Consider the following 144179-nt stretch of genomic DNA (forward strand, 5'->3'; position numbering starts at 1 on the left):
AGTCTTTATTTAACTTCCTTTTTGAAGGCCCTACCATACTAGGTTGGCAATCATTTTCTTTTGGCACTTTGAGTATATCCTTACGTTGTCTTCTAGTTTTCATTATTTCTACTGAGAAGTTAGTTGTAAGCCTTCATGATGTTCCTTTGAAGTTAATGTATTTCCTCTTCCCATTTGGTTGCTTTTAAGCTTTTCTGTCTTTATTTTTCAAGAGTGTTTACTCCCTGCCCTTCATAGTACTTCAAGAGTATTTACTCCCTGCCCTTCATAGTACTTCTTTAATCTGTACCTTGATATCGTTTGTCAGTTTTAGAACATTCTCAGCTAGGATGACTTCAAATGTTGTTCTGCCTTATTCTCTCTCTTTTCATTCTTGGACTCCAATTACAAATAGAGTATTTCACTGTGTCTCATATATCTTTTATGTTCTTTTCTGAATTTGTTATTCTTTTATCTTTCAGCATCTTTCAACCATCATTTTTAATGAACTATATTCTGATTTTCTGTGCCTCTTCAGTTTATCTACTATGCTGTTAACATTTTTCTATTGAACTCTCCAATTATTGTATTATATATTTTTTAATATTTTCCAGTTACCTGTTGAAATTCTCCATTCATCATCTATTTTCTGAATATATTAATAACAGTTATTTTAAATTTATTTCCTGATAGCTCAAATATCTGGAATACCTGTTGTTTTCTGCTCTCCATTGTCTGATTTTTCTCTTGATTTTTTTTTATTAATTCTTATCCTTTTGCATTCCCTGTTATTTATTTTTTATTATATGCTGGGCATTGTGTATACAAATATAGAAATAATTTGACCCTCTCAATGACATTATTGTTCTCTAAAAAGAATTTATATTTGCTTCTCACAGGCTGTTGGGGTAGGAATAGATCACCTTAATCTAACCAGAGAACAAGGTTAGAGTCAAGATCTAATTTTTTGTGGAGGCTGGTTCATTTATAGTTCATCCTAACTCTTAACATCCCAACTCTACCAAAAGTCCCACCTGAAAACCTAGGGTGTTTAAGCAACATCTTTCTCTTGGCAGGCTAAACTTCATATTTTGTTATTTTTGTCCCATGAAATGGCCAGAAGCTTGGACTGGATTTTCAGCCACCTCTATAAAATCAGCAACAGCTTCAAGGTGAAGAACTACCCTAAATGTTGGGCTCATTACTCTGGTTTTCCATTTTCTCAGAGATCTTAACCTGTAACTCTTTCTCGCTTTGGTAGTTCTTCACAGCCTCAAACATGTTTTTGTAATATTTTCCCCCAAATTTCTTAGTTATTCTCAGCGATTAGATGGTCTGATCCAATCAGTACTCAATAGCCAGAGGAAATTTCATTCTAACTGGGAAAACCTTAGAAGCATTCTTTTTACAATTAGGAAGAAGACAAAGAAGCCTGTTATTGTAGCTGCTAATAACATTTAAAGATACAGGAGCTCCTAGAGAGTGCAGTCATGGAAAAAAAGTAAAAAGCAAAAATGAAGAAGCGTATTTATGGTTTTCCAAAGCAACAGAATCTATAGGATGTATATATATGTAGAAAGAAACTTATTATAATAAATTGGCTCATGATTGTAATTTGTGACAGGGTTTAGAAATTTATCAATTCTCCCCAAAGAAGATATACAGATTTCCAACAAACACATGAAAGGATGCTCAACATCACTAATCATTAGAGAAATGCAAATCAAAACTACAGTGAGGTATCACCTCACACCGGTCAGAATGGCCAGCATCAAAAAGTCTACAAACAATAAATGCTGGAGAGGGTGTGGAGAAAAGGGAACCCTCTTGCACTGTTGCTGGGAATGTAAACTGATACAGCCACTACGGAGAACAGTATGGAGGTTCCTTAATAAACTAAAAATAGAACTACCATATGACCCAGCAATCTCACTACCGGGCATATGCCCTGAGAAAACCGTAATTCAAAAAGAGTCATGTACCACAATGTTCATTGTAGCTCTATTTACAATAGCCAGGACATGGAAGCAACCTAAGTGTCCATCAACAGATGATTGGATAAAGAAGATGTGGCACATATATACAATGGAATATTACTCAGCCATAAAAGAAATGAAATTGAGTTATTTGTAGTGAGGTGGATGGACCTAGAGACTGTCATACAAAGTGAAGTAAGTCAGAAAGAGAAAACCAAATACTGTATACTAACAAACACATATATATAGAATCTAAAAAAAAAAAAAAAAAAAAACGTTCTGAAGAACCTAGGGGTAGGACAGGAGTAAAGACGCAGACATAGAGAATGGACATGAGGACATGGGGAGTGGGGAGGGTAAGCTGGGAGAAAATGAGAGAGTGGCATGGACATATATACACTACCAAATGTAAAATAGATAGCTAGTAGGAAGCAGCCGCATAGCACTGGGAGATCAGCTTGGTGATTTGTGTCCACCTAGAGGGATGGGATAGGGAGGGTGGGAGGGAGACACAAGAGGGAGGAGATAACGGGGTATATGTATAGCTGATTCACTTTGTTATAAAGCAGAAACTAACACACCATTGTAAAGCAATTATAGTCTAATAAAGATGTTAAAAAAATTTTCAACTAAAATCTCTACACATTTGTTTCTGCTAAGTTGATTTTAAAATTAATGTGGTAGATTTGATTTTAAAATTTATATGGTAGAACAAACCCAAGGAGGTCTAAAACAGTTCTTGTGACATGATAAACTTTGCCCTACCAAATAGTAAAATATATTTTCTCTAGAAATTAATATAGTAATATTTATCTAGTAAAAAATTTGCCAAAGAAACAGGATAATGAGCTCAAACCCAAAGATTTATGGAAGCATGACCTATCATAGAGTTAATGTTGCTGATCATTTAAAAAGGATGGACTTCTCAATGAATGGTGCTTGGACAATTAGTTACCTAAATAAACAAAAGAAAATTGAAATTGTATCCTTATCTCACCAAATGTACAAATCAATTCCAAGTGAATAAAGATTCAAATGTGAAAGGAACAACTTAAACTTTTAGAAAATAATATAGGAGAATATCTTTGTCTTCTGAGGATTGTTTTAAAAAATGGAAGGCTGCTAAAATGAGTCAAAATATGATAACATTAAAAAACGACTGTTAAGTTCAGCTATTTTAAAATTAACAACTTTTGTTCCACTAAAGTTCTCGCAGAGAGAATGAATTGACAAGTTACAATTTGAAGCAGATATTTTGCAAACATATGATGAGAAAGGATAATACTAAAAATACATTTTTAAAAAGTATTCTACTTACCAACAAGGAAAAGATAAATAATAGAATAGAAAACACCAGCAAAAGATATGACTAGTCTTTTCATAGGAAACACGAATTAATAAAATATAGAAAGATGTACATCATTATTAATCAGAGAAATACAAGTTAAAAACCATGAGATACTATTTTCCTTCCATTATATTGGTTTAAATTGAGAAATCTGTTAAGTCAAGTGTGAGTGAGGTTTCCTACTATATACAGTTCCAAGGATCAAAAAAGTGTAAATCACTTTGGAAAGCAATTACTCACAGCACCATTCCATTTCTAGAATTATATACCTAGAGAAGCTCCTATATATGTGCACTAGGAGACATGTGTAAGAATGTCCATAGCAGCTTGTTTTGTAATAGAAAAACAAAACAAAATATTCATCAATAGAAGAATGAATGTTTTGTGGTCTATTCACGCATATTACACAGCAATAAAAATGAATGCCCTGCAGTCACACACAATAACGTGGAGGAATTTTAGAAACAATGGTCAATGGAAACAAACAAACAGAAAAACATGTACAATGATTCCATTCATAAAGAGTTCAGGATAACCAAAACTAAAAAATATATTCTTGCATACATACGTGAAAATAGTAGAACTACTTGAAAAATAAAGGCAACCTGAGGATGATAAACACAAAATTCACAATAGCTATTTCTTCTGGAGAGAGGCAGGGGTTAGGGTAGAGAAGAAATACACAGGTAGTTTCTAGAATATCTGTAATGTTCTGTCTTTAAATAGTGATATGTTCATAAGTATTTTTAAAATTACTTTGCTTCATAGGTAACGTATATACTATATATATTTATTCATATGTACCAAATGCTTTAAAATATTTTTAATAAATGTTGGAGCAGAAGGGAAACAGATTAGGATATACACAACGCTCTTGACTGCATAGTACTGCATAGCATGCTATGGTAAAATAGAGAAAGCATTTAATGTTTATGAAAATTCTATCATGAAAGCAGAGTAGTTGTTTCTAATACAAGAGATAGAAAATAAACTGCCTAACATCATCAGATAGTAAGGTAAAGACCTAATTCTGCTTGACCTACTTCTAGCTGTGTGTTCTCTATTAAATTCTGTGGTGCTGAAGGATGAGACTCACTGAAGCAGAGAGAAATATTTAAAGAAACTACAAGCCAGATTATAGGATAGAAATAGATTGAGGATTAAATGGCACTGAAATTGGAGTTATAGCTATAGTTGTTCTCCAAAGGAAAGTATTGGCAAAGTAACAAAGAATTTAAAATACTGCTTTAGCAAAAGTTTTCACTTAGCATGTTGGTGAAAGAAAAGCAGCACCGAAAAGTATTATGTCTAAAATGTTTTATATAAGATTTGTTTTCTAAAAAATCTTATATAAATTATTTTATGGCTATTTAAATAAGGATTAAGCTTGGCTATGGGTAATAGTAAACTAAAAGATAACTGTGGTTTAAATTAAAAATAATTTTATTTCTCTAGGTAGGTAATCCAGGTATAAATTGGTGCTCCTTTTTGTTAAAGACCCCAACCCTTCGGTCTTATGGCTCTGCAATGTGACTGCCCTTGTCGAGTTCACCTCTTCATCTGAGATAGTTACTTCATTCCCAAGTTCAACTCTTCATCCAAGATGGATACTCCATCTGTATTAGAGCCAGCAAAAAGGGAAGAGTTGGAAATATCACTTCCCCCTTATATCATGCTGACCATAAATTAGTCATACAGACATATATAAATCCAAAAGGAAACTGAAAAATGTAGTCTTCATTCTAGATGGCCACATGCCCTGATAAAATATACAGGTTCTGTTGCTACGAAAGAAGGGGGAAATGGATACTGGGGGACAAATAGCTATCTTTGATGAAAAGGAATTAATGTGTATTCCATTTCTTTTATCAGCCACAGAACATAGTACTGTGGCAGACCAATATTTACTAGATAAATTAAATGTAGGGCAATCTATATACTTGGTGATTGCTTGTGTGTGAAGGTTTTATGGAACTTCCCTTTGAATTACCTCTAAGGGATAGTGAGGCAAGGCATGTCCCTCTTGGCAGTCTCTGAACAACAGAAGGTTTTTAATTAGAGATAGATATCACTAGAAGAAATGCGATATATTGAAAAGGTGAAGATTAAAGGTTAGACATTCGGAGAATGACCACAGTCATGGCTTACATGAGAGCAAGTAACCCTAAACAGGATTAAGGGGGTTATGTTGGTTGGACTCAGTGGGCATTAGAAAATGTAAAAAGTCAATAAAGAGGGATTTAGGAAAAGTAACTGAACTTTTTGCACTGATACAAATTGACCACCCTGGTGCCTGTAATATGGCATATACTCTTTTAATGAACTTTCAATTAAAGTCAACACAGCATGTTAAAGTATTCTCAAAATGTGCAATAAAGTTCCTTTAAAGACAGAATAGACTCAACAGAAAAAATAACACCAGGGCCTCCAGGAAGATCCTAAAATAATCTTTTTAAAACTTGCAGCATCTTTTCTATTATGCTTTACTATTCATGTTTTTATTTTCAAAAATCAGCTATCCCAATATATATTTTAAACTAAAATTTTCACCATAAATTTTACATATTCTGGTCAAAATATTTCAAATAAAGAAGTCCATAAAGTAGAAAATGTAAGTTTTTATAATTCTTCTCTCCAAAATTAACTATTTGGTGTATGACTTCATAGGCTCTTGACTGTAGATACTGAGTATTTTTTTCAATGTGAAAAAATATTTCAAACTGATTGTTTGTAATGAAAGAAAGCTCAACACATAATTTTGTGAATTAACAGGTAGAATAACATGGAATTAAAGAGAGCAGAAATCATGTACCAGATTTGTGATTAGGCAATTTCACTTTATTTTCTTCTCTTTTCTCCCAACAATTCATAAACCTAGGGTCACATATATGTGTGGCTATAACACCAACATTTTATTTGAATTGCCCCAGTATTAGTGAGAAGTGAAGTTCTGAGTGCTACCAACTAGGGGTAATGATGCAATGCTTTCACACTCCTTGGATGGAAATTTCACTTAGTGTGCCTTTTTATTGAAATTCAAATCTGTTGTGATACAGCTGTGCTAATTTTCTTTCTAATCCATGAGCTACTTTCCTTTACTGTGACAAGAAAACCTTTACCAGAAGAAATTTTAAGTGAGGTTTCACTGAATCACTTCCATGTTTACCATTAATACTTAACTCGAATCACATGTAAATGATCTAAATTTTTCAAAACACTAAGAGCCTCCATGATCAAGTCTCTCCATCAGGCTTCAGGTATCATTTTTATAGCAGCTCTCTTTTCATATGCAGCAAAATCATAAACAATTTTGCTCTGGAATTATTGATTAAAATTGTTCAACACTGATAAAACAAATAAGTCAATTTTATGAACCCCTCTTATTACTAAAATTAAAAATGAATCAATCCACTTTATCATTTTTAATAATTTTATTGAGAAAAAAATCAGTATTGAGTTCAGAAAATCTCACAAGTAGCTGGCTTTCAAAATCAGTGCCTATTTCATTATAAATTAGTCAATAGAGATGGTATTTTCTAAACAAATTGTATTGCTCATGACAGCCTCTTGAACTCTAAAACTTGCAATCTCTAAATCACAGAGGGAGAGGCCCTTAGTGAATGACGTTGTATTTTCTGGCCATGCAGAAAACATCCCAATTTGTCTATGCTGGATTTGCCTCAAAGTGGAAAAAAAAACCTCACAAATTTTGTTAAGTGTTAAATTCCTTCACTGATTGTTTTGTCCTCGAGTACTTAAAAGATTAGTATGTTTTACAAATTAGATCATTAAAAATGAAATAAACAAGCTCGATAAAATTACTAAATCTTTACCGTCCACAGATTTGTCCTGCTAGTAGTTTAACTTTAGACCCACAATCAGTTACTCAAATGTTTCTTTTCAGCAAACTAAACTTTATTTTTCAAGCTGTCCTTGATGGATGCTTTCAATCTGCCCAGTTCTTTTTCATCTAAAATAGATTTAGGCATATCTATGACATCATGATATTTCTCCTCTGATGTCAAGTTTACCTCTAAGTTAATTCTGAAACTGACCTTAGAGGTAGTGTCAAGAGTTATTTATTTTGGGGTCCGTTTGGTTGTACTGATAATTTTTTAACTTGAGCTAATAGTTTTATTTACCTCAACCTTCTGAGATTTTCTTTCAAACTTGCACAGTCTGTTTTTAATTGTCACTACAAGCAATTTCATCTAATTATTACTCATTTTTCTTGCACAAGTGATAGTGGCTTTTAGTATCATCTGAATTTTCAGAATAATAAAACCTATAATTTAAGTAAGCATTAACTGCACCCTAACTCTATTGACCAAAACTGCTTACCACCCATTTACTCATTATGGCTGAGGCAGCATTTCCATTTCCCTCACTGTTGGCAGCCCACAACTGTCTCAAGCCTTGATGTTAGATTATTCTGAGGGGAAATAGAGAAGAAAGAGAGAGAAGGAGGGAGAGGAAAAGAAAGAGGGAAGGAAGGAAGGTAGGGAAGGAGGAAAAGTGTTTCCCCTTTCATAATATAATTATTTCTAAAATTCCCTCATTAATTATTTAATACTTGCAGGACCCCCTTCAAAAGGGAAGAAATTATCCGAGCAAGAGTCATGTAGGAGAGATTCAAAGGAGCTGTTGAGAGATCATGCCCTTTTATTAAGAATTCATTAGATTATTGGTACAATTTGCCTCATTACTATGTGAGCTACTGATCTGTCCATGTGGTGTTAAACTACAGCACAAAGACACAGGCTGTCTGGTCCACTCTGTTGACATGTGCCCAAAAGAATCAAGAGAGAACCCTTATTATATATACATAATGAGAGGCTTCTGCTGCGGAGCTGAGGAAATAGCCAGCTATCTATCAACTATGATTGTCTCATACCAGGGTTGGAGAATTCATTGTCAACACTTGCAGAAAGGTATGAAGTAGAGAAAAGTCACAAAAGCATCTTGTGAAAATGTAACTCTGTTCCTCCGCAGAGATGGGGACAACAGTGCTTACTATTCAGGAAGTAACTGCAATTCTTCATCCCCACCCTACCTGTCTATTTAACCATCAATTCACAGTCCTTAGTTTTATGTTCACAAAACCCGCACAAAATTATTGTTACTTCCTCCCATTTAAAGGTAAGGAAGTTGAGGCTTACAGAAATTATCTATCTCAGTCAAAGTCAAATAGCTAATAAGTGGTGGAGCTGGAATTGAAACCGTGCAGTATACACCACAACTTTCTATTTCATTACTTTAAGAGTCACCATCACTCCCAGCTCCTTTTTGGGTGATTCTGAGCAGCGACATACATAATTTTAGCCTTTAGGGAGGGTTGTACTTGCCTTTCTGTTTGATACTTCTCCATGTAGAACTAAGAACAAATGCCTACAGGAGACATGGTGACATCGGAGGCCCTGGTAAATGATGGGAAACTTTCAATGAATTTGGACAGGTCTCAAAATTAACAAATCTATAATCTAACAATTATGAGGAAGGAAGGGAGGGGAGGATGCAAGGAGGGAGGGAAGGAGACATATTGAGAGACATGAGCTAGAGAGAGAAAGAGTGAGACTGATTCTCAGTTCTTACTCAGGACAGATTTCTTGGTGAACAGACCTTTACCCTCCTGTTCATTCTCAAGATGGTTTATAGCTTCATGGCTCCATGAATCCACTGTGTAAGCACAATGAATCACAGAACTTTCTCACTGAGGTTCTGTCCCTACAGAGAAATCCCACAGTGACTGCAGCTTTGAAAGTAGAGAATTTAAATCATCTTTCTAAAAGTGAGAATGGAAATAATCCCAGGGCGCCCAGAAACCCTCCACAAATGTTGAAACAAGGCTATCTGAAAAGATTACCAGGGAGAGTAAATGTGAGAGACGTGATTCCCCTTCCAGTAAATGCTTCTCTGGGAAAGGCACTTGTTAACTCCCACTGAAAAATAGGCCTGCTGTCCAAGTTAGCAGTAAATTACAGAAGAAATGGTGCAAAACTTCACAGCCTGGAGAGAAAACCCCAGTTGCACTGAAGTGGAGCTGTGAAATGATTCCTATATTACAAGGAGAATTATTTTATCTTTTTGCTAAAGTCACTGAAATAAACAATCACAGTTCTAAACTGTGAAAAACAAGAAGAAACACTGAGAAGATTTATAATACACATGTTACTACTCCCTGTAGCATAATTAAGATAGTAAACATACATCCAAAGTTAACAAAATAATTTCACGTCTCATCTTACTTAGATTTTTACAACAGTGTCTGTAAGAGAGATATTATCATTTTATGTTATAGATAAGAACCTAATCTTCAAGTAATTTTAAGTGACTTCCCTATGGTCACAAAGATGAAAAACAGTGATGCAAGCACAGAGGTCCCAGTTTTCTTAATTCTAGTCCAGGCTTTTAAATCCCAGTTGTGGCTATGGAGAAACGTCTCAGAAACCACAATTGCATTACTATGACCCTGAATACACTTATTTTTTACCGGAATCCTTTACTGACATTCTTTTAGGGCTTCCCCATTTCCATAATAAGTGTCAGACAATATTTACTATGTATTTATGTACCTATTACTTTATAACATGTGGTTTTCCCAATTTGGTTTTTGGATTCATATAAATATATAGAACCCATGCCTTGACATTCATTAGCTCTGAACAATGCACTGAATGTCTTGAGTCTTCTTTTCCCATATAAGTCATGAAAAATAACATTTGCCTTAGATTATACTGTGTCTGTAGGACCTGGTGAGTAGTAAATATTCAATAAATGACAAGTAAGTATATGTGCCAACATTTCACTACAAAGCGTGGGGGGCCAAATCCTTCTTCTTCCTGCCCTGTCACACTGGGGGCCGGACAGGGCCTAAACTCAGCCAGTGAAACACTCTCTCCTGGAAGTCTGAAGTTTGAGTACATGTTGAAAATCCGAAACAAATATTTGAATGTATTTATCCCAAAGGCAGTGTCCTGATCAGACTGTCGACTGCTATGACACCACTGTTGCTGCTTTGTTTCTAACCCTCCCAACAGGCATTGGATTGAGAGAGTTTGGCACCCACTATAAATTCCCAGTATAGGTAATTTGCTTAGTTGGGTCAAATTTGGTTTCTATTGCATGAAGCCAGTGATTCCAAAATAAGAGGATATAAATATTGTTTGAATTACTTTGAATTTGTAAACATTATATATCAGTTTATCAGAGAAGTATATATTTCTCCCCCAGCACAAATTCTACAAAAAATTACTATGGGCTTCTCTGTGTAAAGGATAGGCATTGCCACAGCCATTTGGTAGTAGGTGGTGGAAGATTTTTTTATACACCTATTTTTTATATCAAAGCCTCAGTGAAACTTGAGGATATAATATTGAGCCATAACTCATTGGGGGTATTTTGTCAAGAAGTTAATAAAGTACAGACACATTGCTTTGGAAACATCTGGTTTGTTATAGCACAGAGCTTAGGAGAACTCAGAGTTGTTTAGAATTATCATTTCCTCAGGTGGATTTTCAAAAACCTTTCATTAGTGCTTTTAACTATAGTTTCCTAACAGTTAATCCAAAGCTGAAATTCCATACTTAACATACTCTGTATAAAGAAACATTTGTTTATTTGTTTGTTTACTTATCTTCTTAGAATTCCTTTTTTTAAATTGAAATATAGTTGATATACAATATTATGTTAGTTTCAGGTTACTACATAGTGATTTGACATTTGCATACATTATGAAATGATCACTATGATATGCCTAGTAACTATCTGTCCCCATACAAACTTACTACACTATTATTAACTATATTCCTTATGCTGTATATTATATCCCTGTGGCTTTTTTATTTTATAACTGGACACTTGCACCTCTTAATCTTCTTCACCTATGTTGCCCACTCCCTCAAGCCTCTCCCTTCTGGCAACCATCCCTTTGTTCTCTGTTTCTATGGGTCTGTTTTCATTTTGTTTATTTTCTTAGGATTTTTTCTCTGACTAGATACCCTAACTCCTAAATTCTAATCCAGTTCAATTCATGATTACAGTTGATTTCTCAAAAAATAAAAACAGAAACATTACTGTTGGGACTCAGTGTCTTTCCTGGAAAAAAACCATAAATATGTTGTTTGACAAAGAATCACTTTCATATTTGTAAGAGGTGCAGGATATAGAAACCATCACATTTGCCAAACAGTACAATTATTTTAAGAAAAGCCAACACCTTATTGCTTTAAGATCGAGACAATAATTTCAGGATAAAATTATATTATAATTTGGAGAATTTAAAAATATAGGATAAAACAGAATGTGAAAAATACAAGTGAATATAATTTAAAGAATGAAAAAATCAAATTAAAGGATCACTGTTATGTTAACTATGAAGCTGTAACAGAGCCTGGTTAGAATTTTTAAAGTAAATGTTGTGAAGGAGAAATATTTTATAACTTCCAATATACCCAGAATGATACACCTGGAAATGTTACCAGATTAAACACCAAGATATTCTGGTTTCAGTCGAGGATATATCACCTGTAAAATGAGAGGGCTGTATTCACTGATCCTTAGTTTTCTTACATATCCATTAGTTTTCTTATAGGTTCATAAAGATATATGTCTCATGTTACACAAGGGTATGTTGCTTCATAAACATTACTGAGAACACAGTGTGGATCAGACACTGTAATAGGCATGAGATTTACAAAGCAGCTCTTGGCAAGACTGCACAATCCAGGGGAAAATACTGCCAAGGAACAATTGCTACAGAGAGTGTCCTAACTGAAGACAGAGAGGTAACCATAGGATGTGGTGGTAGCACTGAGTTAACACTGGGCTGGGTGTCCAGAGGATGTTTCCTGGAAGAGATAATGTCTGTGCTGAATTTTAAAGCATGTTAGCAAGGTAAAGAGGAGGGACTGGAGCACACCAGCAGAAGCAGCAGCTTGAGAAATATACAAAGTGTGGAAAAGCATGCTGTGCACAGGAAATGAGAGGTAGCCAGCACTTCTCAATACAAGGCTGAAAGTGGTAAGAGGTAGGAGAAGATGGAGAGGTAGGTTTTTTTTTTTTTTTTGGCCATGTAACATATTCTATTATTAAGGAAATGGGGAGCAACTGAACAATTTTTATAGATGACAGTGAAAGGGTTATATCTGTATTTTAGATCAATTACTCATGTGGAGAATTCATTTGAGGGTACCTAAACTAGAAATGGAAAAACCACTTACAAGGCCTGACAAAGTTTGCACACACATACACACCCAAATGATTGGTGAGGATGCTACGGAATGGGGAGTTTCCAGAGGCTGGAGGAGTGCTGTTGCAGGAAAGGTACAGTTAATAGTCAATACAGAATTGATAAATACATGGGGATATATGAACTCACATAAGGCACGGTAGCGTAATCAGAACTGTGACCAAGAATGGAACTCCCCAAACTGAGTGCGAGATGGAGGAAGCAGTGCTCAGGAAGGAGACTGAGAAGAAACTGCCAGAAATATAAGACTACCAATTAAGAGTAGTGTCACAGACTCCGAGGGTAGAAGGTTTCAAAAAGGGGGAAGTGGAAAATAGCTTGAAATTCAGCCAGTGACGGTTAAAATAAAGAATAAATTGTTTATTTAGACTTAGCTCCAGAAAAATAATTGTTCAGAGAAACAGCTGTTGCAGCGACATGGAGGCATGGAAGACAGATGCCTCTGAATAGTGATAAATGGGGAGTACAAAGAGGAGAAAACAATAATTTGACACAAATAAAATGTCAAATTTTGACCCTGTGGAAATCCTGAAAAACAACCAAAAAAGAGAAAAAGATGTGAGAAAAGTGACAATTATTGAAGTTAGGCAAACACAATCCAACACATGACTACTAGGAGTCCCTGAAAAAGAAAACCAAAGCAACGGAACAAATATTAAATAAGCTATAATTCAATAAAAATTTCCTGAAATAATAAAAGTTTGATATTACATTGAAAGAGTTTAGGGATGATAAGGTACTATGAACCAGAATAGTTCTGGGGGTGAGGTGGACATGGGAAAAAGTGAAGTTGTTGCTTCCAGACATTGGACAGTAGGCAGTGTAGGCATGTGATCCTTAATTAAGGAAAACAGCAAAGTGAACTTTAATATCACCCTAGCTTTCTGCTTAGAAGTACTTTCTGGACCAAGGTTCATGAAGAAGAAACCCAACCAGATAAGACCAGTTTTTTTCTGAGTTGAGTAATCAAGGAATCAGTTTTCACTGAAGACTATAGAGGAAGTGATTTTTAGAGCAGGGTACAAGAGGGAAGAGAATAATGTAGAGAAAGAGTTCCAGAAACTAATATAGGGATCCTCTTGAGTCTTTGGCTGAATACTTAGCTTAATTTCTTTAGGATGAGACTCCAAGAGACTAGGCAATGTACAACTATCAGGAAAAGAGCAACTACTAGAGATGAGTAAGCTGAACAAAACTGGAGTTAATACAGGGTTAAGAAGTGCTCAGTTTCCAACCTACAGAATAGAAAGCTATGCTGAATGAATACCAGGGTCATTCATTATGAACCCTGGGAAGATCACACCTTACTATACCTTAGAAGTAGGAATAAACTAGCCTCACAATAGACTCTAGAAAAGCTTAAAATTGAGTTTTGAAAGGTTCAAGTTGATCTTTCAATAAATTAATTGCCTGTCAAAACCAGTTTTAATACTCTTTGAAGGAAGACAACAAAATCCAGACACTCGGGAGCGTAATATTCACAATGTCCAGGACCCAATCCAAAATTATATGATCATCTCAATAAATAGAGAAAAAGCACTGATACATTTCAACATCCCCTTCCTCTTGATACAAACTCTCAGCTGAACAGGAATAGAAGAATCTTTCTCAACCCAATAAATAGCATCTACAAAATCTTACAGCTAAAATCATCCTTAATGATGATAAACCAAACGCTTTGTATTAAAGACTAGAACAAACCAAGAATTCTGCCATCACTTATATTTAACATTATACTTGATGTCTTATCCAGTGCAATAAGTCAATAAAAGGAAGTAAAAGGAATTCAGATTGGAAAGGAATATTAAAACTTTCCCCCCCATATTTAACATGATAGAGTACAACATGAACCTGAAAATAACCAAGAAGACCCAACAGCAACTACTAAAGGTACTGGATTTTAAAGAGTAAAGAAAAATCTTTTTGGCACATAGGTAAAATGGACAATATTAAGGTATAGTATTTGTAATGTACACTTATACAATATAACTATAAACAAATACAAGGTAGTGGTTACTGTTAAAATTAGAATAGTGGTTAATTTTGAAGGGAGAGAGGAAAGATCGGGATGAGACAATCAATGGAGGGGCTTCTGAGATGGTTGGTAAAGGTCTATCTCTTGAATTGGTTGGTGAGATAATCATTATTATTATCACCTTATAATAATTTAGTGAAATATATATTTATTTGTGTGGTCTTATGCATCTGGGTTTTCTTTTATAATAAGAATGTTAAAAAATAAAGCCAAATAGAAAAAAAATACATTTGTATTTTATTGATATGTGATCTTCTAAAAAAGTAGCAGAAGCAATTAGGTGTGTTATAGTTGCCAAATATGGCATATTTTATATCTTGAACCAAAACTATTTATCTATTTTCTTTAAATGATAATATGTGATGTTTTAAACACATTCATTCAACATTCATTTTGATTATCAGAACTGACAAAGCATTTTGAGTATCTGATGTACAGATAGAATAAGTATTAAGATTAAAAGATTAATAAATATGGTGCCTGTCAAAAAAGCTCACTATGTAATGATTGAGGCAAACTAGTAAACAAATGACCCAATTGTTATGGTACCCTAATTTTGTCATAAGTTTCATACGTTTAACTCCATATTTTAAAAATAATCATTATATAAGTATTACCTTAAATTTTAAAAAAAGAAAGAAAAAGCAGACGACTACATGGAAACATTACTGGAAAAACTTATTACAAAGATTAATTTTCTTAATGTATAAAGAGTTCTTTCAAATCAATAAGGAAAAGGCCAACAGTAGAACAGAAAAGTGAGCAAAAGGAACTATACAAATAATTTATGAATGTAACCATATAAATGATGAATGAACATATTAAATATGCTTGTCCTTGCTCATAATTAAAGACATGCAAACTGAAACAATACAGCATATAAAGTGCAACATGGCAGTGCACATTAAAGTGCTACATGATCACAGAGCAAATAGGAACGATGTGCTTGAGAACGTTTCAAAAAGTTTCCAATGTTGAAGTAATATGTGAGATACGTTTTAAAAGATGAAGAGGAGTTCACCAGGCTGATAAGGGAGATATATTTCACATGAACATGGTTTGAAATGTCTTGGTGCATTTGGAAAAGGCAAAAATGTACATATAGTTGGAACACAGTATGTGTAGGCTATCATGGTAGGAGATTCTACCATTCAGCCGATGAGGTAAGTTGGAGAACAAATGGAAGGATCTTGTATACCATACTAAGCAGTTTGGGAGCTATCCTTATAGAAGATAGGGAATTTCCAAAGGATTTGAGAGTGACTTAATCAGGTAATCATGATTATAAAGATAACACAAATATGAAAAATGAACTGAATGGCCATTTAGAAAATTTTTGTAATTATTCAGATGAGACATAATGGCTGTCTACACCAGACAATGGTAGGAAGGATGAAGAGGAAGACAGTTTTGTGACGCAGGGTTGAGCAATAAATTTGCTCTGGATTGTGAAGGATGATGATATTTTTAATTAGAGTAAGACTGGCAAAATTTGAATTTTGAGTTTCCATAGCAGTGATGAATATTGGAAGACACGGTACGTTGGATGAAAACCTTGTACTACTATACCAGCACTAAAACTTCTACAAAGCATGACAGAGATAATGAATACTCTTTTTGAAAAAAGGATATATGAAAATATCTCTCAGAAAAGGAGAAAAAGCGCTGGTCTCTTTAAGGTGTGTTTATATTTAAGTAGCACAAGCATAGGAGAAACAATTAAAATACTCTAACTTCATCTATAACAAAAGACTGATAAGCAGGTCCCTTATTTCTACAGTAACAGTAGCTCTCAAATGTCACATGGCTTGAAGACCTTGACTATCCATGGGTTAGGTGTTGTAAGGTAACATGACATCAGAGCAGTCCTCCGAACTTTTAAACCAAAGCGATTAGAATATAGATCCATTCAACATTTATTCAAATATTCGTTCCTTTGTAAATTCTTCCCTGATTTCCCTCCATCAAACTATTTTAATTCTAACGTCACTTCATTTACTAAGTCTGCTTTGACATTTGCCATTTCTGTCTTTTATTCCAGTTATTGGTGTAATAACCTAATAATGATAAACAGAGCCTAAAATATATGAAGCTTTTATTCTGTGCCAAATACTGTTCTGAGTCATTCATGTATGTCTCAATTTATTTAATGGTCATAAGAACCCTATGAGAAAGGTACTGATATTACTCATTTTGTTTCACAGATGAGGAAACTGAGGCACAGCAAGCTTGAGTGTTCTTCCCAAAATCACACAGAGAATTACCATTTAAACACAGTCTGGATCCGGATTACATGCATTTGACCACCATTGTATGATATCTTTCATTGTCTATAATCTCCCACAACACTTGGGAGAGTGCTGGATGCATAAGGGAAAAGAAAGAAACATTTAATTAACAACTGAGCCATGAGCAAATGCCAGGAATTATGGAATCCATCCTATTCCGAGGGAAAGATTACAAGTATGGAAGCTCTAGGTTTCTAGCTCTCAGCCCCCTTCCTGGTTTCCTTGCGACACGTGATATTCGGAGTAGGGATGTGCAGACCAGAGCTGCAGGTCTCATCTGCACCTGCGGAAGCAATGTGAGTAGGAACAATAAGGAAAGTTGGGAAAAGATGTTGCTCTCCATTAGCTTGACCATCTACCGCAAATCATGAAAATGCCAAGTGCTTTTCAATCTGCCAGATAAGTCACTGAGAGAGAGAGAAGCACAGGTGGCCCAGGAAAGGGTGTCATTCAAGAAGTGTATATACAAGTGGAGCTGCCATTAGTGGGACATCACAGGAGAGATTGTTTCCTCAAAGGCACACAGATCTCCCTTATGCCTTTCTTCCTCCAGTGCAACTCAGTGGGCTCTTAGTTATTCTGCAGTCAGAAACCAAGTAGATTAATTAACTCCGCCTTCCTAAAACTGACCTAGGTTATGGGAACAAAGAACAAAACCTTGGAGTTGGAGGGAACCATGGAGATTATCATAGAAAGGAAATTCTACCCAGAATAGAAAGCAACAGCCCCAGTTACGAGTGGGAAAGTGAATGTGCATTTGCTGCTGAGACTCGGTGTGCACAAATGCATGTTCCTGTTAGAGGGGTTGTGTCCAAGCACAGCCTCACCCCTAGTTACAAGCCATAGTAGCTGACACTTGTGTTTAATAGCACTCTTCTTATACACGGAAAAAAATTCAATTTGAAAACCCTTTGAGTTAGTGATATTTCTGGAGACATATTCCAAGTTTTGTGTTGTTTATACAGTGAAGTTGAATTCTGTCACATGAGCCCAATTTGCATCTCAATCATTCTCTCAGGTAATGTACAATTTTATAAATTGCGTTAACTTACATTTTCCACAACACAAGATTTTTCTTACCATACCGCTCCACTGAATGTTTTCTCTGTTCCCTTCCCCTTTTCTGGTTGTCAAAACATGTCTTATCTTTCAAAGACCGACTGAAATATCTCTTCCTCTTTAAAGATTTTTTCCTTCCTGAGTACCTGTTTCCTCCTTGACTCCTGTATTAGATTAGCTGTACAGATTAGTTGTGTCTGTAATACAACTCATCAAAAGCATGTCTTGTTAGAGTTGGGTGCCTCTACCAATATTTTTTTTCTCTCAGTGTACATAGCTTGGTTTATGGATCATAGTATTTGCCCAATCAATATTTGGTAAATTACATTGAATGGATTCACTGTTGCTGAGAGACAGTGTCTTATAATCAAAGAGCACAAGATTTGAAATTACAATGTTTGTGTTTAAATACTGTCTTCATCACATTATCTGTGTGATCTGACCAAAGTTACTTAACCTTGCTAAGCATCAGACTTTTCATTTGTAAAACCTGGATAAAACTGTTTAACTCACAGATTTATGGTCCAGATTAATTAAAATGATATCTGTAAAAAGGTGTGTTATAAACTATAAAGCTCTGCACAGATCATTGTTAAAAGTTCCCAGTTGATGTGGGGTCACGTTTGATCAAGAATGGTCGTTACGCAGGCAAATATGGAACTTGATGCTGTTATTTCAAACTAAACAAGCTGGCCAGCTTCACTTCCTTAGACACAGAAGCCCCACTCACCATATCACAGCTGGATAGAGCGTGCTTTCCGATTCAATGCCTTTTTATAGCCACTTTTCTCACAAGCCAACAAAACGGAACACATTCTTCCTGCTAATCAATGCCACATGTAGTACAATGAGCAATTAAGCCAGAAAAAGGAAGAGGACATTAATAATAGAATGCTTGATTACTGAGAGATTAGAACCTGAAGTTGTGTTGGCATTCTCTGTTGGAAGGTATAATTTAATTAGCCGACTTGGAAAGGTTTTAGATGTGATAGAAAACTAATATTTCACTTCTGTAATTTCATAGCCCCTTCCTTTCTCTTACTTTCCTTCTTCTTCCTAAGCATTCCTGGGTGCTCACTGTATGCCCGGTGCAGGAAGCTTGGGTGACCTTGGACTACAAATGCAGAGCAAAAAGGCATTTTTTAAAAAAATTTTATTGGAGTATAGTTGATTTACAATGTTGTGTTAGTTTCAGGTGTACAGCAAACTGAATCAGTTATAAACTGAACTCTTATTCAAATGCTGGAAATGTCACATGTCTTTGTTCACACTCAGCGTGTTGGGCCTCTTGGTGGAAAGGGCCGTAGGTGATTTACCCTTCAGAAGGTGGAGTGCAGAACCCAACAATTTGCTTGGAAGGTAAAAACATGATGTGTCTCACTTCCCAGAATATTTCAGGCATGGCAGGAGGTTGGCTTTGGAGAGGCCAGTTGTTATTGGCTGTTCCCGGAAAGGACAGGACCAAGATGTCTCAGAGGCTTGGGCAGAGGCCAAGATTTTCATATTCTAGTAGCTCACAGAAACTTTTAAAGAGACGAGTGCTAAACAATGCTAGCTGCTAAATAGGAAAAGAGGCTCAGTACATTGAAATTCTGCCTGTGATCAATCCCACTTTAGGGAAAATAGCATATAGGAAGAGAATATTGTCCAAGCCACCCCCTTCAAGGTGTTTCCTTGCCTGAGGTTGAAGGTAGGACATACCTCTCTCAGTCAGGGAGCTGACTTGTGGGGCTGTTACGGCATCCCAAGCTTTCACTGTGAAGGCCCAAAGAAACTCCAGAGGGTTAAATTTAGTTAGCCTTACCCATCTTGATTGATAAAAATCCCACAGAAATGATCCAACTGCAGCAAGAATAGTCAGAACTGCCCAACTGCAAGAGCATCTAAATAAGGAGAACTTGACTCACCAAGCAGGTGGCAGTGGTGGGTTGTGGGTAGGGTTGCCAGATAAAATACAGAATGCTCAGTTACATTTGAATTTCAGATCAACAGAAATGTTTGTTGGGGGGGGATAGGTATGTCCCAGGTATGCATAAGACATACTTATCCCTCCAAAATTGTTGTTTACCTGAAATTAAAATTTAACAGAGAATGCTACATGTTCATTTGCGGAATCTGATCACCCTTGTTGGGGAAATTCTCTTGTCCCAGGAGGTTGGACATTCTTGTACTTTTTCTTTAGTAACACCTGAGGATGGGTTTATATGTCCTGTTGTTTTCTAGAATCTTAGAGTCGCTTAGGAATCTGATTTCCTGGTTTGGGAACCCATATTTCCTAACATTAGCTTATAACCTTGGGCAAGTTAACTTCTCTGTGCTTCAGTTTCTCCATCTATAAAATGGGAATCACAGGAACTGAACCTGTCTCACACTGTTGTTGTAAATATTAAATTAACAGATATGTGTGATGCCCTCTGAACAGTGGTTGGAACATAGTAAGCTCTCAGTAAACATTTGTTGAAAAAAATTAGCTACTTATTATTATTTTAGTAGTTCAGCACTCTTATGGCCATGGGCTGTCCTGCTGGGGAGTAGCTAAGAGCAGCACGGGAACTTCAGTACCCTAGTCCTTTAGTGTTCTTTCATACCCCCAAGTACTTCAGTCTGCCACTACCAGCACCATGACAACAAACAAAGTCATGGCACATGAAGAGATATCATATTCACATTAGGAAGAAAGCTGCTGCTTCTGTGAGGTTAGCAGCTACTTCTAGTGCAGAAGCAGCTTCAAATCTGCACAAGATAATGGAAATTGGCAACATGGCTGAGAGAAGATGGCATGAGGCTGAGAGCAGGGTAGATCTAGATCCTTCTTTAATGAGACCATTTATTCACCAACTTTCCAGAGAATCAAGAACACTGAGACTCATTCTTCTGTCTTCAAATGCAATGTTTGCAGATGATTCAGTGACTTTCTCAGCTCAGGCAGACCCAGCACTGTCCTCTCTCCCCAGCTCAAGTGAGGGCCTCAGCTTGCTTTCCTTTTGTCTTTAGAGCTGCTTCCACTGTCCCTAAAGCCTGGCTCTGTAGTAGGATGCATTTTCCCCAGTCTCTCGGTTTCATATTATTTCTAGAGATAAGCACATGTGGTCTTCGGGCTTTGAATAATTTTAAATTTACTCTCTGGGGGGGGGGACTGGAAAGACGAGCCCTGTCATAGCACCACTGTGGAATGCCTGGAGCCTTGGGACTGCCAGCCACAATGTGGACCTGTCATCTGGCTCTGTCACCAACCCATGATGTCATATTGGGCTGGCTGCTAAACCTACTTGGATCTCAGTTCCCACCTGGAAAAAGAGCGTAATTATATTCCGTGCACTGCCTACCACATAAGGTTATTCTGAAAGTCTAAAGGGGTGATACATGCGAAAGAGTTGTGTAAACCATCCAAACACCAACAAGTTGTTATGGTTATTGTTATTGTTGTTAATTCTCACAGCCTGTGAGAGACTGGAAGCTTGTGTGAGAGACGTTACCATATGTTTTCACACACTAGATATGGGGTACTTGTTCATTGCGAGAAAAACCTTCAAATTAAAATTATAAATTCAAGAGTGAACTGTGCTGTATCTGAATCAAACATTTTATTGCTATGGCCTGGGTGCAATTCAGGATGTCACCCTTGAGAGGACGTCACTGCCTCTAAATAAATTTCCCTGGCTCCTACAGTGAGATCTGAGTGCCAGAAAGTGGCCATGTACCATAAAATTATAGAATCTGTCTTAATACAGTTTCCAGTGCATCTACCAAGATTATATTTTAATTTCCTGTGGCCAGAACAGCATCTCCAAATGCCCTCTTTGCTAGAACTCCCAGGAATGCTAGAAATACAAGCAGAGCTAAATCAAAAATCTTAATTGAAAGACAAAGTTTAACCCAATGATGGGTTCACAAAGATCGGCAAAGGTAACTTTCCTTCTTCATAGCACTAGCTTAACTGATACCATGAGAGCTTATTTTATACACACCTCCTGCCCTGATCACCACAACCCAGGGAACAGCATGGCTCTCTCCACTACTCACTTTTGGGTCCCTTCAACAAACAGTAGCCATCAGTTTTATTCCTATTCTGTATCTTTGCATAAATATACAGATAATTTACAAAACTCTTCTCATGTTTGTAAAATAGGAGAGTACAGCCATTTTCCTTTGCCAAATCTCTTCTTTTCTCTTTGGACAATCTTATTTCTTTTGGAGGATCTATTTTCCTTCTAACACCTTAAATCTTCTCTCTGGTGCTTTTTTATACTGTAGCCGTGTGAATGAATGAAAGGAAAGAAAGAAAAGAAAAGAAAAGAAAAGAAAGAAAGAAAGAAAGAAAGAAAGAAAGAAAGAAAGAAAGAAAGAAAGAAAGAAAGAAAGAAAGAAGGAAGGAAGGAAGGAAGGAAGGAAGGAAAGAAGGAAGGAAGGAAAGAAGGAAAGAAGGAAGGAAGGAAAGAGAAAGAAAGGAAGGAAGGAAGAAAGAGAGAAAGAAAAAGAAGGAAGGGAGGAAGGAAGGAAGGAAGGAAGGAAGGAGGGAGGGAGGGAAGGAAGGAAGGAAGAAAGGAAAGAGAGAGAAAGAGAAAGAAAGAAAGGAAGATTTGCCTGTAGGAAATTTTTGACATTCTTCTGGGACCACATTATAACAAATATTTTATTATAATAATAATTGTATAAACTTGTGTACAACACATATTCATTGTGATAAGATTACTACAGTAATAAGTAGTTAACGTATCATATTCCCACATAGTTACTGCTTATTTTGGGTGATGAGAGCCCTTGAAATCTGCTCTTAGCATATTTCCCATCTTTGATATAGCATTGTTAACTACAGTCATCATGCTGTACACTAGATCTCTAGATTTATTCATCCTACATAACTGCAACTTTGTACCCTTTGACCAACATCCCCCATTTTCCTCACTTCCCCACCCCTGGTAACCACTCTTCAACTCTCTGCTTCTACATATTCAACTTTTTTAGATCCCACATATAAGTAAGATCACACAGTATTTGTCTTTTTGTGCCTGGCTTATTTCACTTAGCACAATGCCCTCTACACTTCTCAGTGTAGACACCCGATCCATTCTGTTGCTATCTGGACAAAATTCTCTGTAATATGGATTGGTTTTTCCAAGCCTGCTAAACTGCAGAAGCTTTAAAAGTAAGTAACATTGTAAAACAATTATACTCCAATAAAGACGTTAAAAAAGAAAAAAAAAGTAAGTAACGTTCTCCTGTAGTCACGCTGCCATCCTTGCATTTGATGTGTTCCTGTGGCTTTTGCCAAAGGAGCTGTTCACTAAACAAGTGCCTCGGTCAGAGGTGTACCCTCAAAGGTACAGAGTGCGGGTCAAATCGTTAGGTATGAGACCAGGTCTTTATCATGGTCTGAGGCGGGTTCATTTAAATGAAGCTTAATTCTTGGCCACACCCTAGTCTGAATCGATTTATTTTAATGGCAAATGAAATTCCACTAGGCTTTCTTATAGATGGAACTCTTTCTGAATCATCCTAGACAGAAACCTAGCATTGAAGGTCAAAGAACACAGACTGTCTCTTATTTGCATCTGTTTCCATATTCAGTGAGGCATATACGGTAACTTGTCACTCAGTGGACCTGGGCAAGGTGGGTGGGCCTGGGGAAACGGGAAGACCCTGTAATCAGTGAGTAATCAGTGAGCTAGCTGGTGCAGGGGCATTGCTAGATGTCCACAGTGGCAGCACTGGATCATGAAGTGGAAATTAAACTCGGTGAGCAGAGGAGGCCTGAGTGAAAGACGGCCTTCCTAAAGTTCATGGGCCAAATCCTTGTACAAAGTACACATCTGAGATGTTCATGGAAGCCAGAGCCTTGGAAGTCATTTTACAGAGAAAAGGTGATTAAAGGAGTCCACGGTTTTTGAAGTAGATGAGTAGGTTCTCCATTTTCTATTAACAATTGTTCTGCGCATTGTATAGTTTGAAAAATGACTTCCTTTCCCACAAGAATCACAGATATGCAAGGGCAAATAAGCATACACGTGTGCAGGCACACACACACACACACACACACACACACACTATAAGGAAATAAGCAAGCCTATTTTACTGTTCCAGGAAAAGAGCTCCTCAGACTGAGGTGTACTAAACAAAATAAAACAAACACAGACAAGACCAGTTTTGAAACCTATTTTCAAAGTGTGTGTCTTTAGAGTAGTCCTGGTTTCCATCACCTCACACTCATCTCTGGTTCTATAGCTAAAGGCAGAGAGCATATTCCTGCTTCCCACTGAGCCACTAAAGATGGCATGTCTGTGAATCTCAAAAATTTCTCCTCCTCTTTACTGGGAGAATAGTGCATTGAACACCAGTGGCAGATATATATGATACAACTCATGACTCCAGTTTTTTGTTTTATGTTTTTTTTTTTTTAAAGAAAGAATTAAATCTACAATACTAAAGCCCCAAAGAAGCCCCACTCTTTTAATCAAAGTAACATCTATCTTTACTTATGTCATGGTCTCCTTGTAAACATCACAATGCTTATCTGGTGTTTCCAGCTACTAAACGAGAGTTGAGGAAGTGGTGCGTTAATTGTATCAAATGCAGAGTAATGATGGTTTTTTCTCCTGGAACTGCACCGTTTCTTCATGCCCAATTTTTAATTGCTTTTCAAGAACCAACACAATTGGCACCTTCCTTATGAAGCTTGATTTATTGACACTGCATGTGGGGAGAGCTCCAAATGCCGAGATATCATGCTGAATGTCACAAGATACTGATAGATCTGCAAAAGCTTGGAAAATATCACTCACAAGAAACAGTTCTAGAGAATAAGGTCACAGCGGCAGGCCAATTTCTCTGCTGATAATGTCTTCAGTTGACATGATGGCAGAGAGTGGCTGAGATTGGGAGAGGATTGTGACAGGATGCATTTGGATGAAGTTGGCACCTAGCTTTTATAAGTTGTTTTTAAGAAGATATTCTTTAGTGCCAGGCCAGAGGTTTTGCACAGCCATCAGTCTGAGTGCTTGCATTATCTGTGTCTCATCTTTATATTGATCGAGAGAGAATCATAATGCATGATGGGTATTTGAACAGCTAGTTCTGGAAAAGATAACAATGAAATCTTGCCTTTCTATTTCTATCTTTCAACTACGCTTGAGGCTATTCTTCATTAAGGCACTGCACAGAGATTGACTAGCAAAAGAAGTCGCCTGCCTCTGGACAGGGCGACCTCACTGTCACAATTCAATGTCTGCTCTGATGGAAGAGCATGCAAGTACTTCAGTGGGGCAGAACACACCTGGGCTGATTTCTAAAGAGGAAACATCTATTCCTGCTTTGCTCAGAGATAAGTAAAACCTCCTTAAAATAGATTAACAAGAATGAGGCAGGAAATTGGAAAAACAGTGCTAGGCATTTTCATTTAGTTTTATTAAGTTTCTTGTTTCTCAAAAGAGGCTAAACTCTAGATGGAGAGCTTGTTATAAATGGATGGAAATGAGTATTTATTTACTTGTTTGTTTGTTTGCTTGTTTGTTTTAATTTTAATGAGCTCTTCAGTCATGCAGTCAGGGTAGATGTTTTCAAAAGCCTGAGCTGATTGGTTCCTTGGTTAGGAATGGAAAGCAAGATTCATACCAGCCACTACAACTTACACAGAAGGAGGGCATCACTACCATGGAGGACCCTCTTCCTTGGGCTCTGCCATATTCCTATAACACTGTTCTGGAGTCACAGGGCTGCCCTTTCAGCTCTTCCCTCTCTGCCTTATTTCTCAGTGGTGAGGTGAAGAGTAAAAATCCATTTATTGTTTGCGTTTAAGACCTGCTGTTCAGAAGCCCACCTAGGAGATAAGAGAGCCTTCTCGCTTTTCTGGATCATTCTACACATTATCATACTTCCCAAAATTCAAATGTGACTCATCTGATTATGCAAGGAGACCCAGACATTCTCATGAGTTTTACACCGTGGTTGGTATATGAAGTTAAGCCCAGGAATACGGGCAGTGTCTGAATTCTCATTCAGGGAAAAGAGCACTGTGTGGAAATTAGACTTTCTGAATCATGACGCCAGCTGTGCAATTCACACACTGTATGATCAGGAGTTAGTCTCTCCATTTCTCTGGATTAAATTATTTCTAAGGGTTAGTCTAGCTTTGGTATTTATTTCCAATTGTAAGCTTCTTGGGACAGGTTAATAGCATATTGATTTCTCTCAGATGACAGGATTTGACAAATAGGATGGTGTCAGTAAATATTTATCAAAAGAATGATTGAATAAATGGAATTTCAGTAAGTGCTGATTGTCAGCACCATCTGCATCATTGTTAGCAGCCTATGGCCTATTGCCTTAAAACACAGCACCAGTTTAGAGAATTGTTGCCATCCGTTGCTCTTCATACGCTTTTCCAAGGGGTGAAAACTGTAGAGAGATCTGTGATGGTTAATTTTATGTGTCAACTTGGCAAGGCTATGGTGCTCAGTCTTTTGTTCAAATGACTAGATGTTGCTGTGAAGGTATTTTTCAGATGTGATTAACATTTAAATCAGTGAACTCTGAGTAAACACATTACCCTCCATAACGTGGGTAGGTCTCATCCGATCAGTGGAAGGCCTTAAGAGCAAAGACTGAGGGTCCTCAAAGATAAAAGAATTCTGCCTCCAGACTGCCTTCAGTCTTGAGCTGAAAATTCAACTCTTCCCTAGATCTCCAGACTGCTGGCCTTCACTGCAAATGTCAGACATGTCCCTGAAATCACGTCAGTCAATTTCTTAAAATAAATTAATCTCTTTCTTTCTCTCCATATTATAAAACACATCCTGTTTGTCCTGTTTCTTTGGAGAACACTGACTGATATAATACTTATGTATGTTTCTGATAAGATAGGCATAGTTGGTATATATACTTATTTAGATGCCCAAAGCATCACCCTGCTAGCTTGAAAGCTCACCTTCACTTCTCGTAGCATCTAGTAACATCCACTTTCTGGTTTACATAAATGTTTTGGAACCATGGATTCCAAATCTGCCTACCTCATGTATCCTTCCTTGTGAAAAATTAACAGATAAAATAAAGGTTTGTTCTGCATTAGAGAAGTCTGGCAAGATTTTCCCTTGTCACTGATGTGACAATGTGTTCAAGGAAAACAAGGTAGAGTTAGGAGGTCAGTGACAGCCATCTCTGTGGTCACACAACATTCAGTTCTCCGTCTCCAGCATTAAGCCATGTAAGGGGCACAGAAGGTCCTCAGTGAAATTATGTGGGTGAATGGAGTTGATGGCTTCAAGTTTTTCAGTAGTTGATCTCTCTTCTCTCATCACTTTCCTTCCTCATTTTTTCCTGCTTTTCATGTTCCTCCATCAACTTTCCTTTCTTCTCACCTCCCTTTCTCCACATTTACTCCACAAACCCTTCCAGGCTAATCTTCACTACCTAACATATGCACTTACGCTTCCAAATATGATTTCCATTTCCACCTCTGGGATTGACACATCCACACTACTCTATGTAAAACTGAGAACTAATAAGGACCTACTGTACAGCACAGGGAACTCTACTCAATACTCCAAAAAAACCTATATGGGAAAAGAATCTAAAAAAGAGTGGATATATGTATATGCACGCGTGCTGTACACCTGAAACTAACACAACACTGGAAACCAACTATACTCCAATAAAAATTAAAAAAAAAAAAAAAAAAAAAAGGAAGTTCAGACTCCCTCAGGCACTGGCAACACTTAAATGGGGTAAATTCCTCCTTAGTGCTTCCAAGATATGTGAGGGTATCTCTGTATCAGTGATTATCACAGTGTGTTGCAAATATTGTTTACATCTCCTGCCCCATGACTAGAGTGTGTTTTCCTGGAAAGTAGGATCCAATTCAATTTTATTTGATTTTATATGTCCAGGATTTAGCCTACACTAAATTTTACTTAACATACGTGAGATGGCTAATTAATCAGATGTAAGAATTTATTATATGCATATGTTCTGAGCTTTCTTTGGCAAACAAAAGATTTAATGATTATGTGTTCTAGGTGGAAATGGATTGATACATTTAATGAAAATAATTCACAGAGAGACATGACAAGACTGATTTAAAATGTAAAAGCACAGACATGATTATAGCTATATATAAAGTTCACAAGTCACACCAAATCCATTCACATTGTACTGCATCAATATATCTAGGCATTTGGATGACTACTAAGTCATGACACTATAAATTGCCTATTATGTAAAGGCCATTTTGAAGGATATCCCGGGCTTCCTAGGAGTAAATAACCTTCCCACTCCAGAAGGAAACATCTAGCATGGTATTAGTTGCTTTATGCACACGAACTAATGTATTCTCACAACAAGCCTAAGAGGTAGGTATAACGATCCTGTTGAAATCTGAGTTTCTGCCATGTTGAAAGGCTCACTTATGGTCTGACAGGTTATAGGTGGTAGAACTGGGCTCTGAACTGTTTTCTGCTTGACGTCAGAGATTGCAATGGCTGTTCTCCTCCGAGTCATCTTGAAGAAACACCAGGGCTGTTGTCACTTGAACCAGGCATTAGCTCCATGGGGACACGGATTATGCATTCCTTTCACTTTCCCTCCTTCACAGCATAGGGGCGCAGTGCCCTGTATTGGGAAGGGCTCAGAAATCCTATCACCCATTTGCAGATGTGACAGATGCACAGCCATCTTCACTGTCGCTTCCTGCATGTTATGACTTGTATTGTTTATCTCCTATGATTGCTCAATTTTGATCCTGCACAATCCCTTTTTGAGAAAGCCTCTCATTGTGTGCAGGTGTTATCTGTGTATTTTTTCTGTTCATACTGTATTTGAGCCACATAAATCTAGAAATGGGAGTGGAAGATAAAGGGTGGAAACGCATTGCCAGCTGGCAGAACATGAGACCTTTTGTGTGTCCCAGAGCGAGAATGTTGAGTCAGTTCTAACTCCCTTACAAAACTGCCAACCTTCATCAAAGAGCAGACTTTCCGGAAACAACTTACTTGGAATCTGACAGCTTAATAACAACCCTCCCACAAGTGTCTCCTCACATCCTTTCACACTTACTAGTCTCTCGGCCTTCCCTGAGATGCTCAAGGGTCTGGTTCTCTCAGTTCATTCAGGTCTCTGTTCACATGACACCTAATTAGGGAGGCCTTCATTGACCATCCTTATTCAATAGACACCCTGGTCATTTTCTCACCCCTTGCCCAGCTTTCTGTTCCCTTATAGCACTGCCCAGCACCTGCCAACTCATATATTTATTTGCTGATTCATTTATTATCTGGTACTTCCACTAGAATACAATCTTCCTAACAGCAGAGAATGTGCTTGTTTCTATCACTGTTGTATCCTCAATGCTTAGAAGAGTGCTAGTGTTTGGTAGGTATTCAATAAATATTTTTAAGAGTAAAATAATGAATGATCATCAATTATGGTAACCCTAAAGGCAAGTATCTGCTGCTCTGTATCCTCCGCCACCATTCACATGCGCACCCGTGCACGCGCACACACACGCACACACACACACACACACACATACACACATTGTCATCATCATCATGAACCTGCAGGATAGCATAGAATAGCTTGTTCTTTCATCTTAGACTGGTCGTTTGCGCCATGGAAAAGGTCCTAAACAACATGTTTTAGGAAAAGATAGATAAAGGAGCTATGTTGTTTTCATTTTCTTTGAATAATACATATATTTTAAATTCCTGAGGGTGCGTCTAGTTCTCAGCAGCACAGGTCCAAACAAAGTTGTATTGGCAGCAACAAACATCAAAATCTCCCTGCTGCTGGAAGTCCGGTTGAATTCACCATCCCTTCATTGCTTGCTAATGATTGGAAGAGAAAATTCTATCTCATGGTTTGACTTACCAGTTGTTAGGTGGTCAGGGGCTGTTTTGAGTGGCAGCTTTCCAGTGCTGGAGAAATCGTAAAACTCACACCAACAAACCAACCAACAAGTCGGAGGTATCAGGGTCAGGAACTGTAGATGTAGATCCCTCTCACCAGCGGAGCGCCATCTTGTGATTCCCTTTTCTACCTGTTCTCTGTAAGCCGATTGCCAGCTCTAACATCTGCGTGGCGAATGAAGAAATAGGGACCATCAGGGAAACCTGTTAAGTTTACCTAACCTGCAACTGAGTCTTTCATTTACCCATACTGATATAAGATTCCTGTTGGAACTTTTTGTCCTTTTGTTTTTTAAAAAGCAGGTGGTTGAAATTCGTATTTTAGCCTTTGGAAAACCTGCAAAGAGGACAGTAAACTCACACGGTCTGGAAAGGGGGTGCTCAGATTGATCAAATTCCAAGACTGTGTCATCTTCCTTTAGGTCCAGGGCTGACCTTTGGAGAGGAGACCTGAGCTTTAGGCTCTGAAGCTGTGGTGTCAGGAAGAGATGGGCTCTGTCTTAAATTAACAAAGACACGATGATCTATTCTGGGTATTAATATATGTTTGTTTCCATAGATACCAGATTAGAAAGACTAATTATACAAATATCTTTTCCAAATGTATTCAAATTCTATCTCTGATTTGCTAAACCTCCTAGCATCTTATTCAATTTCTTTCTCGTTTCTCCTTCAACAGTATGCAAATGCTTTATTAAGCCTGTAATAGAGATTATATGAATAGAAATTGAATTTTATTTATTGTGAAGATATGCATCTCCTATTCTTCTGTGTGGTAAGCAGTTGTGAACATACGGACTCCTCATGCTAACAATGTATATGCCTCAGAAAACTAGTTTGTTCTAGTAACAAACACATATATACATATTTAGACACGGTTAGATCTCAACTTGTTTCTCAATATCTATTCGTTGACCATAATGTATAATAGGAACTGATTTTTTTTTAAAGTAGAATTATATCTCTACTTTCACCCCAGTACATGTTTTCTGAAGGATGAAATATATATACTTCCAGTGATCTGTACTTATGCTTTTATTTTTCTTCACTTAATGCTTTAGAGTGTGACACTAAACCTCACCAAAAAACAAGCAAGCAAGCAAACAAACAGAAAAAACACCTTACCCCAGGTGGCCAGACCCCTGGAGCCAACTTATTTCTTACACCATCCTAAGGCCAAAATAGAAGGGGATGCAATGTTGATTCTTTCTAGATTCTCCTTTGAAGATGGAGGTCCACCAGCAACAGCCCTGGCAACTACCTGGATATTTCGAAGTTGAACAGGTTCAGCAGCGTGAACATCAAGTGAGGTTGTATATTTGCGATTACTCTGGGATGAGACTTTCATGCTCTATTATTTCAATGCATTATTATTATGCATAATAGTAGTCCCCTGAATGTAAAGAAGACATTTTCCTTTTCAAATTGTGTCCTCACATATTATCTTATTCTGATCTTCAAAGGTACAAACACATAATTATCCAGTTTCTATAGATATAAGGTATCGAAAAATTACAGAAAAGAAACTTGCGTGGATCCACAGAGCTACTTACATATGGACAATTTTCAGTTCTAGAACCCAGGTCTCCAGATTCCCAATTCTATGCTAAGTGTTCATAAATACCCCTTTATCTGTGCTTCATAAAAGACCAAGTATTGTGGTTACAACTATAATACTCTATAATTTTTTACAATAAGTCATACATTCATGTACTTCTCAAATATCTCTAAATTTTAAAAGGGCAAATATATTGTAAATGAAGTAAAGCATATGTATGTGTAGAAATACACAACACACACACACACATTCACACCTTTCCCCTCAATTTTTTTTCCTCTTTTTACTTCCTTTATTCGAAATTATCTAATTCGAAATTAGATAATTTCGAAGCTGAGTCCTCTCTGAGTCAATTAGATATCTAATGAATGCTACCTCAAAAAGTGCTCTTTTTGTGGGGTAATAACAAAATGTTATTAGAATTTCTATAATTTAAAGCCTGGAATTTTAGTTATTTTGCCACTATTAAAGTTAACACAGTGCATTTCTCGACCATTTAAAGATGGAACACATACCAAATTAATAAGAGGTCAGAAAATTTTAACAACTGTTTAACAATCAGTCAAGCACTCTGGAATTATTTCTCTCTTAGTAATTATGATTAAGTATCTGTAGAAAGCTGCATGCCAATTCTCAAAGCTGACAATCAACTAGTAAATTGGTGTTTTGGGGGGTAATACTTTAAAAAATGTAAGAAAAAAAAGAACTAGCAAAGGGGACCCTCTTCATAAGATTGTTACCTGACAGGACCTGTAAAGGAATTCCTCAAAGTCGAAAATTGTTTCATGAACCATCACTTCTGATATTCAATTAACTCCTTTATAGGATTAAATATTCTGGGTAGGAATGGCATTTATTAGAACCATAAATATACTCGTACTCAGAACACTGGAGTCTATGTCACTTTCTTTATTGACCAGATATTACCTTGTTTCTTAAGTTTCCCATTTGTAAAACTGCATCCAGTGATAATAAGTGACTTCTAAGCATCTGGAAAATGTGAAATATTTGTTTCCAGCACAATAAAAATCTTATTATTATTGATAGTACTATCCATGCTGTATTACTGTTCATATATCCTCTACTTTTCCCCAGTATATACTTTACAACTTTACCCAGAATCTTTTTTTTATCCTCCCCAAACACTATTCTTCCACCATAAGTAATATTGAAGCTCATCTAAAAGACTGCCAGGTAGTTCTTTCTATAATTACTCTGGATATTCTTTTTTTTTGTTTCTAAACATCTTTATTGGAGTATATTTGCTTTACAATGGTGTGTTAGTTTCTGCTTTATAACAAAGTGAATCAGTTATACATATGCATATGTCCCCATATCTCTTCCCTCTTGCGTCTACCTCACTCTCACCCTCCCTTTCCCACCCTTTCCCTCCCTTTCCCACTCCCACCCTCGGTGGTCACAAAGCACCGAGCTGATCTCCCTGTGCTATGTGGCTGCTTCCCACTAGCTATCTATTTTGCGATTGGTAGTGTATATATGTCGATGCCACTCTCTCACTTTGCCCCAGCTGACCCTTCCCCCTCCCCGTATACTCAAGTCCATTCTCTAGTAGGTCTGTGTCTTTATTCCTGTCTTGCCCTTAGGTTCTTCATGACCTTTTTTTTTTTTTAGATTCCATATATATGTGTTAGTATATGGTATTTGTTTTTCTCTTTCTGACTTACTTCACTCTGTATGACAGACTATAGGTCCATCCACCTCACTACAAATAACTCAATTTTGTTTCTTTTTATGGCTGAGTAATATTCCATTGTATATATGTTCCACATCTTCTTTATCCATTCATCTGTGGATGGACACTTAGCTTGCTTCCATGTCCTGGCTATTGTAAATAGAGCTGCAATGAACATTTGGGTACATGACTCTTTTTGAATTATGGTTATCTCAGGGTATATGCCCAGTACTGGGATTGCTGGGTCATAAGCTAGTTCTCTTTTTAGTTTTTTTATGGAACCTCCATACTGTTCTCCATAGTGGCTGTATCAATTTAGATTCCCACCAACAGTGCAAGAGGGTTCCCTTTTCTCCACACCCTCTCCAGCATTTATTGTTTGTAGACTTTTTGATGATGGCCATTCTGACCAGTGTGAGATGATATCTCAATGTTGTTTTGATTTGCATTTCTCTAATTATTAATGATGTTGAGGATTCTTTCATGTGTTTGTTGGCAATCTGTATATCTTCTTTGGAGAACTGTCTATTTAGGTCTTCTGCCCATTTTTGGATTGGGTTCTTTGTTTTTTTTGATATTGAGCTGCATGAGCTGCTTGTAAATTTTGGAGATTAATCCTTTGTCAGTTGCTTCATTTGCAAATATTTTCTCCCATTCTGAAGGTTGTCTTTTTGTCTTGTTTATGGTTTCCTTTGCTGTGCAAAAGCTTTTCAGTTTCATTAGGTCCCATTTTTTAATTTTTGTTTTTATTTCCATTTCTCTAGGAGATGGGTCAAAAAGGATCTTGCTGTGATTTATGTCATAGAGTGTTCTGCCTATGTTTTCCTCTAAGAGTTTGATAGTGTCTGCCCTTACATTTAGGTCTTTAATCCATTTTGAGTTTATTTTTGTGTATGGTGTTAGGGAGTGTTCTAATTTCATTCTTTTACATATAGCTGTGCAGTTTTCCCAGCACCACTTATTGAAGAGGCTGTCTTTTCTCCACTGTATATGCTTGCCTCCTGTATCAAAGATAAGGTGACCATATGTGCGTGGGTTTGTCTCTGGGCTTTCTATCCTGTTCCATTGATCTCTATTTCTGTTTTTGTTCCAGTACCATACTGTCTTGATTACTGTAGCTTTGTAGTATAGTCTGAAGTCAGGCAGCCTGATTCCTCCAGCTCTATTTTTCTTTCTCAACATTGCTTTCGCTATTCGGGGTCTTCTGTGTTTCCATACAGATTGTGAAACTTTTTGTTCTAGTTCTGTGAAAAATGCCAGTGGTAGTTTGATAGGGATTGCATTGAATCTGTAGATTGCTTTGGGTAGTATAGTCATTTTCACAATGTTGATTCTTCCAGTCCAAGAACATGGTATATCTCTCCATCCATTTGTATCATCTTTAATGTCTTTCATCAGTGTCTTATAATTTTCTGCATACAGGTCTTTTGTCTCCTTAGGTAGATTTATTCCTAGGTATTTTATTCTCTTTGTTGCAGTGGTAAATGGGAGTGTCTTCTTACTTTCACTTTCAGATTTTTCATCATTAGTGTATAGGAATGCAAGAGAGTTCTGTGCATTAATTTCGTATCCTGCTACTTTACCAAATTCATTGATTAGCTCTAGGAGTTTTCTGGTAGCATCTTTAGGATTCTCTATGAATAGTATCATGTCATCTGCAAACAGTGACAGCTTTACTTCTTCTTTTCTGATTTTGATTCCTTTTATTTCTTTTTCTTCTCTGATTGCTGTGGCCAAAGCTTCCAAAACTATGTTGAATAATAGTGGTGAGAGTGGGCAACCTTGTCTAGCTCCTGATCTTAGTGGAAATGGTTTCAGTTTTTCACCATTGAGGACGATGCTGGCTGGGGGTTTATCATATATGGCCTTTATTATGTTGAGGAAAATTCCCTCTATGCCTACTTTCTGGAGGGTTTTTATCATAAATGGGTATTGAATTTTGTTGAACACTTTCTCTGCATCTATTGAGATGATCATATGGTTTTTCTCCTTCAATTTGTTAATATGGTGTGTCACATTGATTGATTTGCCTATATTGAAGAATGCTTGCATTCCTGGGATAAAACCCACTTGATCATGGTGTATGATCCTTTTAATATGTTGTTCGATTCTGTTTGCTAGTATTTTGTTGAGGATTTTTGCATCTATGTTCATCAGTGATATTGGCCTGTAGTTTTCTTTCTTTGTGACATCTTTGTCTGGTTTTGGCATCAGGGTGATGATGGCCTTGTAGAATGAGTTTGGGAGTGTTCCTCCCTCTGCTATATTTTGGAAGGGTTTGAGAAGGAAAGGTCTTAGTTCTTCCTTAAATGTTTGATAGAATTCACCTGTGAAGCCATCTGGTCCTGGGCTTTTGTTTGTTGGAAGGTTTTTAATCACAGTTTCAATTTCAGTGCTTGTGATTGGTCTGTTCATATTTTCTATTTCTTCCTGGTTCAGTCTCGGAAGATTGTGCATTTCTAAGAATTTGTCCATTTCTTCCATGTTGTCCATTTTATTGGCATAGAGTTGCTTGTAGTTATCTCTCATGATCGTTTGTATTTCTGCAGTGTCAGTTGTTACTTCTCCTTTTTCATTTCTAATTCTATTGATTTGAGTCTTCTCCCTTTTTTTCTTGATAAGTCTGGCTAATGGTTTATCAATTTTGTTTATCTTCTCAAAGAACGAGCTTTTAGTTTTATTGATCTTTGCTATCGTTTCCTTCATTTCTTTTTCATTTATTTCTGATCTGATGTTTATGATTTCTTTCCTTCTGCTAACTTTGGGGTTTTTTTGTTCTTCTTTCTCTAATTGCTTTAGGTGTAAGGTTAGGTTGTTTATTTGAGATATTTCTTGTTTCCTGAGGTAGGATTGTATTGCTATAAACTTCCATCTTCGAACGGCGCTTGATGCATCCCATAGGTTTTGGGTTGTCGTGTTTTAATTGTCATTTGTTTCTAGGTATTTTTTTATTTCCTCTTTGATTTCTTCAGTGATCTCTTGGTTATTAAGCAGTGTATTGTTTAGCTTCCATGTGTTTGTATTTTTTACAGATGTTTTCCGGTAATTGGTATCTAGTTTCATAGCATTGTGGTCAGAAAAGATACTTGATACGATATCAATTTTCTTAAATTTACCAAGGCTTGATTTGTGACCCAAGATATGATCTATCCTGGAGAATGTTCCATGAGCACTTGAGAAGAAACTGTATTCTGTTGTTTTTGGATGGAATGTCCTATAAATATCAATTAAGTCCATCTTGTTTAATGTATCATTTAAAGCTTGTGTTTCCTTATTTATTTTCATTTTGGATGATCTGTCCATTGGTGAAAGTGGGGTGTTAAAGTCCCCTACTATGATTGTGTTACTGTCGATTTCTCCTTTTATGGCTGTTAGTATTTGCCTTATGTATTGAGGTGCTCCTATGTTGGGTGCCTAAATATTTACAATTGTTATATCTTTTTCTTGGATTGATTCCTTGATCATTATGTAGTGTCCTTCTTTGTCTCTTGTAATAGTCTTTGTTTTAAAGTCTATTTTTTCTGATACGAGAATTGCTACTCCAGCTTTCTTTTGATTTCCATTTGCATGGAATATCTTTTTCCATCCCCTCACTTTCAGTCTGTATGTGTCCCTAGGTCTGAGGTGGGTCTCTTGTAGACAGCATATATATACGGGCCTTGTTTTTGTATCCATTCAGCCAATCTATGTCTTTTGGTTGGAGCATTTAATCCATTTACGTTTAAGGTAATTATCGATATGTATGTTCCTATTACCATTTTCTTAATTGTTTTGGGTTTGTTATTGTAGGTTTTTTCCTTCTCTTGTGTTTCCTGGCTAGAGGAGTTCCTTTATCATTTGTTGTAAAGCTGGTTGGTGGTGCTGAATTCTCTTAGCTTTTGCTTGTCTGTAAAGGTTTTAATTTCTCTGTCAAATCTGAATGAGATCCTTGCTGTGTAGAGTAATCTTGGTTGTAGGTTTTTCTCCTTCATCACTTTAAATACGTCTTGCCACTCCCTTCTGGCTTGCAGAGTTTCTGCTGAAAGATCAGCTGTTAACCTTATGGGGATTCCCTTGTGTATTGTTTGTTGTTTTTCCCTTGCTGCTTTTAATATTTTTTCTTTGTATTTAATTTTTGATAGTTTGATTAATATGTTTCTTGGCATGTTTCTCCTTGGGTTTATCTTGTATGGGTCTCTCTGTGCTTCCTGGACTTGATTAACTATTTCCTTTCCCATATTAGGGAAATTTTCAACTATAATCTCTTCCAATATTTTCTCAGTCCTTTATTTTTCTCTTCTTCTTCTGGGACCCCTATAATCCGAATGTTGGTGCATTTAATGTTGTCCTAGAGGTCTCTGAGACTGTCCTCAATTCTTTTCATTCTTTTTTCTGTATTGTGCTCTGCAGTAGTTATTTCCACTATTTTATCTTCCAGGTCACTTATCCGTTCTTCTGCCTCAGATATTCTGTTATTGATCCCTTCTAGAGAATTTTTAATTTCATTTATTGTGTTGTTCTTCACTGTTTGTTTGCTCTTCAGTTCTTCTAGGTCCTTGTTAAACATTTCTTGTATTTTCTCCATTCTATTTCCAAGATTTTGGATCATCTTTACTATCATTATTCTGAATTCTTTTTCAGGTAGACTGCCTATTTCCTCTTCATTTTTTAGGTCTGGTGGGTTTTTGCCTTGCTCCTTCATCTGCTGTGTGTTTCTCTGTCTTCTCATTTTGTTTAACTTAGTGTGTTTGGGGTCTCCTTTTTGCAGGCTGCAGGTTCGTAGTTCCCATTGTTTTTGGTGTCTGACCCCAGTGGCTAAGGTTGGTTCAGTGGGTGTGTAGGCTTCCTGGTGGAGGGGACTAGTGCCTGTGTTCTGGTGGATGAGGCTGGATCTTTTCTTTCTGGTGGGCAGGTCCACGTCTGGTGGCGTGTTTTGGGGTGTCTGTGGCCTTATTATGATTGTAGGCAGCCTCTCTGCTAATGGGTGGGGTTGTGTTCCTGTCTTGCTAGTTGTTTGGCATTGGGTGTCCAGCACTATAGCTTGCTGGTCGTTGAGTGGATCTGGGTCTTGGGGTTGAGATGGAGATCTCTGGGAGATTTTTGCCATTTGATATTATGTGGAGCTGGGAGGTCTCTTGTGGACCAGTGTCCTGAACTTGGCTATCCCACCTCAGAGGCACAGCCCTGACGCCTGGCTGGAGCACCAAGAGCCTGTCATCCACACGGCTCAGAATAAAAGGGGGAAAAAATAGAAAGAAAGAAAGAAAGAAAGAATATAAAATAAAGTAAAATAAAATAAAATAAAGTTATTAAAATAAAAAATAAAAATTAATTATTAAAAAAATTTTTAAGTAATAAAAAAATTTAAAAAAGAAAGAAGAGAGCAACCAAACCAAAAAACAAATCCACCAATGATAACAAGTACTAAAAAACTATACTAAGAAAACCAACCAAACAAACAAAAAAAGGACAGACAGAATGGTAAAAGCAAAACTATCCAGGAAAAATGGTAAAAGCAAAGCTATACAGACAAAATCTCACACACAGAAACATACACATATACACTCACAAAAAGAGGAAAAGGGGAAAAAATATATATATTGTTGCTCCCAAAGTCCACCTCCTCAATTTGGGATGATTCATTGTCTATTCAGGTATTCAACAGATGCAGGTACATCAAGTTGATTGTGGAGCTTTAATCCGCTGCTTCTGAGGCTGCTGGGAGAAATTTCCCTTTCTCTTCTTTGTTCGTACATCTTCCCGGGGTTCAGCTTTGGATTTGGACCTGCCTCTGCGTGTAGGTCGCCTGAGGGCGTCTGTTCTTCGCTCAGACAGGACAGGGTTAAAGGAGCAGCTGCTTCGGGGCCTCTGGTTCACTCAGGCCGGGGGGAGGGAGCGGTACAGAGGAGGCGGGGCGAGCCTGCGGCGGCAGAGGCATCGTGATGTTGCAGCAGCCCGAGGCCGCCGTGCGTTCTCCCGGGGAAGTTGTCCCCGGATCACGGGAGCCTGGCAGTGGCAGGCTGCACCAGCTCCCGGGAGGGGCGGTGTGGAGAGTGACCTGGGCTCGCACACAGGCTTCTTGGTGGCGGCAGCAGCAGCCTGAGCATCTCACGTCCGTCGCTGGGGCCCACGCTGATAACCGCGGCTCGCGCCCGTCTCTGGAGCTTGTTTAGGCGGTGCTCTGAATCCCCTCTCCTCGCGCACCAGGAAACAAAGAGGGAAGAAAAAGTCTCTTGCCTCTTCTGCAGCTCCAGACCTTTTCCCGGACTCCCTCCCGGCTAGCTGTGGTGCACTAGCCCCCTTCAGGCTGTGTTCACGCCACCAACCCCAGTCCTCTCCCCGCGATCCGACCGAAGCCCGAGCCTCAGCTCCCAGCCCTGCCCGCCCCGGCGGGTGAGCAGACAAGCCTCTCGGGCTGGTGAGTGCTGGTCGGCACCGATTCTCCGTGCGGGAATCTCTCCGCTTTGCCCTCCGCACCCCTGTGGCTGTGCTCTCCTCCGTGGCTCCGAAGCTTCTCCCCTCCGCCACCCGCAGTCTCTGCCCACGAAGGGGCTCCTGGTGTGTGGAAACCTTTCCTCCTTCACAGCTCCCTCCCACTGGTGCAGGCCCCGTCCCTATTCTTTTGTCTCTGTTTTTTCTTTTTTTTTTTTTGCCCTACCCAGGTACGTGGGGAGTTTCTTGCCTTTTGGGACGTCTGACGTCTTCTGCCAGCGTTCAGTCGGTGTTCTCTAGGAGCAGTTCCACCTGTAGATGTATTTCTGACGTATTTGTGGAGAGGAAGGTGATCGCCGCGTCTTACTTTTCCGCCATCTTGAAACTCCAGTGCCCAGAATCATTTTAACTTTAGTTTTGGCTTAACAATTCATGGTTTACATGAATACTATGGGGGTGTGGTACAAATAAAGCCAAGAATGCTAAAAGATATGTATATAGCTATATAGCTAAATATAGATATCTATATAGCTATATAGATAAGTATAGCATCAAAGTGATGGAGTGGGACTGTTAAATCATCAAAATGAGAAAAGATCTAATGTTCTCTCAAATGGGGAGCCACAATCCCTTAGGTCTTGCTCAGTGATAACATATGATATGGTTGTTACCATCAGTGCAGAGGTGGAGAAGAACATGATCAGCAAGCTAGTTGCTGGAACTTAGGATGAGGGGCAGTGCTGTATAATGGTTAAGGCCGCAAACCAAAGAGCCAGATGGCAGGTTTGAATCCCAACTTTGCTGCTTGCCAGCTGTGAGACATTGGGGAATTAATTTAAACAGCTTGTCTCAGATCCCTCATCTGTAAAATAGGATTAATGCTAATACTTACTTCAGAGTTATTGGATAGACTGAATAAGTTCCAGCATGGAAAGGTCCATCTCTCTACACCATGGGTGGTGTGTGAAAGAAGGTAATTTTTATCCAAGAGACAAACAATCAGAAAACATATGGGTTTTGTCTTTTATATTTAAAAAGAAATGGGAAAACATTAAGAGAACTGGGAACACATTATAAACCACAGTTCCTATGGGCTGTCCTGGAATCTCTCCACATTCAGCACACTTTTGTCTCTTTTCTCCCTCTCTGAAGCCATAAAAGAGCTCTGATTAGAAGGTAAAGCTGAGGTTCTGAGCAAAGTTAACTTCTTTATGAAGCAAAATAAAATTAACTCAAACAAACTGATGTCATTTTCTTGTATTTTAATGTATGGGAAGTGAAACTCTGATTATGGAGGATATAAGAACCCCACCACACTCCTGTTCACGCAGATGTGTATGCGAGCACAGAGACACACACCTCACACACTTCATCATGACCCACACTCTTAGAAGCTCTCTGTATTCCTATCACTTGATATTGAAATGTGTTCTCACATAAATACTTTCCTCAGATAGTCCCCCATCTAGAACATGAGTTCTCTAAGCAGCTAAATTCTTCATAGCAGGTCCCTACTCTCTCTCTCTCTCTCTCTCTCTCTCTCTCAAGATCCTGCTAATTGACTTACGCTCATTTATAAACACTCAGACTATGATGTTAATGGTCTCTAATGGCTCTTAATAGTCAATTGATAAACTGATTGAGAAAATACACACCACCCATATTCCAAACAAGATCTGTTATTTGCCTCCTTGTTGCCTACTTGTCACTTTTACTTTTCTCTTCCTTGTAGATCTCAAAAAGGCTAAACTGTCATAGCAAGGCACTGAGCATCTAACCTTCCCAATGAGGTGGTATTTGGAAGGGCCTTTGAATAACCAAAAGAAATTCATCAGTGGAGATCTGAGGGCAGGGTCCTAGATGGAGAAAGGAGCATAAATAAAGACATAGTGATTTTATAAAAAGCCGTATGTATATTTCTCCCCAAGGCCCGGTGCCCTGTGTAGAATCTGGCACAGCATGTAGACTTATCACTTGGTGTTGCAGCCAGGGAGCAAGGGAGGGAGGAAGAGTGGAATAGGGGCGGAAATTGGTTTAGTCCTCTGTTAACAGAGTGTATTGGGAAGCACCAGAAGACTTTGCAACAAAGTGTCCTATTGTTTCTTCTGCAACCAAAGATACGATTATTTGGATTATAGAAGGGCAAACAAGGTTTTATTAAGAAAGCAGTTGCCTTAGTCGACTCAAACTGAGGAAGTTGGGCAGGAAGCACTGGCTTATAAACTGGGTTTCTGTTTCTCATTTTGAGCTTTTTAGAAAAGAAACAATGATTACTTGTTTATTTGTTTACTTGTTTTCCTGGACTGAAAGCATTCCAATAGAGCTTTACCATTGCCCCGGTGTCTCCCTTCCCAGTGAGGTGGCTTCCTGCCAGAACTCGTGCTCCCCTGAGTCCACTCTGGAGGCTTGAGGAAATTCCCGGGTTAGAGAGAAGGGAGGGCTCTTCATTATAACAAGTCCGCCTGAGCTCAATCGTTTTTCACCTTGGAGTCTAGGTTCGTGAAGCTCCAGCGTACGGGATTGGAAGGGTGAAGACTCAAGCCTCCCAGACTCCCGTCACTTACCACTCCACTGCCCTAGGCCAAGGCGTAGCTCTTTGAGCCTTGGTCCCCTTGCCTGCACTAGGGGCTAACCATCTACATGATTTGCCCTGTGGGCTTGCGATGAGGTCATGCACGTGCTTAGACTTTGTAAGCCCCAGAGAAAACATAATAAAGAAATACAAAGAAGGGATTTCCAGAGATGGAGAGAGAGAGAGAGAGTGTGTGTGTGTGTGTAAATAACGCATCTCACCTCGGGGCTTATACCTCTGCACAGCAACATGCCACTGAGGACCCACTACTGTTAATGGGACGTTTGAGCAGACTTGCTTGACATCTTACTTAGCCTTCCAAATGCAGTGAAAGCACCAAGTCTTAACCCGTGGACCGACAGGGAATTCCCCTTCTCTTTGTTTTCTTATCCAACTGACATTCTGAAAGAGCTCCTTGACTTTCTTTTCTTTCTTTCCTTTTTTAAAATATTTATTTATTTATTTATTTGGTTGTGTCGGGGCTTGGTTGTAGCAGGCGGGCTCCTTAGTGGTGGCATGCGAACTCTTAGTCATGGCATGCTTGCGGGATCTAGTTCCCCAACCAGGGATCAAAGCTGGGGCCCCTGCATTGGGAGCACAGAGTCTTACCCACTGGACCACCAGGGAAGTCCGGGGATGTTATTTTTTTAACTCCCATAAAACCCAGCAAATGTTATTCCGTTCTAATTTAATATTTAAACTTTACAAAGTTAATACATGCCAACAATTTCTTCATCTATTGGAGGGGGGTAATAAAATGACCTTATACACTATTATGAGGATAAATTATGAAAATCTATATCATACGTTCGCAACAGGAGTGATACTACCCTTCTTTAGCACCACTGCTGGTGAATTTCGCCCATCAGTTGGGCTGCCAGAGGGGAACTGGTCACCGCAGCAGCGCTCTAGCTGAGAGGGAATGCCCCAGGAAGGAAGGTGTAGAGTTCTGGGCAAGAGGTTCTTCCAGAGGTGATTCAGAGAATGTCCCTTAATTACAAACCAAGTCCAGACCCTTCTCAAGAGGCAGGAGTTGGTCTAATCTGAGGAAGTGGGAGCTTCAACAGCGTGGCAAAAAGGTAAGAGGCAGGGAGGAATCAGAGAACAGTGGAGCAAGGTAACATTCAAGAGAGTTGTCCAAATGTCAAAGGGGAAACTTGAAGTATAATAACAACTGCCATTGGTGGAGAACATGTGGTAAGCACATACATCATCTAACCCAATCCTGCTGACTAGGAGCTCTTGACTCTTTGCCATCTCCATGAGAAGAACATGCCCAGGCTAGCAGGTGTTCCCAGATCAGCTGAGCCCCAGCTGAGCCCCAGCTGAGCCATGAACTCCTGAGGAAAAAAATTAATGAACGTTTTGCCAAGCCATTAAGTTGTGGGATGCTTTCTTGTGCAGCAAGAGCTAACTGACGTAGAGTTTGTAAGTAATCAAAGTAACTAGTCCAAAGTAATAGAGCTAGTAAGTAGCAGAGCTGGGATTCACACCCAGATATTATCACTTCAAAGCCAGCTCTTCTAAACTCTGTACCAGGATGCTAGACTAGATGGTACAAAGCGCAAAATTTGCCCTTGAAGATCCACTGAGACACAGGACAGAGTTCTCACATGGACTCCAGAGATCCAGAGGAACCAAAACTTGGATCCCCCAGAGACTAACACTGTAAGCTTGATAAGCACAGAAACATATCTGCTTTGTTCATTGTTTTATCCTCAGCACCTAGCACAGTGCCTGAACAGAGTAAGTTCCCATTGACTATTTCTTGAATGAATGATGTCATTCATTATATAATTTCAATTTACTTTGGCTATTCAATGAACATTAGAAAGTCCATTAAATATAGGTATAACGTAACATTTAATGAGAATTGCAAATATTATCAGATTACTAAGTGCTAAGAAAATTTTCAAGAATCCTCCAGAGGGCTTCCCTGGTGGCGCAGTGGTTGAGAATCTGCCTGCCAATGCAGGGGACACGGGTTCGAGCCCTGGTCTGGGAAGATCCCACATGCCACGGAACAACTGGGCCCGTGAGCCACAACTACTGAGCCTGCGCGTCTGGAGCCTGTGCTCCGCAACAAGAGAGGCCGCGATAGTGAGAGGCCCGCGCACCGCGATGAAGAGTGGCCCCCGCTTGCCGCAACTAGAGAAAGCCCTCGCACAGAAACGAAGACCCAACACAGCCATAAATAAATAAAATAAATAAATTAAAAAAAAAAAAAAAAAAAAGAATCCTCCAGAAAAATTTAATGGTTTGTAAAATCAGGTCCCCACTTTGGTGAAGTCCCTGGAAATGAAATCACTCTTTCCCAGTGGACTGCACTATCAACGCAAAGCTCATTGCTTGGATTAATTTAAGGTTGGGCTGCATGAAGATGCTGGTGGGTTATGTTGGACTTCTCTGGAACAGATGGAAGGGTTGCTTCAAACAGTGTTTTCTTTTCCAATCTTTCATCAAACATTTTCTTATCCTTATTTTTATGCTAAGTTCTAATTAGCATTGTATCTTTGATTTCAATTTTCATAAGAGACAGAGAAAGGCCTAAACAAAGATTAAGTAAAATTATGGTTTGTTTTTACATTTTGTGTTTCTTTGTTATGTGCTCCCTCCCTCAACATCCCTGGCAAGTTCTAAGAGTAAAAACAACTTGACTATATAATGGGTTTTGCTACTAAGTCAGTGTTTGATCTTAGGCCAGTTATTCAACATACCTGGGCCTCAATTTGCTAATTTCCTCATCTGGATGATAAAAGTAATTTACTGAATTAAATCCAAGGCTCTCTTCTTCTTGGAAAAAAATCTATGATTCTATGTGTGAGGGGCCAACAGGTAGGAAGAACTACTGTGCTGTGGATCAACCTGGCCTTGAGGCAGAATGATCATTGGATTATCTTTGAATAAATATCATGTGCCAGGCACTGTGCTGGAAAGGGCATCAAGAAATACATGCAGAAGGGATTCACATGGATTTTGGGGAACATTCAAGAAAGAACAAGCAACCAGAACATTGCTTTTCTCTAGAGTCAGAAAGCAGCTGATGGCATTTCTAGACTGGACTGTTCTGATGGGTCCCAGAGCAATAGGCAGAGGAGAGTTTTGTTAGCTAAACTCTTTCAGGTTGTTTGGAACAAAAGTAAACTCAGATTTTCTCCATAAGTGGGATTCATTGTAAGGACAGTAGGGCAGGGGGGAGAAAGAGAAATTCTTTCATCAGCGATACAGCCATGCTTCACAGAGAACCTCTCTATGTCATGCTATGTTAGTAACTCTGGAATCATGGCCTCCAATGGATGTGCAAGATTAGAGTGCAGGGAGAAAATATATTAGAACATATTTTACATTTTTAAAAATCTCACCACTTATACTTTTTAATTTTGAATGGTTTTCTGATAATGTATATCATAAATTATGGCAGTCATCTAAGTTATAAATATATAAATATATAGTATTAGTTGTATGTGGCAGAGAGAGTAATGCTTACCGGATATTGATTCCTTACATTTCCCGGCCTTAGGCAATTAAGTGGATTCATTTGACGAGTCCTAGGGCATAACATCTGAGTAGAAGTGACAAGTGGTGTTTCCAAGTTGAAGCAATGAAAAGTCCACGCATAATTCTCCAGTCTCCCTTGCCTCGTGGCCATGTCTGCATGTTCTAGATGGGGTAGCTATAGGGTGCCTGGGTCCCACAGCTGTATAGAGCAGAGAAGAGGATAAAAAGTGTGTGTGGGAAGTAAAACTTTGTTAGGTTAAGACACTGAGATATTGGAGTTATTTGTTATTGCAGAATAGCACAAACTTCCCTGACTAATAAAGAGAGACTACTCAAGTTTTTTTTGATGGAGTGAGCAATTTATATAATTTTTCTACCCACTTTTGTTTTTGCTGACTAACCCTCTCTTTAGGTTTCCCACAAGATACAGTCTGATGAGTTCTCTAATCTATAGACAGCCACGCATCTTTAGTCCGATAAACTGTGGCCAAGGTGGTATCAGGTTCATGAAATGAGAAAGGTACTTCCCGTGATCACTTCTGCCATTAGGGGGAAGGGCTCTTGACAAGAGACCCCTGTTAACTTCAGGAATTTTCAAGACCTTCCTAAAATATGAATGCAAATCAACAATCTCACGTAGAAACATCAAGTCAAGGAACAGACGCTAACAGATCATCTTGTGCGCAAGGATCTTTTCTATGTCAACACTGCATTCCAATTTCACACGGATCTTGAGCAACAGAAGCCTTGACTAAGTGACTCATGAATGAATGGAAAAGCTGGATGAAGACATACATGTTGGAGTTGGTAGTTTTTTCAAGAGGAAGGTGGCTTTGGCCCAAGACCAACCCTCTGGGAATGGGGTCTTCATAATGTAGAATGCTGCAAATGTTTTTCAGTTCACACATTTTTTCAACAAAGAGTTACTGAGTGCCCTTTATAGTCTCAGGTCACTTTCCCAAAATAACTGCAAAGAAAACGTTTTCCACTTTTTCTTCTTCATCTAGAAAGATCTATTTTAAAGGATGGGATTAATGGATTTGAGCACTGCTTTTTCAACAGTCACGAATCCAGGCATTTGGTCCAGGCAGTGCTGGGAGGAGAATGGGTAATGACTTTAACAGAGCCTGTTGCAAACACCCACTTGTTCTTCCACAAGCAACTAATCTTAGGTCTCAGCAATGCAATATCCCAGCAAGTAAAGGATGAAACTGACTAAAAGGTGAAATGCTGCCAACAAAAGAAGCCAAAAGGAAATGCACTCTTCAAGGATGGCTCATTGGTGTCAGCTCAGGTCAGAATGGTGTTGGCAGTGGCCTGGTTATTGATGAGTGTCACTCTGACCTCTCTACCCACAGAAACGGGATGGGAGCTGAGGCTATTAGCTCTTAATATAATGCCTGGGCAGTTTACTTGTAAGTAGAAGAGGTCATTGGTGAGGATGAACTCACATTTGCCTTTAATAATAATGTGCAGAGAATTTTTAACTGGACTGTGGAAGTTTAACTTCAGTAAGTCATCAGTCGAGGACTTCCAAGGTAGTGACTATATGCTTGGCACTAGGTAAAGGCCCAAGGGAAAGCAACACAGTCCCTGCCATTAAACGGCTTACTTTTTACCAAGGATACAGAATAGCCTAAAGAAAATGATCAATGGTTGAAAAGAACCCCAAACAGAAAAATAGTATCAGTATTGACAAGCAGAAGGGTTTTGTGGTCAGGCAGGCAGGTTGGAGAGCCAAGTAGCCTAGGTTCAAATCCCAGCTTCACCACTTAATACCAAATAGCTCTAGGCCTAGACCATTTACTTAACCTTTGTGCAATATTCTCATTTAAAATATGGGGATAATAAGAATATTTCAAAGGGGTACATGTGAAGTACTTAGAACAGTGACTGCAATTGGTAAGAAATGAATACTAGCTATTATTAAGGGCAATTGAGATTTAGAGGGACATTTAGTTTGGTTGATTACTTTTTCTCGTCAAATATTCTTGCTGTCTCATTATCTTCCTGTTAGGATTTGTGTGAATATGATCTCTTTTGACACGTTCAGAATTCTGGTCTGGAATCTAGGCACCCACAATTCATCACTACCTCTGTGGTCTCCATGTGGTCTCCAGATGGGTGAAGAACTGTCCCAGTGTTTAGATCTCTCCTGAGACCACAAATAGTTCCTTTAATAAAAAAATGCTGAAGCCTTCATTATATACCTTCTTCTATCCTCTTCAACCAAAATGACCTCTCTTCTCCTCTCTGTTGATCTAATTTCTTTATGGCTCAGAATCCAGGTCCTCGTGCAGGATGTCTTTAGAGGGATGAGATGGAAAGAAAGAATGGATTTTTGCGTTATGAATTATCTCCAGTGAATCTCTATATGTCCTGAACTTTCTGAGAGTTTTAGCTTTAAGTGGAAATCTTATCCATTCAGAGCACATGGCCCTTTTATGTCCAGAAGAGTCTTTCTGATGATATCCAGTTATCACCAGTTCAGCTTCTTCATTGGTCAGATCAATCTCAAGATGAATTGTTAATCAGGGCTGCCTGAATCCCTGAGCTAGTCCTTCCTAACACCTGTTCTTCCCTTGTCTTAGGACTTTTGATCATTCACCCTGATTTATGTGACTGAAGTTTGCCTACCTGGTGCAATACACTCACACTGATGATGGCCATCACATCCCAGTGTCCATCACCATATCTGATAGCATCATTGGTTGGGACTACTCTATCTTGCATGTAAGTCCTTTGTGGTACACAATGAGCTGCCTCGTCTGGTCAGCTGAGAGCAAGACTACGATCTTCACCTGATGCCCTGATGCAGCCATGCTCAGGATAAAGAGGACAAGTGGAGAAAGGGAAAAACAGGTGAGATTCCAAAAAGCAGATCATCTCTGCCAGTGTCTCTACTCATTTCTTTCATGATTCTTTCTATTCTTCTCTTCTTCCTTTTCCTTCCCTTTTATTCATTTTTCCTCCATCTCTTCTTTCTTTCGATTTTTTGTTGAATACCTAGAGTAGTGCCCTATGCTAAGTGCTGTGGTCAATATGCGTGATGGTGGAGGGGCAAAATTACAGACTAACGTCAGCCCTACCATCATCTGCAGTAGGATATTAAAGTCATTTTATCTTTCTTAGACATATTCATAAGTTGAGGCTCTTGATCTAAATGGTCTTTAATAACCTTCAAGTTTCTCTATTCTGTGGTTCAGGAGACTCAGAGTCTATCCCCAAGGATGTGAAATGAGCACAAAAAGTCTTAAATTTTCACCTTTATTTCAAGAATTTTGTTTGTGACAGAGGCCAGCTGCATCCCACTATCCGCTTTCCTTTTATTTCTTAAGTAATAACACTTGCTAAGTTTTAGCAGGGTTTCCTAGATAGAGATTATATACCCAGCCTCCTTTGCAACTGTGATTACAATCTGGCAGATGTGAAATGTACTTCCGGGTGAGGTGCTTAAGGAGGAAGCTGCTTATTTTCACTTCCTCTTTCCCCTTCCACCGGCTGCCTTAGCCCTAGAGACAGAAGTCACATGTTGGAGACAGCATCAGAGTAGCTCCACAGGCCCTGGGCTACCCAGTCTGGCACTCCCATAAAGTAGAGAAATATAATTCTGTTTTATTTAAGCCATTTCTGTTTTGTTGAGTCTTTTGTTATAGCAGCTGAGCCTGTACCCTAAATAATAAACTAGTCTTTGCCCTTGTCCTTAGCTTTCTAATCAGTTAAAGGAAATGGTTTGAACAGAGACTCCTATGCGTGTCTCCAGATTAAACACTGTAGGATTTGTGTTCTGGAACTTGACAGGTACAAGAAGATGCTGTGTGACAGGCTATCCTTGTTCTAGGATTTACCCAACAGAAAGAATATAAAGAGCACCCTGACAGGAATAGTAGATATTTCAACACTAAGGTATTCTTAACACTAAGGTATTCTTGCTGCCTAGGCATCGTGTCTGGCGTCTCACCTCACTGCTGCCCAGATGCCTAGTCTAGAATCCTAAATCTGCCTGACCTGGAAAAAAACACCTCTTGTCCTTAGAGACTTTGAACTCCTGGGTGCTGCCTGTTGGTTTTAACCGTTCACTAAGCTATGATCTGCACAGCCTATAGACTCAGAATCCTGGAGGTCTGGATGAAGACTTGTCCTTAGAGACTGTGAACTACTGGGTGCTGCCTGTTGGTTTTAACCATACTGAACTCTGATCTACACAGCCTATAGACTCAGAATCCTGGAGGTTTGGATAAAGAAGTTCCCTTAGAGACATCTACTTTCTCCATGGCTCCAGACCCAGCATTTCATCTTAACCTTCAATATCAGTTCTGCAGATTCAGCCTGTCCCCTCCCCACTACCCTTCTGACCACCTCCCTCCCCCATACCAACTCGGCTTAAAGGGGAGAATAACAAATCACAGAATTTTAGAAAACAAGTGATAGAACCAAACTTAAGGATGGTTATTTTTATTTTTAAACAGTAGAATCTTTTTTTAAATAAGAAATTGTATCTAAAATCTAAATATTACAAAATCTACATGTAAGATATAACAGCAGAGCTTCTCTGATTGAACAGCCAGTGGGTACCTGGAGCCTACATGTTATTCTTTCTCCTTGTACCTCATGATTGTTCTTGAAGTACCTCCTGGCTACCCTATGCTTTTCTGAATTTAGTTTGAAAACCACTGGCCTATGTCAACTCTCCCTCCAATGTACACATGGAGAAATTCAGACGAGGAGGTGGTTTATGACATGCCCCAGACTCTTGAATCCAAGGCCAGGGTTCTTTCCACTAATCACACTGCCATCCCATCCCCAGCTGCCACCACACAGATACTTTCCCTTCTTTGACAACCTTATTCTATCTCTACTGTACATGGTGAGATTCAGAAAATGTTCTCAAGTAAGAGATACCTTGGAATCAAAATCAAGCCGTTTTGTATACATCTTTTTCTCCATGGGTCTTCTGAGGTCACCAGAATCCAAACCTCCAAATATAGCCCCAAAGTCATCAAAGTTTATTTTAATGAACAATGAGACTGCTTTATCTGACATCTTTCTTTGATACATTAGACAGATTGTGTCCAAGTTAAGGCTGAAGACTTCTTCTCTGAACTGGATTAGATGCAGCTCTAACTATGGGCCACAGTCTCCTAAATTTTCTTCCCATCGCTAGAGTTGATGCTGTAAAGATTCTGATTCCTTCTGCTTTGTTAAGAATTCACCATCCATCACCTTTCATTTCTACCCTGCTATGACTGTAAGGGCATCCCAGAGACATACAGACTCACTCTGAGAGGTTTTACTTTCATCTTCGAGGACAGAGGTGGCCAAACCTTTTCTGTAAAGGGCTAAATAGTAATTATTTTAGACTTTGCAAGTCACATACAGTTTCTGTTACATATTCCTCCTTTTTGTTTTCTTTCTTTCTTTTTTTAAAAAATCAGCTCTTTAAAAATATAAAAACCATTCCTAGCTCAAGAGTTGTACAAAACCTGCTTCAGGCCAAAATTTCAAAATCATATGGTCTTATTTTAGTTCTTTTTAACTGTTCATCCCTCAATTTATCTCTCTCCTCTCATATTTTACTATGAGCAACAAGAAGAAAGCAGGCAGCAACTTGGAAATCGCCTTTGCAAATGAGTAGGTATAACACTTGTGAGTTCTGCTTTCCACATAACTCCAAGGCAATTTCACTAAGCTTTCTGCCACTACAGAATAAGGAGTAGCTTGCCTCCTGTTTCCAGTAACATGGTATGAATTTCCTTCTAAGCCCTCACTAGCAGCATCCTCAAAGTTCCTATTTCTTCCAACAGTCTGTTCAGGAAAATTCAGGCTTTCTCTGTTATCCTCCTCAAAATTCTTCCAATTTCTGTCCACTGCTCAATTCCAAAGCTGCTCTCATATATTTTTAGATTTTTGCTACAGCATCACTCCGCTTCCAGGTACCAAAATCTGTGTTAGTTGTAAATTGCTGTGTAACACATTATTGTAAACGTGGAAGCTAAAACAACATCCATTTATTACCCCCACTCTGTGGGTCAGGAGTCTGAGCATGACTTAGCTCGGTCCTCTCCTCAGGGTCTCACGAGGGGTCAGCCAGGGCTATAGTCTCATCTGTTACTCAGGTTCTCTTCTAATCTTTCATGATCTTCTTCTTGAATCTGCAGAACTTAGAGTGGCCTGCTCCTTGAAAGCCAGGAGGAAAATCTCCCTTCAGATCTCTTTGACTTCCTTAACAATTCACCTGATAAGGTTAGGCTTGATGTGGACAATATCCCTTTTGATTGACTCAAAATCAATTGATTAAGGACCTTAATTACATCTGCAAAATCCCTTAAACTTTGCCATGCATGGTAAGCTACTCTTGGGAGTGATACCCTATCATCTTCACAGGTCCTGCCCACACTCAAAAGGAAATAATTATACAGGGTGGGAATCTTGCGGGCCATCTGAGCGTTCTGCCTACAGTAGTTTGAAAAGATCTTCAAACAAGTGTGAAGATCCAGTGCATTTCTCCATTTCATTCTCATGAATATCTTTTTTTCAGTTTTTCACTTAACCATGCAAATTATAATAGGCTCGGTGTATGGAATAAATTAAAACTAATTCTCACTGTTTATAACCGCAGCCTAAAGCATAGTCCTGGTCTGGGACTCAGGAAATGTGTGTTTTTTTTGTTTGTTTTTTTTTTAACATCTTAATTGGAGTATAATTGCTTTTCAGTGTTGTGTTAGTTGCTGCTGTATAACAAAGTGAATCAGCTATATGTATACATATATCCCCATATCTCCTCCCTCTTGCGTCTCCCTCCCACCCTCCCTATCCCACCCCTCTAGGTGGTCACAAAGCACTGAGCTGATCTCCCTGTGCTATGCGGCTGCTTCCCACTAGCTATCTGTTTTACATTTGGTAGTATATATATGTCCAGGCCACTCTCTCACTTCATCCCAGCTTACCCTTCCCCGTCCCCGTGTCCTCAAGTCCATTCTCTAAATCACATCCCTGCCACAAGCTGAGATGTTGGGTTTTCTCAGGGAATAGACAGCATCTCACTGAGTTTCTATTCCTTCTTAATACATTGAACATAATGTCACCAGTTTTCCTTCCAGCTCTTAGGTTCTTTGGCTCAATGATTTACATGTTCTGAGGTATAAGTGTTTTATGGCATATCCATGTGAAGAGTAGAATCAGTGGGTGAGGGTAACAAGAGCCAAAGGCCATGAAAATGAGAAAAAAGGATAAAGGACAGGAGGCTGGAGTTAACTACCCTTCAGTGTCCAGACTGGGCAGGTGCTGCGTGTGCACTCCCAGGTCCCGTACTTGCCACTCCAAGCCTGAGGCTAAAACAACCTTTTTCCTGCCAGCATCTGAACTGAGAGTGTGAACATTAGCTTTGCCATTTTCATAGTTAAGTGGTTTTATGCTAGGAGCTTTGAAACTAGAGGTTTCAATAAATCAAATTTAAAGACAAATTAGGTATTCCTGTCTCTCATAAAGACTAACAGCAATCTTCAATTTCCAAAGGGCAGTAAAATTTTTTAATCAGCCCAGGCATCTCTATGGTTGGAACAGTTCCCACAGAGATGACAGCAAGGTCTGTGACCAAAGTTTTCCATCAAACCTCTCTGTCTGGCAGATGACCAGTTTGCAGGTTTTCCTTCAAGTGTGGTCAAGCTTCAGTGAAGACAAATGGCAGCGGCTGTCCCCTGGGATGGGTGGCTGTATGGTACAATGGTAATTGACTCTGTTACTTCAGGCCTGAGATGGAATTAACAGACCCAGTGCTCTGGAGAGAGCCACATTGACTCAGAAGCTGACTGTGACCTTACGAGCCCTGGGATCTACTTACCAACCCAATTACACCCTTATAAAATGAGGGATAATTATAACTACAAATTGTATGGCCTTGCCATCATGGGGTCACTATTGTCCAAGTTCTGACCCTCAGCCCTGCATGTTCTAGTTGCTCACTAGGGCTGTCAAGTTTTTTGAATAAAAATGTCCATATCATTGAGGATCAATCTGTGATGCATCAGGCACTGCTTTAGGTACTTTGCATATGTTTTCTCTTACGGTCCTCATAACCTCAGCTACAAACTGAATTGTGTCTCACTAAAATTCGTATGTTAAGGCCTTTATCCCCAGTGTGACTGTATTTGGAGATAGAGCCTTTCAGGAGGGGATTAAGGTTAAATGAGGTTGTGAGGGTGGGGCCTTAATCCTCTAGGACTGGTGTCCTTATAAGAAGAGGGAAAGACAAGGAGGAGCATGTGTGGACAGAGGAAAGCCCATGTGAGGACACAGCAAGAAGGCAACCATCTACAAATCAGGAAGTGAGGTCTCAGCAGAAGCCAACCCTGCCAATACCTTGATCTTGAACTTCCAGCCTCCAGAACTGTGAGAAAATTAATTTCTGTTGTTTAAGCTACCCTGTCTGTGGTGTTATTATGGCATCCCTAGCCAACTAATACAGCATCCTGTGAAGTGGGTGGCATTTATCTTTTACAGAATAGATTGGGGCTTAGAGAGGCAAAGTTAACGGTTTGTCATAACACAACCCATGGACCAGTGTCATTTTGTTAATTCATGGAGGTAGAGCCAACATGTGTGCCTTTTTCATATACAGAAAACCTTATGTTCACACTTCCCTCAACTTACAGGTCAGGGTCTGGGACATAGAAATCTTGCTTCAACAAGAAATAAAGCATTTCTAATTGAACTTTTTGATCAAACCCATCTACACTTAGACTTATGTGGTTAGCAGCCAGCTCCTGGTACCTTCAAAGAACACGTATGAGGACATTCTCATTAGTGTTGACTAGATTTTTTCAGAATAGTTCTCTTTGTATATTGTTTATGTCAATGCTTGGCTTAACATCTTTCCTAAGCCATTATTTATATAAGCAAAACAAGGAGGATGTTGCAGAACTTCCTAAGAAGGATATCTCTGGATTCAGGGTCTGCCTTTCCCCAGTCTACACAGACATCAGGAAGAGGGAAGGAATTGAAGGAGATGGCTTTTATCCTCCATCAGAAGGGTACCAGATTCCTTGCCAACAGGTGAGTATTAAGGCCTATAACAGTTGATACAACTAGGGCACTAATCATTTTGCATCTTTATGTTTCTCTGCTCTCCATCCTTAGGTCTAAGGCAAAAGTTACTGAAGTCTAGGAATGCTTAATTTGCCCCTAATAGTCCTTCCTGCCCTAGTTTTCCGCCATTTCATACAAAAGAGGATTCTGCTTATTGAAAGGTTTCTTCATATTTGAAAAATGTATTTAAGTGAGCTCTAGTCTGAGGTTATTAACACTTCCCTCTGTTGCTGATGCAAATAATTTTTAGAAAAAGCCTTTAGATTTAATATCAAATTGCCCTTCATTGATTTGTATGTTCTATTCTCTTTCTCTTGAAGATTTAGCATTCAAAGCATGGACCTCTGATGAAACTTTGTGCATGCATGAGGACACACATGCATAGCTAGCATACAGCTCCTTTTGCTTGACTGGGGAATGAAAATGCAGAAGAGCTGGCTGTTGGCAAGATATGTGTTCCAAACATTTGAGATGACCGAAGACTTCTCCCTTCAAAATCTCCATCTGCAAATCTTGGTGGGAAAGCCATATATTAGAAATCCCAATATGCTGTAGGCTTGAGTTCCTAGAAAATCTGGACCAATAAATCATCTTTTTCATTTCCATAGATTCTATCAAAACTCCCCATATAAATCATACCATGTTTAAAAATCATACATGTACCAATTATTCTGAAAATGACAGTTCAAACTCAGATATCTTGGTTATAAAGCTAAAACACCTCCAGCATGCCTAAATAGTACGTCTATTAATTGTATTTTCTTTAAAATGTCACAATTTGATACATGCCCCCCAAAAGGATTTTTTAAAGGGTTCATCACATATATTTAACAATCAAAATATGCTGGAATAAGAATATAATTGAATAATCTGCTCATCCTATACCCTTTTCACTATGAGAAACCCAAGGCTCTGAAAATTTAAGTGAAATACTTAGAGTCACACAATTAATCTGTGGTGGAGCAGTGCTATAGCCTAAATTCCCTGACTCCTCAGGTATCAGAGTTTGGAGGGTCATATGTTCTTATACTGTAGGGGACCAAGTGCTCTAATGTATAACTGACTAACCTTATCTGAACATGCCTTAGACAAGCACAACTAATCAATACGCCATATTTGACAAAAATACACAGTATAAGAGATAAAATTTTTTCTAAGCAGTGTCTATTATACTGAAGATAGATAGTTAAATCATAATAACTAGAGAGGCAGGAGAATTCTATGTGGTTTGCTTTGATCATTACCATGGTCTACATTGTAATGCTTTAAGATAGTTCAAACAATAATAGCTGAAATAAAAATACATAAATGTAAAATTATTAATGATAATATTGAAAAGTCAGGTCTATAAATATTTACTAATCATGTTCAAAATTTTCCCAAGGAAATGTAGGGATCTAAAGATGAATAAGAATCCATTCTTTCCACTGATGAATGTCTAACAGAGGACATCAAAGACCACAGAGATTATAAATCAAACAGAAAGTGGTATTGGCTGTAGATTACATGCTGGTTCAAGATGGTGGAAGGACATAAGAGGATTTCATCAACATTGATTTGTTGTATTCCTAACAAAACTATTCAGGTTTCCAAAGAGCTTTTCAATTGACTGATTTTAAAGCTTTTTATTCTCCAAGCAAGATCTCCTCAGTTGGAGCAACACAATAAGAATAACTGATAACTTTTCAGCATTGCAGTAATAGCTACAGTATCATAAACTTATTTAATCCTCACAACAACTCTATGAGGTATGTGCTATTAACATCCCTATTTTAAAGAGGAGGAAATTGTAGCTTAGTGAGATTGAATAAATTGCCCAAGTTTGCACAGTTATTAAGAAGTGAACAAAGATTTGAACTTAGGAAATATGAATCCTACACCCACAGTCTAAGCACTCTGCTGCACACACCAATGTTAGCAGTTGCAAAAGATTCCTAATAATAACTGAGTTGGTTGACTTTCTATATGCTGTTATTAACAACATAATAGTTAAAAATTGGTGGCAGCTTTCATGAATAATGACTTTTGTTTTGGCCAAGTTGATCTGTAGACCCCTTTTGTGGCAGAACTATGATAGCAGCAATTATTGACTATTTGATGTCCTATGAATTTGTGATAATAAAATTATAAAACCTGCATATAAAAAGATGATTTTGTTTTTATCATCTAGTCTAAAACAGGGAACATACATTTAGATCATTCAAAAATGATATCCTGTCACGAAGGAATGTATTTTAAACAATGATAGAGCATTTCCTGTTATTGTTACCTGATAAAAGAAATTTGCATTGACCTTGCACCCTTTGTAGTCTGAAATGCAGGTTCTGAATGAGTAACATCAGTTGAGAGTCTTTACTGAGCTCCTGAAGCTCAGTCATAACTAATTCCTGTTCATACACAAAGGCCAAAGGAAGATCCACAAAGGTGAGCCAATAACCTTATGTTATTAAGATGGATTTCTCCACAGTGAGCTAGTAGGTATTAAGTGTAATAAAGGAGACTCATAGATATATAGAGATCCTGTGTCTATGGTTACATTTTGCCCTATGGAACAATGGTCTCTCTTTCTCTCTCTCTCTCTCTCTCTCTCACACACACACACACACACACACACACACACACACACATTTACTAGGCAAGAATTGACCTGCAGGAAAACTGTGATCTCCACTTTATAGATAGATCAATGAGGCAAAGAGAGGTGAAGTGACTTGCCCGTGACTACTCAATTGATGTGTGTGTGTGTGTGTGTGTGTGTGTGTGTGTGTTTGTTGCATGGTAGGGAGACTGAAAGAGAGGTGAGAAGCAAAGTGTCTGGACACTTAATGACATTTCTTTCCATTTACTTCCTTGAGGACATACACATTTATGGCTCACAGTGTTGCAACTGACAAAATGGGCTTTTTTTGTGTGTGCCTTATGAGTACATTTTTGTGTTCACACACACGCACATGCACACGATCAACACTGGACAGGGTGGGTGGTGGCTGTCAAGCCAGAAGGGGCAGGAGGCATCCAGGTGGCACTGGCACAGGGGAGGAGGAGGGACAAAGGGAGCACCGGTAGCCTCTGAACAGAAGGTGAAGCTGAATCTGGAAGAGCAGGAAGTGCTCATTCTCTTAGAGGAAAGCTTCAAAGTACAGCAATTTCTCTTTTAAAAAGCCTCTTCCCTCCACTCTCTGCCCCCTGACAAAAGCCCAGCCCTCTGTGCAGGCTGTCCTTGAGGCTGGGGCACGACAAGGTCATGGGGAAGGGCATAAGGCCACAGCTGTGAAGTGCCCCGCCCCGGTGGGCTTAGGCATAGTGGTTGCTGGGAGTCAGGGAGTGGTCCCCTCCGTGGTCTGTCTGTATCATCAAGAGATAAATTAATTTGATAGGAGATTCAAAATCTGAATTAAAAACCCCCATGTCAAAGTCAATGTGATATATCCAAGTTAAATTATACCTGAGCCATCAGATAAATGCAATAACTCCTGAGTTTCTGTAAGATTCCCCAAAGACCTAGATTTCTCTTTAACAGAATTGCCTTTGCCTTCCAGTGATGACTTGACTCCTGAGGTACTCTGATAGTAGAGGTGTGCCCATATTGCAAGATTTCTAAGTAGCATGAATATGGACATTTTGAAACGGATAATTATTTGTTGCAGGGGAAGTTCCTGTTCCTTGAAGGATGTTAACAGTATCTCTGGCCTATTTTCACCAGATGTCAACAGCACCCCCTGCCAGTTGTGACAAGCAGAAATATCTCCAAACATGGGGACTTCCCTGGCAGTCCAGTGGGTAAGACTAAGCGCTCCCAATGCAGGGGGCCTGGGTTCGATCCCTGCCTGGTTGGGGAACTAGATCCTGCATGCATGCCTCAACTAAGAGTCCACATGCCGCAACCAAGAAGTCCTTATGCTGCAACTAAAAGATCCCACGTGCAGCAACTCAGACCTGGTGCAGCCAAAATTAGTTAATTAATTAATTAACGTTTAAAAAAATATCTCCAAACATTCCCAAATGTTACTAGGGGCGAGGTGATGGGGAAATTACCCCAAGTTGAGAACCCCTGCTTCATTACAACACAATTTTAAATGCTGAGCTACTGTTCCCATTCGTAGTCATAGCTATGTAACCATATGCTGGATTATCATTGGTTCAATCATTTTTTCAATCTAATGTTTATAGAGCATTGAATAGGTATTAGATATTGTGTACGTTCATATCTTCTGTACTTGGCCTTGAAGAACATTTTATATAAGTATATAAACTTCATCACCAAATGTGACTTGTTTTTACAAGTTTTGAATTTACATAAATCTATGTAATTTTTACCCCATTAAATCTTGAATTTTTACTTCATATTACAAGGATTTTTTCATGTTTTGATGTGGTCTACATAACTTTTATTTTAAGAGCAACGTGATATTCCACTAGACAACTATTAATTTGGTGTATTTTAAAATAGTGATCATGGTTCTAATTATTTACTACTGTAAGTAATACCTCAGTGAACACATGCATATTCATGTCTCTTTGAAAATAGTCCCAGAGCTAATGAATAGGCCAAAGTGTGAAAATATTTTATGATCAGGAAACAGATTACCACAAGCTTTCTAAAGAAACTAGAAGCTCTCAGAGTCGCACATCAGAGTCACATGAAAACACTGGTTTTCTTGCACCTTCTAAAGCAATGTTAATAACTATGTTGAGTGCTTACTATGTAAATGCCTGTTTGAAGCTCTTTTCAAGTGTTAGTCATTGATTCTCACCATAACCCATTATGGTAGGTACAGTTATTCGCCCCATTTAACAGAAAAGAAAATTTAGCAATAGACAAGTTAACTATCTTGCTTAAGGTCACCCAGTTATCTAGTGGCAGAGCTGAGATTTAAACTCAGTCTGGTTCCAAGGATTCTGGTCTTAACTATGCTGCTATACAGAATCCCCATACCACTCTTTACATTTTACATACAGGAAGACTATAAAGACATGATGGCAAGATCCCTAAAAACTGAGGTTTCAATCTATAAAATTAACATGCAGTGAATGAAATCAAATTGATACAAATGCCAATGTGTAGGTATTGTCAATAGATGTTTACCTATGATTTGAAATACTCTGTAGGATCATAGGCATGCAGCCCAGATTCCTAATGCGAAATTCAATTCAATTATACAGAACAGAAATAAAGTCTCCCTATAATCACTGTTGGGCTGTTCCACTGGAATAGATATGTGCATTGTCATACATACCAACGGTGCCCAGCTTAGCTCATACATAAAATTGGAACCTGGATTTATTCACACATTTTTTATTTTCTCATTCTTCATTATTGTGAAATTTATTAAAATGGAGCATGTTAATGCACAAAGCTCCAAAGTAATACAGAAGGTAGGATGATAAACTGGGAAGAAGGAATCAATCAATACTGCAAAGCTTGGGCATGGGCAAAAGTTGAAAAGATGAAAAAGTTTCCTAAATCACCAAGGAAATAAACGGAAGACATGGCCCAGAGATGGAAGACAATGTTGAATGCAAGAAAGCACGAGACAGAATGATGTGTTCAGGGAACTGTAAGTAGTTAGTTCACTCTTAAACAAAATACACTGTAAAAAGTAGGATGGAGTATTACACAGATTAATACGTGAATTTGTTGAGTAAACGGCGCCAGGAAGAAAGCAGGTTGTGAAATTTCATAAATTAGTGAGCAGTCTATTTCATTCATTTGCAAATATTCATTGAGCATCTACTATGGAAGGCATGGGGTTAGATGCTGGGGAAATATGGAGAACAACATAAACATCCTATCTGCATGATGGCTAACTTCTAGAAAGTGGAGCCAGATAAGACAATGAACAGGTAAATAAAGTAAACAAGGAAATTTCTGATAGTCAAAAGTATAACGATGAAAATAGAGCAATGATATGTAATAAGAAGAGTAAGAACTCTTCTTTAAGAATCGTACGCTCGGGGCTTCCCTGGTGGCGCAGTGGTTGAGAGTCTGCCTGCCAACGCAGGGGCACGGGTTCGAGCCCTGGTCTGGGAAGATCCCACATGCCGCGGAGCGACTAGGCCCGTGAGCCACAATTGCTGAGCCTGCGCGTCTGGAGCCTGTGCTCCGCAACGGGAGAGGCTGCGATAGTAAGAGGCCCGCGCACCGCGATGAGGAGTGGCCCCCGCTCGCCGCAACTAGAGAAAGCCCTCGCACAGAAACAAAGACCCAACACAGCCATAAATAAATAAATAAATAAATAAAATTTAAAAAAAAAAAGAATCGTACGCTCTACTGACTGAGCTAGCTGGGCACCCACAAGAACTATTCTTTAAATTGGGCCTTCTGGGGCCTTCTGAAGAGGTAACATTTGAACTGACCTGACTGATTTGAAAGAGCCAGGTATACAAAATTCTAGGGTCACTCAATTCCAGACAGAGAAACCAACAAGTGCAAAGCCAAACTGTAAGATGGACTTTGCCGTATTCTAGAACAAAAGGAAGGCAGGGTACCTGAATTTTTGTGAGCAGAGAGAGGGAAGAGAGATAGTTAATGAGTTCAGGAAGGCAGTCAGGGCCTTTTAAACTGTGTGGTATGACACTTGGATTCTTTTTTTTTTTTTTTCTAAGTGTCACTAAAAGTCATTGGAAGGTTTCACACAGGAAACCGCACCATGTAGAATGGATTTAACGGGTTAACAAAAAATCAGGGAGACCAGTTAGGCAGTTATTTCCAGTAGCCCATAAGAGAGATGATGAAGGCTTGGAGGGATGGAGATATGTGAATGGATTTGGGGCAAGTTGGTGAATGGTGGCACCATTTCATGGAACTGATCAAAGCTACTTCTGAGTCTGGGCCAGTGATTATGTACAGGACTGTCCTAGTCAACTTGTTATAGATAGATCCTTCAGAGAAGGTCAATTTACTCATTGTCTTACCTTTTCCTCTCCCCAGCACTGAAGTATTAGGCAATTATACTCTCAGAGAGAACCATCTTCTCTGTGATTTGTTTATGCCTTAGGAAAGGGAAGCTGACTCCTGGAATCTTACAGAAACAATTACACTCACAGCGGCTCTGGCTTTTGCATTTCTACAGGACCTGGTGGAGGAGAGCTTGGCACACTAATTAGCTGCATTTCCCAGTGACTCAGCACCCCCTTCAGCCTCTTCAGGCTTCTGCCTTTTGAATACCTGCTGACTTGGGCTTGGAAAAGCACAGTGATTAGCCCCCAGTGTCCTTTTCAGGCAGAGCTTTACTTACCCTTCTCATAATGTTTATCACACAATATCAGCCTGATCCTCACCACTCTCGACCCTGACCCCGAGGAGACAGTGAATGAAAACACAGCAGTGATCTGAGCTCTTCCTGTGGCCATTTATTCACTCAGGTCCCCAAGGTTCTCCTTAATATTTACAATACTAATTGAATCCAATTGCCATACCACGTCCCTAGAAATCTTTCTATAGTCCCCAAATAGCTTACCATTTCTTAGAAAAATCTAAAACATTGATTAGTCTATTATTAAAACCACCTTTTTTACTGTAACATAAAATAAATACGCACACAAAAATCATAAAATGTATCACTTAATGAGTTATTATAAGGTATAAACACCCACTAACCACAACCCAGGTCACAAAAGAAAAGAAGCTTCACCAGCTAACTCAGAAAGCTTGCATCTCATCCCAGTAATAACCCAACCCTTCTCCCCAAATGTTACCACTACTTTGATTTTCATAATCACTTCCTTATAGTTCTGTTATCCAAGTGTACATCCTATAGCTTAATCTTCTAGTTTAATACAATGTTATGTCTCTTAAGTCTATTTTAACCTACAGTTTTCACCCTCTATCCTTTTCATTTCCTTATATCTGGTGGAAAAAAAAAAAAAAAAAGGGTCGTTTGGCTTGTAGAGTTTCCCACAATCTAGATGTTGCTGACTGTATACTCATGGTGCAGTTCAACATATTCTGTCCTCTGCATTTCTTGCAAATTAGCATCTGCATTCAGAAGCTTGATTTGTCTCATGTTCAGTCCCTTTGGTGAGACTAGAGGTGGTGTGATGCTCTTTCATCAGGAGGCACAGAATGCCTGGGTTTCACTCTTACTATGATATCAGCAAATGTTGCTGCTCAACACTTATATCCATTAATTCATTGGGGATTGCAAAGTGTTGATATTCTATTTCTTTCATTTCTTTTTCATTTATTCATTGGGGTATTTTTATAAAGAGAAAATGTCCCATACGCTTTCTGTATACTTAGTGTTACAGTTCATATAGATTAGTTAGAATAAATACTTAATTCTTTCCTTCAGCTATTAGAAAGAGGTGGCACTCAGGATATTGCTCAGAGCTCCCTCCTCTCTTATTTTCATGGAGTGTTCAAAGATATGGCAGCCTTCTTTCTGACACCTCTTTGTTTTGTTCCTTAGTACTTTATTTAGAATTCTTATACTTCCCCCCCCTTATTTCTAACCTGCTCATCACTGAATTGTCTCAGCAGTGTGGGGCTCTGTCCTGGAAGGGTGCCCTGGTGGCTTAGTTTTAAGTGTTCATGGCAGCCAAAATGCAACAGCGCCTTCAGGCACTGCTTTGGACTTTGCTACTGTAGTGGGCAGTACTATGTCAGCCTTAGCTGCTATTCTCAAAGTGGTTCACAGCATTTTAAAGCAAATGCCTATTGGCTAGATTGAGGCTCTAGTCTCAGGTCCTTCAGAAGCCTTGTTCCTTCTCTCTGCTGTTATCTCTGCTTCTGCCTATTGACGTCAACACAGATGTTGATGCTACTCTGGTCCATAGCTGGGGGTGGGTTGTCCTCACAGGCTTGGATTCTGGGATTCATGGGGATATCTGTGACTTAGCTTTGTGGTAAATTTTGTCCATGGGTTTTGGTTTTGTTATCTAATTTTTCTATTGGTTTTCATGTGGGTATTCAGAGAGATTAAAAAAATACAAAGCAAAAACAAAAAAACTATGTCTTTGCTATAGCCATGTTCCCAGACCCCCCTCTAATTAGTCTAATTTTAATTCATACCCAGGCATGGTTGCTGAAGTTCTAGATATGTGAATACCAAATCTGCAATCCTGATACTTCCATGTCTCAGAAATTATCCTGATAGTCTCTTTAAAATTTTCTTCAGTACTAATTCAATGAGATAACCAATCATAACAAATAAGTAACCATTTTATGCATGATGTAGAAAGATTGGATATTAAAGATGGAAGAAAACTAAGTAACTTATTCATTAAGTAATTTATTTATTCAATCTTCCATCAAACATACATGACTATCTACTAATTACACTGTCCTGTAAATTAGGATAATAAGAAGGCAGGGCCCAACTTTTCCACTATGATATAATTACTCCATTCAGTAATTTTTACATGTTTTAAGTGCACACCATGTGTTGTCTTTTAAGCTAAGTGCTGTTTTAAATTAATACTGAATGGAGAAAAACTATGACCACCTCTCTCACAACAAGATTTTTGAACTTGGGAACATCTCCAGGCTTCTCTGAGCTTCATCCTCAAAATGTGCATAATAGTACTGTTTACCTACAAGATGTTTTTAAAAATTAAATGATGCAGTAGTTCAGAGGATTTTCTAAAATTTCGTTAAATTCTTTCTGCATACAAGATTCATTAATTTACTTATTCAATATATATTTAATATCCACTGTGCGTCATGCACTATCTTAGTCTTTGAGGATACAGCCAGTGCCCAAGACAAGATTCTTGCTTGTCTTAAGCTTACATTCTTGTGGGAGAAGGAAGACATTAAACAAATGCATAATCCAAATAGCTCAGGTGATAAGTGCTATGAGTGAGGTGATTGAGAGCAACCAAGGTGCTCCTTAGACTAAGTGGTCATGGGTGGCCACACCAAGGACTTTAAGGACTTTGTTTTTCTTCCAAGACCCCAATAATAACAAGGAATCAGCCACACAACGATGAGGGTGCAAAGTGTTGCAGGCAGAGGAACAGCTGGTTTAAGGCTCATGGTGAGTAACGAATTTGATGTGACCGAAGAACAGGAAGCAGATGAATGTGGCTAGAGTTGTGTAAGAGAGTGGGGAACTGACAGGAGATGAGGTTGGAGAGAGGAAGCTGGAAACTGGATTGGGAAGGTCTTCCTGACCCAGAGAAAAAAGTTGGATTTTTTTTCAAGAGAAAAATAGAAGCCATGGAGCAGCTAAGTACTTAGGAAATTATTTCAATATTCCAAGTAAGAAATGGAGAAGTGAAAAGAGAAATGGTGGTGGTTTAGATTTGGGTCACAGAATTAGAAATGAAGACAAGAGGCTCTATCAGCAAAATGTTTTAGATGTAAAGTCAAGAGGACTTGCTGATGCATTGCTTATGTGGGAGTATGTCAATCAAGGATAACACCAAGGTTTCAGCTTAAGAAATTGGAAGGATGGTGAAACCATTCACTGAGATAGGAAAGAACATAATGGATGGAGGTACTGTCTTAGAATGGGTAGTAGTAGCATTTGGGGAAGAATCAAGAGTTCTGTTTCAAATATGTTCATTTTTAGATGCATATCTGACATTTAAATGGATATGTCAAGGAGGCCTTATATATACCAGTCTGAGTCTGTGATCCCTAGAAGAGGTTGGAGTTGGGGATAAGTATTAGATCATTGACAAACAGATATTATTCAATGATAAGTGAATTGGAGTGTTAGAGAAGAGACCTCTGGGTTACAATTGAGAATAGAAAAGAAATTAGAGAAGACTAAGGAAAGGAGAGTCACGGAGCTAAGAGGACAATCAGAAGAGTAGAGTGTCCCCAAAGCCAAGGGAATGATGGATTTCAATAAGGATAGAATAGTCAATGTAGAATGTTTCTGAGAGTTTGAGCAAGTTAAGGGTAGAGAAGTGAGCATAGAATTTGGCAACACTGAGGCTGTCTTTGGAGAGTCATTATAAGCGGCAAAACTAGTTACAGCGCAGAATTTGAAATTAGCATGTGTCTTCAGACCTTTCCAGGTGTAGGAAATCAATTAACTGTTTCCAAAATGAAAGGCGAACTTTCTTGGGGTGAATATTACTCTCTAGATAGCTATAAAAGACAGAATATATCAATAATCTTGATCCCGTATGACTGCATTGTCCAATATGGTAGCCACTGACCACATATGACTATTTAAATTTAATTTAGGTTACTTAAAATGAAATATTATTAAAAGTTATTCATCACATTTTAAGCACTCAGTAGCCACATGTGGCTGGTGGCTATCTTATTGGACAGCACGTATGTAAGATATTTCCATCTTCACAGAGAGTTCTAGTAGATGGTACTTCTCTAGAGGAAAGATCCCTCTTCATTGGCCTTAACTGCTAAAGAAAACATAGGGGCTTCAGTAATTTAATTAAAGATTAAGAGAAAAGGGATTGTGACTACATCTCTTTCTTCTCTGCCTACCCACAGCGCTGAGAGACACACTGCCCAAAGGTCCTGGATGATGTCCAAGCCTGGATGAGATGAAGAAAGAAATGCTACAGTGAAGCAGACCAGCAGTCACAAGATGCTATTTATCCACAAGGCGAATGAGAATTACATCAAGACACTCAACTTGAGCAGCGAGGTGTGCCAAGAGACTGGGACAGCTGCTGTCAGACCACAGTAGCCCTGAGTCCCAAGAAGAGTCCTAAGAGGGAAGAGAGAACTAGTTCCTTCAGTCACGTTATATTGAAAAGTCACGCATCAAGGGGCTCTCTGGATGCCTGTGCCTTTTCCTAAAGTGCCCTCTCCTCTCCCTCCCTTCCTATTGCTATCACAATCAAATGCTCTCTTGTGCATGAATCCTCTAGTGATACCTCTCTTCACTGTGCTCGCGTAGCACTTGTACAAGTTAGGCAGAACTTAACATACTCTAGCTTTTCACGTAGCTTTTTGCAGTGGAAAGGGTTTAGACTTTGACAGAAAGTCCTGGATTTGGATCCTGATTTTACCTATCAACTAGCAGTGTGGTCGAAATAAGTTATTCTACTTTTCTTATCTTTAGTTTCCTTCTCTGTAAAACTGGAACATTAATACCTCTTCTGAAAAACTTTTGAGTTTTCGATGATGTAGTGTGTGTGAATGTCTTCAGTACCATGCCTGACAGATGTGGAGGCTGCATGATGTGAGTTCAGTGCTTAAGATGCATTTCTCCCTACAGAGAGGGGCTGCTATTGAGCTAAGACTGTCCCTAGAACTCTCTATCACAAAATCCCTTCCAAGCTTTTCACTTGTCATGCTGTGTAACTACCACTTGAGGAAAGCGTGAATTAATTCAGAGATTCACAGATATGCATGACATAGAGATCAGCCTTGGCTGTAAAGCATGAGTATATAAAGAAATAAATGATCCATTGGGAGCTTCTACTCAGCTGGGACTGAGGTACATGTCTGTTATTCTTTGAACTTATATCTGACCCAACAACTTGAAGTTACATTCTAAAGAAGAAACCCCAGTGTAATGTCTCAAACTCTTAGCTAATGCTACCCAAGAGAACTGTCCACAATGATGAAAATGTTCCCTATCACCTCTGTTGGGTTCAGTGGCTTTTGAACACGTGAAATGTAGTTAGTGCAACTAAACTGTTTATTTTATTAAAATTTGTAATTTTGTTTCATTTTAATTATTTGAAATGAAAATTGAAGAGGCACATGTGGTTAGTGACAAGAGTTTTTGAATTCACAGCCTTAGGATGTCAGGATAGAGAAGACTTCAGACACCTTTGAGTCCAACCTCTTCATTTCACAAATGTAGAGCAACAAAAGAACGAATACTTCCTGAGTCCTGTCTGTATGCCAGGCCCTGTGCTAAAGACTTCCATGTTATTTTCTCTTAAGATTTTTAATGGCCTTGTTAAGTAAATATCACCAACATTTTACATTGAAGAAAATTCTCTTAGAGGCACATGGTTATACTCATTTCAGTTGGTGTTTGCTAGTAAGGATAGAAAAGCGTGGGATCACCCTATATGAATTTCAACCTCATACAGGAGTCAGTCCCTGCCACATAGGAACCTACAAAAACTTGGTGAAATGAAAATCTGATCTCAACCTCACTATAGCAGAACAAGGGAAGATTCCTCTCCATATCACCTTCACTCCTGTCTCTTCTAAATTTCAGCCCCAGGAAGTTTGTCTTCATATCTCATCCATTTCCTGGCAGCCATGCCTTCCCTGATTATGTAACGTAAATTTTAGTGCTAGCCTAAGCAGGGTATAATCAGGTGCTAGAATTGCTTCAAAACTACGCTGATGATGCATGGAAAATTAACACATCAATTCCTTTCCATTAGTTGCACCACAACTCCCATAAGCAAGGAAACTTGAATTCTGGCAGTTCTATCCAACGAGTTTAAAAGTTTCTTTCCATTTATTTTTGTGTTGACTCTTAGCAGTTCAAACTTAAATGATCGTGTTGTGCGAAATACCACTGCCTGCTGCTTCACTCTTCTATCTGACGCCTATCCCCATACTTCTCTTCTCAAAGCACAGTTTTAATGATGTCATTCTCTCTATCCTCATTATCCTGGAATTTCAGACCTTCTAACCCTCTCATCTTGCAGGTGGCAGATAATGGGACTTTTTGGCCTCCATAATCACGTGAGCCAATTCCTATAATGAATCTCCTCATATGTATCCTGTTGCTCCATTACTCTGGCGAATCCTGGCTAACACAGTGAGGTTGTATCAGAAAATGAGGCAGCCCTCACTGTATCGTCAAGAAGCCGCATCCAGTCCATCCCATGTGGATTGATGGGAAGAGAGGACACTGGATGGAGGATGGAGAGGATGTGTTCCAGGGTCACTTCTTCCTCCCAGGGGACAGCTTCAGTCTCCTCCACAGTAGAGAAGGGAGGGGCCTTGCCCAACAGGTTAGAATTAAAAGGTTTCAGCACTACAAACACATACTCAGAATCAAAGGAAATATTCCCAAAGTGAAAAGGACGGTTTATTCACGCTAAACAGACAGAGAGGCTCTAGGAGTGGGAAAGCATTAGTGGTGTTGAAACACAAAGTAAAAATACTGTTCCTGGAAAGAAAACACTCCAGACTATCATGGATATGGCAGGAAAGGTGTTGAAAAGCCAGAGAGGCAGAGATGTTGCAGCTGCTTTGAGAAGCAGGTGACAGTCTTTGTGACTGGAAATGGGGAAGGATGAGAACAGAGGGTTAGGAATAAGGTCAGAAGCTAGAGCCGCAGGAAGGAAGAGAGACGTTTTCCTTTCACATCCACTGCTGACATAATGAAAGGTGGTCCCATTCCTGTCATCCCATCATGAGTGTGGAACAGCAGAGACAGAGAATTTGCAATACTTTCATTCAATGCACAAAACACCCAGGATATTTGGCCTTTCTGGAACCATAGGGCCCTTCACAGTGTACAGCTCTGACACATCCTCACTGCCCTATTCATGAAAGGCCAATGAGGCCTAAAAGTGTCTGCAAAGCTGTGGCCTCAATTCTTCCAGATGTTCCTACATGAGGAAGCTAGAGACTCATGAACATTGTTCTGTTCACACATTGCCCCTTTAAACACTACAGTAGGATGGTCCAGACTCTCATGTAAGGGCCTAAGAGGATCCAGCTCTCATAAAGAAGAAATTTGTATAAGACACAAGATAATTCTTACAAGAGCAAGGTAAAATCTGTCTGCATGAATGCATAGCAAGGCATTTCTCAACAGGCTCTAATATAAAACAGTGAGAAGGGCCAGATGAAGGAACACCTCATTCACATGCTTATGAGATTAGAACGTGTTATTCACACCAATTCCCCTTCATAAATTGGTTTCTGGAGTCCGATATTTTAAAATCAAATCAGGTCTCTGAAATCCATTTTATGTTGATAGTCTTTACGGCTGACTTGAATTGTTTTCTAGTCTGGAAATGGAAATCTTAAAGACTTAGATACGCTCTGCACATCCTGACTGGAAATTTCATCTGAATTAACGTTTCCACACCTCCTTTTAACAAAGTACTTAAGAAGCCCTTTCATACAGGGTGAGTTTCTCCTTTCCTTCACATTCTCAAGATGTATTTTATATACCTAGAAAGATAATTCATGGACACAGGGAACCCACGGATCTACTTTTTAAAATTCTTGATTACCTTGGGTCAGTGGAAAAGTTATTTCCAATTTGCCTGAGGAATAAACCAGATTGAGGCAAAAAGAGAAGTTCTGAAGTGGCCACGTGGCTACAACCATCTTAAACAGATTTGCCCTGGATACGGGGCATGGGAACTGGAAATAGAGATGGCGTAGACGGGGGAAATTTCACGTGTACACAGCAAGGTTTAAATGTAGTGTACATGAAGACATCGTGAACACAGGCTCTGAAATTGACATGGGTTAGCAGTGGCTAAATTACTTAATCCTCATTGGTATTTAGGGAAAGGTGGCTCTAAGCAGTCTCACGGGGATAAAATGCATATAAAATATTTAAATAGGACTTGGCACTAGCAAAATAAATATCAAGTATTTGATTATCATTTTTATTGTTGTTGTTGTCATATGGAACTCTTTAAAAATATCTGCTTCAAATGGTTTGGAGCCACATCAAGTCCTTGTCATCAGCCAGCATCTTTACTTCATGGCTGCAATCCTCATTTGTTTCTTTTTTTTTTTTTTTTTTTTTTTAAATGCCCAGAAGTGTCAGTTTTATTTGTGAGTGCAGTAACCCTCGTTTGTTTCTATATGTTTTCTCATCTTTTCTGCTGTGTATTTAACAAGAAAAAAACAAAAACAAAATCCCCACATACACTGAAACTCAGGATCTAAACTTTGGCAAGGTGTTGCACCAGCGTATTCATGTGGCACTGTTACAAATAATGTTTTAGAATGGAGTATGTGCATATCACTATGCAAACATTCTAGGGGTGACAAAGGCAAATAGATGTGGCTCCGTCTTCCAAGAGTTTATAGTCTATATAGAGGACAGCAAATAAGAGAAATGATACCCAGCACTAAAGACAGGCTATGCCCAGTGCCAGGTGAGCGACGGGACTGTTAATGCAGCCAAGATCAGTGACCCAGCTTATTGACTGGAAAACAAAAAGCAAACAAACAAACAAAAAAACGCCTAACGTTAAGAGGTGTGAGTTGAGTTTCATTCAGGGTCTTACTGAGGACTGTAGCCTGGGAGACCGTCTCTCAGATAGCTCTGGGGAACTGCTCTGAAGAGACAGGGGGAGAAGCCAGTGTATATATAATTTTGGCTGGAGAATACATGCAGTCAAGCGCACATCTTGGTAAAAGGTTCCTGCTAGTCACAAGGAACAGATATCTCAGTTGATTTTAGTGTTTTTTTTTTTCTAGGTAGGAAGATGCAAGAATCTGGGTTCATTAACTTTTTCCCCCTGAGGTATCTGTAACTACCTAAAGGGCTGGTTTTTCCAAAGCACAGAGCGCCTCCTCCTAGTTTTCGTCCTGAATTTCTTTAGGGTACACCGTCAGCTGATGACTGCAGTGGCTACTTACTTAATCCTTGTAGAACTGGATGGTGAGTGGCATTCTTTGTTTTAGAAGCTATACTGTTCAGGCCCTCAAAGTGCTGCTGGAATATGAATGGGTAAGTGATGGGACAAATGCAGTCCCATAAAGGACTGTAGGAAAAGAGGCATCCATGTGAGAATTGGCAAAGCATGATGGCAGGTTAGTTTTATATTTTGCTTTTTTTAAGAATAAAATCAATTTCAGTTTCACACTTTAGCTATCTAGACATGATTTATTTTAGTTATTTGAACATATATGTAATATCTGAATTAAACTCTTTCACTCTTCAGTCCAGTGCCTGGGTTTCCTTCGAGAAAGTTTCTAGGGAACGCTTTTTTCCTGTGTATGGGCCATACATGCCTGTTTCCTTACATTTCTCTTAGTGTAAATTTTTGTTTAAAATTGGACATTAAAAAAATATAATGTGACACAACTCCCCACCCCCCCAATAAAGTATAGTTTGTTGCTGTTGCTTTTTGCTGTTTCTATTTCTGCTGTTTGTTTGTTCAGTATTTGTTCTTGGTTGTGTGTAGTCACTGAAGTCTTCACTCAGTTACCTTAGTGGGCACCTACTGACTGGATGGAGATGTCCTTTTATGTCTTGGACCAATAGGTCTAACAGTCTTTGCTGAGAGGCCCTGGGTATGTTGGGGCATATCTTCAAAACTCCAGCAGGCAATTTCCAACTCTGCTTTAGTCTCCAACTTCCTGCTTTTGCAAAGCCTCAGCGTCAGCCAGAGGTGAGAGATGGGAGCCTTCTCTTGTCTTTCCTGGGCACAGCCCTTCACATGTGTGGATTTCCAGAGTCTCAGGAACAAGTCAGAGATTTTCAAAACCTGCTCTGGATACCTCATTCCCCAGTTTTTTTCCTTTTAAGTGTTTTGGCCAGACGTTTGTTAGTCCCATCCTGAATGGCTGCCTCAGTTATCTGCATTGTAAAATTCTCCCGGATTGTTTTCAATGAACATCCTAAGGATAACAACTGTTTGCACAGAGCAAATAAAGACATACCCTGAAAATGGATATGAGATATCAGTCTGGTCAAATATTAATTTTTCTTTGGGGACCAGGCTTTTGAGTGAGCTTCAGATCTGTTCTGTTGCCTGCAGTGGCTGACATGTTGCTAGTTTTCACAGCTGACATAGCTATCAGATTGTCACTGTTTAAGGCCAGTACAGAGCTAGAAAGTGAGGGATGGGAATGGGCAAGGTAAATTACCAAAAAGCTCACTATTCTTATAGAGACTGAGCAGTTTTTCTTGAACAAACACTCTTTGGATTGTTGCAAGTTTTTGATTTGTTTCCGGAGTTATAAAAAAGTTGATATTAACATTTTTGGTCAGTGTTCTAGTTACTTGTATGTTGGAGCTTATTTTTCAGATGCCTTCACTCTGCCATTCCAGATGTGTTTCCAACTGTTATATATTTTATTTAGCATTTGTATAATATATTTCATTGTTTTAATATCACAATATATGTTCCATTTACTATTTATAGATACTTACATTGTTTCCACTTTTTTTGTTATTGCAAATAATGTTGAGATACACATTCTTGTCAAACCAAACTCTGTCTTACCCCTCGAATACATCTTGCACATCTCTTGTCTTGTCGTTCTGATCCAGACGGGGCCAGGAATGCCCCCCTTCTTTTTTGTCCCTCATGTGCTTCAACCTCTGTTTTAGGATCCACCAATTATTACCTCTGTGAGATGTCAGATTCTTCCACACAGAGTTAGTTGGTGCCTTTTCATAGCACTTGACATTGATTTCTAGCATAAAGCTTATCCCATGGTATTGCAACAACTTCGAAGAATGTTGACATCCCACCTAGACTCTGAGGCCCTTGAGAACAGAGACACTTTCTGATTTATTCTTTATCCTGAGTTTTTAACAGTAAAGGCATACCTCAGAGTTATGGCAGTTCAGTTCTAGACCACCACAATAAAGCATCTACTATAATGAAGAAAGTCACACAAAATTTTGGTTTCCCAGTGCCTATAAAAGTTGTATTTACGTGATACTGTACTCTAGCATGTGCAACAGCATTATGTCTTGAAAGTCAATGTACATATACCTTAATTTTAAAAATACTCTATTACTAAAAAATGGTAACCATCATCTGAGCCTTCAGCAAGTCGTAACCTTTTTGCTGGTGGAGGGTCTTGCCTGGATGCTGATGGCTGCTGACTGATCAGGGTGGTGGTTGCTGACGGATGGGATGGCTGCAGCAATTTCTTAAAATAAGACGACGCTGAAGTTTGCCACATTGATTGACCCTTCCTTTCATGAACGATATCTCTGCAGCATGTAATGCTGTTTGATAGCATTTTACCTACGGCAGAACTTCTTTCAAAAATGGAGTCAATCCATTTAAACCCTTAAACCCTGTTCCTCTGTTGTCATTTCAACAACCTTCACAGCATCTTCACCAGGAATAGATTCCATCTCAAGAAACCACTTTCTTTGCTCATCCATAAGAAGCAACTCCTCATTCGTTCAAGTTTTATCATGAGATTGCAGCAATTCAGTTACATCTTCAGGCTCCATTTCTAATTCTAGTTCTATTGCTATTCCTATTATATCTGCGGTTGGTGACTTCCTCCACTGAAGTCTTAAATCCCTCAAAGTCATCCATGAATGTTGGAATCAACTTCTTCCAAACTCCAGTTCATTTTGGTATTTTGACCTCTTCCCATGAATCATGAATGATCTTAATGGCATCTAGAATGATGAATCCTTTTTCGAGGTTTTCAATTCACTTTGCTCAGATCCATCAGAGGAATCACTATCATAGCATTACAGAATATTTTTCTTAAATTATAAGAACTGAAAGTTGAAATGACTCCTTGATCCATGGACTGCAGAATGAATGTCGTGTTAGCAGGCATGAAAACAACATCAATCTCCTTGTACATCTCCATCAGAGCTCTTGGATGACCAAGTGAATTGTCAATGAGCAGTAATATCTTGAAAGAAATCTCTTTTTTTTTTTTTTTTCTAAATAGTAGGTCTCAACAATGGGCCTAAAATATTCATTAAACCGTGTTGTAAACAATGGGCTATCATCCAGGCTTTGCTGTTCCATACGGAGTAGGCAGAGTAGATTTAGCATAATTCTTAAGGCCCTAAGATTTTTGGAATGGCAAATGAGCATTGGCTTCAACTTAACATCACCAGCTACACTGCATTAGCCTCTAACAAGAGAGTCAGCCTGTCCTTTGAAGCCAGTCACTGAATTCTCCTCTCTAGCTACTATAAAAGTCCTAGATGGCATCTTCTTCCAGTACAAGGCTGTTTGGTCTACATTGAAAATCTGTTGTTTAGAGTAGTCACCTTCAATTATTTTATCTAGATCTTATGGATAACTTACTGCAACTTCTTTAGCATTACTTGCTGCTTTACCTTGCACTTTTTTGTTATAGAGATGGCTTCTTTTCTTAAACTTCATGAACCAAACTCTGCTAGCTTCAAACTTTTCTTCTGCAGGTTCCTCATCTCTCTCAGCCTTCAAAGAATTGAAGAGAGTTAGGGTCTTGCTCTTATTAGGCTTTGGCTTAAGGGAATATTGTGGCTAGTTTGATCTTCTATCTCGACCATTAAAACTTTCTCCATGTCAGCAATAGAGAGCCGTTTCGCTTTCTTATCATTTTCATGTTCACTGGAGGAGCACTTTTAATTCCCTTCAAGAATTTTCCTTTGCGTTCACAACTTGGCTGACTGTTTGGCACAAGAGGCCTAGCTTTTTAGCCTATCTTGGCTTTTGAAATGCCTTTCTCACTAAGCCTAACCATTTCTTGCTTTTGATTTACATTGAGAGATGTGTGACTCTTCCTTTCACTTGAACACTTAGAAGCCATTGTAGGGTTATTAATTAGCCTAATTTCAATATTGTTGTGTCTCAGGAGATAAGGAGGTCCAAGAAGAGGGAGAGAGAGAGGGGAATGGCTAGAGATTGGGGCAGTCAGAACACACACATATTTGTCTCACTGTCTCATATGGGTGTTGTTCATGGTGCCCCAAAACAATTACAAATAGTGTCAAAGATCACTCACTGATCACAGATCACCAAAACAAATATAATAATAATGAAAAAGTCTGAAATATTGTGAGAATTACTAAATGTGACTCAGAGACACAAAATGAGCAAATGTTGTTGGAAAAATAATGCCAATAGATTTGCTTGATGCAGGGTTGCTATAAAACTTCAATTTGTAAAAAAATGCAATATCTGCAAAGAGCAATAAAGTGAAGTGCAATAAAATGAAGTCTGACGATACTAACTTTCTGTGCTCTGTCATCGATTTATTCAAAGACTGCTTCCCAGAATTCCATCCTCATCTTTTAGGAGTTTATTTTGTATGTGTATTATGATCATTGTATCTTTAAGCCACTGTATTACCCAAGTGTGACTTTAACTGACCTGTAAAGCCAGGCACTCTGGGGTTGTTCTATAATAGTCCCCAGAATGCCCTTAGTTTATTCATAGCCGACACCAGTTTGGTTTTGGCCTTATCTCAGTTCCAGATCGTAGGATTTCACTCCCTTTCCCACCTCCGTGTGAACACGGTATCTGAGGTGTTTACTGTCCGGTACCATGATCTATGTTCAGTGCCCGATCCCATTCCTGTGCTCTGTGCCATCCTCCCCCGGCTCTCTGCACTGGCTTCCCACAGGAGATTGGAACATTCTACAATGCAGCATCAATTCAGTTCAATGGAGGAGGAGGGGTTCAACAGGAAGTTAGCGAATCATAGGCGCAGAATTGCAGCCCCTAGGAAAGGACATCATATCTAACTATATAATATGTCAGATCTTTTCCAGCTCTGGACCAGTTATGGAGAATCAAAGGAGCCCCAGGTAACAGACCAGTGACAATTTTAGAAGTTCAGGGTGGTGGAGGTGTCAGAGAGAGAGCCAGGATGTCCTAGAAATTTTGTCTAAAATAGCACATGGAGAAGTAAGAAGAGAATTCAGTTCTGAAATGGTGCATGGCAGCATCAAGCATGCTGGCAAGTTTCTGATGGGCTCTGACTCTGGCCCCTGCACAGTGACATCTACTGATACTTCCCTGAGGCCCATGTAGAACTCCCAGCAGGCTGCAGTGTCCTGTAGAATAAAATATTCCAGGTATAAGGAGCTTGGGATTTGTTTCACAGGTGGATTCAAGGGGTTATTGCTCCCTGGTAACAATGAAGAATCACTGGGACCTTCTGCCATCAGACATGAACAATCACTACATTTCAAAACCCTTTGGCTTGAGTGATAAGGGTTATTCATACGTTGACCATTCAGTTTCTCCCTAGTTTCACACAGCTGGCAGGTAACTATCTGTACTGCATCTGTACAGTACTCATTAACTCATTCATCGTTCTTTTATATAAAAATTGCTGCTTGTCAGACAAAGTGTAGGAGAGAAACACATAGTCACTGATTTGCTGTAGAGAGAGAGAGGAAAAAAGATTTCATGTATTTTCTGTGTTGTCACGTGGCAGTTTCAAATGCTTCATTGCATTTACTCACAACAGAAAGCACTGAATATATCCAACAAAAGGTGCCTGTCCTTTGATTGCTGGTTTTGTGATGGCCTATGAGAGTCTTTGATGTGGCATTTACTTAAAACGCAGAAAATAGTGCTTATCTATTTTCTTCTTGATGTTCACTGCCGTTTGGCCCTAATGTTCACTGCAGTTTGGACATAATGTTCTTTTTTGTTCTCTTTCTTTCTTTTTTGTTTTTTTTTTTTGGTATAATAATTACCACGTCAGGCCCGTCAGTACTTTTATGGTCTGAGGGACAGGTTTGAACACTGAGGCTAAACATAAATATTCTAAAAATGAGAGGAACAGCTTCTAGAGTAAATATGTAAAGTCTCTGTAACTATTTTATCTGGGAAAGAACAAGAAAGGTCTTTGAATGAAGTGAATGAGATATGCCATCTAAGGAACGCTCCTGGAGTTTACCCTGTTAAGTAGCAGAACTTTTGTTTTTAAAAGATTTTAAAGGAGAAAATTTTAATTTACACATTCTGAGTTAAATATTTCTATAATTTATTATACTTCATTTTCCACAGTGAATTCTCTTGAAATCTAGCTCTATGACTTGAATTATAAGGGTGATAAAAGGGTTTTTAAGGTCAAAAAAGTTTGGGCAATGCTGGATTAAACAAGGAAAAATAAAAAAATATTTATTTATTATCATATTTATTTTATATGCTACTATGCAGTGTGAATCACCTAAAGGGTTACATAAAATGCAGTAGTCTAAAACCTTATCTGGCCATTAAACCCTCTTCTTTTCAGAAGCTCAATTTTGAATTACTAGTATGTCATGAAATATGCTTATAGAATCTCTTTGTTATAACCTTTCTTGCCTTTTAAAATAAACTACACTGAATATTTCTCTTGGTGACCAATATATTTTTGGTTATCGATATCATTTTGAGTTGTAACATGAAATATGGGATAATTTCTTCCTACATTAAGTGCCAAGTAGTGACATGTGCGGGCAGCAGTGGGGGTAGTTCTTTCGTATGTTTATAAAAATAAAATTCCATTGGTAGCTGTGAGTCATCCATGACTCCGGTGTGACATTTCTGCCCCTCTGGACAGCTGTCTATGTGCACGCCTGTAGCAATCCTTTACCACCTGTCATATTTCGTTCCTCAATCACTGCACATTAGGAAGCCAAGTAAAGGGTAACGTGGGGAAACAGCACAGGGCAGGGGAAATGGACAAACAGGACCATTTGGAGTCAGTTAGAATCACGCAGACCTGACTTCAAAATATGTCTCTGCTCCTTATCAGCTGTGAAACTTAGAAAAAAAAAATGTGATCACTCTGAGCCACTGTTTTTTCATCTACATAATGAAAGCAGAGACATCTGTAGAAGAGAGAGAGCTACTTCCTTTCTTCCTGCCTGTCTGCCCACCTCACCCCAGGTTCCACCACCACTCATGAGAGGAGAGTTTCCCATCAAATGGCTCAAAGGCTGGAGTATTAATTATGCCCCAATTACTAGTCAACAGATTCAGTGTTCATTACGTGGTCGCACATATAGGGATGAAGCCCCCCTTGGAACATGGCCAGCTCCCTCTATCTCCTCTTTCCTTATTCCATGAGGCACCTGGACTCAAGCCCTGGTGGAAGGTAGAGACCGGTGCCCTTTCTCAAAGAGCCAATGTGAGCACTGACACAACAGCTATTTCTGCTGTTTTCACTATGTTTTCACAGAGTTCTATCTGGAATCTCTAAGAGAAGGAAAGGTGCTCTGTTGGGCGGTATTTGCCCTTAATTTTGGTTACATTTCCATCAAATGCCACAAATACGTCTAAACACACCTACCTCACTCTCCCTCACCATATAAAGGGGAGAGTTGAATGAAGAGATTCTAAAGTTGCTGATGTTTTTCCACATAGGATCAACTCTTCTTGTTACTATAACTAATTCTAAAGTACAAATGAATGAACTCAGAGTAAGTTTCTGATGATCTTTCCTATAAACAAAGTGCATGTGCTTCTGTGTGGACTTCACAGATCACGGCTATGTTCTAGATTAAACACCTGCATGAAAAATGCATTGTTATATTTTACACTTGCCATTTGACAACCAAGAAATATTTATAGCAAAAATTTAATAACTATGCTAGCATTAAAAATGAAAATAATTTCTTTGTAAGCATGTCCCTTGATATGCTATAATACAAATGATAGCCTCATAAAGGGCTGCCTACCTGGGAGATCATGCCAATGAAAATACCTGGAACCAAAAACCACATTAGGGCTTGTTCCTCAGTAGGTTTCATTGATTCATGTATTAGCTATACATGGGGTACTATTTTCTCCCTCTTTAATCTATCTTGTTGAGGGATTACATGGCAGTCTATTAGATCAGGAAGACTATCACCCTCTGGGCCACCGATAAAAATAAATATTCCCTTGGCATGGTGGAGGTTAGTCTGATCTGTGAATTTGGTGAATAAATGCAAATGTTAAGAGAAATGCTCTGTTCTCCCTGCCCCATTATCCTAATGAGGACTGGATTTGAATTTTTAAAAATAGAAATCACAGCAAAGAGATCGAGATGTGATTTTTTTAAGTAGATTTCTGTTGGCCAGTGAAATAGGAATGACAGAACCTTTTTTTTCCCCCTTCAGATATTTCTGCCTTTGGTAAGTCTTCCCCTTTTTGTCAGGAATTTAAAAACTTCTTACACAATACTTTAGAGAAAAAGCTCTTTATAGTGTCCACAAAAGTGAGAAAATCTAAATTTAATACTCCAGAAAAGTAAATCTTACAGCACTAGGCTGGTATAGCATTTCTAATTCATGTCAATTATGTATTTGGAAAGTTAAATTTGAATATTTTACTTAAAGGACATTCTTTTATGACCTTAATAGTAGCACTAAGTAATTTGAGATGAAAACCGTGTGTTATTCATAAAGGAAAAGTAATACTCCCTTACATTTGTACTTTGCCGTTCCATTTATAAAGCTCTCTCACAAGACCTTTCATCTGACCATCATTATAGCTTTGTGTGGACGAGGTAATTAAGTTCTGAGAGGTCCAGAATCTTTCCCAGTATCATGCAGCTACTGGGCAGCATGGATACGGATGGAAACGGGCCTCGACTCCTGATTCTCAGTTCCTCTTTACCTCCTTTTTGAAATTTAACTGCACACATCTATACACGTGCCAGTAAGATCCCAGGCCCGGAAGTCTCAGGGGTGTAGGAGACACGCTGATCTCTGCTTTCTCGGAGTTTCATTTAAATAAGGCGAAAAGGGACCAAAACCACTTAAATAAATGTGGTAATATCAGATTATTACAAATGAGGAAGAAAAAAAATAACTTGGGGTTTGGGGGGGCAGGTACTTGGCCAATTTATCTAGGGTGGTCATGGAAAGTATATCAGCTAGGAACCATACAAATTGAAAACCCCAAATAAAGCTGTCTAAAGTCTAGGAACATTATCTCACATAATGAAACATGGAGGTAAGCAGTTTTGGAGTCAGTTGTCTCAGCAATAAAACAATGTCAGGCTCTGAATGTTTCTGGCTTTCCTCTCCTAGATGTATGATGGCTGCTCCAGTTCTAAGCATTAGGTCCTCACTTACCAATGACAAAAGAAGGCATGGGCTCTCTCGCTTCCTCTGTGAAGAGGAAGGACACATCCCAAATACTCCATCTTTCCTGAGGCTGATGTTGTCATATGACCAAGCCTACACCCATCCTGGGCAAGGAGAATGAGATTATCAAAGTTGGCTTGGATTAATCAAGAGTCCTCCTGGAACTGCAGTGGGCTTGTGGAATACTTGGGGAAGCAGCACCTGAACAAAATTGACAGCGAGGTCTTTCTGTGGCACTGGTATTTGAGCTGATACTTGAATGAATCAAAGGAGGCCACTTGGTGAAAAGGGAAGAAAGCACATGCCAGGCAGCCTCATGACACCCCATATTTACTGAGCATTTTATACAGCCCAGGTGCTGCTTTAAGTGCTATTTGTATTGACTCATTTAATACAGAAACACTACTATGAGATAGTTTCTATTGTTATTTCCACTTTACAGATTAGAAGACTGAGGCATAAAGTGGTTAGATGACCCATCAAAGGTCATGGAGTTCTGTTTTGAACCTGGACAGCCTGATGCCAGATCCCACGTGCTTAACCACATACTACATTGGAAAACAAGCACAAAGATTCTGATGCAGGAAAAGCCTGTTGTGCTTAAGGAACAGGAAAAAGGTCGCTGTGACGAGAATATAATAAGAAAGAGTAGTAATGAAACCGTGCCCCATAGGGTTTACAGAAACTGGTGACTAATAGAAAATCTTGTGCTTGTTAAAACCCCTCTGCTTGTAACCTGCCTTCACTGACCAAGCTCGCCTTAATTAGTTTTTGACTCCTTAACCTCCCCCTATGGATAATACCGCTGACATACGGGTCCCTATAGTAACGGGGGCTTAAGCTGTTTTTCAGAAACTTGGAATCAGCTCTTGCCCAATTCCAGCCAGATAAGACTAGTTGGGACCACCAACCCTAAAACTGGGCCTGCACAGAACATGGATTACCTCACCTTTTCCCCACCTCCAATCACCTTTCCCTCACCTAAGACCACCTTGCTTCTTTATCTCATAAATATCTCAAACCTCTCACCTTCGGGGAGGTGGGTATGAGATTTGTTCTCCCTTCTGTCTCTTCACTTGGCTGCATTGTGAATAAACCCTCTCTCTGTTGTAAAAATCGGCATCTTGGTGTTTGGCTTGCTGTGCATCAGGCAAACAAACCTAGTTTGGTAGCAGTAGCATGAAAAGAAATCCACCTGTTAGGGCAAGGGCTGGATCATATAGGGCCTTGCAAACAACAAGTAGGATTTTGGATTTTATTCTCAAAGCCTTGGAGAACAATTGGACAGTCTTAAGCAAGGGAATAACCTAATATGGTTAATATTCAGAATTTAAAATGGTTATATTAGTCAGGATTTCCCAGAGAAACAGAACAAATAAGAGATATCTCTACTTCTATATCTCTGTCCCTCCATCTATCTATCTACCTATTTATCTATCTATCATCTAGTCTGTCTATCTACTTAACTATCTATCTACGGAGATATATTTTAAGGAATTGGCTCATGTGATTATAAGGGCTGGAAGTCTGAAAGCTTGAAGTCTGTAGGGGAGGACTGTAGGCTAGAAAAACAGATAAGAGTTGATGTTGCAGTCTTGAGTCCAAATTCCACAAAGCAAAAGACTGTAAACTCAGGTAGTGAGGAGAATCCTTTCCTTGGGAAACTCTGGTCTTTGTTCTTAAGGCCTTCGACTGATTGGATGACACCTACCCACATTATGGAGAGTAAGCTGCTCAACTCAGTCTACTGGTTTAAATATTAATCACATCTAAAAATTACTTCCAACAAAAATTACAGCAACAACTATACTGGTGTTTGACTGAAAAACCAAGTTGATACCTAAATGTCAACCACAGTGATGTATGAGAAAGTGACCTATTAAATGTAAATCCCACTCCTCAACCCCATTATTTCCATCCCTCCAACTTTCTAGCTCCCACACTAGCAGTCCCTCAACCATTGATCTTATTACTTCGTATTTTCAATTCTGCCCCATATAGGTCTTAGTTGCGGCGTGTGGGCTCTCTGCTGCGGCGCGTGGGCTTCTCTCTAGTTGTGACATGTGGGCTCCAGAAAGTGCGGGCACAGTAGTTGTGGCATGGACTTTCTAGCTGTGGTGCTCAGGCTCCAGAGTGCATAGGCTCTGTAGTTGCAGCACATGGGCTCTCTAGTTGTGGCGCATGGGCTTAGTTGCCCTGTGGCATGTGGGATCTTATTTCCCTGACCAGGGACGGAACCCCGGATCCCCTGCGTTGGAAGGCAGATTCTTAACCACTGGACCACCAGGGAAGTCTCAGCTCCATTTGTTCTTATTCCTTCTGTACTCCAGTTTAGAATCTGTAGGGGAGCAAAATATGCCATCCGGAAATGTGTCTCTCTGGCATAAGGATCAATTTGGACTGGTTATTTTTGAGAGACAGAAGACTAGGGAAGTCTTTCTTTTTACCTTCCCCCTAACACCCTAAAATAATTTAGATAGAGGGCCTGTTCCCAGAACAGAGCTATCATCAGAGCTCTCTGTGTCCCACTGTTTCTGTGCAGCCCAGCAAAATACTTGTTTACCATACCTTTTCCATCTCAGTGTGAATTGCCTTCCTCCCCTTTCAAGTCCCAAACATCCCAACATCCTCATCTGTCTTTAGCTGAAGATGGTACTTAAAGTGAGGATTTTTGCCATTTTGGCAAGTTACTCAGTTTTCCTAGTCTCTCCCATATATTCATGTTATTACACTTTTGTTAGATTTTCTCCTTTTAATCGGTCTCATTTCCATCTAATTCTCAGATCAGCCAGAAGAATTTATAAGGGTAGAAAATCTCTTCCTCCTCAATGCTGTCCTCAACTGGTTGCCCTTCTATCCCAGTGAATCTTTCTTCTCAACCACCTTTGATGCATCTTCCTCTTCTTCCACTTTAAATACTGGAATGATCCAAGAATATTTTCTCTACCCACATCTTTTTTCTTTTTATTTATATCCTTTTCTAGGTAAGTAATCTCATTCAATCCCAAGCCCTAAATTCTTTCAGCCCAAACCTCTTCATTAAGTTTCTTGCTCTGATATCCTACTGACTACTCAACATCTACACTTTGATGTGTAATAACCATCTCTGTCCACTATGGCTGAAACAGTGACAGTGTTTCCACTGTGCTGAAAATCTGCTTCTTCTGCCCCATCCAGCCCTACCTCCAACCCTATTTTAGCACATCCCAGCTCTCCCATCCAGTTGCTCAAGCCCAAAACTTCACTTTCATCCTTCTGTTTCTTACACACCCCAGGTTCAATACAGCAGTAAGCCTTATTGCTACTACCTCCAAAACATACCTTCGATCTGACCATTTCTCACCACCTCTGCTTCTACAAGACTAGCACAAACCACCACCATATCTCCTTGGACTATTTGATCTTCTGTTTTTCTCTTGAGAGTCTCTTCTCTCATATCGAGCACAGTGATCTTTCAAAGAACAAATCACGTCCAGCTGCTTCTACCTAAAACTCCACAATAGCTGCTCACTACACTTAGAATATAATCTCAACTCTGTCCTGGCAAGTTGCTTCTTGAGCTTTCTGTCCCCTACTTCCCTTTCTGCTATCATTCCCCTCTACTTTTCCCACTTTGTTCACTCTACATTATTCTATTTTATCTTCTTTATAGCATTCTTCTGTTCCCTCAAAGTATCAATTATTGGTTTACTTGTTTATTGTCTGTACATCCCCACTTGAGTGTAAATTCTACCAGCATATTTCTTTCTCATTCCCTGCTATCCACCATGTACTTGGGTTAATCACTGTCACTTTGGAAGTACTAGTTATATATGTTTGTTACTTATCTCCTGTTTTCTCACTTTTGGTAGAAGTGTAGATAAAAGAACTATTTTACTTTCCTTTGAACTCTACTATATGCTGACAATAACTCATCATTACAACAAATTAAAATCAACACCCAACCTTGCTGTGGAGGCATTAAGGATTGGAAGGATTTGTGGCAAATAGGAAAGTACAGCTCTCAGGCAAAAGAGATGCCTGCTATTCAGCACCAGCCAACAGTTACCCTGAAGGAAGGTAAGTCTAGTGTCATGTTATATTTTAATCTTTTTGAGGAAGGCCCAGGTTCCTATCTTTAAGTGATATCTCTAGATTTATAAATAATCATAATTAACTCCATTCAAAAAAATGTATGAAGACCAAACACAACACATTTGCAGAATGGTTCTACTTTGTGGACTATCATTTTGCAGCTTTTACTATGGATGATTTCATAGGCAAGAAAAAAAGCCTAAAGGAACTTAATGGAGTCATGGCTGATGATGACAAGGGCAGTGGAATCCTTAGGCAACTCAAAGAAGCTTCGCCAGTTTTAGAGTTTTACCTCTAAATACAGCCTGACTGGAGTTGGAGTTGGGCCAGCCTAAGGTCTAAAGCCACAGTCTTCACAGGCAACTTTCAAATAGAGAGACACATTTTGTCTTCCTGCAGGACACTGGTTTCTGTGGTCCGTGAAAGCAAAAATCACAGAGAAATAAAAGCAAGGTAAAAATAGCCAGAGACTTTCATATGTGGAGGCGGGGGCAGCCTACACAGAAATTCAAATTCCTCACCTATATAGTTTGAGGGGTCCTGGAAACTCATCTAATTCAGCCTCATACTTGCCTTGAGCTCCCTCATTCTGTGACCAGAATGACACTGGAAATTTATCTTGAGAAATGTTTAAAATCACATTTATAAAAAAAAAAAAGAAAGTGAGTATATATCTCCTTCTCCATTTAGATATCCTACAAAGGCATAATTGTTTCAATTCAGTTCCATTCAATTGAAATAAGTAAACTTTCTCCAGTGCCTTCCTATAGGCTACACATGGTGTTAGTTGATGTAAAAACTGCTGAATTAAATAATATATAGGTTTTGCCTATAATGAGAAGAATACATTTTCTACCCCTCTTCTTCCATGTCACTTGGGATCGCTCCTTCATCCTTGGAACCCCTTCGGAGGAGGGTCCCAGAGAATCGTTGGCAATTAGCAGACTTCCATATAGTGTTGTGATTTATTATGCCCATTATGTTTCTGTTACCTTGACTGTAAGCTTACAGAGTGTAAGAACTGAGTTTAAAATTTCTCTTTTTCACTTCACGGACCCAGTATGGGTTGGGCCTCCAGGATTTTCTCAATTATCCCATATTGGTCTATGGACCAGCCTAAAACTTTTGTGCCAGTTAAGGACACTTGCCGCTGGGGTTTGCCCAGGAAAGGGCATAAATGGGCAATTGGTCGAGCTTCATTTTTTGGTCATGATTCCTCCTAAGGTAAGAGGAAGAAAGTTCACTCTCCTCCATGGAATGATCTATTTTTTAGCCTGGCTGGCTATGTTCAGAATTTCAGGAGTAATTCCAAAACAAAGCTGTAGCTTCTAGGGAGTAAACGCCACAGAAAATGGTAGTAGATTTGAAAATCTGGGAGTTTGGGGGAGTCATGGCTTTTCTTAAGGCTGTGAAATTTAAAAGAACCACAGTGGTGTATGTTCCACCTTTTTCCAAACTCAAAAACTGACAATGAATTCCACCATGAGAGAGAACTAATCTGCTTTCAAAATTTATTGAGATTTTCTCACTAGGTGAAAATGGCAGGACATGCTTCAGAGCTGACAAGAATTGGCCCTCTGTTCAGAATAGGAAGAAAGAAAAGTATAAGGAAAGGACATACTTGGAACTCAGTGTGGGCCCCGCTCACACTGGGTTTTAGCTAGTGAAATCCTGTGAATTATCAAAGCTCTTAACTAATGCATTTAACACTTCTATTAGGCAAATTAGTCCATTTAATCCCATTTATACCAAAGGACAGAGAGGAATTAAATGACTCAGAGTCACAGAATCTGAGGGAAGCAGACTCAGCCAGAAGTCAGTCTTCCCTGTATCATTTGCAGGTTTACTCCCACAGAATCTATTTCAAACAACTTCCCCTCTGATGTGCTGGTCTGTGTCCCTTCTGTTCCTCCTAAGGAATGAATGGGAGCCTGTAGAACAGAACTAGAATCAATGAGAACAAAGGCTTTGTAACTCTCTGAGTTTCAACAGAAAAGCAGGGCCCAGAAATCTCAGATGACCTCAGTAGAACTGAGTTTTATTTTTGCACCTGCAAAGAAAGGAAAGAAGACTTAAGACCCTAGACTGTCTCATTAGGCACCTTCATACTTTATCCCATTTGATTCTATGCTCTCAATAACCCTCTGACAGAGATCTATTAACCCTGTTTTACAGATGAGTAAGCCATAAATCAGAGAGGTTAAATAAATAGCTGAAAGTGAATTTTATTTGCTTTGTTTAGAATGACTGAGTTTGTAAAAAACAATAAAATGTGTTAAAATCAAGAAAAACAAAACCGAACAAAAAAATAAACAGCTAAAGCTAATAAGTGACATCATTGTGATCTGAAATGATTCCAGAGTCCATCCTCTTTGTATGGAACTGTTCAGCTTCCACATAGCAATTAATAAGCTCTTTAAAAAAAAAAAAAAAAAAGCTCTGTAACCTTAGAAAAATTCTTTCACCTCTCTGCATCTCTATAAAACTGAAGGAGTTGGAATAATATCTTGGCAGATCTAAAATGTCTGTGGCTCTGGAGGGGAGGTACTTTTCTATTTGACGCATTATAGGCCAACCCTCTAAAGAACTGTGGAGTGTCTGAAATTTGCTTGAAAGCCAACAAGTGAGGCTGCCACCATTCCATAGATATTGGCAGAAAACATGTGATTCCTGGGTCAGAGACAAAGGACTTTATTGCTCACAGCACAGCAGGCCCACGAGCTTCACGTTTGCATCAGTGACTCTTGTTCCCCAAGTCCCACAAGGGTGATACAAAGGGACCCAAGTGGATGTTGCACACAGAGTGGGTTTGGGTCACTGCTGAGAAACCTGAGCTTAGGAAGCCCCAATCTTATAAAGGGCTGGTAGCGAGTCTCCCCAACATTTTCCCCAGAGGGACTCTGGTCAGAAAACAAATCTGCCTTTTGTCTTGGAAAGAGACACTACCTCTATCTTTCAAGGTGTTTGCAGCACAGACATCCTTGAAAGAACAGTCTGGAACAAGAACTGATAGAAAATGTGTAGAAACACCAGGAAGAATACACATTGCACAGTTTCAGTGTACTGAAAACTGTGAATTGCTGTAGCCAGGTTTGAGACTAGTGCCTTCTTTGGTTCATTTCAGTGCCATTTGAGCAAAACTTAACTGAGACTTTACTCTGTGCCAGAGATTGAGTTAAACATTGCAGATAGAGAGATGGATGAAGCAACTTACAATGGGAGAGACAAAGGAGTAAAGGTAAAATTGCCCCATTGGTAATAAGGTCTGGGATAACGTGTAGCACAGGTTAATAAGTGAGTGGAGAAGAGACACATTTAACACAGCCTTTGGGTTAGAGAAAGCTGACACCTGAGCTGAGTCTTTAGAATTTGTACAGTTTGAGGATGTAGAGGGGTAGAATTCTAGGTAGAGGGACTAGCTTTAGCCAAAAAAGGTGCTGAAAGATGTTCAGGTAAACCTAAGAGGTTCTGTCTCTCAAAAATGTCAAGTATAGGGCAGGGAGATGAGGTACATACTTTCAGCTATGTCAGCAGGGCCTGGGAATAAAGGTTCTTGTATGCAAGAATGCTTAGATAATTGTCCTGAAAAGAAAAGGAACCAGTGGAGGGGCTTAGGCAGCTGAAGATAATTCTGGATGCTGTAAGGGGAATGGATTGCAGATTTGATACTGAGGACAAAGAGACCAGTTAGGAGGCTGTTGCTTTTCTCCGAGAAAGAAATGAACTAGGACACTAGCAGTTGGGCTGGGGAAAAGAAAAAAAGAAAAAAAAAAGATGCAACAACCCAGCGTCCTAGACTCTTAGTAAATGCACTCTATTGGGTAGACAGATCCAGTGACTTATGGAACAATGGTGGTATGTCTGATAACAGTAAAATTTGGAAAAAAAACCTTACTACCCTGAGATATCAACTGGTGATTAATCATAGTGAATAAAGCTTCTGGAGTCAGAAAGACTTATGCTTAAATCCAAGCTCTAGCAGCTTTGTGACTGAGAAAATGTTACTTAACTTCTCTGAGTCTAAGTTCCCTTATATGTAAGAAGGTGGAAGGCAGTAACACTTATCACGTGAAGTTGTCCTAAGGATTAAATGAGGGGTAAGATAAAAACACGTAAAGTACTTGGCACAGTTTCTGGCACATAGTAAATGCTCAAAAAATAATAGGTTTTTTTTTTTTTTTTTAATTACAAGCCAGGAAACTCCCATTAAGTGTACACCCTGAAATCCAAACAGCAGCAGGATGGCATTAATATGTACACCATTCATGATTATTAAGTTCATCAAGTAAACATTCTAGGCATCCTAGATCACATTTAAATGTACTCATACTATTCCTACTGAATCACTAAATACACTGCCTAAGGACACATACACTCGTTGCAGTTACCTCAAGTGCTAAGTGTAACAAAACTTCATTTCTATAAAAATGGGACAAAAATCTCTGTTTTCACTAATTATAATTAGCCTTTCCCCCAATTAGTGTGAATTAGTAAACCATAATGACTTACTGAAGTCTAAGCCTTCTTCAAAAGAATAAAATAGCTTTTCTGCTGACTTAAAAATTATACTGCTTTCTAGATGTCATTTCACTCTCATTTTCCTGTAATTCTGTATTTCTCTGAGAGGCAATGCATGTGTACTACTGAAACCAAACTACTTCAACAAAACAAGCTGGGGTCAAGTTTTCACTCTGACTGCATAGCTTTGAAAAAGTCAATAATTTCTCTGAACTTCAGTTTCCTCATTGCATTCCTCATGTCTACTTCCCAGAGTCGAAGCTTACATGACGGCATGATGAGTGAGATCACTCCTTTCCATTCCTCTCTAAACATGTAAAAAAAGAAAAACACAAGTTCCCAGCGTTTTCATAGTTTTGGCCCACAGTATCTTTGTTTTACTGCACCCATCGTGGTGTCTCTGGCCCACTTCCTACTGGATCAGCTGTCTAATTCTCTTAGAAGTTCCAAGTTCAATTTCATGAAACATGAAATTTATCCAGCTCATGTATGTGAATGAGGTAATTGTAGAAAGATTGATCTTCAGACAATGGACTCACTGGTCTTTGGTCAAATACCCACCCTGGTGCAAATACCCACCCTAAAAAACATCCTAAAATTTATGTGAAACCACAAAAGACCCCAAATAGCCAAAACAATCCTGAGAATAAAGAACAAAGCTGGATATATCACACTCCCTAATTTCTAATTATTTTACAAAGCTATGATAATCAAAACAGCATGATATTGGCAGAAAAACAGGCACACAGATCAGTGAAACAGAATTGAGAGCTCAGAAATAAACCCACACATATATAGACAATTTACAACAACGGAACAAAGAACATATGATGGAGAGAGGATAGTCTCGTCAATAAATGGTGTTGGGAAAACTGGACAGCCATAGGCAAAAGAATGAAACTAGACCACTATCTCACTCCATACCCAAAAATCAACTCAAAATTGATTAAAGGCTTGAATGTAAAATCTAAAACCATAAGGCCCCTAGAAGAAAACACTGGCAGTGTGCTCTTTGACATGAGTCTTAGCAATATATTTCTGGATATGTCTCCTCAGGTAAGGGAAACAAAAGCAAAAATAATCAAATGGGACTACCTCAAACTAAAAAAGCTTCTGCACAGCAAAGAAAACCATCAACAAAGTGAAAAGACAACCTACCAAATGAGAGAAGATATCTGCAAATCATATATCCGATAAGGGATTCATATCCAAAATGTGTAAAGAACTCATACAACTCAACAACAAACATACAAACACCTGATTAAAAAATGGGCAGAGGATGTGATAGACATTGTTTCCAAAGAAGACATACAGATGGCCAAAGGTATATGAAAAGATATTTAGCATCACTAATTATTAGGGAAATGCAAGTCAAAACTACAATGAGATAACCATTCTAACAGGTGTGAGGTGGTATTATCAAAAAGGGCCAGAAATAAAAAGTGTTAGAGAGGATGTAGAGAAAAGGGAACCCTCCTGCACTGTTGGTGGGAATGTAAATTGGTACTCACTTTACATATGGAAAACAACTGTTTCATATGGAAAACAGTATGGAGATTTTTCAAAAAATTAAGAATAGAACTACTATATGATCTAAGCTATTCTATTCCATTTCTGGGTATTTATCCAAAGAATATGGAAACACTAATTCAAGAATATATATGCACCCCTATGTTCATCCCAGCATTATTTACAAGATATAGAAACAAACTAAGATATGGAAACAACCATAGTGCCCATTAATGGATGAATGGATAAAGATGTGCGTATCTATATAACTGAATACTACTCAGCCATAATAAAAGATGAAATCTTGCCATTTGTGACAACACTGATGGACTTTGAGGGTATTATGCTAAGTGAAATAAGTCAGATGGAGAGAGACAAATACAATATGATTCCACTCATATGTGGAATATAAAAAAAAAGAAACATAATATGTTAACAAACAAAACCAAATGAAAACAAACACATAGATGCAGAGAACAGTGGTGGTTACCAGAAGGGAAGGGGGGTGGGGAGTGGGGGGAGGCGTAAATGGGTAAAGGGGGTCAACAATATGGTGACAGGTGGAAACGAAACTTTTGGTGGTGAGCATGCAGTAGCGTACACAGAATTCTAAATATAACATTGCACACGTGAAATTGATATAGTGTTGTAAACCAGTAAAAATCAAACAAAAGAGCACTGTGTAGGAAGCCCTGGTGATTAGGCAGAAAATGAAATGCTAGGAATGGGTTCCTTCCTTCACCCTACCCTACATGTCCAAATCCGACTGGGACAATGAGGAGCCCAGGACCACTTTCTTCATAAAAGCTTATAAGTAAATACACCCAGGCTTATAATATTTTCCCCTCCATTTTCTGGCTTTATTTCCTTAGGAAAAAGTCCCAGAAACAAGTTTACTGAGTACACCTGGATATGGATCTATTTTTATGACTTTTGGAATGAACTGCCAATGTCCAACACCATAGGCAGTGCATACATAAATATTCCAGTTTTATCACATCTTTGTTGACATTGTACATTATAATTTCAGTTCCTTTTCTTCTACCTTACTCACCTTTTCTTCTACCTTTCTTACTACCTTACTTACATCTTTAAGTATTAAAACACTTTACTGTGCTTGTTAATCAAATATGTCTACAAATAATAGGGCAGAATAGAAAAGTTGCTAATGAAAACTAAACTCCAAGTGATTACTCTAGAGAATGATTTGAGTCACCAGTTAAAAATAAGGAAGAGAAAAAAAAATCTCATAAAGAGTGTCTGATTTTTCAATTCTCTCCACCAAGACAGGTCTGTACAAACTGTACACAGCTTCAAACTTAGTTATTCCAGCCCTCTAGCTCCAAGTAGGGAATTGACAAAATTTTATCAAGCATATTCTATATTGCACTGCGGGAGTTTCAGCATTTACCTAGAATGAAGGTGGCAGAATTGGAGGAAGTGAGAGCCCTACTAGAATTTCAAGACAGGCACAGTTTGCTCTGAAACTGTCAGGCTGCTCCTCAGAGAAGCCCAGTTCAACCTGATAATTAGCTTATGACTGAACTGTTCAGATTCATGATGAGCTTTAGCAGGTCCCTCTTCTCTCCAAGCTCTGCTAAAGATGACTGATTACAGTTATAAAATTTGAACCACTAAGATTCTCTCCAACTCTGATATGTAATTTATACAAAATGTCACTTGAAAATTAAATATAAGATGAAAGTACAGGAATCTGTACTTTCCTGAGACAGATTCCTAATGCTAACTTATTTTATGATTGTTTCAACAATTGATGCATAGAATGTGCTAGATTTTTAAATCAAGCATCTGAAAATATTCTTCTCACTATATTCTTGACTACAAACTTGGTCTCAGCCTCCATCATCTCTTGGGTTACTAACAGCATCCTCACTGGAATATCTACCTCCACCCTGGTTCCAATAGCAAGAGGGAGTTTTAAAATTAAGACTTCATTTGCTTAAAGCAGTTTTAGGTACACAGTAAAATTTAGAGGAAGGTACAGAGATTTCCTACATACCACCCTTCCAGCCCGTCTCCATGCATGCACAGCCTTTCCCGTTATTAACATTCCCCACCAGAGTGGTACATTTGTTACAACTGATGAACTTATTTTGACACAAATACTCAAAGTCCACAGTTTACAACATGGTTCACTCCTGGTTTGTACATTCTGTGGGTTTGGACAAATCTATGATATGTATTCATCAGACTTCTCAAGAACAAATGAAGGCAATCCTTCAGTGGAAGTTTTAGAAATTACTGAAGGACATCGGCCAAACCATTATTCAAGTAACAAGGCTAGTTTTGAACATGTAAGAACTCAAGGAATACCATACTCTTGAGTTGTTTCTGAGGAATATATTAAAGGATGGGCTCCAAGACTGACTAAAGACTGACTGGGGGAAATTTAATGTATTCCAGTAAAGATACAAACAAACTCTTTTACTATAGCTAGACAAGTTGATACTAAAATCCATATGGAAAAAGTAAACATATAATAATAGTTACAACAATGTTGTAAAAGAAGACCTATAAGGGAGGGAGAACTAGTTTTAATAGATATTGAAACAAACAGCTATACCTACTAAAACATACTAATGCATGAATAGACAGAAGGCCAACGGAATGAAACAAAGTCCAGAAACACATTGAACTATATATGAAAACTTAGTATACAAAAAGGTAGTATCTCATATCAATGGGGAAAGAAGTTTTTAATAGATTGCCTTAAAATAACTGAATATCCATTTGAAAAGCTTAAATGATATTTTCTCACATCGTATGTAGGAGTAAACTCCTATTAGAACAAACAAATGTAACAAATATACAACGATCCAGGTACCAGAAGAAAATTCTTTTATAACCTGAGTATAAGGAAAGGCTGTCCATGACACAAAGTTTATCACTAATTTAAAAAAAAGATAAATTTGTCTTTAAAATTTAAATGTTAAAATAAAAAATGTGAAAGATCATGGTAAATGTATATACAAAAGTCACAAGAAAATGGACAAATTGGGAGGAAAAAAAATTGTGGTGAATATTCTGGATGACTAGTAACACTAAAATATAAAGACTTTATTTTTAATTGGTGGGGAGAAAAATCAAAAATGGCAAGGGACATTAAAAACTCACAAAAATATATTAAATGGCTTTTAAACATGTGAAAGCTGTTCAATCTCATTCATAATAAGAGAAATGCAAATTAAAATCTACACTAAAATATCATTTTTCACCAATTAGATTGGCAAGACATTCCAAAGCTTGATAAAATCCACTATTGGCAAAACTGTAGAAAAATAGTTCATCATACATTGTTGATGGAAATAAAAAATGGTGCAAAAATGGAGAGAAATTTAGCAATATCTAATAAAACTACATGTTCATTTACATCTTAACCCATAAATCCACTAAGAATTTACCTCTTAACCCAGAAATCTTCTAAGAATTTAAATGATGATAAAAGTCCAACACTAGGAAAATAAATTTGTGCGTGGCTATTATTTACAACATCGTTAGTAATTGCAATATGTTGGAATCAACCTCAATGCCCAAATATAGGGTACTGGTTAAATAAACTGCTCCATCTACAGAATGGAATGCTACATAGCCATAAAAATTATAAGGAAGATATGTATGAACTGATATGGAGTGATTTCCAGGATATATTGTTAAGTGAAAAAACACAACATATATATATATATATATATATATATATATATATATATATATATATATATATATATATATATATAATGTGATAACTTTGAGGTAAGAAAGAAGGTAAAATAAAATAAGATACACATATCTGTTTACTGTTGCAAGATGAAATACAGGAAGAATAAACCAAATGAAAAATAAAATTGGTTATCTGCGGGAGATGAAAGAAAAACTGAGTGGCAGATATTTTTCTGAGTGTATTTTTTTGCATAGTTTTGACTTTTAGAAGCATGTTAATGTTCTACAAATTAACGTACATATGTACAATGAAATAAAAAAGGATGGGATAAAAGAAAAAATCTAAAAATGTGCAGAAACAAATGAATCCTACCGTATTTCAAATTAATAATATAACACGCAGAAATAACATCTCTGGTATGAAAATTGGAAGAAGGAAGTTGTTTTCTTCATTTATAAATGGTAGCTCAGCCATTTTCACAAAGAGTTTGTATCCCTTCAGATCCCTACCATTCATATGTAAAAAGCATACTCAAGGTAGACGTTGCATGTGTGTGTGTGTTTGCATGTGTATGTGTGCCCCTACACGTGTGATGCATGTACATGGAAGAATGCATGGATTTAACTAAAAAAGTCCTAAATTCAAATCCACTAATAATGAACCATCAGAAAGAGAAAACAAGCAAACTATCCCCTTTAAAAATCACATCAAAAAGAATAAAATAACTAGGAAAAAACTTAACTAAGGAGATGAAAGATCTATACTCTGAAAACTATAAAACACTGATGAAGGAAATTGAAGATGATACAAAGAATTGGAAAGATACCTCATGTTCATGGATTGGGAGAAACAACATTGTTAAAATATCCATACTACCCAAAGCAGTCTACAGATTTAATGCAATCCTATCAAAATACCCATGAATTTTTCACAGATCAAGAACAAACAATCTTACAATTTATATGGAAACACCAAAGACCCCGAATAGCCAAAGCAATCTTCAGAAAAAAAGAACAAAGCTGGAGGTATCACACTCCCTGACTTTAGACTATACTACAAAGCTACGGTAATCAAATCCCAGATGTGGGATTTGGGGAAGGTAACTTAACCTCTAGTTTTCCCATATGCAAAATGTAGTGATTAGTGCAATCACAAGGGAAGAGTATACTGAGGATTCAATGAGATAATGTGGTTCAGAGCATAGGTTGTAAAATCCTATTCCTGGATTCAAATCTCAGCATGGTCTCATTCTAACTTTGGAATCTTGGATGCAGTATTTAACTTCTTTGAGTCTAAGTTTCCTCTTCTGTACAACTGAAGAAATAGTCATACCTGCGTCCTAAATTTAGGGTAAGGACTAAATGAGTGTACTTATTCAAATAAATGAGGTCATTCATGTAACGGACTTCACTGGAATATAAATGCCACAAAAATGCAGTTTCTTTTTAATTTTATTCACTGCTGTACCTTCAATTCTAGACCCTGCCTGGCACACATCCAGCACTCATCACACATCTGTGAAATGAATGAATAAAAGCCTTTTCCTGGTCCCCGATACATAAAGAGTACATAAATGTTAGCTGTGTTGTCATTTTCTTCATAATTCTGAACATCCTTATTATTATTAATGTATGTAAAGATGTTTTGGCTTCAAAAATAAGTGGGAAAATGTAGACAATCCCTTTTATTTCAACATGTAGTGTTGAACTTCATTGAATAACATAAAGAAGATTGACAACCGAGGAGTAATCTGGGAGAAAAAATGGTTTGATGGCAGAAAAGAGTACATGCAGTCCTTTCTTGATTGGTGTGTCCACATTGGTTACTGTGGTGCCTCCCGTACCCTGTTCTCTAGCGTGAAGAGGAAAAATAAAAGAAAAAATGGCATCCACAAGCTAAAAATACTCAATCTGAAACTACAAAAATGAGGTAGAAGCTCTGAGTATCAGTAATTGATCCCTTTGAAGTTTCATGTTAGGAGAAACTCGGGCCCCTAACAGAAGCTCCTGATCTCTTAGGGGAAAAGTAAACCCTTTAGAAATAAGTTTTCTCATAGCTTAATAACAGGTTTCAGTTCTCCTTGAGAAAAAGTCTTGGCTAGATTACACCCCAGAGCCATATTTCTTAAAAACTCTGACAGCTGAAATTCTGGACTGAGCAACGAAATAGCTTTGGGAAGAAAAAGGGAGCTTACAGTTGGAAAAGGAAACCCAATCCTTTTATGGAAACCCAATCTATATGCTGTGTACTGTCATGCCACCATGATTCAAATCAGGAAGGGTTTTGTTTTGGCTCTTCTCAGTTAAGAAATTATTTACTTTGGAAATGAGAAATTTTGTTGTGGAATAAAAATGGCATGGTTCAAAATGACAATTGGAGGTCTGTGGCATAAAGACCAATGTGGATTCAGGGTTTCTATAATGAAGAGACTTCATCCGGATCTTAAGACTCTTATCTGGAAAGAACACAGGTCTAGGTCCAGCTCTGATGTTAACTGACTAGGCACCGTAGTTCATCCATAACACAGAACACACGCAGCAATGGCCTGCCAGATCCTTCTTCTGCACTAGGGATGGGAAGGGCAGTGGTGACACTCACTAGCATTTTCATGCCAGTTAGATCTATTTAACCTTTAGAATTCTGATTTCCCAAGCTTAAATCTTTTTTGTTTGTTTGTTTTTGGCTGCACCACATGGCTTGTGGGATCTTAGTTCCCTGACCAGGGATCGAACCCGGGTCCACAGCAGTGAAAGCCCGAGTCTTAACGGCTGGACGGCCAGGGAATTCCCCCAAGCTTAAATCCTGATATCCACCACGAATACCGGAAAGCCTTACTAGTTCCTCTGGACAAAATTCTCCCTGTACCGTCATATTTGTGCCATAGTTCAGCACGTGTGCTAGTCTGCCTTCTATTAGAAACGCTCGGATAAATGTCTGTCTCCTTCCCGTGTTGATGACCCTAGAAGATGAGGGCCCACGTACTGCACGCTGTGGGCTCCCCACTGTGCCTAGCATGGTGTTGTTCACAGAATTAGCTTCACCAAGTTTCCCTCGTTAGTAAACCCATGCAGCCATCCTCTCCGGGTCCCCTTCTCACCTCTTTTATAGCCCTCTGAAATGACTTTAAGATCCATTTAGAACGCAACACACTTTCTAAAGACAGGAAAAAGATTTTGTATACCTATTTGCAATGTATAACAAGCTTTTCTTTCCAGCCAGAACAAAACTTTCTTTAAAAATGCATCTATTCAGTTGGAAATTTCTCACTTTGGTGGGATTCAAAATGTCTGTTACTGAAAAGTTAGTATTTTGTTTTTGTTTTTATTTCCCGAAAGATAATTCCTTGGACCAACAATCACTTCAGTGATGAAACAGGGATGGAAGGAGAGAGTCAGCCCTTCCCTCTGTAGGTTTGCTCTTATTACACTCAGGTGTACCTCCCCTTCACAGTCTCATTTCAGGCTGGTGGGTCATCGACCTTGACAACTTTTGCCCACAGTTCAGGCAGTGGCTCTTTTTTGAGTGAGGTTGTCACTCCGCCTGCCTCTGCCCTGACCATGACCGGTGTGAAGCCGACTTCTGCCCTTGCCCATGCAGCAGTGTGGGCACTTCATTTGGGCTCTGGGCCCAAAGGGACCTCTCATTACCCTTGTATGAGTGACTGCATGTTCCACTGTGCAGAAGTAGAATCCATATCAGTCCCAGGAAAATTCATGTTTTCTGCTTCAGCTTCTTCCAGAGAGCCACACATTTTTGGGCTATCATGTGCTACCAGCCATTAATGAAGCTGCTTTTGGATACCCATTCGGCTAGTTTTCCTTGATTGTACCCTCCCTCTGCTAGCACCTTGGAGGAGAGAAAAGATGAGCTATTGGCTGATCCTCCAAGCATTGATCGTGAGAAAATCTAAAGCTTCCTCTCATGCTCTCTGAACTCGACAGCTTTAGCTGCCTTAAGATTCTTGGGCAGGTACAACAGGCAACACCCTGGCCAGGAAGCCAGGCAGCAAGACTCCAACTCTTGAGCCTTCCACTTACTTTCACTTAGTGTAAACGAGAAGATGGAAAAGAAGGAATGCTAAAAGGTATTTTTTCCAGTTTCAAGAATGACTAGGTCTGAATACAACAATCAGAATTCTCTATTACTCTGTAGGACATTTCTGTGAGTTTGTCTGGGGAGGACTAGAAGGATGGAAGGCAATTATTTCCAAAGATGAAATTATACTTGTGGCAAAGAGCAGACTGTTTTAATGACTAAGCTACTTTCATTATTGAAAACAAGCTTTCCCTTGAAACCTACAGTTTAAAGGAAAAAATGCTTAGCAAACCCTAAATCATTGAATTATTGGAGAAAATCAGAGTAATTCTACACCCCCTTAATTAATAGGGAATGAACAACAACAACAAAAACAAAGTAGGGAATGAACAAGCAATTCAGCTGTGGGTGGGATTTTTACTTTAACTCAATTTAAAACAGAAAAATACATATTTATCTCTCTGTTGATTCTAAAAGAAATACACATAAATCCTAGGTGTATGCACAACACTTATAGGATAATTCTTGCCTAGATACAGTTGTACCTAATTATGGACATCTTATCAAAATCTTTCCCCCATCATCATGTCCATGAAGTTTTATGTGACAGGATGTGGAGTTACCTGATAGAAGGATAGACTCTTATGGAAATAAGTGTGGTGTATTACCCAGGACAGTGTCCAAAAGACATGTGAGTTCTTGTACCACTTTGTCCCAAAATGGTGATTCCAGTTATGACTAAGAAGTCCTCCCATTGCCAAAGAGGAATATTCCATATTCCAACAGTTGTAATTACTGTGTTATTCTAAATAGTGAGCCAAACATTGTCTCCCGGCAACTTGGAGCCCATGATTGGAAATCTGCTGTTTGGGTTTGCCAAGTTCTACTACTTCAAATGATGACTCTTCAGATATGTGTTAGTATTTCTTACTTCTTGGGCAAGATAAGCCTTTTCAGATCTTTCAACTGCTCCTTAAAAACTCTTAATTCAAGTAAACTGTCTTGTATGACCACCTTTTAAATGTGTTATATTCAGTGGCCCTTCTCTTCTGGTTTGAATAATGAGTTGCTTGTTTAAGTTATATTCTAGATTCCCACTACCTGATATTTTACTTCAACTGTTTGTTGTCTGTTTCTTCCATTAGGATATAAGTGCCTTAAAAACAAATATTTGTTTTGTCCCATGCTATACTTACTCTTTAGAATAATGCCATCACATAGCAGGTGTGCAACAAATATTTATTGTATAAAATTGAATAAACAAATGAATGTATCATTTATTTTTAAAAATAAATATGCTAAAGTAAAAATAAGAAAGCTATAAATCATCTACAATTCTATAACTCAGAAAAAATTAACATTTAATGACAAAGTAATGATTCACCTGAGGTGTCAAGGTTATGCAGGAGTGAACCAGGAAGGAGGGAGGAGAGGAGAGGACTATTTCAGAGGAAAAAGAATGTGTAAGGGGCTGTGATGGAGGAAGTGCTAAGACAGGCTGGCTGGAGGGGTGGTGTGAGGGAAACTATGTGCCAGATCTAGGGGAGAGGAAGGCAGGGCCTCAACCACGCAGGAAAAGTCAGTCATGTACTCCTTGTGAAAGAGCTTTGTCTTCATCCTTTGAACCACTGCATGCCATTGAAGTGTTCCACGAAGGGATGCTTGGGCAAATTTACATTAAAAAATCACTCTATATCATAGAGAACTAACTGGAGACCCTACTATTGTCTGTAGATCTTCAAGGATCTACCCCAGGAATTCAGCAGCCCCATCACACAGGCCTCAGATGTCTTTCATCAAGGCTGGGTGGTTTGAGCTACTTTAAAGCAGCAGAAAGATCTCTTATGACTTGTCTGTCTGTGTGAGGCCCTCTCCCGGCCTAACAGAGCTGTCCTCCCCCTGTGCTTTGAAGATCACTCTCAAACTAGGGACTGTGCTGGGTGACTTTGGACCTTCTGTACCCAGCGGCACTGGCATGGGCATTCTACTGAGTTACGTCCATGGCCACCAGGTCAAGGCGACATCCGCATTTCACCAAGCCCGACTCCGTAAGCCAGTCAGACTGCTAATAGTAATGATAACAATAACTGCCACTGTAACAGAACCTTATAGTTTGATCCTCATTGCCAACTTGTAGAATAGATAACATTGTTAACTCTTTTTATACATGAATCAAAAAGGATCAGAGCACTGAAATAACGTGTTCAAAGTTACAAGCTAAGGATAGAGCAGAAAAAGGATTCATACCTGGGTCTTCTGCCTCCAAACTGTATGCTTTCTTCATGCACCCTTCTTCTATAACTGGGTAGAAGGTTCTGTAAAGAAAGAGCTCCTATTTACTTGGCTGAAAGTTACTGGACCCATAACCACCCTCTGAGGCACAGTTGTCTCATCTGTAAACTTGGGATAATAATAGCTAATACTTATTGAGCATGACCTTCCCCGGGTGGTGTGTTAAATGCCTCCCATGTACTAGCCCATTACTTCTCACAACGCTACACCACCTGTGTTATCATTATTTCCATTTGTCAGATGGAAAAACTGAAGCACAGAGGGGAAAAGTGACACTGTCACCAGAGTCGACGCTCATCCATTCTCTCCCCTTATTTCCCATGATAAGTGACCACCTTGCAAGGGCATGATGTGGGGAAAGACACGGCTCTAAGACTGAGGATACCTGGGCCCTTGTCCCTGTTCTGCTACCAAGTGGCTGAAAACCTGTTCAAGGTCATGACGTTTGGGTGTGCAGATTTCTACTGTGTAATAAATTCATAAGTCTACTGATCACGTCTTCATTTTCATTCAGCAGTAGTGAAGTAGACGTTTTACATTCAGAGATAAAGCTGTAAAATACCATTGAAATGACCAGATCCAATCCATTATTTTATTGATTCAGAAACTGGGGCTGAGGATGGGAAAATGACTTGTTCAAAATCATCAAATCAGGGTCAGAGACAGGATAAGAATCTGTGTCTCCTGACTGCTAGCTAAATATTCCCTCCTCTACTGCACACTGGCTTTCTTTCCCTATAAAAATCACAGATATTGCCGAGACTTTAAGGTGCTTTCAGAAACTCTAATTTAAAGTTTAAAGACTCATCATCATCAATATTTAAACCATGCATTATTCACTAATAAGCATTGTTAAATGATTCCAGAACTACTATGATCAATGTCACCTGTACCTCATTCAGTGGCATGTCTGAATGCCCAGCCTTTGTGCAAAGAAGCTTTTGTAATCTGGTACATGTTGAGAGAAGTTGAAAGCATGGATTTTGTTTGTATACAGATGTTGAAACTGAGCTCTACAACAACAACTAGTTACATGCCTTTCTTTGCCTCAGTTTCATTTTTTTAAAATTTTTATTGGAGTGCGGTTGATTTACAATGTTGTGCTAGTTTCTGCTGTACAGCAAAGTGAATCAGTTATACATATACATATATCCACTCTTTGTAAAGATTCTTTTCCCACATAGGTCATTACAGAGTATTGAGTAAAGTTCCCTGTGCTATACAGTAGGTCCTTATTAGTTATGAAAAATCAAAATAAAAGGTTGCGTATAATAAGTTGGTTAATGTTTGCGATAAAATGCCTCCAAATCCCATGACACTGTGTCTGGCACAAAAATATGCATTGAATGAATGAAATTATTATAATTCGGGAAAGAAATTCACCACTTTTTCCTCAAATGACTTTCGATTTCTTGCAGGGTGCTTTGGTGGAAGGAAAAGGAATGCATCACGTCATGACTATGCGAAGCACCCTGCCACTGCTTTAACTTCCTTGTCTGATGCACAGCAACAGGTGCTACCACGTCTCTAGCAGAACTTGATGAAAAATCTTACTCTGCTCTGAATATCTAGACTATCACAGGGCACAGTAGAGTAACTGAAAAGCAAAATGGGCTCTTTCCTATTGAGTAGGAGATGCTGCCGTACCTAACGGAGGTCCGTTATTCTTTCTGGCATCCCACATTTCCACCGGTCACAGGCCTGTGTTTGGACCCTTTGCCAATCGAGGTATATGCTCCACGGATCGACAGCACCCACACCACCTGAGAGCTTGTTGGAAACACAGAACCCCAGGCCACCTGTAGACCTACTGAGCCGAAGCTGTCTTTAACAAGAGCCCCTACCCCCCAAACCCCCTGTGATTCATATGCACATAAAACTCTGAGGAGCTCTGTTTTAGAGCATCATTTCCCAAACTCTGACATCGAGCACAACCAGCCTGGGCAGTTAAACAGTAGAACAGAGCCTGTGCTTTTTCTACCAAGTTCTTCAGGTAGATTCTGATGGAGACCAAAGTTGGGAAAACACTGCTTTAGAAGGCACAGGTGAGCAGGATGAAAGGTGCTGTGATGAGGACAACTCTGCTTTTGTTTTGTTTCGTTCTTAAAAGTGTGGATTTTGACGAAGTCCCAGAGGGAACTGGGATCTAGTGGGAAGAGCACATTTCTGGGCATCAGAGGCCTAGAATTAGCTCTCCGAGTTCTAATAGCTGGCTAAAATCCTTTTGTTAAACATAAAAATAGAAAATCCCTGATTGGCTTACCTCGCAAAGTTTATGAACAAAATCATATAAAGGAAGTGGATATGATCCCTCATTAGGGCCCTTATATTTGCTCTTCCCACTGCCTGGAATGCTCCTCTCATCAGTCAGCTGAAAGGTCAATTTTTCAGAGAGACTTCTCTGAAGACCTAGTGGAGAGTAGATTCCTTCCTGCCTCTGGCCTAGGGCATTCCTTATCCTATCATTCTGATTCTTTATCATTGTATTAAAAAAAAATTTTATAGACTTCATTTTTTAGAGCAGTTTCAAGATTACAGAAAACTTAAGCAGAGGTAGAGAGTATTCCTATACTCTCTATAGAGTTTGACAGGAATAGAGAGTATTCCTATATACTAAATCCTCTGCCCCCTGCACAGTCTCTCCTATTACTAATATCTTACATTAGTGTAGTATTTTTCTTAAAACTGATGAAATAATATCGATATATATTTTATGACAAGTGCATAATGCCATATATCCACCATTACAGTATCAGGTAGAATGGTTTCACTACCCTTAAAATCCTTTGTGATCCACCTGTTCATCTCTCCTTCCACCAGAACCCCTGGTAACCCGTGATATTTCTACTATCTCTGTAATTTTACCTTTTCAGAATGTCATTAGTTGAAGCAATACAATATGTAGCCTTTTCATATTGGCTTCTTTCTCTTCGCAATATGCACTTAAGGCTATTCCATGCCTTTTCGTAACTTGGTAGTTCTTTTCCTTCTATTTCTGAATAATATCGCATTATATAAATGCTACCGAATTTGTTTATCTGTTAATCTATTGACGGACATCTTGGCTGCTTCCAATTTTTATCAATTAATAATAAAGCTGCTATAAACATTTGTGTTCAGGTTTTTATGTGGACATGTGTTTTCAATTCATTTGAGTAAACACCTCGTAGTATGATTGCCGGGTCATAAGGTAAGACTATGTTTAGCTTTCTAAGAAACTGCCAAACTGTCTTGCACAGTGGCTAAACCATTTTGCATTCCCACCAGCAATGAATGAGCGTTCCTGTGGCTCCACATCCTTGCCAGCATGTGGTGTTGTCAGTGTTATGACTTTAGCCATATCATTGCATTTTTCACTATCAGAAATTATCTTGTTGATTTGTTTATGGACTTAATAGCTATCTTCAATCCACCACTAGGTCAAAAGTGAAGATTTTATCTATCTTGTGAACTGATCTATTTTACATAGAGCTAGAAAATGAAGGCCTGGCTCACAGTGGGCATGTAATAAATGTATGACTAAAGAATGACTAAATGGATGTTTACTTTAGGAATTGTGAAGGAGTTGACTATTATCTTCATTGATATCCTCACCTGTCATCCTCATTTAGTTCCAACTTCCATCAATTTTTTCATGTCAGTCTCTCTATATACATTTCTCTCTTTTCACAGTTATTGCCAACTCCCCATTCTATATTTTTGACTTGCTGTTTGAGTTGGGGCAGGGGTTGTTACTTCATTATTTTTATCCAATATAAATGCAGCTCCAGAACTCTGAAACTGACTTAGCTCTGTAGTGCTGTATTTTTTTCAACTAAGGTTTCTGTGTTTTCTGTGTTCTTCTTTGATAGGAGGACATAGCCTGGCTTTCCCTTGTTCCTGCCGATTTGCCACTTTTGAGGGAGAAATCAAATTGACAACATGCAAGACGTATGACCCTCGAGAGCTCACCACTCCTACAAACTGATGAGATAAGAGCTCTCTCTGTTCTTTATCCATCAGGGATAGTACACATTTCTGCCAACAGCTTTCAAGGAGCAGGCTGGATAAGACTCAGGAAGCAAATATTTGGTCATTGGAGCTGTGGACAGTCATATCAACAAGGCATCATTGCTGTTTCTAGAGAACTTCTGTAACTGAGCCTAGATTGCAGCTAGGTTTAAGTTGAGACCATAGAGATCAAAAGTTCACAACAAAACTAGTAGAAGAAAAAGTTAAGGTCTAAAGAAACTGGGCCAAATTTATTTGTTCATCTATCTACTTTGTGCAAGCTGTTCCTCATCTGTTGTGGTTTCCGTGGGATCCAGTTAATCACCTTGACATCCCTGAGCAGGCCACTTGGTAGGTGAATGAGCAATGAAATAGGATTTCTGCTCTGGCCACAACCTGCAGTGTGACATTGGACAGGTCATGAAAATCTCTATTATCAGAAATATCGACTTCAGGGATATGGCTGAATTATTCCATATGATTTCCTCATAGACTAGCCAAATACATTTACCACTGGGAATTTAATAGCAAGACTGAATCCAGTGCAATTTTGCTTGAGCCTTCTGACCACAACCTATTAGAATCAGTGCAGTGTTGGGAGCCCACTTCTTTCATCATGTATTTGAGAAGACTGAGGCCCAGTGAGGGACAGAAATTGTCAAGGACTTGCAGTAAACATGTGGCAGAATCAAGACTAGAACCCACAACTGCTGCTTGTAATTCAATGCCCATCCTTGTACTTTTCCCTCAGATAGTCTCTTGATCCTTTCTGGTATGGTATTCAGCAGAAAATGCAACCACTGCTCCATTCTCCTTAATCGGCAGGACTCACCAATAGTTCCTGAAGGATAGTCAGTCACATGCACTGCTAATTCAGAGAGTGTTTAGAGTAGCTGAGTCCTATCTCTATCTTAAGATAGATAGCATGAGTCTTCAAGAACCCTTTCTTCTTCACAAGACACTAAGTCTACCAGTTGTTCTGTACTTCTTGGGTGAGACTTTCTAAAATTGCCTCTGACTATCCAACAATAGCCTGTTAATTTTAAAAACCACAGTATTTAGGAAAAGGATTGTTCTTTGGATCTTTTATAAAAATGGAGTTTGCTCAGCCAATGAATTTTTCTTTGTTGTTGTTGTTAGAGATTTAATTTATTTGAGGAATCCAGCGCATTCCAAGCAGATTCAAACAACTTTTCAGTGTACAAATAACTGAGTTTCAAAATCAGGCTTATTCTACTGATGAAAGCACTTGCTTATATGTTTAGCCTTCTTGGACTTCCTTGGAGTACTTGAAAGCAATAAAACTTCATTAAAAGTGTTCTCCCCAGGGTTTTCACGAATTCAAAATCTTCTCTCTTCAATTAGTCCAAATTCATGAAGCTCCCCCCATGCTAATACACTTTCTATATGTATTCACATGGAATCTTAGACTTTGAAAGGACTTGGCAATCATCTCACCTTGCTTACTCAGTTTTTCTCATGGGTCTGGAAGACCAGAGAGCCTGAATGACTAGTTCAAGGTCTCACAGTGAGTTTCTTGACAGAAACATTGATATTTGTCATGGCCTTTGATTTGCATATAATCACTTTTAGAAAGGCCCATTTTAAAGAGCTCATGAGATGGTAAAATCTCCACTTTGTTCCAAAGAGCTGAAGCCTGTCTAGGAAGACATGGAGATCCAGAAAGCTAAAAAGAGGCATAAGGTTTGAAACCTGCTCTTAGTAGCACCTTTGTAATGACTATGGAACATTCTTTGGTCAATAACAGCTGGTTGGGTTAGCATTACTTTAAAAAAAATCCTCCCTCCCCCTCCTACCTCTTCTCATTCCTTCAACCCTCTCAAATAAGAGGAAACATTTGTGCCTTTGCCCAAGCTATACCTTTGACTCTCTCTAATAAGTTCCCCTTCATCCTGCCAGGCTTATCTCAAAGGAGATCTCTTCTGAGAAGTCTTCTTCTGATCTTCCTAGCCCCAGGCAGTTATAACTCTATTCTCTCTGCTGCCCCTGAACTTTATATCTATCCCTGTCACAGCACATTGCACATTATTTTGTATTTATTTCATATCTTTAACTGTCTCACTGCAAACTGTGAGATTCTACAGAGCAGGAGCCAAGTCTTATCTTTTATTCCCCATGCCTAGAGCAGAGCAAGCAACATAATAATATGTGCTCCACAAATATTGCTTGCATTTCTTTCAGCATCTCTTCATTCCTGAAACATGAACCAAGCCCAGTCACTGTTATGAGGTCTCACTGACAAGTTCCTCTGGAGCCTCTGAAATTGTGAAGGGGAGAGCGGGAACAGAATTATCTAGCTTACATTCCAGTGAAGAGAAAGGATACACAGCCTTGTAGGTGTTGCTTTCTAGCCAGGAGAGAAACTAACTTGTACCCAAAATATGTGGGTAGAAAAAAATAAAGGTACTTTTCAGCAACTGTGATCTTGGATCTCAATTATTTCTTGTTATATTCCTATCCCCTGCCCTAATTCCATTGCTCATCATTCAACCAAAATTTACTATTTTCTACGAGACAATGTGAGAATGATGAAAAGAAAGGGATTAAGAAGTTCCCAACCATTTTCCCATGCCATGGATTTGTTGCTATGGACCAAGTGCTTAAAATAAATTATTTCATTTGTTAGATATAATTTTCCTGTTTTACAGAAGATAGTAGTGGGGCATAGAGGAATAAATTAATTTGTCAAATATTGTACTGATTTGATTACTGGAGTTGGGGGTTTGAACTGTCTGAGATCAAAGTCTATGCTTTTTTCACTGTAACTGGATATTAAAGAGAAAGACACAGCCCTTTTTGTGGAGGAGTTGGTTATCCAAGAGTGGGCATCCTGCAAAAAAACATCAGGTACAAGCCTGCCTTGCATGGTTTGTCCTCAGTTACAGAACTGTGTGGACCTCCGTTTGGTGATGCTAGAAGAGCCCTGGAAGGCTGCCAGGTAATCTTACCGAAAGGGAGGCCAGCCAAGCCCTCATTCTGTACTTAGTAGACAGGACATTAATTATCACAGCTCTAGGGAAGAACCAGCTCTTTCTCTACATCTGAGACTTTGTCCTAAGCAGCACGGGGGAAATAAAAACACAATCTTACAGGCTCAAACTGGTCTCTGTTTGCAAGTCCCTGACTTCTTGGCTTCTACATATTTGCTGTGTTCCCAAACTCAACCACTTCGTGGCCTGATACTCATTCTCTCCTTCTCCTTCTTGCTCTCTCCACAAAGAAGAGATCATCTGAATACACACTGAGATGGCTGTCACCTACAAGGCAAGAGAAGAGGCCTAAGAATGAAACCTACACTGTGCTGCCTTGATCTTGGATTTCTTAGCCTCCAGAACTGTGGAAATAAATGTTTGTTGTTTAAGCCACCTAGTCAATGGAATTTTGTTATGACAGTATGAGCTAAGACACCTAGACAGGCATAGTGGGGCAAGATAGTATGTGAGTTGATTGTTAAGCCAAGAAACCTGAACTTTTATAATGAAGACACAGGAAAAATGAAATTTTTAATAAGGAAAGTGACAAAATAAGATCTGGGGCGGCTTCCCTGGTGGCGCAGTGGTTGAGAATCCGCCTGCCAATGCAGGGGACACGGGTTCGAGCCCTGGTCTGGGAAGATCCCACACGCCGCGGAGCGACTAGGCCCGTGAGCCACAACTACTGAGCCTGCGCGTCTGGAGCCTGCGCTCCGCGACAAGAGAGGCCGCGACGGTGAGAGGCCCGCGCACCGCGATGAAGAGCGGCCCCCGCTCGCCGCAACTAGAGAAAGCCCTCGCACAGCAACGAAGACCCAACGCAGCCAAATATAAATAAATAATTAATTAAAAACTTAAAAAAAAAAAAAGATCTGGGATTTCAGAAGACCCAGATAGAACAGCCATATCTGATCCTCCCTGCTTCTATGTATTTCACTGTGCCCAGCCTATATGGAGCATTTCCTCTATGCATGACACAGTGTTAGGAGTTCAGAGGCTGAGAATTGGATGAAACATTAATCCTGACCTTCAAGGTAGCAATCACAGAAGAGCAGGTAAAATGGGAGGAGAGAAACTGGAGGGTGGGCTGAGTAAGTAGCTCCTGGAGGTTTTATTTTAGAGCTCTACTCTTCACAGCCCATCATTTAACTTCTTTTCAGCCACATAGTTTACATGAGCGTGTCCTAGGCTAAGGAGGAAAATGTCACCACTGCCACCCAGCTATGGGCATGCTGAAAGGACTGGGCAGTACCCAATCCTTGACATTCTTCATAAGAGGAGTTGCTGCATGTCAGCAGCAAACTACTTGCAAATAATAAAAGGTGAAATCTGGACTTGGTGATTGAGAGTCCTGAATACTAAGGTGCAAAGACTCAGCTCAAAGCTGCAGTGGGCTCTCTGGGTTTTCTCCTGGGCCTTGCTATTTATAACCCAGGCACTGCCCGGGGCTTGTGCCCTGAAGCTACTTTTTCTTTAGGAAATAGATTCCTTGTCAATCAGAGATGATGTTAGAACTTAACTGGGAAGGACACAGGGAAAAGAGATTCCATTTTCAACAAAAATTAACGAAGAAAAAAAATATAAAGTACTTAGGAATAAACTCAAAGAGAGAGACGTGTAAACTTTAGGAGGAAAACTATAGTCTCGTATTATACTATTTATAAGTCCATCTGAACAAATGGAGAGAGAACCCTGTTGCTGAACAGGGAAAATGATTATTATAATATTTATTTTAATTCAAATTACTTTATTAGTATACCAACTTTTTTTTTAAGTTAATTAATTAATTTATTTATGGCAGTGTTAGGTCTTCATTTCTGTGCGAGGGCTTTCTCCAGTTGTGGCGAGCGGGGGCCACTCTTCATCGCGGTGCGCGGGCCTCTCACTATCGCGGCCTCTCTTGTTGCGGAGCACAGGCTCCAGACAGCGCAGGCTCAGCAATTGCGGCTCACGGGCCCACCTGCTCCGCGGCACGTGGGATCTTCCCAGGCCAGGGCTCGAACCCGTGTCCCCTGCATTGGCAGGCAGACTCTCAACCACTGCGCCACCAGGGAAGCCCCAGTATACCAATTTTACATTAATATCACAGTAGGATTTTTTTTAATTTAACAAATAATTGTAGAAGTACATTTAGAAAAAGAAATGCCAAAGAATAAAAGGTAAGATAAAAAGACAATAAATCAAGACGTGGTGACAGCATAAAAGTAGAAATATAGATGCATGCAACAGAAGAAAAAATCCATAAATAGAACCAATCCTATATAATAACTTTATAAAAGCTAAATATACTTACTAAAACAAGATAGGAAAGGTGATTTACTAAGTGGTATTTAAAGAATAAATAGAGAAAAAAATTCTGATTTCCAACTCAATTGGCACAATCGAATAAACTTTAGCTAAAGTCTTAAATATACATGTATGTGTGTGTATATATATAAAATCACATTGTAGAAATTGTAGTAATAAAATAGGATAGGCATTAAATTGGAGGGTAAATCACAACTTCTAATATCTGAAGCAACAGATAAAATCTTGAGAATAAGTCTTTTTAAAAAAAAAATCATGTTATTTAATCTTAAAACAACATTAAGATGAGCTGGCCCTCATCTTGGTTCTCTGGTGTCATAGAATTTGGATGATAAATGTTCTCCTAGGCTGAGCAAGAAGCAAGGCAGTGACCCATCAGGGGCCAGGGCCTGTCCAGCAGACAACTGAGTAAGAGGGATTCAGGGCCCTGTGAGAAGACGGTCAAGCAAGACAGTGGAGAGGTGGGGTTTGGACCAAGTGAGGAGGCAACCACTGAGGCAGAAACCCAGTGGGTTCAGGAGACTGATTACATGCAGAGAGAGAAAGAAATTAAGTGAACGGATTGAGGATAATGACAGAAGGATGGAAAGGGTGAAAGAAGGAAGCTCATAGTGTAAGATTGGTGTTTGAAGTATTAGTGTGTACTCATGGTTTACATGGGGTCAGAATTTCTTGTACACTGGTGAATTACCACACTCCTTTCTCTGTGAGGTCTGTTTTCTTCAGAGCTCTCTGTTGTTTCATTTGACAGACTCTGGCCTGGCTTTGGGGAGGAAGCTGAGGATGCAAGGAGGAGAGAAGACGCAAAGCGCCTTAAGGATGAGGAGAGGGAAGAGGACTCACACTTAGCTCACCAGACAGACACCGTATGTCCTGAGGGGTAAAGGTACTTCAGATCTGTTCGGATGCTTGGAGACAGCTCCCTCACTTCTGAGCATGAAAACATGCCAGGGGTATAAGCCAACACATTCCTCTGCTGACCTTCCATACCATCACTGTTTCTTCCCCTTTTCCCACAGAAGCTGTGTGTGAGGAAAGATGAGCAGTACTCCTGCCATTTTCCCTTTTAGGTATATAACTCCAGTTTCGGGGTGCTGAAAATGGAAATTTGACCCTGAAAGTGGGGTGGGACAGCCTCTGAGAATATCCTCACTCCCTCCTTGCCAGAGATTCACATATGATAAAAGTGCTTCCTGGGTTGCTAAAATAGTTATTTAAACAACTGTAAAATAAAAACTATATATGATAATAAAGCTTAACATAATTTGACAATTTTTTTTTCTTTTCTTAGTTGTTTATGAAATAATGGGGCTTCTTACAATCAATGACATCTAAGATTTGTAAAAACTCCATGGTATATCCTTGGACAGTAAACACAGAGATTACATAAAACTGTACATTGACTTCTCTTTAAACCTTAAAGAACAAATCATTTCAATATTATTCTATTCCAGGCCTACAGAAAAATTGATGAAGAACTCCCCAATTCACTTTGTGATGATAGTATAACTTTACAATCAAAGCCTAATAGAGATAGTACAAAGAAGAAAAACTGCAGTTCAGTTTAAGCTACTAATACAGGTGCAACAATTCTGAACAAAATATTTTCAAAGGAAATCCAACAGCATATTAAAGCATAACATATCAAACTAAGAGGATTTATTCCAAGAATGCAATCATGGTTTACCATCAGAAGTAGCTATAAACATAATACCTTACATAAAAGAGAATAACCATAAAATTATATCAATAGTTACTGAAAAGTTACTTGAAATAATCTAGCAACATTTTCTAATAAAAATGTTAAGTAAATTAGCTCACAGGCTGACAATCTGCAAACATTAGCAATGAATGTTGGCATAAATAGTGAAATAAGCTACTTCCATTAAAAGCAGAAATAAGATAGGAATCTCCTGCGTCACCACTTACAGTCTATAGTTTTGATGTTTCTAGCTAATAGAGCCTGGGAGGAAAATTAAGCTAAATAATCAGTATAAAATAAAATGAAAGGCAATATATGTTTTCAAATGCTATGATGATATACCTAGAACAAAACAAAGATTCTAGTCAAAATAAAAGAACAAAAATCTTACTTGAATGATAACAGAATCACATAAAACAGTTATACATGATAAATATGCACAAATTCATTCATTTTTTCATTCAACAAATATTTTTGAACAGTTATTTTATGCTGGGTGTTATTTTGGATAATAGAAATACAGAGATGAATAGAAGTTTCCATGGAGCTTATATTCTGAAGGAAGGGAAACAGATAATAAACAATTTTTTAATTAATAAAATTTCAGAAGTGAACAGTGATGAAAATAAAGCAGGGTTGTAAAGTTGAGCATATATGTATATAAACAGAGATTGGATAAGAGGGGTTCCCTTAAATGTGGTGATCATGGAAGGCTCAGGAAGGAGATGCCATTTAGGTTAAGACATGAATGTCAAAATTCTGTAGTTTTTATCTTCAGAATAACAAAACAGAAATTAAAAAAGAAAAAATCTCTTTACATTGGCAGCAAATTTCTAAAGTGTACCTAGGTCAAATTTTAACCAAAATGTACAGGACCTATAAGGAAAAAAACCCCTATAATTATTATATAATTTATATGAAGCAGCATATGCTATTCCTGGATGGGAATATTAAATACCATAGTAATATCATTATCTCTGATATTAATATATACATTTAATGCACTCATTGGTGAGCATTGCCAAGGTAAGAGGAGGTATGAAAATAAAGAAATCTGCTACTTGGTTGGGAAACTAAGAACATTAGAGGGGAAGAATAAGATGAAGGATCTGATTATAGACATGTTGAATTTGAAGTGCCTGTGGGACATCTAGGTACAGATGCACCAGAGGAAGTGAGTTCCATGTCTGCAGCACAAGAGAGAAGTCTACACTGAGAATCTCTGTTACTGACTAGCAAATTGGTCCACCTAGCATGGAGTCTGACAAACATTAGACCCTCAATAAATGCCTGTACACAAATTGAGTGCCCCACCTAAATGTGAGCTAGCCTTGTTAAATTTTCCTCTGGGGGATGGTAATTTGGAAACAAATGGGTAATTTGTTCTAGGATACAAAAAAAATTCTATTGATATGACTGGTGTGAGACGATACCTCGTGGTTTTGATTTGCACTTCCCTTATGATTAGTAATATTGAGCATTTTTTAATGTACTGGATCATTTTTATACATTTTCTTTGGAGAAATGTCTGTTCCATTCCTCTGCCCATTTTTAAGTTGGGCTATTGGTTCTTTCACTCTTGAGTTGTGGGAGTTTCTTACATACTTTGGAGATTGACCCCTTATCAGATGTATAATTTGCAAATATTTTCTCCCATTCTGTAAGTTGCCTTTTCACTCTGTTGATTCTTTTTTCTTTATTGTGTGGAGGCTTCATGGTTTGATCTAGTCCACTTGTTTATATTTGCTTTTGTGACCCAGATTTTTGGTGTCATAGCTCTGAAATCATTGCCAAGACAAATGTCATGAAGCTTTCTCCCAATGTTTTCTCCTAGGAGTTTTGCAGTTTGGGGCCTTAGGTTAAAGTCTTTAATCTATTTTGATTTGTTTTCTTGTGTATGGTGTAAGATAAGGGTTCAATTTCATTCTTTTACACGTGTACATTCAGTTTTCCCAACATCATTTATTGAAGAGATTATCCTTTCCCAATTGTGTATTCTTGGCACACTTCTCAAAGATCAATTGACCATATATGTATGGGTTTTTTCTGGGCCCTATTCTGTTCCATTGGTCTATATATCTGCCTTTATGCCAGTACCATGTTTTGATTATAGTAGCTTTTGTAATATATTTTGAAATCAGAAAGCATGATGCCTCCAGCTTTATTATCCTTTATCAAGATTTATGTGGCTATTCAGGATCTTTTGTGGTTCCATTGAATTGTAGAATTGTTTTTCTATTTCTGTAAAAAAAAATGCCATTGGTATTTTGATAGGCATTTTATTGAGTCTGTAGATTGTTTTGGGTAGTAGAACATTTAAACAGTATTGTCTTCCAATCCATGAACATGGGATATCTTTCAACTTGTTTATGTCTTGTCTTATTTCTTTCATCAGTGTTTTGTAGGTTTCAGTATATAAGTTTTCAACCTCCTTAGTTTATTCCGAAGTAGTTTGTTCTTTTGGTGCTATTGTAAATGGGATTATTTTCCTAATTTCTTTTTCAAATATACAAATGCAAGTGATTTTTATGTGTTGATTTTTTATCATACAAATTTACTGAGTCCATTGATTAGTTCTAACAGTTTTTTAATGGAGCTTTTAGGGTTTTCTGTATATTGGATTATGTCATCTGAAAGCAGGGATAATTTTACTTCTTCTTTTCTGATTTGGATGCCTTTTTTTTTTTTTTTTTTTGGGTAACTGCTCTGGCTAAGACTTGCAGTACTATTTGAATAGAAGTGGTGGTGAAAGTTAGTATCCTTGCTTTGTTCCTTATTTTGGAGGAAAAGCTTTTAGTTTTCACCATTGAGTGTGATGTTGTTGTGGGCTTTTCATACATGGCCTTTATTGTGTTGAGGTAATGTCCTTCTTTTCCTGGTTTGTTGAGAGTTTTTAATCATGAAAGGGTGATGAATTTTATCAGATGTTTTTTTCTACATCTATTGAGATGAAAAAGAGAGAAGACTCAAATAAAGTCAGAAATGAAAGCAGAGACATTACAACTTATCCCACAGAAATAAAAAGAATCATAAGAGACTACTATGAACAATTATATGACAACAAACTGGAAAACCTACAAGAAATGGATAAATTCCTAGAAGCATAAACCATTTCAAGATTAAATTGTCAAGAAATATAAAGTCTCAACAGACTTATAACTAGTACGGAGATTGAAGCAGCAATCAAAAAACTATCAGCAAGGAAAAGCCTGGGTCCAGATGGCTTCACTAGTGAATTCCATCAAACATTTAAAGAGGAATTAATGCAAAGTTTTCTCAAACTCTTCCAAAAAACTGAAGAGGAGGGAACACTCAAAGCACACTTTGAGGCCAGCATTACCCTGATACCAGTGCCACACAATGACACCACCAGTAAAGAAACTATAGGCCAATATCCCTAATGAACATGGATGCAGAAATTCTCAACAAAATAACTAGCAAACCAAATCCAAAAGCACATTAAAATGATCATACTCCATGACCAAGTGGGATTTCTCCTTGGGATGCAAGGATGGTTCAACATAAAAAAATCAATGAATGTAATACACCACATTGACAGAATAAAGGCTATAAATCACAGTTGTTTCTTTTTATATGGCACACGTTCTCATCTGCTTTCTGAGGCAAATTAGAACTCCAGCAGCCACAAATAGAAGCCAATACCTAAGACTTTAAAAGCTGGTGAAGGCATTTTGCAAATCAGGATAGACTTATAGAAAATCAGTCAATGTACCTGCTAGAAATTTGAACAGATCTAAGGAAAACTGAGTCCAGTTCCTGGCCAAAAATTATATGCACGACTTTTTTCAGGTCTGACCATAGGTAATTACAAAGACTTTACCTGTCAGATTTCATGTGGGCAATCTCTCCCCATACCAGACTTGGTGCAGTCCTGATAGGGAGTTGACTCAGGATGCTTTGTCAAGTCGTGTTCTTACTCATGGTTGCGTTCAGAGTCTAGGTGCCTTTATTCAGAGGTCTCTAACTGGGGCTGTCAGCTGACACCTATCTCAGGTGTCTCTGCAGAGGCTTCCTTATGGCAGTCAGGGGACACTGAAGACACTTTCTCTACTCCGATTCAGTACTCAGTACTTTCCCGCTTCTAGTCCTCTCCTATCACCTTTCTTCAGCCACCGAGTCCATAAAACTGTAGGAACCTTGTGTTGGGGGTACCTTGGCAGTGAGATGACTCCCACATCCATGCTGATTCACCTGGTTACACCAGTCCATTGCTTAAAATGGAACAAGGGAGAGTTGGCCCTTTATCCAATTTAGTCTTTTGCTTAAACTATCACAGTAGGTGATTAAAGGCTTGATTTTTAATTTTGTTTTTGGCCTGTTGTTTAACCAACTATTCTGACACCTGGTAGCTCTCAGCTCTCTTTCTAGCTCAGCTGAACCTTAGACATAAATCAAATCTAAACCTTGCTTAGTAAAATATGCTCAATTCAGAGATTGGAAAGTCCTCGGGACTTGACTTCTAGAAGGGACTGGAGAACAGATTTTCTCTTGATTTGGAAGTCACTATGGACTTCTCACTTTTGGAAGATGAATGAGTAACATTATCAAAGCTAGATGAGTTGTGGGAAACATTCCCCAGTTACTCTCACTTAGCAAGAGGAAAACTGATACCCAGAGTGGCGATGACTGGCTTAAGGCAATACAGGCATGCCTCATTGTATTGTGCTTTGTTTTACTGTCCTTCAGAGATATTTCATTTTTTATACGTTGAAGTTTTGTGGCAACCCTGCATAGAGCAAGTCTATCGGTGCCATTTTTCAAATAGCATTTGCTCACTTTATGTCTTTGCATCACATTTTGGTAATACTCACAATATTTCAAACTTTTTCATTATTACTCCATTATGGTGATCTGTGGTCATTGATCTTTGATGCTACTATTGCAAAAAGATTTTGACTTGCTTAAGGTTCAGATGTTGGTTAGCACTTATTAGCAATAAAGTATTTTTCATTAAGGTCTGTACACTGTGTTTTAGACATAATGCTGTTTCATCCACTTAATACACTACACTATAGTATAAACATAACTTTTATATGCACTAGGAAATCAAAAAATTTGTTTGACTCACTTTATTGTGATATTCACTTTACTGAGGTAGCCTGGAACCAAACCCACAATATTTCTGAGGTCTACCTGTCCATGATTAGTAGCAGGGACAGGACAGATTCTACATGAAGCGTCATGCTCATGCTTTGTCTTTGTAAAAGAGCCTGGCCATTAGAGAGAAATGAATGAACAAGAGCTTGAATTCTGATTTGACAGACATTCTTCCTGGCCACCATCATAATCTCTCTTCGGAGCCCTGCCAGTTGTCTATCTCCTGATGAAAGTCTGCTTGAGAAGTTTAGACACACCCTGACCAGCACCAAGTACAGAAGTCCTGCATCAACTCTTTAATAAAGGAAAGGCTCAGCATCAGCCTATTTAGACTGATTTAGTGGTTTATTAGACTATTTGGTGGTTCTCAACTGGGGGTGATTATGCTCCTACAGGACCTTTGGCAATATCTAGAGACATTTTTGTTTAATATGACTTTGGAGGGGTTGCTCTGGGCACTTGGAGGGTAGAAGATGTGAATGCTGCTAAACATCCTACAGTACCCAGGACAGCCTTCCAAGACAAAAAGAGTTATCAAGTGCTGAGGCTGAAAACCCCTGTATTATACCATTTCAGATTAAGGATCTCAGCCACAAAATGCATAGGCTTGGGAAGTCCCCTTCTTCTCTCTGTTCCTCAGTATATCCATCTGTAAAATGGCTGGAGAAGCTGATTTCTGAAATTGCTTCCCATTCTACTGCACCATAAGTATAGCTGTATTTTCGGAAACTGAGAGTAGTTTGGTGTTACAAAAATTTTTTTTAAACCGTATTTCTTACTTTCCCCCCCTGCAGTCTGCTTTTTGCTGACTAACCCAGCAGTCCTAGGAGTTAATCAGTACTATATCTCCCCATTTGTTTACCTAGTCTCCACTCTGACATAGAGCCATCCATATTGTGGAGGCCCACCTCACTAATAAAGAATCCTGCAAGTGTTCCTGCCTCACTGCCCAGCCCCTTCATTTCTACATCCTGATTCAGCAGAGAAAGATTTGTGTTTCATGAGGATGTGTCTGACTGCCAAAGTGTAAGGAAGCTAGCTGCTGACAGAAAGTGTTGACAGGCCCTTGGGAGCTGGCTTGCTCAGCAGGACTCTGCTAAGTGCTGGCACTAACAAAAGGCATTTTTCAAGCCTTTTTTTTCTTTTTTCTTTTTTTTTTTTTTTAACATCTTTATTGGGGTATAATTGCTTTACAATGGTGTGTTAGTTTCTGCTGTATAACAAAGTGAATCAGCTATACATATACATATATCCCCATATCCCCTCCCTCTTGCGTCTTCCTCCCATCCTCCCTATCCCACCCCTCTAGGTGGTCACAAAGCCGTTTTAATGGTAACTATGAAAAACCGTGAAAAGGAAAAGAATGGGTGAGGATGGGGTCACTACTGGAGACGCAGCTGAGTACAGACATTGGGGAAGAGACAGGAGGAAGGAAGAGAAAGCAGAGGAAGGTAATTAAGAGTTTTTTTCCCCTATGCTTTTGCCTTATTTTATTTATTATGTCTCTGTATGCTGGGTACAGTCAAGTGTGAAAGATCCTATTCATGTTTCCACTCCTGCCTTTCGTGCAGCTCTACCCAGTTCACTTACTGAGAGGATCATTTAAGCATCTGGTCTAAGATATTAAAGCTTAGAGAGACACATAACTTTTTTACTAGTCACAGCTGAGTGTTCTTTACAGGCGCTGGCTTCATGAACCACGGCTCTGAGATGACTCTGAATATTTGTCAACTATATATTCTTTCTAATCAAAGATGACTCTCACTGAAGCTGGGTACACTTTAAATTGTGGTGCTTAGAATCCTCATGTATATATCATTTCCAAATATTTGAACACAACAGCATGTGTAAGGAAAGGGAAGAAACAGAAGTAGGTGGGCAGGAAGGCAGGCGGGAAGGAACTTTCTGAGTTGCCATGCTGTGTGGTCAGGAATCCCTGAGTCCTCAAATAAGATGGAAACGTAGAATATTTTTCAAGAAACCAAATTATTTTTGATAATAAATTTAATTTCTCAGGGCAGCAAAACATATCGAAGCAACTGTGATGTTTCCTGTCTATAATAGTGCCAGCCTGACATTTCACCTGTCTGTGGAAGATGTCTCCAATTGGGCAGCCTCTGTGGCCAGAGTGTCATCTGAAAATTGAGCTGAGAATGAGACAATATCAGGACACTGAGAGGCAAGCTCTGGCCTGACTACTGAGAAGGTGGAAGGCAGAAACAACAGATTTCCACTTAACACTTCAAGCGCATGCATATTGATTTTCCCATTTCTCCAGGGGATATAAGAGAGGGCAGACATTCCGATGCCCAGCAGCTGCGATAGTGCCTGTGAGAAGGCAATTTTTATTAAAGACTGAGATTTGCTTAAGCTGTAACAACCAATTAGATGCAGAAGTGGGACTAAAATTGGCTTCCAGACTGATGATGTCCTATACCAAATCCAATAGTGATTCCAGTCACCAGTTCCCCAGTACAGGTCTAAGTCATTACACACTATGCTTCAGAAGATAAACAGCTTCAGAAACAATCACCAAAAAGATCTATTTTAATAAAACACCAAGAAAAGTGTTCTTTAAAAAGAATTAAAGAGGGAGGCGATATGGGGATATATGCATATGTATAGCTGATTCACTTTGTTATAAAGCAGAAACTAACACAACATTGTAAAGCAATTATACTCCAATAAAGATGTTATAAAAAAAGAATTAAGGTTTTTTTATATATATTTTGTTTTAAATTTTGTGTTTGTTTTTTCTAACGCCATAGAAGAAAAAAAGCTCTAGTCCAGGCTGTAGTGTGATGTTGAGGAAGACTGGAGGAGATAGATATTATCGTGAATGGCCCTGCAGTGCCAGTTTTGGTTGCTTAAAGAACAGTGAGAGATAAAGGCAGTCGTCATAAAAAGAAGTCTTACTCGCCTGAACAGGGCTCTGCTTCCTCCTCCCCCATGCATTCCTAATATTAGCTAGCCTGAAAAAATATCTTTGGTCAATAAGGAGTAGTAAAAATAAAAATAAAGTAATATACTCTATGTAATTATAAGATAGGAGAAAAGGAAAAAGAGAATAAGAAAAAAAGTAGGAGATGAAGAATACTCACCAGAAAATATGTTGTTACATAGTTGATGAAAATTGTAATCAATATATCCAACATGGATTTTAAATAATGAAGCAATCATATCCACAATATGAGAACACATCAGAGGTATATGGACACAGCAGAAGGAAGTATGATGTGACAACAGAAGGAGACAAATCATAAGTTGACAGAGCCCAGGGAAAATGATCATGTAAGCAACTGGAAGCAACCCCAAATGGAGAAAACAAGGCTGAACATACTACAGGGGGCATGAGAACAGGAATGATGATCACAAGCAACATGGAATTTTGAAAAAGAGAAAGAAATAATAAATGTATTAAAAGGAAAGGGACATTCCTACTATGCCTATTAATAGCCTCCAAAAATATTAATATACCCAAATAAGAGAAATAAATAGTGAGGCAAAAAAGCCAAAGACATAAATCAAAATATTTTTTCAGAACTAAAAGATTTAAATGTGCAGATTGAAGACACTGGACATCAGACAGTGAAGACTGGTGATCAATGGAAGACAGAAAATAAATAAAATAGTCCTATGATTGCCTAGCTTACTGCCCTGAGAGGGTTTCCAGACCACAAAGCAGGCAGGGGACACCCAGGCAAAACCCTGTGGGCTTCCTGAGTTGAGAAAGGGAGCTGACACTTTGGGGAGACCAACGTGGCTAGAGTTGTCAGGGCAGAGTATCTGAGTTCCTGTTTCTCCTACCCAGACTGGATCAAAGGGGGAAAAAAAAATAAAAATCTAAGAAAATAGAAACTTTTCAATGAAATATAAATTATGAAAACTGGCTTCAAATGATATAATAAATTTAAATCAATCCATTATCATAAGAAATAGAGAAAGTTATCAAAGGTATCCCTACAAAAATATTAGATTTGGCTGATTTCACAAGAAAGTTTACTTTAAAAGTAAATACAGTTGACCCTTGAACAAAACAGGTTTGAACTGTGCAGATCCACTTATATGGGGATTTTTTCAAAAGTAAATACTACAGTACTACACAATCCGTGGGTGGTTGAATGCCCGAATAAGGAACACTGGATGTGGAGGAACCACAGATACGAAGGGCTGACTATAAATTATACACAGATTTTTGACTGTGTGTTGAGTTGGTGCCCCTACAGTTGTTTAAGGGTCAATTGTATCTCCAATACTATTTAAACTCTTCCAGAGCATTAAAAAAAAAGAAGAAAAAAATCCCAAATTCATTTTATAAACTTAACATAGCATTGATACCAAAAATTCTGACAAAGAGAATAAAAAAAGAAAACTAAAGAAAATATCAGTTATGAATTTTGATGAAAAAACACAAACAAAATATTGTCAATTAAAATTGCATATTTAGCTAGGTCAATGGACTGTACCAGAATATCTATCTCAAAATTCCAATTACAAATGGGAATTTACTATAGGTTCAATATAACATTTCAAATCACTGATGAAAATATGGGTTACTTAATACATAGAAAAAAATAAGTAAAGTACATTTCTGCACATTCATAGACCAAAATAAATCCCACAAGAAATTTGGACTATTATTTAAATTTAAAAAATAAAACTATAAAAGTAATAGAAAGAAATATGGATAATTATTTTTAATAACTTTGGTGTAGGAAAAGCCTTTTTAAGCATAATACAAGTCTGAGAAACCATAACATAAAAGACTGATAATTGACTCAGTAATGAAGAAATTGCTGGTAGGGTAGGCTGGAGTAAGATGGAACAACAGTGGCCATGAACTGGTAATTGCTGGAGATGAGTGAGACATACGCAGAAGTTTATTGTATATTTCTTTCTGTTTTTGTTATGTTTTAAGTTTAAATACAAAGGTAAGAAAAGTTAAAGAGAGTGTTATATCATATAAATTATTAACCTAAAAATTATCCTTTTCTTATGTTTCCCAACAGGTATAGCACATGATACTTCTTCCCATCAGAAAGACAGAATTTATGAATCCACACTAGAGTAATAAAAGAATTGCATGTCTCTATTGACTATGACTAGATACTAAATTGTATACAGGAAGTTAGCGGATTAATCTATGCATTCAGAGGCATCAACCTGAGATAATAATCAAGCATTGTGTATGGCAAAAGACAGGAAGTTTTTTAAGTTCAGAAAAAAAAAAACTTGCCAATATAAACACGTACATTTTAATAATTCGTTTTTGAAATAAAATGAGCTACAAAAAAACCAGAACAATTTTCGAGGCAAAAGACAAAGTCAAAGGACAAATGATAAACTGGGAAAGAAAATAAGTGCAACCCACATCACAGGTTTTTGTGCAAAATGCTCAGGATAAGCACTATATGCATCTTTTGGAGACCCATTGGTAGAGGGTCAGCAAGTCACATGGGTCCTATTCTCTTGAGAACTGGAAGGATGTATGCTTGGCTCACGTGCTGCTAGGGAGAGAAGGAGCCACTAACTCATCACCAGGTAACCATGAGAGAGCTGCTAGAGACGCCCACAAATATTCTCTTCTGTCTTTCCACACAAAGCACTCATTTTACCGATATATAAAGAGTTCCTATAAATGAATAAAAAGACTGACAATACTAAAATGGGCAAATGAACTGAAAGCTCATTGAAAAGGAAAAGTACAAATGGCTCTGAAATACATGTAGAATTACTCAGCCCTAGTAATAATCATACTGATGCTCATCTAAGGGAGGGAGAGATATGCAATTGGAGAGGGCATACACAGGGTTAAACTATATTGTTAATATTATATTTCTTTGGCTGATGGTGGGCACAAAGATTCTTGTTGAATTATTCTTTACACTTTTTCTTATGTGTAAAAGTTTCATAATAATATTTTATAAAGAAGAACACTATAATAGATGCATCTTGTTATGCTAGCTAATTGTTTAACTAGGAAAATACTGGAAATATCTACCTTTAATGTTGTTTAAATAAATTATATTGCCTTTTTCCAAAGTAATAATAGGCAGTAGATTTAAAAGAATGAGGCAGTTCTATATGTACTGATGAGAAAAAAATCACTGATATATAAATAAATATAAAATCATCTTGCAGAGCCTTGTGTGTAGAATGTCTTCATTTATATAATAAATAGAAACTGTAAATAAAAGTAAATAAAACTATGTGAATAAAAAATACAGACAGATACGGATACACACACAGACTGTCTCTTGATGTATCTACCAGAAATTGATATCAATTATTGCCTCTTGGAGGGGAACTAAATGGTAAAGAGACAGGAGTACAGGGGTAGGAGAGAGGAATTTATCTTTAATGTATGTCCATCTGAAAACATTTGTATATCCTATCACTGGCAGGCATTACCTATTCAGAAAGTAAATAAACAGTTTAAATGAATGGAAGTGTCATGAATATCCTTTATGGCATACTTTTAAAACATTCAACATAATTTTCTACAAATATTAATTGAATGCCTACAATAAGTCTACTCTGGTATATTTTAGGATTATAGCAGATCCTGCCTTTAGTAACTTACATTCTAATGGTGGGAACATTTGTAACTAGCCTCCCTCTCTCCTCAGTCCAAAGTCTTCAGTGGCTCCCCAGCCCTGTAGTCTCAATTCTAGTCTTCTTTTTGGAATCTATACACTCCACTACCACATTCTCCTTCCTTTCCTTTTCATTACTCCCTTGGTCACAGCCTGCGCTCCAGGCAAACCTGATGATTTGCTGCTCCCAACATATACCCACCGTTTCGCAACGTCATACATTTTCTCATCCTGTTTCCTCTAATTAGGACCTACTTCCTTTCAACTACATTGTCCAAAAGTTTTTCCTTTTTATGGCTCAGTTCAAAGACCATGACTTCTGCAAATCCTTGCTTAACCTCTCTGAAAGGAAGCTTTCTTTTGTCTCCTTTACCAGTTTTAATTTCTCTTACTGCATTCTACCTTGTATTGCTTTTTTATAGTTATGAAAATTTTGTAAGTATTCATTCTTGAAGGCAAGGGCTATTTCCTAGACATCTCTGGATCTCCATAGGTCCTAATACATTGTAATTAGTAAACATCAATCATTGATTAGTAAATGACCAAAATAATGAACAAATAACTGAATTGGGGAATGCAAAATGACTGTAAAAGGCATGCATATCCATCAAAAATAAGTTACTGCACAGCTGATACGTGGCATTATCCCAGGAAAAGCGGAATATCTAACAGGAGTGCCTTAAATCTGATTGACCTAGAGAAGTACTCCAGAGGGCATGAAGTGGAAGCAGAAACCTCCCAATAGACTGTTTCCACCCTCCTCCTAACCCTGAGCAAGGCACCTTCTCATCATCTGCAATTTATGAAGCCACAGGACTGTGTCCATCAGCCTGGCCTATATACGGATTTTTCTATACAGGGCTCTCAAAGTTTTTAGACGTGATGAAGTATAATCCTGGTACCTATCCCAAACTAAATTAACATGTTTATTACTTTTATTTAACAGCATTCTTCTGTACATCCCATTTATTTCAGCTGGAAAGCTAAGGATTACATTCATTTTAAACCAAGGTCAAAAATAACTCATGTTTTAGAGTATTTTGTTTCACATGTGGCACCTCAATTTGGGCTATCAATGATCCTGTTAGATTCTGTCACCCTCCGGCTTATAATAAACCAGCAACAATGGTACCTAGAGTGTTTCCTTGGCCTGAGACACAGTATACTTTCTTGGATGAAAAAGATTCAAGCTGGGAATTCTAGAGTTTCTGAACCATTTTATGTTTCATATATTTGACAGTCCCTGCTGCTTTTTCTTCTGTATTGCTAGGTATATATACCAGATTTATATTTGAAAATACAGCTTGTACACTGGAGAATCTATCATTTCTAATCTCTCTTTTCAAAGGGGGCATGACCCATGTTACTGTTCAGTGAACTCAGAGTGCTAGCACAACTTCAGGGAAACCTCAGAGCTGGAAATCTGACTTGACTTATTACCTTCTCGACTCTTTCCTCCAGGCTGCGACTAGCTCTTCATTTGAAAACTCAGTCTCTCTCATCTCTCTCTCGCTCTCTCTCTGCTTCTGTGTGTGTTTATTTAGAAATCATCCATCGATTGACTGACTTATAAAACATACAGAGACAAGAGAGCACATATCAGTGAATGTTCTCAAACTGAACTCGTGTAACCAGATAGAGACACATAGTTACCAACACTTTAAAAGTTTCCCGGGTACTCCTTTTATGTCATCACATTCTCCCAAAAGTAACCACTGTTTGGGCTTTGAATAGCATAGATTAATATTGCCTATTTTTGTTGAAATAAATGAAATAATTCAATATGTGCTCATTTGTGTATGGCTCATTTCATTCAAAACTATATTTGTGAGATTCATCTGTATGATTAGGTGTAATTGTAAATGATTAATCCTCACTGGTGTATAATATTCCCCTGTTACACATACCATCATTATACCATCATTTAATTTTCTATCCTAGTCTCGATGGGCATTGGGTTTTTTCCAGTGTGGGACTGAGTGCTGCTATGAGCATTCTAGTAGATGTCTTTTGGTAGAATATATACAAATTCTTTGTTCGTGGGGTATGTATATGTTTAGATACACAGACACCGCCAAACAGTTCTGTTAGCACCACACTCTCACCGGCAACTATATGAAAGTTCCAGTTACTCCAAGTGTTTCCCAACACTTGCCATTTTACACCTTTAATTTGCATTTTCATGATAACTAATGAAGTTAAGCACTTTTTCATTAGTTTATTGGCCATTTAGATATCCTCCTTTGTGGAGTATTCATTTTAATCATTTGCCCATTTTTCAATTAGATTGTCAGTCACTTTCTTATTGATTTCTAGGACTTTTAAGAAGTGTATTCTGGAGATGAGTCCTTTGTTGAATATATGTATTGCGCATGTTTTCTCCCATACTGTGAGTTGCTTTTACACTCTCTTAACGGTGTCTTTTGAAGAACAAACGCTATCTATATTAATTTTAATATAGATAACTTTATTAAGTTTTTCTTTTGTGGTTAATACTTTCTGAGTCCTGTTTAAGAAATATTTGTTCACCTCAAGTTTATAAAGATGTTCACCTATGTTTTCATCTGTTTTAACTTTTACATTTAGATCTACAATTACTCTAGGACTAATTTTTTTGTGTGGTTTGAAGTAAGGGTCAAGGTAATTTTATTTTTTTTCTTTGAAAGCAATTAATTCGGCACTACTTATTGAAAAGATTACCCTTTTCCCACTGCAGCACAGCAGCACCTTTAGGTGACCACAAATGTATGGGATCTGTTTCTGGACTATTTATTCTGTTCCATTGTTAGATTGTCTTTGTCTAAGTATCACACTATATTAATTACTATATCTTTATGCTAGGTACTGGTAGTTTAAGTCTTCCAGCTTTCTTTTTCCTTTCTTTCTTTTTATTGCTTTCGTTATTTTTAACCAATATCACTTAAGATTTACCTTGTCATTTTCTCTCCCTCCCTACTGCCACAAAAAATCTGTCAAGAATTTTTTTTCTAAATATTTGGAATTTAATTGACTTTATACACTAATCTGAGGGAAACTGATATCTTCAAAATACTGAGTCATTCAATCCATGAACATAGTTTGTCCCTGCTCTTATTTATGTCCTCTTAATTTGTTCAGTAAAGTTTTATAGATTTTGTGTCTGTGATGCAGAACCAGTTTTGTTTTCTAAGGACTGCAGATCAAGATATGCATGACTACTATGTATGACTAGGTCATAGTTTGCACCAGATGTGGCTTGCCAATTAAGTTCAACAGTAAGCAAACTGGTTTACACACTTTTCAATGAATCAAATCCATGGATCACAGGCTTGGAAGTTGCAGTAATGTTAAGTCACTATAAACGTTTCTAAACACTTACTCTCAGTTTCTGTACTTATCTCATTGCTAAGAAGTAAGAAAGGAAATCATGGACTGGCTCTGCTCCATGAACCACACTTTGAATAGCAATAATATAGAGCTTCTGTACGTCTTTCGTTAGATTATTTCCAAATATGATTCTTGTAGGTTATTTCCATATGTGATTTTTGAACTAATTATTTTCTTCAGCATTTTGCTTCCCTCAAGGAAACAAGCCTTCAGCTGTCATTGTTTCCAAGAACATCTGTTTCTAACAGATTCTCTAGTCTTTTTAATCTGCCATGTTTAGAAAAACAAACTAGATTATCCTGGCATCAAACCCTTTTCAGAAGAAGGAAAAGTTTTCTATTCTCTATTTCCTATTCTGTTTTGGTGACATCTAGCTGATTTTCAGTGACATTAAATGTTTCACTTGGAACATATGGATGTCATTGTCACTTGCTTTTTAAATAAGCTTAATAAATTGACACTGTTCCACCTATGTAAATTATAGATTAAAAATCCTATGGGAACTCAGTAAAGATCTACTGAAAAAAAATAGCAGCATTAGACCATGCATTACCTCTCTATTTCACCTTGAGGGCTGATTATAATATTCCTTTTAAACCAAAGCCAGCCATAACTCATAGTTTTAGGGCATATTGCTAGGACAAAACCTACAGTGCACGGAATTTAAGGGATTTATCTGAAGCTCTTAAGATTGTCAAAAGCAGAATAAATCCAGAAATTTCTCTTGACAGTCACTTCTGTACTTTCTTTTCTCAATTACATAGTTCACAGTCTATGCCAAAGGCTCCCTCCTCACATGCTCTCTCACCCTCTATATAGACTGTCCATGGATGTGGACTGAAAGGATAGGACAATGGAGTGAATGTTGCTTTCTGGTTTTAAAACACTCACTTCTCCCCACTGACACAAATGCCTCCTTCTTTTCCCAATCAGCCCTTCTCTCTGGAATCCCATCTATATCTCTATCTATATATATAGATAGAGATATATATATCTTCATCAAAAAGTCAGGTACACATGTGATCTTCCTCCGACAAAGGCTTATCTCTTTGGCCTTTAACTGCAGTGGATAAAACAACTTTAACTTTGCAATTAAATTTTGACTTGCCATTAAATGAACTATCATTCTCAAAAATCAATATCCAGAAAAGCCTATGGGCAAATGTTTCATAAATTATAAAATATTAGATCTGAAAGCATCCTAGAAGTCATTCATCAGGAAAAATTCCAATAAATACATGGGAATACATGTGCAAATTCACTAGAAATCATCCAAATTAAAACAAGAATTCATTTTTATTAAGCTCTTTGAATACAGATGAGTTGCATAATCTCTCAAGACATTAGTGTCTTCCTACATTAAATTGAGAAAGATATTAACACCTACTTACCAAAGTTTTTGTGAATTATAAGTGAGATAATGCCTGTGAACTATCACACAGTGGCTGGCACGCAATGCATACACCGTAGATATTAGCTCTTATTTATAATATATTCAATTGCATTATCGATAAAAATAATATGTTATCATTCTTTACCCCAGTGCCCCCCCACTCCCTCATTCTCTAGCAAGGCTCCTCTACACATCACTCTGATTCAGTCACTGTGTTTCCTCCCAAGAACCTTGTAATTATAGACTGCCTCTCCATGGGCACAGTGAGCATGGTCTCTGGGAGGGGAGTTTACGGCCTCAAAGACTCGAAGCCCAAGATGGAATACAGGCTCCTCAGCTGTTTCATTTGCTTACATAAAACACCAGAAGCACTGTCAGTATCTCCAGAAAATGGATGCTTACTAACAACATGTTCGAACTTCAACTATTTAGTAAGTTTTTATTGAACTCCTTCTGTGTATTCAGGTCTAGTCTGCACATCTTTTGGACAATAAGGGGGGAAAAAAAGGTCATATACCTGCTTACAAGGAATACAGTCCAGAAGAGAATCAGTGACCCAACAGGATAAAGACATAAGCAGTTTAGGTAAATAAATCAAAAGAGAAATGATTTATTTCTGATCCTCTTTGACTCTTCCTGTTTCATCTACAGCACAAAGGAAACACAGAATATTAAGGACAAATCAACTGTTCTTACAATTTCTTTCTGAGTAAATTCAACTCCAGTGGAAACTTTGTGAAGCCTTCACTTCATCCTGAAAAATCCACATAAAATACCCTTAGCATATTTACAAACTCCTTGGCATGGTCTCTTCTGACCAATGGCCTGGAGAAACTAAAAAATTTATTGAAGCACCAAACTGAAATAAATCTGCAAGACAGTCACCAAACAAGCCAGTAAGACCAGCTGACCACACACCACCTACATTAGCCCAACACATTTTTTCACTATTCATCCAGTAGTTTTGTAGCACCCGAAATTCAGGACCTAAAATGGTCCTTGAATTGCTCAGTCATACTTCACTCTAATTTTGTAGAGGAAATTAGAAGCTTTCAGAGTATGAGCAAATCAGAAAACAACAATAACACCTGTGACAAGTAAAAATTTTAAAAATTAAAAACTTTGAAACAATTCATAAGTGACCACATGGACCTGATAGTTGTTTGTTTCTCTCAAAGGTCTGGCAAAAAAACAAATGCTAGCCTATCAGCAGTGAAATGAATCCTTGCTTTGCCAGTATACACAGCTCTGTCATTGCTACCCTATCCCTCCCACATGCATCCTCTTACAGAATATTTACGTGAGCCTGGGTGGGCATAAATCCCTCTCTCTAGAGATACTTAAGAAGCAGATGCAATTAATACTCTTTTTATTTCTCTTTTAAAAGACGTGTTAATTAAGCATGTTACTTTCCAACTCAACAACTTTCAAAGGTTTTCTATTTTCAAACTTTTTAGCTGAGGCTCTTCACTATGTGAATTCACAACTTGCAAAGAACTCTCTGTTCCAGAAACACATATCGATTCTTGCTCCTGTGAACCTGTTACTTGCAACCCATTTTTAAGTTTCACTCACATCATTACCCGCACCCGGAATTTACACCGTTTCTTTGTCTTAAACTCTTGAACATCTATGTTGTTCAAAGAACAGCTTAAGTGTCACCCTTACTAAGGACATTTCTCGAAGCACCTTAGCATTCCTTGAGTCTTTCTGGTAACTATTCTTCATAACATCCACTTGGAACTGCCACTATTTGTTGTTGCTGTTGTTAGGTGTATGTGTTTGTGTATCATTGGTTCAGCTCATATTTATTGAAGGTCTCTTCTTGCATTGTCCTGGGCCCAGAGAATAGGGAGATACAAGACACTCCTGTGTCCTTAAAGATCTCTGAGTTTGACAGAGAAGAGTTTAAAAAAATAAATTATCAAAAGTAGAAGACTTTTGTGGAGCATAATTAAAATAAGAAGAGGATAATGAAAGATCACAGGAAGCTTGAGAGGAAAGTTGTCATTTGAGGTATATCTTGACATAAAATAAAACAAATAATATCTAATACTTATTCAGTACTTAGTATTTATGTCAGGTTCTAAGTGCTTTACATCTATCACTTCACTTAATCCTCACAACAACCTTATCATGTAAGCATTATCAGCACATCTCAAATTTCAATGGGCATATGAATCTCCTGGGGATCTTGTTAAAGTCCAGATGGTGCACTGAGAATGTGCTGTAAGAGTGGGCATGATGTCTGGGGTGACAGAGCCCTTTTCTTGCTTATTAAATCAGTAATGCCATAGGAATAATAGCTACTGTTTATTTTAAAACACACACAATGGGCTAGGCTCTTTGCTGCACACTTCTGCACATTGTCTCTTTTCCTCCAATCAATTCTGCAAATCGGGGCTGGTGTCCCTATTTTGCTTATGGTAAAACTCGAACTGTGAGCAAGTAAATTCGTGGTCTAAGGTCACTGAGCTAGTAAGGATGAGAACAGGAATGCAAATTACATCTACCTGGCTCCAAAACCCCCAATCTTATCACCATATCTTGCTACTTTCATTTCTCAATCTGTCCATGATAACCTTAGATAACTTAAAAACAGCCCTTTAATTTCAGTGCCCTCAGCGCATGGATACATAGGGAAAGATAGAATTCTTCTCCACTGCCTCCATCCCACTCTGCTGGACTGGGAGTGCTGCCACTTGGGAGAAGAGATAATCAATATTTTACCAAATGCTGGTAACGTGCTTGAACTTGCTTTAGAGGAGCCGATTCTAGGTTTCATTTTCACATATGAATGGAAATAAAGTAGAGGGCTGGCAATGCCTGATGGAAAAAAATAACCTGTTTCGACAGGCACTTGTCAGCATCTGAGCTCTGGAGGGCACCCCATTCCCTGCATGAGATCCCTGCAGAGTCCCCAGGGAGGAGGAAAACAGCATCATCTGACCTGTGAGTAAAGTTACCACTTTGAGGGTCACTGGAAACCTCCCAGAACAACCTGTAAGGAATAGTCACTATATTAATAAGTTATTTTCTTTTAAGAGAACTTATTGTTGTCATTTTCTCTGGTCCATGAAACCTATTATGAAAGAATCTTGTGAGAAAAGAAATATTTAAGTGAGGTTATGGGAGGTCAGAAACAAGCATCTCTGGTTTCCATTTAAACTACAATTTAGCTGTTACTAAGTAATGCTTCCTATCTTAACAGGTGTTTCAAGAAGTATTTTATGTACCTTGTTTCATATTATCATCATAAGAACTTTACTGGGTACGTACTAGCCTCCTCACTAAAAAGATGGGCTCAGAACCTTGCTTGAAATCACACCGTGAGTGCAGAATTCAATTCTTACCAAAGTCAACCTGTCTCAAGGATCTAGACCCTGGTTCACTGCTCCTACACTGCCTCCCATGTAATGTCTAGGAGAGATCAGGTTAAAAGCTCACTCACTGTCAATGCCATGTATCAAAATCCTGTTCCTTCTGATAGGAAATTTTTAAAATCAAGGAAACATAAAAGCAAACAATACAATTAAGCCTGCCATAATCTTTATAGACTGAAGAATTTATGAGAATGAGATAATCCATTCTATATAGCTGAATAAGTTATCTAACCATTCCGATGATAAGAGACTGACTTTTTAAAGTTAATAGCCAGTAGGGAACTGCTTAAAGACGTCCTTTTAAATGAGAATGCAGTTCTCTTCATGGTATTGCCATGTCTCTCTGTTCCCTTCAGTAAACATCAGTGCCAGTCGCTACCCTGCCACAGCAGAGACTGCTCAAGCAAAGATTTTAAGAAAGAAGACGGAGTGCCTTAGAAAGGGTGGCAGTCTTAATCAGAGAAAATCTCTTTGTTGAATAATTACAAGTCATTTGATTAAGTGCTCTCTCTCCATGACACTAACATTTTCAAGCTGAGGTTCAGGGCTGAATTGTCCCAACACTAATTAGTTGGAAAACAGACGGTGATTAGAGAGCTAAAAAGCCACAGGAGGATAAGACAGAAGAGGCTAGTGGCTAAATTCATTTCCTGTAGAAAGGAATCTTTCTTTAGGAGTCAGCTATAATACCCAGAGAATTATATTTCTGATCTCCTCACATAGGAAACTTAAAAGAACAGCAGTTGGGGGAATCAATTAGTTTCCAGTAGACTTGGCCATGGCTGTCATTGCCAAGGTTGTCTAACCAGAATAGAGGACATTCCCTCCAAGTATGACTTTATTTTTCCCTCCCAGGTAAAGCTAAGTCTTAGAATCACCAGACAAGAGCTTTGCTCACTAACCATACTAGATATTCTAGTCATTCATCAAATAATTATTAATGGACTTTTCAAAACAATAAGACTTGATTGATTTCATTAAGCCTTTATATATTTAGAGACATTTTAGGTCCACAGCAAAATTGACAGGAAAGTACAGAGATTTCCCATATACCCCCTTCCCCAAACACGAACAGCATTCCACATTATCAAACTGTGGGGTATTTGTTAAAATTGATGAACCCACAATGACACATCATAATCATCCAAAGTCCACAGTTTATATTACAGTTCACTCTTGGTGTTGTATATTCGATGGGCTTAGACAAATGTATAATAACACATATCCATCGTTATGGTACCATGCAAAGTGCTTTCACTGCCATAAAAACCGTCTATGCTTTGCTTATTTATCCCTCCTCTGCCCAACTCCTGGCAGTTTTTACTGTCTCCAAAGCATTGCCTTTTCCAGAATATCATGTAGTTGGAATCATGCAGTATGTAGCCTTTTCAGATAGGCTTCTCTCACTTAGTAATATGCATTTAAAATTCCTTCATGTCTATTCATGGCTTGATAGCTCATTTCTTTTTAGCACTGAATAATATCCCATTGTCTGGATGTACCACAGTTTATTTATCCAGTCACCTACTGAAGTAAATCTTGGTTGCTTCCAAGTTTTGGCAATTAGGAATAAAGCTGCCATAAACATCCATGTGCAGGTTTTTTGTATGTACATAAGTTTTCAATCCCTTTGTGTAAATACCAAGGAGTGCAATTACTGTTAAGAGTTATGTTTAGTTTTGTAAGAAACTGCTAAACTGTCTTCCAAAGCGGCTGTACCATTTTGCAACCCAACCAGTAATGGATGAGAGTTCCTGTTGCTGCACATTCTTGCCAGAATTTGGAGTTGTCGGTGTTCTGGATTTGGGCCATTCTAATAGTTGTGTAGTGATATCTCATTGTTACTTCAACTTGCATTTCCCCAGTGGCATATGATGTGAAACATCTTTCATATGCTATTTGCCTGAAATAGCAATTTCAGGCAAATATATTTTGCCTATATTTGTGTATATATTTTTTGATGCGGTATCTGTTAAGGTCTTTGACTCATTTTTTAAATCAGGTTGTTCATTTTCTTATTATTGATTTTGAAAAATTCTTTCTATATTTTGGATAACAGTCCTTTTTGAGATGTATCCTTTGAATATATTTTCTCCCAGTCTGTGGCTTGTCCTCATTCTTTTGACATTGTCATTTGTAGAGTAGAAGTTTTTTATTTTAATGAAGTCCAGATTAATTATTATTTCTTTTGTGTTTCATACCTTTGTTGTTATGTCTAAAATGTCACTGCCATGCCAAAGCCCAAGGTCATCTAGGTTTTCTCCTGTGCTATTTTTTGGGAGTTTTATAGTTTTACATTTTACATTTAGGTCTGTGATACATTTTTTCTTAATTTTTGTGAAGGATATAAGGTCTGTGTATAGATCCTTTTTTTTTTTTTTTTTTTTTGGCATGTGGATGTCAGTTTTCAAGCATCATTTGTTGAAAACACTATCTTTGCTCCATTGTATTGCCTTTGCTCCTTTACCACAGATCTGTTGACTATCTATATATATGTGGATCTATATTTCTGGGCTGTCTATTCCATTCCATTAATCTGTCTATTTCTTTTGCCAATACCACGCTATCTTGATTACTGTGGCTTTATAGTAAGTCTTGAAGTCAGCCAGTGTCAATCTTTCAACTCTGGTCTTCTCCTTCAGTATTGTGTAGGTTATTCTGGGTCTTTTGCCTTTCTCTATAGATTTAGAATAAGTTTATTGACACACACATAAGCTGACATATTGATATTATTGAGTCTTTCTATCCATGAACATGGAATGTCTCTCCATTTATTTAGTTTTTCTTTGATTTTGTTCATTAGCGTTTTGTAGTTTTCCTCATATAGCTCTTGTACAAATTTGAGTTAGACTTACGCCAAAGTATTTCATATTTTTGTGTACTAATGTTTATGGTATTGTATTTTAAATGTCAAATTTCACTTGTTCATTGCTGGTATGTAAGAAAGTGATTGATTTTGTATTTTAACCTTTTATCTTACAAACTTGCTATTATTGATTATTAGTTCCAATAGTTATTTTTTGTTAATTCTTTCAAATGTTCTGCATAGATGATCATGTCATCTGTGAAAAAGATGATTTTATGTCTTCCTCCCAATCTTTATAGTTTTTATTTCCTTTCTTGTCTTATTGTATTAGACAGAACTTCCAGTATGATGTTGGAAAGGAGTGGTGAGAGGGAATATCCTTGCGTTTTACTTGATCTCAGTAGAAAAGCTTCAAGTTTCTCACCATTAAGTTTGATTTTCGCTGTGGGTTTTTTGTAAATATTCTTTATCAAGTTGAGGAAGTTCTGCTCTATTCCTAGTTTACTGAGGGTTTTTGTCATTACTGCACATTGGATTTTGCCAAATGCTTTTACTGCATTTTATTAATATGATTGTGTGATTATTTTTAGCCTATCAGTGGGTCTTTAAAATACATCTTCCAATTCATCCTTACATCACTGTTATGGTAATAATTGAATATGCAAATATGATCATGCTATTTCCCTATGTATTATTCACCAATGACACTTCATCTTCCACAAGGTAAAAATCTAAAAACTACTGGCTTGGCAAAGAAGACCCTTCAGAATCTGGCTTTTGCCTAGGTGTTCAGATTCATATCCAGCCTTTTCTCCTATCCTTACAGATTACATTTCAGGTGAACTTAACTCCTTATAGCTCACTGAATTCCTGAGCTTGAAATGTCTTCTCCAGGCTTGTTTACTGGAAAATGTCTATATAACCTTCAAGTCTCAGCTCAGACATTTCCCTTCCCTCATACCTTGTTTGATGCTCCTCAACAGATTTGAGTTCTCATTCGGCAGTGTGCTTATAGAAATCTTATAACAATTATCATACTGCACTGTAAATACATGTATATTTTTCTGTTTCTCCTAGTGTACTGAAAATTATTTGATAGCAGAGATCTTGTCTTTCATATTTTGGTACAAATATACAAGGCACCTTAGTACCTAGTGTAGAACCTAGAATAGAGGAGGTATTTCATTTACACCTAAATAGATGAAATAAAAAAAGGCATATCTTTGGATCCCATTGCCCATACACTTCTCCATTAAACCATGTGGTCTACTTTACATATAAACTTTCTCATTAAGTTTGGGTTCTGTTATGTTTGTGTAGCAGTAGCAAGAAGAGGATAAGCAAGTTTCCAGAAGGATCCTGGTAAAAATATTTGCCTTTACCTTACTCTCTTTAGCCATTGACCACAGACTACCAAACGGAGCTAGCCTAACAAGGGTCAGAGGAATAAATAAGCTTGTAATTAGAGTGATATGAGTAATTGATGGTATTTTTCCTGCTCATGTTGGAACAGAACAAAACTTTTCTGGATGTTATGGCTACTTCATGTTTCCATCTTCTTTCAAATTTATTCTTTCCCTTTTCCATTATTGTTTCACCAAATGCAATCTGCTAGATGGAACAAAGACTGTGGGACAAAGCCATTCTCTTCCCCTTGCCCAACCTTCTTACCCCTCACCCACTTTCACCTGAGAGGAAGCCTAGCCTGGACCATGCATCAGGCAGCTGTTGGCCAGAGGCACACTTGGAAAAAGCCCCTGGACTATAGTCAGAGTGGAACAGGTTGATAACGGTTAATAAGCTGGAGTCTGGGATTGGATATAAGCAATCATTATCACCTATATTAATCATAAATTCTATTACTCTAGAAAACCACAAACAAAATCCATTTAATCATGAGTTAATTTGTCACTCATCAGTTCAGCAACAACTAAGTGTCACATACAAAGTACAGGCTGAGTATAAAAACTGAAAACACAGTGCTGGGAGTTTGTGGTTTCTGGTAGCTGCAAAGCAGCTTGTGTGAGCCAGACCAGAGGCAAGGAGCTGAAATGAAATGAATTCACAGATCAAAGCATCTCAGAGAAATATCAAGAAACTAATGAATTTTATAAAGTTATATGTCTAAAAACTGTCAGTATGATCTTACAATGATTAGATAAATTATTTCAAAAGGCATTTGGTGTTTATTCATGCCTCTACATTCCCTCTTGTCCGCACTCCAGAAGTTTCATCAGTCACAGATTTTTATCTACATAAAAAGGTTTTCTTCCTGCTGATTGCTACTCTGTCAGTATATGAACATAAAATGGGGTATAATAAAGTAAAATAAAAGAGGGAAAAGTGAAATGCAGGCCATGTGGGTAATTCAGTTATCTCAAATTCAAGTATCAGCTTTGTTCTCTCCAAAGAAAGAAGAAATACAAGGATCTTGGCAGGACCTGCCAACAGAGTGACATGATTGATTCTTTTAATACATGAATATACAAATTTTAGAATTCAAAAATAGCATTTATTACTGCAAAAATTTAAATTTTCAAAGCACTTAAGATATTTGTTTTATACTCAATTTCATAAAATCTCTCTGCATGTTTATTTGCCTCAGTCTCTCCCCTCAGGAAGCTCACAGCACCACAGAAGAATTATCTCACTATACAAATTATTGTATGAAGGCAGATAACATGGACTCTATGATAGTTCTAAAGTACAGAGTAAATGCTATGGAAATTTACAGGTAGGCAAGATGATTAACACATTGTGATAGGTTGAATTGTGTCCCCCCAAATTTCACATATTGAAGGGCTAACCCCTAGTACCTCTAAATGTGACCTTATTTGGAAATAAGATTGTTGCAGATGTAATTAGTTAAGACGAGCTCATCAGCGTGGACCTTAATCCAATATTACCAGTGTCCTTATAAACAGGGGAAATTTGGACATACACACTGACCACCATGTGAAGATGAAGACAGAGGGTGAGATGGGGCTTCTATGCCTCAAATTGCCAGCAAACCACCAGAAGCTAGGAGAGAGGCATGGAACAGATTCTCCCTCACAACCGTCGGAAGGAACAAACCCTGCCAACATCTGCCCTCCAGGACCGTGAGACAATAAATTTCCATTGTTTAAGCCACCCAGTTTGGGGTACTTTGTCACGGCAGCCCTAGAAAACTCATGCATACATTCTTCCTGTCTCTATATTCTGATAGCTCTTTTTCTACTTAAGCTCTTAAAAGTGTTTCCATCTCTGCTGCTTGACAGAAATGCCTTTTCAAAGAACTGTAATAAGTCTCTAATCTTCAAACAAACTGGCATGGCTTCTTTCCTCCTCATCCTTGACCCTCTGTGGCATGTGACTCTACTAACTGGCTGCCCTTACCTCTGTTGAACAGGTGGGCAGGGGGCCGGTCTCTTTGGTGGGGTCCTCAGAGATGGTGCCTTAGTGCTCAGGTCCCAGAATAAATGTCACAGTTAGGTCTGAAGGTGACTTTGGAGTTTGAAGAAAGAAAAAGCATCTTTTTTCAGTGAGAGTGGGAGGACAGGGTTAAATAGAATAATCCAGGTTTTCTCAACCTTGGTACTATTGATATTTTGGACTGGATAATTCTTTGCCTTTTTTGCAAAAAAAAAATATATTTTCAATTCTTTGCATTGCAGGATGACCAAAACCCACTAGATGCCAGTAGCACTTCCCCCCAGTTGTGAAAATCAAAAATACCCACTGATGGGAGTGTGGGGATTGGGGGTGAAATTGCCCCAAGTTGAGAATAGCTGGAATAATAATACTGAGACAAACAGCCAAGCAGAAGGCAAAGAACTAGAATATTTGAACCAGAAGAGCAGAGTGAAGTGGACAGATAGGAGGAGGGCCTAACTGACTCTGGAGAGATGCAGGTGGGTGGGGGACCAGAGGCTCTGCCAGTGCCCCTGGGCCTCCACTCGCATCCTTTCTCTTACTTGAATACTCTCTCTTATCAATCCACTCAATCACTGTCTGAGCTTCAAAGTCCAGATATGGCAACGTCCTCCAAGAAACTGTCCCTGATCACAACACACCTCAGAGCTCTTCCTCTCTCCCCGCTGAGTTCTACCAGGATGGACAGTCTCTGCCCCTCTTTGGACACTCAGCAAAGCGGTCATCTCTGGTTGTTGCTGAACTGCCTAAGTGTGAAGCTTCCTCCTCAGTTACATGGTGGCTCTGGAAGGTGGGATGGGGTCAGGTTTTGGCGTTGCCTATAGGGCTTTGCATTTCAGGGATGGCCCAGGTACCCTAGAGGAAGAAATGAGCGGAGTGTCCAACCATTCTGATTGGTTGAACTTTCTGATATATAGGGATCTCTGTCCAGAGCCACCTCCTTCTGGATTTGTGTTATTCTGCCTTTCAGAGGAGATGGCAAATACTGCCCGGGTGGAATTCCTCAGCAGCAGTTCTCTGAAAATCCACAAAGAGACAGTCAGATTCAAGGGAACATGATGCCTCCTTTATCCCATCTACAATGCAGACGGCAGTCCACTGTGGCCATTTTTGTGCAGACGGCAGTCCATTGTGGCCATTTTTGTGCTTCTGGCATAGCTGAAGACTAGGACATTCTTATGAAGTTCTGTATCTGTGAGACCCGGCAAACAAGACTGCTGGGATCCAGGAGTTTCCTCCACTGGGCAGCCATCATTGCCTTGCCCATACAGTGCCTGGTTACAGTTATACACTACTGACAAAGTTCTGTCCCAAGCAGATACACAAGTCTCCAGACATCTGGAAACATTTGGGACTACAAAAGAAGCTCTACCAGCTACTTAGCATTAAGATTTTCTCTGCATCCATAGCACTTCCCTGAAGTAACCAACACCTCAACCACAGGAAGGACTCCTGGATGCCAAAATAGTTAGAGAAACAGATTCCTGCAGGCATCACCATTTAGCCCTAAGTAGTGCAACACTCATTATATTTTACGTAAAAGGCCCATTACTGTTTGGTCCTCAGGCTATGCCTTTATTCTCACTGCTCTGCACTTGCACCCCACTTTGATCTTTACTGCTTACAGTCTCCCAAACAGATCTGCCTTCTGTGTTCTGTTCCTTTTCCATATTGTTTCCCTGGAAAACATTCACTCACCCTTTGAGACACACTCCTGAAAGTTTCTTCCCCATTGAAACTTTCTTTGAATCCTGTAAACAGAGTAGATTCCCATTGTACTGGGCCACCTCTGTCCCCTCATCTGCCCCCATTATGTACTCATATCACCCTATTTTAATTACTTATTTTCCTGTGTCTCTTCCTCACCATCATCGCTTCACTTAACTCTGTAAACTTAAAGACGCAGGCCAGGCTGTATTAGGGCTGGTTCTACAAAAGCTGCTGTTTTCTATCTTTAGTAATGATCTATCATTTGAGAAAACATTTCACATATTCTAGGGCAAAGTACTGGAACATTCCACATCTTCTAGGCAAAGTACTGGAGAAAATTGACTGACATTAACTGAAGAATTTATTGTTTCTCGTTTCTCCAACTTTCATGGCATCAGTAAAACTACCCATGCAATTTTTAGATACATAACATTTACTCTGAAATGATGGATTAACATTAATTTGACTAAAGTGCGTACTGTCTCAATTATATTAAAAATTATTCTTTAAAACTGGTGTATGGCATATCAATCTTTTCTCAGAAATAAAATTCCTTTTTATATAATGAGGGAACAAAAATTCTTATTTTTGTAGAGGCGTGGATGGACCTAGAGACTGTCATACAGAGTGAAGTAAGTCAGAAAGAGAAAAACAAATATCGGACATTAACGCATATATGTGGAATCTAAAAAAATGTTATAGATGATCTTATTTGCAAAGCAGAAATAGAGACACAGACATAGAGAACAAACGTCTGGATACCAAGGGGGAAGGGGTGGGTGGGATGAATTGGGAGATGAGGATTGACATATATACACTATTGATACTATGTATAAAATAGATAACTAATGAGAACCTACTATATAGCACAGGGAACTCTACTCAGTGCTCTGTGGTGACGTAAATGGGAAGGAAATCCAAGAAAGAGGGGATATATGTATACGTATAGCTGATTCACTTTGAAACTAACACAAATTGTAAAGCAGCTATACTCCAACAAAAATTTTAGAGTAATAAAAAAATTAAAAAATAAAAGGAATTCATTTAAGCTTCTCAATCTACCTCTAAATGTTCAAGGATTTGGCAGTCCTGATTGCAGTGTTTATATCCAACTGGAATTTAATCATTCCTTTCAAAAATGCATTTTTTCTGATCATAAAAATTTTATTTGAATGATAGATTGTCATAATAACAATTGCTAACTTTAATTGAGCAATCTTCAGTATTATCATAAATGGCTTTATTTAATTCTCATAGCAACGCTTTGAGGTAGGTTGTCCTTAAATCTTACAGATAAAGAATGGGCAGCTCACACATGTAGTTGATTGTCCAAGGTCACACAGCTGGGAGGGGTGGAGCTGGGATTTGAATCCATCAGTCTTGCTCCAGGAGGCCTACTCCTACCTTCTACCCTGCACTGCATTTACACTGCCTAATTTGCAATCCAATAATTCTGCAGTCCAGCTGCTAATAATACTTTAATGTGCCTGGCCCTGGACAGTTTGCACTTTTGGCACACATAATAGACAAGTCTGGCAACTCATGTGCTTGTTTCTCATATTCCACATAAATAATCTGTAGCTCAACTATGTAAAATGACTTGCCTAAATTCAAAGCTAAAAAGTAGCAAAGCTAGGACATCAAAACCAAGTATTGTTACTCTTAGTTCAGTGCCTGGTCCACCCCACCACAGGACATTTAGAAGAATTAAGAAATTACGCATAAGCATATACATATACACATGCCAGTTTTACCCAATTTTGAGACCTTTAAAAGTACCATGAAAAAGAGACATTAAATGGTAAGAATTTGCCACTCTTGTTTAACTCACAGGCTGGATTTAACCATATGTTAAAAAAAAATTGGCATCAACTCTCAAAATTGTCCCATCCTTCCCAGGAATAAGGGAATTTTTTATTTGCTGGATCAATTAATACTGTTCAAATGATGTTTTAAAGGTACTATCAACATATGATTTCTTATGTATGATAAAAATGAATCAATTCTTTTTAACTTAAATTTAAAAAAAAACGATGCAATTTTCTCTGCAGGTTAAAGATGCTCATTCTCAAGGTCATTCAAAACTCAAATTGCTCACAGCACAACCAGAATGCTTGCTCAGATTCACTATTAGACTTACAGAGTCTGTGTCTGCTGGTGAAGAACACGGACTGCATACAAATGACTTCACCTCTGCAGCACAGAATTTAAATCAGGCGAGCAAGAAGCCAAGTAGTCCCCCAAATACATGTTAATCTGCTTCCAGAACAAACCCACAGACTGAGTAAATATTTTGCTTGCATCAGAATTTCACCATATCAAACATAAGTTCAAATGAGGGGATTGTTAAAAGCAGTTGATTTTATAGAACCACTCAGCATTTATTATAAGGAGCTCTGCTCTGTTCATCTCTCATTTACCCCTTCATTGAAGAATAACTGATAAACAACAAAATGTATATACTTAAAGTGTTCAATTTGATACATTCTGACATAAATATACATCCATGAAACCATCATCACAATCAAAATAATAAGCATCAAAATCCATCATCTCCCAAAGTTTCCTCGAGACCCTTTGTAATCACTCTCCTCTGTCTTTCTCTGTCCCTCCTTGATTTCTATCACATGGAGTAGTTTGAATTTTTCTAAAGTTCTCTATAAATGGAATCAAATAATATGCAGTCTTTTTATCTGAATTCTTTCACTTTGCATAATTATATCTTGCATGGATTGAAACATTCATGTTGTCTCATGAGTCCCTGGTTAATTCACTTTTATTTCTGAATAGTATTTCATTGTATGGATATGCCACAATTTGTTTAGACGTTCATGTGCTGATGGACATTTGAGTTATTTCCAGTTTTTGCCTTTTACAGATAGAGCTGCAATGAATATCTGTGCATAAGTCTTTATATAGACATACACTTATTATTCTCTTGGGTAATTATGGAAAATAGCAGTGGTTGAATCATATGTTAGGCAAACGTATAACTTTTCTTCAAATGAACTGCCAGAATGTTTACCAAAGAAGCTGTACCATTTTAGATTCCCACCAGCAGTATATGAGAGTTCCTGTTATTCCACGTCCTGATCTACACTTGGTATGGTCTATCTTAACTTTTAGCTCTTCTATTAGAAGTGTAGTGGTATCCTGTGCTTTTAATTTACATCCCCCTAATGACTAATGATAGCAGATATTTTATCATGTGCTTATTCTCTATTCTTATTTCTTCTTTAGTAAAATGTCTGTTGAAATCTTTTGCCAATTTTTAATTGGGTTGTTTGTTTTCTTAGAGTTCTGAAAGAGCTTTATCTAAAACAAGTCCTGTATCAGATGCACAATTTTCAAATAGATTTTCTCTCAAACTGTGTATTGCCTTTTCATTCTTTTGATAATTTTCTTTGAGGAGAAGATGTTTTAATGAAGATGTTTTAATGAAGTTCAATTTGTCAATCTTCTCTCTCATGGATCATACTTCTGGGAGAAATCTTAGCTTAACCCAAGCTCACAAATATTTTCTCCTATTTCTTTTTCAGCAGCTTTATAGTTTCAGATTTTACATTTATGTCCATGGGTCCATGACCCATTTTTGAGTTAGTTTTAATATATGGTGAGAGGAATGGATTGAAGTTCTTTTTTTTGTTTTTTATCTTAATATCCAGTACCATTTATTGAAAAGATGATCAATTCTCCCTGAACTGTCTTTTCAGCTTTGTCAAAATCATTGATTTTTATATGTATGAGACCTTTGCTGGATTCTGTATTCTGTTCCATTGATTAGCTTACCTATCTTGATGCCAGTATCACACTGTCTCGGTGACTGTTTCTTTAATGTGACTTGAAGCCCCGTAGGTAGGGCTAACTCTCAGATTCTGCTTAACATTTCCAAGGATGTCTTAGCTATTCTAATTTCTCTGTATTTCAATATGAATTTTACAGCCAGCTTGTCAGTTTCCACAAAAAGCTTGCTAGGATTTCTACTGCAGTTATTTTGAATCTATAGATAAATTTGGAAATAACTGATACCTTAACAATATTGAATATTCTGGCCTTTGAAAAAGGAATTTAGGTCTTTAATTTAGGTCTTTATTTTCTCTTAATATTTTGTATTTTCAAATGCATAGGTCTCTCATATCTTTTGTCAGATGTATCTGTAATTATTTCACATAGTTTGATGCTATAGTAAATTGCATCTTAAAATTTCAGTTGAACAATCTTCTAGTCATTTTTGTATACTCAATCAGATTTTCCACATAGATGATGATGGAGTTTGGAAATGAAGACAGTTTGTCTTCTTTCTTTCAATCTAGAGGGCCTTTTATTCATTTTTCTTGCCTGATTGCACTGTCTTAGAGCCTCTAGTGTAATGTTGAATATAAATGATGAAAAGTTGACAGACTTGTTTTACTCCTGAATTTGGGGGTAAAGTATTTGATCTTTCACCATTAAGTATGATATCAACTGTAGGTTTTTCATAGATGCCCTTTATTACTCTGAGGAAGTTTCTTGATGTTCTTAGTTTACTGAGATTTGTTACCCAGAATATATGTTGGATTAGGTAAAGTATTTTCCTGCATTTATTAATCTGGTAAATTATATTGTTTGATTTCTGAAGGCTAAATCAACCCTGCATTCTTGAGATAAACCTCACTTGATCATGATGTATTATACTTTAAAAAAATTTTTAGATGGAAATTACTAAAATCTTGTTTGGAAAACATATTCATGACAGATATTGGTCTTCACTGGGACATTTCCGGAAGTATCTTTACCTGGTTTGCCTCATAGAATAAATTAGGAGGCATTTCTTCTTTTTCAATGTTCTGGAATGATTTGTACAGAATTTATATAATTACTTCTTTATATAGTTGGCAGAATTTCCTGATAAAACCATCATAAAATTTCCTTTATGAGAAAGTCTTTAACTAAAAATTCAATTTCTCTAATGGATTCAGGTTATCTATTTTTTCTTGTGTGAGCTTTTACAGTTTGTATTCTTCAAGGAATTTGTCCATTTCATCTCAGCTTTCAACATATAGACATATTGT

Source organism: Eschrichtius robustus, chromosome 15 (assembly GCF_028021215.1).
Source record: "Eschrichtius robustus isolate mEscRob2 chromosome 15, mEscRob2.pri, whole genome shotgun sequence".
Classification (NCBI taxonomy): Eukaryota; Metazoa; Chordata; class Mammalia; order Artiodactyla; family Eschrichtiidae; genus Eschrichtius; species Eschrichtius robustus.